The sequence below is a fragment of the Macrosteles quadrilineatus genome, unplaced genomic scaffold (genome assembly GCF_028750875.1).
Source record: "Macrosteles quadrilineatus isolate MER2022 unplaced genomic scaffold, UCM_ALF_1.0 Scaffold_2__2_contigs__length_208266976, whole genome shotgun sequence".
NCBI lineage: Eukaryota > Metazoa > Arthropoda > Insecta > Hemiptera > Cicadellidae > Macrosteles > Macrosteles quadrilineatus.
Genome location: NW_026542595.1, coordinates 128,190,237 through 128,312,132, shown reverse-complemented (window position 1 = coordinate 128,312,132; position 121,896 = coordinate 128,190,237). Strand labels below are relative to the sequence as shown.

The 121,896-nt window shown below is 34.6% G+C and overlaps 3 protein-coding genes across 8 annotated transcripts; 1 reads left to right on the top strand and 2 right to left on the bottom strand.

Annotated features, from left to right (window-relative positions):
* Window positions 1–1,109: 1,109 nt before the first annotated feature.
* LOC128986323 (uncharacterized) lies at window positions 1,110–17,982 on the bottom strand. Of its 2 annotated transcripts, XM_054406643.1 has the most exons (14): window positions 17,869–17,982; window positions 17,522–17,648; window positions 16,227–16,496; window positions 15,033–15,275; window positions 14,057–14,259; window positions 11,766–12,054; window positions 9,758–9,907; window positions 9,282–9,374; window positions 7,875–8,053; window positions 7,021–7,228; window positions 4,860–4,972; window positions 2,812–2,986; window positions 1,630–1,816; window positions 1,110–1,371 (listed from the first exon to the last, which is right to left on the bottom strand). In XM_054406643.1, exons 2-14 carry the CDS (start codon window positions 17,612–17,614, stop codon window positions 1,190–1,192), a joined length of 2,385 nt encoding a protein of 794 aa, XP_054262618.1. In that variant the 5' UTR covers window positions 17,615–17,648; window positions 17,869–17,982; the 3' UTR covers window positions 1,110–1,189. The 2 variants fall into 2 exon arrangements, with proteins under 2 accessions (XP_054262618.1, XP_054262617.1); XM_054406642.1 differs by lacking the exon at window positions 17,869–17,982 and having other exon boundaries at window positions 17,522–17,800.
* Window positions 17,983–18,836: 854 nt separating this feature from the next.
* Window positions 18,837–58,091, top strand: LOC128986816 (FAST kinase domain-containing protein 1, mitochondrial-like). Of its 5 annotated transcripts, XR_008490158.1 has the most exons (15): window positions 18,844–19,002; window positions 25,038–26,243; window positions 26,882–27,168; window positions 28,378–28,536; window positions 30,458–30,621; window positions 31,410–31,707; window positions 34,814–34,965; window positions 35,344–35,586; window positions 37,419–37,569; window positions 44,439–44,562; window positions 45,701–45,823; window positions 46,889–46,955; window positions 49,740–49,944; window positions 50,689–50,754; window positions 57,980–58,091. XR_008490158.1 is itself a non-coding variant. In XM_054407351.1 (14 exons), the coding sequence occupies exons 2-13, from the start codon at window positions 25,463–25,465 to the stop codon at window positions 49,939–49,941; spliced, it is 2,751 nt and encodes a 916-aa protein (XP_054263326.1). In that variant the 5' UTR covers window positions 18,837–19,002; window positions 25,038–25,462; the 3' UTR covers window positions 49,942–49,944; window positions 50,689–50,825. The 5 variants fall into 5 exon arrangements, 4 of the variants coding, with proteins under 4 accessions (XP_054263326.1, XP_054263327.1, XP_054263328.1 ...); XM_054407351.1 differs by lacking the exon at window positions 57,980–58,091 and having other exon boundaries at window positions 18,837–19,002; window positions 50,689–50,825; XM_054407352.1 differs by lacking the exon at window positions 57,980–58,091 and having other exon boundaries at window positions 18,844–18,943; window positions 50,689–50,825.
* LOC128986817 (lipase 1-like) lies at window positions 53,823–91,568 on the bottom strand. The gene is made up of 8 exons (XM_054407355.1): window positions 91,407–91,568; window positions 66,705–66,894; window positions 64,832–64,946; window positions 63,467–63,710; window positions 57,945–58,103; window positions 57,003–57,084; window positions 55,653–55,795; window positions 53,823–55,119 (listed from the first exon to the last, which is right to left on the bottom strand). Exons 1-8 carry the CDS (start codon window positions 91,494–91,496, stop codon window positions 54,970–54,972), a joined length of 1,173 nt encoding a protein of 390 aa, XP_054263330.1. The 5' UTR covers window positions 91,497–91,568; the 3' UTR covers window positions 53,823–54,969.
* Between the last annotated feature and the right edge of the window lie 30,328 nt (window positions 91,569–121,896).

Genomic DNA, 121,896 nt, shown 5'->3' with positions numbered 1-121,896 from the left:
TTTTGCTTAGGGTAACTCCTGAGGTAGGAAACGGGGGTCTATTCTTTGCAGTGGGGGTTATAAACTGTCAAAACCGTCATTTAGGCCCGAGTGCCATTTGACTCCCCAGAGCGTAAGCGTGATTCAGGGGGGTTATTAGTGGAAGGGGGTGGAGTGGGCAGGATGTAACGGAGACCAGGAGTAATCCGAGCTTATCAACTACCAGGTACAGTTTCTTAACTGGGCTACCCTGATATCAATTGAGAATTAATATAGATTCGATTAGTAAACATTCATTCAATTTGTTTAATAATCAGCAAGTTTTACTTAGGTTATAACAGTTTAATTTTATCCCTAAAACAAATTTTGCTCACCCCCTGGTTGATCTTTCCACCCCCATACCTGCTGCACCATGGCACTGGTCATTGATACCTGGCCGGCACTCGCCCTGCCAAACCTCATGCTGTAAAATGGCCCTCGTCAAAGTGTATAGACAAACGGCACTCGGCCCTGCACTCCTTGAGGTATACCCAATTCATTACTTGAATTTCAACAAATCTGGATCAACCAGAGCCCTAATCAATATGGTGAGTTCTACTGGGTTTCAAATGGCAGACTCAGTGATACTAGATGTCACCAGGACTTGTGCAACTCTTCTTTACTTTTAAGTTGCTTCTTTAGCTTTTTACAACTAATTTGACAAGAGAAAATCCAGATCATCAAGGCAAAATACCAACACATGTTAATGGAAGCGTGAAGGTACAGAAAAGTAAAATGTACTCAGTGAGAGTCGTAAAGATGTTGATACAGATAGCTTGACTATCTCCCTAAGATATTTATTTACTGCACAGAGAAAGTGGATTTGAGGAGTAGATAAGATAGGTACACTTTTGTACCTAACACGGAGTTCCTTGACCTATTTTTAACTTCATCTCCTGGGTATTGTTTATCAATCGTATAATTTTTTTTGAAAACAACCTTCAGAAAAGGTTATCAAATCATTTTTGGAAAACGGCAAAAAATCCTAAAAGGGGAGAAATATGTTTTTAAAATCCAAAATGGGAATTCTTACAAGAAACTCAACCACAGTGAAATATTATAAAAATATTTATATTATACAAAATTGAATATATAACATGATATGAACAATAATTAGCTTTTTACCAAAAGTATAAAAGAGAATTATTTATGATGAAGTTAAAACACTAAGTTATTTTTTCTTTCCTCCAACAATATCAAATATCAATTTTCTGGTTCTTTCTGACTCCTGCAAATCTTTTTCTTTCTCAGCAAGACGTTTCTCCAGATCACCGACCTCTTTTTCTTTTTCTTTGATTGTTTTTTCCAGCCCTTTTATAAGGCCTAACATTTTAGTGTTAGCTGCCTGAAGATCTGAAATCATCAAAAGTTATTGTGAGAGAGTCAGGTAAACTATAAAAAAATTATATCACAAAAAGGTTAACTAGTAATTTCTAGTTAAGTAGAACTCAATAGTAATCCTGATTATAAACTACCATTTAGAGTGCTCTTTGTGCTTTTTTTAACAAGGGACATAATATAATTTTAGGAACCACTTGTGTGAGTTCCCTATGGGCATAGCGACCATTTTTGTTTTATATATATAAAAATAAAATAAGTATTTAAAACTACCTGATTTTTCTGCTTCGAGGTTTTGAAGGGTCTGTTTCAAAACTTCTGACTTTTTCTCCAAATCTGCTGTCTTTTGGTCCAGTGTTTCACATCTCTTTTCTTGATCTTCAATAACTCTCTTCATTTTAGATATTTCTTCGCTCTGTTCTTTAATAATCATGCTTTTTGAGCTGACGTCTTGTTTTAGCTGTAAAATTAATACGCTCTTAGAATAGACTTTGTTTGGAAATATACACAAAGATTTTATCGTTAAAAAGATAAAAATATAAAACTCGATCATGCATGCATCCTTCTACTTGATATTTCACAAAAGAATTAAAAGCGGAATTGACCATAACACATTTGGACACAGTAATCAATATAAGTAAGATGGAGTCTGTCCATCTTTCTATTATACAAAATCTACTGGTCTAAAAGTACAACTTAATACAGAGATATTCTATACTGTATGTATATCCAGAAGTCATTTTTGAATATTGTTAGATGTTACTTCATTTTAATTACTCAATCATTAGTATTATTTACTCATGTATGGTACTAAAGAGAAGAGAAACACATTAGATTATTTACTACCCGGTACCACCTCCTACAAAACCTCAATATCAGATAAAAAAAGATTTAAAAACAATAGGCCAATAAATAAGCAAAGCAAGAAGACAAAAATAAAATGTTCGATCGCTAGGGATCTGCTGCAATATTACAATCGGTTTATAGATGATATTGTTCATGATCTTCATACTGTGGTGCAATCATGAACATCTTCTGCGTTTGCAGCAAAATCTAAAACATCTTCCACAGTTACAGCAAAATTTTAAACATCTTCTGATATATCACGAAGAAATCGTGAACATCTTCTGCGGTCACAGCGACATCATCATCGTCTCCCTCCGTTGAAGCCAAACCGTGAATATCACCTGCGACTGTGGCGAAATCGTCAATTTATGATTGCACATCCTCGCAAATGCTTTTTGCTATCTCAAAAATAAAAGAGTTTTGTAATCAGAGGAGTGTCGAGTGAAGCCCTACCTGGATTCGGCCCAAACATTGATTCTGTGCCAAACTGATCTCTTGGGATAACAGTTGGTCCGACCCAAAGATATTGCACACTCGCAGACCCCTATTGATCGCTAATCTAAACAAAATTTCATATCTAGTAAAATATGCACAATTTGAAACGTTTACCTGTTTGAACTTGATGTGTGATGAGCTGGCAGACTCTTGGGCCGCTCGTAGCTGCTCTCTCAACAACTCTGACTCTGACTGACAACTCTCTACACTCTGATGGCTGGAGTATAACAGCTGATGTAGTCGACCAGTCTCTGCAGACAGCTGTGCTACTCTATGAGACAGCTGGGTCCTGGGACAGACAAAGTGTTAGGTGGACTTAGGAGAGTACTAGACATCCTATAAGCATGTTTAGGTGTAGCCTGTTTTACAACAAAAAAGAACCGTAGTTTAATTGAGCCACATACAGAGTTTGATTCTGTCAATTAACAATTTTATGTTGTATTCACTGACCTTATAACACTAATTATGGATGGAATTTTACTTAATTTCCTGACAGGACAGGACTTTTATTTAAAAGACTTTTGGGACAGGAATGGGACTGGATTTTCCTTGCAAAAGAACATAAGGAAAAGGAGCATGCCGAAGCCTCAATGCGCTTCATCCGGTTTTGTCAAATGGTTGCACACCCAGTCAGTTGATGTATTCAGGGATCTTCAATGTCCAGACACATGATACATTCTACCCGTCTGTTTCTTTAGGAAGGTGACTTCGCAGGAAGCAGGTGATCTTCAAGTAGTCTTTTTGAACCTGCCACATTTCCTGCATAGTGGGGCAACATCATACTAACCCAGACAATGCAGATGCTTTCTTAACAGTTCATTCCGTTAATCAGTCATATTGTTTTCTGATTCTTCTCCTATCCAACTTCAGGGTATCTGAGGCAACCTGTTTTGAAGGTATGTGAAAAGTGAGCTTACTTACTTTTAAAATAAGTGAATTAGCCTAACTCCTAGGTCTTTCTCTGTAGCCTCGAATTTGATGGTCCACATATACTTACCTGAGATGCCACAGAAGGGACCAGACAAAGTTTGTCACCAGCATGGTAACTTCTAAACCAGAGTGACCAAGCAGCCAACAAAGAATCAACCTGTTAACCTGTTCCTCCTTCCTTGAAGTTGCAATCCTCACCACTTGCAGGCTTGCTTCCCCACAAGCCTTTTTTTACCTTGTTGATATAATGGCTTGACAAAGGAGTATTTTTCGGACATGTGATCTGCTGGCATATCCAGTACTTTTTTATGTACCACCTGAACGATTTTGGAGTGAGCCCAAATCATACCTGTGGTTAGCCTTAAGTTTTTGCATCTCATGTGGAGGGTTTTCTTCCTAGCTACTACACTAATGAAGATGTCACTGGGTAGAAGGTCCAGTAAACAGTCAAGGACATCTCATCCTTGCCCCAATGATGATGAGGCCAGCAAGTCTTTGAACCAAACCTTTCATCGCTGCAACACACTCAACCTTGGTCCACCATAGAAGCGAACCGTGTGCTATGGCAGGCTGGACTACGGATATATCCACCAATCGCCTGCATGCCATGAGGGACCACTTATCCCGGTAAATGACTCTTTGAAGGTGCAGTCCCAAGTAAAGTGATCTGACTAGTATTACTCCAAAATACTTCAACTGGTTTTGCAACGATATTTCCTTACACTGTAGTCTTAGAGGGCCAATCCCTTCCAGTTTTTTCCTTCTTGTGAAGGGACTAATTTTCAGTCTTTACTGAACTGCTATCGTTTCACGCAACCGCACGGATATCATTATCAGCACATTCCAAAGCAGCAAAATTCTGAAAACCTCCTGCAAATGCAGGGAACACACACCATTATCTCGACTGCCAAAACACATCCTCATCCTCATCTCCTGTGATTACAGAGACATGATCATCGTTACCCACCAAACCAGCTAGGTAGGACAATAGCCTAAATGTGAATATAACGACTTGGGTGTATATATCAGTACGGGTGATTTTTTTTTTTTTATATCCCCTCAGATGTCATTAGGGTATTTCCCCCTAATTCTACTGTGAGTATACAAACCTGTTTTACAAGTTTTGATTATTGTGTTTTCTGTTTTATTGTTCCTAAGATGAAGGAAAACATATAAAAAATAGGCATAACTAATTCAACAAATCCCGGGGGCTTCAAGAGTTAAAGCTGTACCTGTGTTTGTCGGCCGCCTCCAAACTACTCTGCAGGGATCTTTCTGCCCTCTGTACCTCAGTCAGCTTATAGTTGTACAGCTCGATTATACCAGCCAGTGACAAGTCTTGTATCTAAACAAACATCATTTATAAATAAAACACCACACTTCAAAAGGTATACAGTACACCAGAGTCTGAATAGCACTAACCCGTACCACCTATTGGGGGAAAAAAGGTTTCTGTATTTAAATAAATACTCTTGCAGCAGAAAACCTCAATTTTCACTCATAGCAAATAATTTGTTATTTTTGTATGCAATTTTACTGCATTTTTGGCTAACATTTGTATGGTAAAAACAGGGTAAAGGCCTATTTACTTTGGAATAGAGACTTTGGTCTAATTGTATGCAACAAAACAACTTCAACAAAACCCTTACATAAGATATGGGTAAAGACTGAATCCTGAATCAATCAATAACTGGGAAAAGCGCCTGTTATTAAGGACATTTGTCACAGTAAAGAAGTCAGAAATCCCTTAAACAACAAACTGGTAGCATTTGATCAATTGTAAACATTAGTGACTACTAAGCTAAAGAAAATTGTCTATTTAATTGTGTTTCTACACTACTGCCACTCTAGGAATAATGTTTTTAGACATAGACATACTTTATTTGCACAAAACATTCCATACATGACTAGGTGAATAGGTGCATTGGCAAACCCTTTAAGAAGCAAATTTGCAACCAAATCGTCCAATCCTTCCTATTTGTACAAATTGTATTAATATGAGTGTGATCTACCCTATATGATGACTGACCCTTCAGGCAATGGGTGAAATAGAATATTTTTGGCACAATAGCAATGCCCGCATCCCATTATAATAAACAAATTGTAAATAACAGCTGGTAATATAGAGTGGCAGGGTGTGTAATATTTGACAAGGATGTTAAGCAGAGCTATCAAAAGTTGAACAATGTCAATAAATACAAACCCTTTAAGAAGCGCAATGTCGTTTTTAAATATTCAGTCTGAGAATAATTATTTTAATTTTGGATAGTTCTCGTGGGGGCCGCTAGGTAGACTTCATTCTTCTTTCATTTATTCTTTTGTCGAAGGAGCCAAAGCACCCCGACGGCTACCCGGTACCCATAATTAAACATAACCCGGGCCCCATAGTGTCGGCTGGAGCTTGCGCACCAACCTTTAACACACCATGGGTGGATGACTTAAGGCCATCAAGCTCACCGGCTGCCGAAGCAACCCTTCGGAAAGAGGGTTACCCCTCAATCCTAACCAGGGATACCGGTTACTTGGTCGCACGTACACTCCAAATGGGTTCCACCAAGGCCGAAACCCTGAAGGACCATAATGGAATGCCCTGAATGCAACACAGTGCAAGCAACATTCGGGACCTATCTGATCCCTGACAGGCCGAAACCCGCCATCAAAGCCAGGAGGAAGGGGATCCAACCACCCATTTACACCACTACCCGATCGAGGCCAACCCATTCACTGGGAAACCAGGGATAACCAGGGCAAAAGATCCCCAGATACCCCTAGCGGGCTTGATCCCAGCACCCGATCTACTTCGTTTGCCCATCTAGCCCAACATCACTGCCAGACCATCAGGGTTTCCCAAAAGGAGGCAGGTATAGAAGTGGGACCCTCCCGGATGAACCTATCCACCAAAGGTGGCGACACCCTTAACTCAATTAAGGTTCCAGGAAAAACCCCCCACACTCTAGATAACCATACCCACCGGGCTCAGAGACAGGGATAGGCTAATGGAGTGTGACCACCGACCGTTACCCTCACACTGCGGAAGTTTCCGTTCACCTAGAGTGTCCCCGTGAGCTAACGGGGCCGCTAGGTAGACTATCGCAAGTTCACGGCCAAGTCAGCTTACTGAGTGAGACAAAGAATCGGCTTAGAGAGAGAGAGAGATGCGCTGCCGCGCGAACGATCCTAGCGGCGGCCGCGCGAAGCTCATTTCAGCAACAAAATATCAGTCTGACTAATTCCCCATAAGCATTTTGCTTCTTAAAGGGTTTGCATTCATTGACGATATAGTCTTGTAATTTGTTACTTTTACTTAAATTACATTTTGTCTCATTGATGTATATAAAGGGGTACTAATGCTTTAAAAGTTTAAAATAACGGCTACATTTGTTTTAATCTTACCTTATTTTTTGCAATCAAATCTTCTAATTTCTGGATTAAACTATTCAAACTTTCACTTTGTCCTTTGCTAAACCTCGGAGCAAAATCAATCTGTGTTGTTGGGCTTGGAGTGTCGGTAATCAAATCCGGGCGAGGGTTTCTGGGGGGAGGTGATGGCAGTAAAAATAGTTGATTAAGATCAGCAAGATACTTGGACATTCCAGTCAAGCTGAAAATAATAAACTTTTGTAATGAAAAATCCATACAAAAATTCCACAAGTCTACATAATACAAAACAAATTCCTCACAAAACAAAACCTATTGAATTGTCATCGTCATATAATAAACTGATAGGCATTGTAAGCAATAGCCTAATCAAGTATATAAATTGACTTGTCATCAGTATTTAGTTGACTTGTAAATTCTCTTGCTTATGTACAATCCATGTATTGGATGAAGGGAATCACTGTCTGAATAGTGCCAAGGATGGTAGTTAATCAGTTTTAGTTTAAGTTTAGTTTTAGTTTAATGTTAATCAGTCCTTGCCTTGCTGTATAGTATTACCGATTCAACCAAAGAAGTCAGTGCTATTGAATTTTCTATTACCGTACTGTTTTAAAAGTTCAAAGGCAGTTTTTCCACTGACTATAGGGTTGTATGAATGCTGTAATTGTTTGCATTTAAGTTTTAATGGTTTAGAATACAATTTGTAAATATTTCCCTGATTCCAGTTTCAACACAAAGTTTAATCGCAAAAAATCTACAAAATCTACAAGGAGGGTGTCAAAATGAAGTTAAGTAAGTGTTTTCAATATTTGAAGCTTACTGCACACTTTTATAATCATTTAATCAAACAACTTAGTATGTTTACTTACCAGTCGCTTGAGAAGCTTGTTGTGCCAGCTAGATACAGGATTTGTTTCTTCACTTCATAGGTTCCAGAATAGAGGGCAATAGCTAATATTTTTAGTATCTGCTTTTTTTGCAAGAGCTCTGAATATAAAAATAACCACTCCTTGTCATCCAAACTCAGCTCTGACAGAAAACCTAAAACCTGCAAAAGAAAATGTAAAAAGTTTAGAAAATAGCTGAAATTTAGGGTCAAATTTGGTTTGCATCCAAATAAATCAGCTCATTGTTAAAAGTTAACATCTTTTGTTTCGGTATTGTTTGTGTTTCTGTATTATATTATGTACTTTTCATGTTTTTTAGAAATGTAAGTTAAAGTCATCAGCAGAAAATGACTAAAATATTTGACTCTGAGGATGGCAGCAATTCAATGCCAAAAACGGTTTGATGCAATTTTAAGAATTACGGTACTGTAGGTAGATCAGACTGAGTGATGACATCCCTTGCATACCTGGCAGTGGCGACCATCCCGACATGTCACATCTGCAGATTTTATACAAGAAAGAAACCAAAGATAATAACACCGCAACAAGTCTCACGAGGAAAGATGGCTGCCACTAGGTATACAGTGATGTCTCTTTCAGTTTAGCCCACCTCCTACACTCCAACTTCGGTATTTATATCTATACCATTTTAAATATATGCACTGGTAATAAGGAAACTGAAACTATCATGAAGTACCAATCAACCTTTACATCCTCCACCTTCACAAAAGTGAAAACCTTTTGTCATAACCCTTTACTTTACTTTTCAATGGAATGGGGACCATACAAAGTAGGTATTTTAAGCCAAGTATGAATCGAGATGAGTGTAGGATGAGTGGTGCGATCTTGTAGTCTTGTTAGTGACTAAGGCCGACATATTCCTTAGACATAGCTGTTAATTAATAGCCCCATACAGCTAATGGCAACTAAGGGACCTAGAGTTTATAGTGGAATCCAAACCTCATTTTTGCCTTGGTATTAACAAATTGGTCTAATTATCAGGATAGTACTGCGTATAGTACTAACTAGTGCAGACATGAATCCACACCAGGGAGTATTGTATTCATAGTGCATGCCTATAAATATCCACAATTCGTGACCTCCTAGTAGCTGGATTACAGGACGACGCCACCGTCCCTTGACAATGACATCTTAAATATGCCTAAACTGGTCACCAAAAAGACAACTTAGAAAGCATTACTTTGGCAATCAGGTTGCGAAGAAGCAAGTAAGGTTATTTATCCTTTACAAATAGTATTTACATTTTTGTACTGATAGTATTAGGCTAAAAAAACTATGTAAAACACCGGCATATTGAAACTGATAACACGATGGATTTTTTCTGGAGGTTAAATTCTTTAGCAATAAAAGTAAGTCAACTAAACCTACCTCCACACACAGCTCTGTGAGGGGATGATGGAACAGCTGGTTTTCATCACTGGGGTTCAAAGTGACTAGGGGAAGTAGAAGGTTCTTGACAAGCTGTGAAAAGTTAAATATTATGAAATAGTATTTAAGCTACGAGGCTGGGAAGTATGTGTTTAAGGTACAAGTATGAGAGTTCCCATGGGAGGCTTATCCAACTCACGATTTCATGCATTAACACCTTCCCAGGCGATTATTGGGATGAATTTTGGAATTTAAGAAATGTTACATAAATTATGGGTAAAAAAGAAGATTATTTCATTTATTTTTAGGCCTACTTACTCTACTTCAATTTTCTTTTATAAGATAATAATTGTTTTTCAATTTTTTTAACACTTTTCTTATACTATTTTTTTTACAATACAACAATTTTTACACTATTCACAGTATGATTTGTACTGTGACTGAATAAAGAGAATTTGATTTGAATTGATAATAACCTCCTTGTCTACTTGAGTAGCAATGAGACTACAGAAGGCAGAGTTTTCATTCAGTTCATGGAACAGATGAAACAAGCCAACCAACAAATCCCTCACTGACGCTTTGCTTGTATCAGCCTTGCAGTTGGTGTGTAAGATCTCGATGAACATCTGGAAAATTATAACAGCATTTGACCAATGGAAAAAAGAAAATCTACAGAATAATATTGTTTAGAATAGGCCTAACAATATTGTTTGCAAACATTATTTATTTATCATCTTAAACTAAGAACAAATACTTTGTATAATTAACTTGATTTTTTTCAAAATTTATTGTACAGGGAGCTGCAAAATGATCTAACGGTTTTTTTTGCCGCCCTGTCGAGCAAGTGAGTGGTGGAAAATGTTGGGAATAAGGGCATTCCAAAGCCTATGTGCGGATATTTTTATTAAACCATGGAGCTGTGGACCGCTGAACACTGTGCGATTGTAGGGGAAGTGTTTTTAAAAGTTGCAATTCAGTTAAAAGTTTCAAAGTTTGTAGCTGTTCAGCGGCAGTTCCGTAGACGTTTCAATGCGGGTCCAAGAGGAAAAGTCCCAACTCGAAACACAATTTTGCTGTGGGTGGGTGACTTAATACTAATTCATTGAAACAAAAATCAACAGGCCGTCCAAGCCCGGACGCCAGAGAACGTCGAGAGAGTGAGAGAAGCTGTGAAAGCTAGTCCTCTGCGGCCTACATGCAAACAAGCTTCAGCTCTGCACATGTCTGGCCGCTCGGTAAAAGAATATTATGATACAAACTGCATTTTCATCCATACAAAATGGCAATAGTGCAACAGTTGAAGCCCAGTGGTTAGGCAAAAAATAACTCATTTTTAGAACAAGTGATTGATTTGCTCAAAAGTGACAAAATTGTCATTATTGAAGCACACTTTCAACAACACCACACAGTCTTCCTCACTCTCTTGATATTCTCTGGCGTCTGGGTTGACCTTTGTTGATTTCAGTTTCAATGCTGAACTATAGTTCGGCCGCGTAGAAAACGACCTGCGCGCTAATGCTAAACCAATGCTGGAGGAGGTCGTTTTCTAAGCGGCCGACCTATAGTAGCTCTAATGTTACCCACCTACAGTAAAATGGTGTTTCGAGTTGGGATTGTCTGCAGGTAGGCTTTGGAATGCCCCTATTTCCAACACCCTCCACCACTCACTCGAAAAGGCGGCAAAGAAAACTGTCAGATCATTTTGCCGCTCCCTGTATTTGTATGTTTGTTTTCCCCAAAAATTATGTCTGGGAAACAGAGTAGCTTGTTAATACTTTTAGTGCAGTATGACCAAGACAAAGATTTGGATGGAAGGAACTAATATTGTACATGTGAGAGTTTGGAGTACTTCAATAACATGAAAACTACTTAAACCAATGATTTTTCCCATGAATAGAGCCAATGTAGGCCTACCATAGGCTTGATCGACATAGTAATTTTTTATTTTAAAACTCTCCTAGGGCTCTACCCTAACGGCTTGCATAGTTCCTATGTTATTCTTATGAATACACTTAATATTAGAATTGCCAAATTGAAATAAACCACACAAATTTTTTTGTGCTTTATCAAAATTGTGGACATTTATACATGAGTTAATAGCTTTTCATACAGCAGAACTATAGAACATAATAATTGTTTTTATCTTTAGTGTTCCCTTCCCGTTGCGATGCATGGGTATGGTAGCAAGTTTATCTACAACATGACTTGATTTGTCAAGTCACCCTGAGGGTGGCGCTCTACATCGAAGTCGAAACGTCGGAGAGTGATAGTAGTGAGATTTTGACATGGACGTCACCAGAAGACCACTATTCTACAGTAAGTGACTGTGGAAGCCCATCCAGAAAGATACTTCTGTTTTTGTTTCAACCAAAATATTTTTCTCTTTCAAAAACTTCCAACCATATTTAATTCATATTGACTGGTTATAAATTACATTTACTAGTTTAAAACTACTTGCTAATTGTAATCATACCACACAATTACCTGAAGCTGAGTTCCTAAACAAGAGGTAATACGTTTATACTCCTGCTCGTCTTTGTTGCGAGACTGACGCAGCATCACAGAGAATAGCTGCAGAACAGCTGGGGCGACGTTGTCCACTGATACCAACCTCAGCAACACCTGGGCCAAAAAGGTGAACATAGCTGTGACAGCTGGCATCTCCAGGTCTACCAACTGTAGCAGAAACTCCACCATCTGCTGGGCACACTGCCAATCTGCTGACTCTCGGCTCTTGACAGCTTCCATCAACTTGTTGATCTCTTCTGGGTAGCTATTTAACATAGAAAAGTGGCATAAGTTTTCTAAAAAAGTTTAAGTTATATTAGTTTCTTAAAGATAGATATTTTAGTTAAAACAAAATTTAAAAAAAGGCAAAGTGACTGATTGCAAATTTTTGAAAAGGGACCAAGTTCAGGTAGCTTATAGATTGTGCCAAGCGAGATGTGGAAGCGCCCAATAACAACCATTCCACTAATCTGAGTGGTATCCTTCAAATACAGCTGGGTAGCTGAGTGGTTATAGTGCTTGCCTGGTAGTCAAAACGTTGCTGGTTCAATCCTGAGAAAGGTTAGTAGCTTTTTGATAGTTCTAAACTGGACCCAGCTGTCCTTGATCATAAGGATTTTAATAAATGTTCCTGGTTAATAAAACAGCTGGTCTAAGGCAGTAACAAAGCTATACAAGGCATCTCAATTCATTCTACATGCATCCTCATATTTGGGCCAAAAGACGCACCTAGCAGCTCAATTGGTAATAGGGATGGACGGGTCCCAAAATATCGGTACATTTTTGGGAAAAAATATTCCCGGTTCTCGGGACGGGATTTGATCCGACGAGTCATACCGACAATCGCGCCGTGACCGCAAAGTCATAACGGAGATCATGCCGTGACCCGTGACCGCGAGTCATACCGACAATCACGCCGTAATCGCGAGTCATTTTGACAATCGCACCATGACCGCGAGTCAGATACAGCAAGATACAGAGGATACAAGCTTATGGGACAACCGTGCGGTTTTATCTCTGGTATGGTGGGGTGGAAATGTACCTGTACAGAGCAAGGAAGAACCCGACCGGTGGTGGTCACATAGCATTTTTGTACAGCAGTTGTAGAACAGAGGGTCTTCCTATAGCGTGAGTGCTGTAGTACGTGATGGAGAGGGGGAAAGGAGAGCGGAAGCGGACGACAAATAGAATTTGCTCTAGAGACCAGCGACTGGTGATTAACACCACTTAAGTTTACTATTAGTATACGCCTCTACTGTTATTCTTTCTTATTATTTAGAGTAATTTTACATTTACAGTATTCATGTTTAAAGGGGGCTCAGGAGAACGCCATTAGGAGCACAAAAAGCCAGCAGTGTGATTGACGCGCCTTCGACCTCCGTTTATCAATAGATTAATAATTTAACAAACATGTTACAGCAGACACTTGATAACCCTTGTGACTTTGGGGGTGCCGGGTTATTAAAAATACCGCATTAATGAACTTCTTCTAAAACAGCCGTTATTTTGAGAATAGAAAATATACTGCTAGTTTTAGAGCAGCCCTTATTCGGGTTTTATTGTGCTTTCTCTTATTTTAGTTGTAATAAAAAAAATACAACGACCACAAATTCAATCAAGTGCAACCGACATCTGCTAATAGCTCCCAACTCTCCAAATGAGATATGATAGCTCAAAATAGCACTCAAAAACATTTTTGTTATATTAAGTCTGGTGCCGGACCATCAGATGCTGGATTAGCGGGCTTTTACTGTATCTACCTATTCACTGCTTCAAGATTAGGTACTAAACTATCCTTATAAAATACGTGAAGGTGATTTCTACGAAACACTACTCCTCCATTAATAATGGACGGATTTTTACAAACATGTGTCAAAACTAAGTATTTTTTGTATAGACGCCCCCTTTCACCAATTCCTGCAATAAAAGTCCTCGGGCTTTGCCCCAAAGGCCATCAAAATCCCAATGTATTTCTTATGAAGAAAGGATTTTGTTTACTAAACAGACGAATAATTTGTATTAATTACAGCTGTTGAGCTGTTCATAGTAAACACAAGAGCGTTCGTTTTCAGAGTGAGTTTGTTTTCAGTTTCAATAACTACTGGAGTGGAGTGATTGATGAAATTTTTTTGAGTCAAATCTTTTAAGTCATCGGAAATTATGACTGTTGGTCGTTTTGAAATAACGCCTGTAATACTTTGGAATTGCTCGAATTCGAGCAACAGGTGCACTAGTTATATTGAAAAACTGAACTATATATGGCTTACTGTGGATAGGTCAAGAGGACTTTTCGGCCATGTTTACTATCTTTCGCATCTCTGAAGAAGTGGACAATGTGGCGCATGTGGTAGTAGTTGCCAGACAAAAATGCTTTCCTGATTCTGATAAAAGACACTCGTACAAACGTCAATATCTCAGCATCGGGAACATTGCTGGAGAGATGATCAAGAACCATGAGAAGTTTGCAAACCTGAAACAATCATACTTATATGTACAACTTACATTGTAGGAAACCTGAACCTAATGGTGGTCACTATGCAAAAATTGGCCCTGCAATTAGACAACAAGTCATAAACATGAAAGTAGGGGTAGGCAGAGTAACTAAAATTCCCCCTCCAGTACAAAAAGCCTTGCTCATTTATACTATAGTTATAGTACCCTAATCACGATATCAATGGATTGCTGACAATCCTCATTCAATCAAGTAATAGGATATAATAAACAAAGACAAAATATTTTAATTACCGTACTAATATAGCACGATATTTGATGGTTTTATTAAACGAATGTGTTAAGTTTTTACTGACAACTAAACATAAATATTTGTTTACATTACTCCAACTCTAACAAATAAAACTAATAAAAAATCGTTGTCCATAGCATTTAAATATCAATACACTTTCTAATGTTTAAACTGTTGTTAAATAGAATTTTATAACGGTACAATGATTCTAAAAAGTTATAAGCCTATCTTTATGTTCATTTGTTTAACATATTGTAATGATGAATCGAACCTGAAGATTCAACTAAAGATGAAGCACTCACCAAGAAACACACAGAAAAGGACATTATTGTAAGGTACCAAACTAATATCTTATACGTACTAGCCTTGGCAAATATATATAAATAAATATCCAAATTTGAGAAGTAGGAAAATTAATGCTAAATGTTTAACAAGCTTTGTTGATAACCATCAATCAACTAGGCCTACAGAAAACATACCTATTGGAATATATAGTATACCTGCACACTAGTCTCTACATTGTCTCTGTGCAAATTGACAACTTTGCGGATCAACTTTTTGATATCCACACAGTCCATGAGTGTGTAGATGGCCGGCTTGTTGTTGTGAAGCAGGTTTACCAACACCCCTAGTGAGAGAGGAGTCAGCTGATCATCTTCATCCATCATCAGACTCACTAGTATTCCAATCAGCTTGGACAGGTGAGCCTCCTGCCAGCTGATCACTACTCCAAAACTCAGCTCCTAGGACACACGTTTCATTACAAATGTCAAAATATAGTAGACTCTAAAAAACTAAACGATTACAACGGCCACTAAAGTAAAACAGTTCAATACTTTGACACATTAACTTATGATACCGTACACTGATTAATTTGGTAGGTTATTTAATACTTCATGCGGACCTAGACATGTTTAAACCTGAGTCAAGTTTTCACTGCTTCATGAATCTTCAGTGGCGGATTATGACCTCAGCGGCCCCTAGGCACATGTAGTTTAATTGTAGTGTAATCATGTAAATGTTTTGTGCAAATAAAGATTGATTGATTGTAAACTTGCCAACCCCCCCCCCCCCCATGGGCGTTATTTCAGACTTTAAACTAGGGTGGCAAAATCTACCCCCAGGTGGACGGCGGGTCCGGAAATTTGAAGAAACTGGCTTTAAATTTGTTAGTTTTTTGGCTTTTTCAAACTACAACAATTTTATTTTTATTTTTCTGTCTGCGGCCCCTTGGCAGTTGCCTATCGTGCCTAATGGGTAATCCGCCACTGTGAATCTTAGTAGGCTTCACATGATAACCAATGTGAATAAAAACTGAAAGTGCATTCTGATACAAACGGCTTTCATTTGTGAAATGGGAATGATTTCTCAGAATCTTGAAGGTACAAAACCCAAAACACTGTGTTTGAAAAGAAACAAAAAAGGTGACATATAAGTGGCGGTGAATGGTAATAATTTAACTGACTATAATATATCAGCTTGGGAGAAATCTGGAGTAGCAAGAATGTTCAGCCTCTTTTTACTACACATAAGGATGCATATTGCTCTATTGTAGGCTAATAGGTAGGCCTACTGTAGCAATTTATTTTAACAACTGAAGTAGGTACCTATTAACATAGGTAATTTAGGCTATTTATTTTAAAAGCGAATAAGTAAAACCGTAGCAGCAGAAGAATTTTAACTTTCGTACTAACTTGTATGATTTTGAGTATGGCAGACTTCTTCTCCCTGGTGAGTTGAGTGTCCAGAAGAATGGTGAGTGGGTGTATGAAGTGGTAGGTGTGGACGAGGGTAGCTCTAGCGCATGGGTTATGAACAGCCACCCCTAACACACTGACTACACACCAAACCAGCTCAGAATCAGACGAATGGTTGGTGAGCAGCTCATAAAGACTGACAAACAGCTCTGACCCCTCGTAACTACTGGCCTCAAACACTGACAGGTCGTCTGTGCCACTCAATATCTGGAAAATAATATTCAATTAGGCTAATTAGTAAGGCATTGATTCGTTTGATTTTAAATATTTTACCGAACAGAATGCAGGGTGAGTGTAGAATTAGTTTAGTGGCCTGTGAAGCAGAGCAGAACAAGATCCTCGAAAAATCAAAACCCAACAATTATTAACAACTAGCCTATTAACTATTTAACTTTTAACAACTATTAACTATTAACAATTTATTATTAGCTTTGCTGACTAAAATCAGTTGTTTGTTTACTTAAACCCAAGAATCATGTTAAATGCATAGGGGTAACTTAAACTGCACTTAACTTAGGCCTATCTAAAATTCAAATTGCAAAAGATTGTGCAAGATTGATCAAAATAATATTTTCATATTAGCACCATCTACTTTGAGGGTTAATGAGAGAAATTTTTTCTTTCCATAAGAATTCCCATGATTTTATGAGGTAGGCCTACCGGTACCATATTTACTAACTTAGGCAAAGGATACACGTCCAGTAACCGGACGTGGATTAGGCGTCCGGCAGTTACTGTCATAACCTAACCTAACTAACCAAACTTGCTGATAATGAAAAAATCTATTGAAGGTTAACATAAAACAAAATTATAAATACCTCAAATTCTTTAACAAAAGATGTAACTACAGTTAAGAAGAAATGACACTCTAAACAAAATCTTTGACAAAAAGATAGTGTCACCGATGGGATTCGATCTAGATAAGTTAACCTCTTGTACATATCAGCCGAGTACTCTATCCACTACACCACAAACACCAATGGCTGTACATCGTATCTTTGTGGTACCTAATGGTTTACCGGGCCCCACAACCCGGTGACGTCACTGCCGGACGCCTAATCCACGTTCGGTTACCGGACGCGTACCCTCTGCGTATTTACTGACTTACTTTCTTCCACCAATTAAAGTTTAGGTACCGGTAGGCTAACTTACTTAAAACTAATAAATCTGAGTACCAGTACCTATTTAAGTGGTCATGATGATAAATATAAGCTATTAAATTAATTACTCACTTGAAGGTTTGTTATAAGAGCCCTTCTATTTTCTTCTTTATCAAAATGTTTCACTTTACCATTCAAATCTTTCACTATCTTCTTTAAATCCATGGTAAATCACTTTTTTACAATATCCTGTGGAAAACTAGAACCACGCAAGATGATAGTAATGAATTTCTCTTTATAGCCCTACCACACTCAAAAACTTTGTTTTACATGAGACAATAGTATGAAATATAAACTAGTAATTAAGTTTAGGCCTAATCGGATTCACAGAAGTACGGTAAACCTGTGTGACATTTGCATGCAGTTAGAGAATACTGTATTTCGTTGAATGACTTAAAACTATGAAAAAGTTCTCAAACCTCGATAGCAAAAGAAAATTCTTAAGTTATAAAACTTAGCTAATAGCACATGCAGAGCTGAAAAAATTTCTAGTATTCTAATTCGTGTGGAAGTGTCAATGTGTGGATCTTCAGTTCAAAACTTGTTAACAACCAGCAAGAAGAGCTAAACAAAACAACAGAAGTTTGAAGTTTAAATGTTGTGTTCTTCTTCTTGATTTGAAAAAGACAAAAGAGGGAGTCCTTAGTGTTTAGCAATAAGGATCATTGATTATAGAACATTCCCTAGATTAAACTCACAAGGATTATATTACCGTAACATAATTAATTATATTAAACAAACCTAGGATTATCATCTTCATGCATCTCAGATCATGAATAAAATTTAAAATATTAAAATATTAGTTCTTTAAAGTTCATCTAGAGGACAATTTGTGTATAATTACTTTTTTTGTTTCACATATTTTACTTTTTTTTAAATAAAAATATATAATTACATAAAAAGCTCATATTCTAATTTGTTAACCAAACAGTAAAGCACAAATAACCCTAAAATAAAGGGAAAAAATATTTCTTAAACCCTACCAACTAAACGTTACCAACATAAAACAAGGTTGAAAAAACGAATTTGAGGGGTTCGTTTGTGGCAACAATCTGCCACTTCCCTCAACAGGAGGAGGTGTGTTGGCCTAAAGGCCTGTTGGGCATCTTGTCCTGTCGCAGGTTTGCGAAGTAGTGGCAACCAGCCACCCGTTCTGGTACCATAGATAAAACATACTCCTCAAGGATTTATGCTGGTGCGTTATCAGGGGAGCTCCTTGACGGGAGTGAGCACACCAACCTGAAAATTCAGTCATTTTGGCATTTAGTGTACCTCGAGGCTGCATGGATTCTTAAAAAGCCATAGTCATCGGCAACAAAAAAAAATAAAAAAAACTTGTTCAAGAAATTGTGAGATCAGACAGAAGAGTGAGCGAGCAAGGAGAGGAGAATGATAAGTAGGGGGAGAGATTGGAGAGAAGGATTTTAGGTTATGTCATATAAACATCCAAATTAATAGACCTATTTTTTATAGTTTATACTCCGGCTCCTACAAGTAAGAGTGAATTGGATAATCTTCATTTTTAAAGCATTGAAATATTTTACCAGTTTTAGGTGAGGCTAAGTTATTTTCTTTGTTAATATAATAATTTTTAGTTCTTGAACAGATAACCTCAATTATTGCCATTATTTTTAAATTTAAAACTGAAACACCGTGGTTGTCATTATAAGCTTGATATTAGATTTAATCAATGGTTGTATCTTTTATGTATTTGGTACAACAATTAATGGTGTATTCACTTTAAATTTTCTTTTAAGTTAGGCCTAATGGATGATGGCAAGTTAACTAGGGGAAAAAACTGGCAAGTTAACCAGGGCCGGTTCTAGGAATTTTTCAGAGTTAAGCGAACACCCGAATCAGCGCCACTTAGAATTCCCCCCCCCCCCCCCAAAACCATGAACATAACTTAACCGTATTTGTGAATTTTTTCCCAATAATTTTGGGAAGAATTTTTTTTAAGTTTAGGTAGAAGAATACTAACTTGCAATAAACCACTGTTTATTATTCGCAGAAATGTGACATTTATACACTTTTACTCATCATATAAACTATAGCAAAACCAAGGACACACTAAAAAAACAGTCCGTAATGTAATGTTCGTCAAGCATGACGTCACGATAGAAGACGGCAATGACGTAATGTTTGCCGTTTGTGATCAGCTGCTTGTTTTAATCTTTCCTTGGAAAATAAATAAATAAATACCTACGTCATTCATTGCCGTCTTCTATCGTGACTCTTTTGGGCTGACTGGACTCGCCACCAGATGATTTCTACAATAGTCTACTCATTGATTTGGCTTTTTTTCTTCCTCCTCCAAATTCACCTTACGCTTTCTATGATAAGTGCCAGACGGTTTCTTTTTTTCTGCCATTGTTTTCATAGTTTCGGCTCGCAATATGTTTCATTCATTCATTCAGTTTATACTTTCTTTTTATTTAATGTGCTAATTATAAATTAAACTTAAAACACTCGTAATATTTCGCTTATCAACAATCATGAATCATCAAAACAATGCCAATACGATACCGATACGGTATAGGCCTACGCCCGATTACTAGAAAAATACCGGTATGGATCATAAACATAAACAAATGACGTTTTTGGCCAGAAAATAAACATTATTTAACATTGCTTAAATGGAACTGCCAAAACATATGTTATGTTCAATGCTATTAGTATAGGATTCGGGCCAACAACGTCATTTGTTTATGTTTATGATCCATACCGGTATTTTTCTAGTAATCGTGGGCCTACGTATACAACTAAAAGAGTGCAATCCAACGTAGTGCTCTGCTCTAGGATCAGAGGCAGAAAGGAGTGAAAGAAAGGGGAAGTTTCTTGTTGTGACAAGTGGCGCTGCGCGCTTGCTTATCTCGAGCATGAGTGATTCGTGAAATGAAACCCAGCAAACGCTGGCGCTGACGCTGCCGACTGCCGAGCGTCAGCTCAGTTCAAATCGAAACTGCAAATATTGAGTTGTATTGCTGTACAAATATACAACATTTTCAAGTGCTGTTGGTACAAACAGAATAAATGCCTTTATTGTGGTGCTTTGAATACTTGAACTCTGAGCAAAAATAAACAAAATTACGTTGTTCACGTAAAAATATGTTCCGTTGGCGCCACGGCGCCACTTTTTCGTGGCGCCATATGCGGCCGCGTAGTTCGCGTATGGGTTAAACCGGCCCTGAAGTTAACTAAAACTTAAATGGTCTTGTTAAGTTGATTATTGAGGGGAATTGGCGGCTGCACTTTACTTGACGTCCTACACTCATTCGATTGTTTTTTTCGATTCGATATTTTCATTCGATATTTCGTTTGGTTAGTTAGGTTAGGTTAACCTTACCTAACTAACCAAACGATATATCGAACGAAGCAACCGATTAATCGATATTTTCATTCGAATGAGTGTAGGACGTCAAGTAAAGTGCAGCCGAATTGGCTTGGTTCTTGCCAATGTATTAAGAATAGAAACCCTTGCCGACAGACCGCCACCGCCCACCACCACCTACCACTGCTCGAGCGAACACCATTACCGCAACGATACATTGTACAGCCACTGGTCTCGGTGTTGTAGTGGATATCGCACCGGGCTGATAATTTGAAGGTAGCCGGTTCGAAACCCACCGGAGGCATTAACTTTTTGACTAGATTTTTTTCATTTCTAGGAAGTTTGGTTGGTTTGGTTAGGTTATGACAGTTAAATTAATTTAAATTTAACCTACAAACGATACGTTTTTACAGCGACAGTGATAGAAATAACAATTTCCCACACACAGTTCGGCTACGCACGGTATGATGCGTTCTGCATGGCCCGGTGGTGGGCGGTGGCGGTCTGTCGGTAACGTCTCGTATTAAGAATGGCTGGGCTATGAATGAGCATCAATAGTCAATATTTTTGAAACATCAATGTTTTTCCATCGATGTTTTGCACAACGATGGCGGGCTAAGTTATGACACTGATTTTTTTGTGGAACATCGAAGTTTTTGGTTAATTATCGAAATATCCACGTTATCAATTACAAAATGTGTTGGTTTTTGTAATAACTAAATGGAAAATTAAAATTTATTTTTGTCTTAGAAAGTAAATTTTTGTAGGCCTACCTATTAATTCTATTGAAAGCCTGATGAAATATCTTAAGTTACCTTACCTAGCTAGCAACAGCAGGTTTTTGGCCTCTTCAACAGCTCTGTGCCATCTTTCTCGGTCCTTTATCTACTCCTCTGGTAATGGACATTCTTCTCATATCCCTCCGGACTTGGTCCCACCATTGCAGCCTTGGGCATCTTAAAGGTCTTCTTCCTACATGTACAGCATCCGTCACTGTTCTTAAGACTGACTCTTTAGGTCTCCTGTAGACATGTCCTGCCCATCGAAGTCTTTGGCTTTTAATTAAGGCAGTAATATCCGGATCTTTGTAGACATAGGCCCTAATTCTTTATTTGTTCTAATCCTCCAAATTCCTTCTTCTTCAATTGGGCCATATATTCGTCTGAGAATTTTGTTTTAGAAAATTATTAGCTTCTTTTCATCTTGTTTGGTTACTAGGCCTACCCATGTTTCAGATCCGTAGGTAGGCCTAATTATAGGCAGTATAGTCTTATAGACTTTGAATTTGGTTTTACTGGATGAAATTTTACCTTAAGTACTCGCGGGGGGGGGGGGGGGTACAAAACACCCTAGCGTTCGAAATTTGGTGTTATTTCCAAACATAGGTTAGCAACGCAGACCAGTAGTTCAGTACCTTCAAGCTAGGGTGCAGGCTACCTGTCAAAATGGTTTTCGTCAGTATCCCATCGGTCTCCGAGGGGTACAGTCACGTCAAAACTCTTCTGGGATACTCAGACAACCCGCGCGATCACTTGTGCATTAGTTGCAATTTTATTGGTGTGATCCAAAGTCCCCGTGCGATCGCTAGTGTTCACTTGGTAATAGGCCTACATTATTTGTATTACCAAGTATGGGGTGTTTTCATCTCCCCACGTGAGTGTTTACGTTTTTCGTAAAAAGTGCAAGTTGCTGTATAAGGTTTTTTTTCTTTTTGCAAATGACTCTAAAAGTAATTAAGGGAAGTTGTTTATTTACATTTATTTCAATAATAAACAAGTGTTTTTGACATGCCGGTTTAAATAAATTTGTTTGCACAAAACTTGTTTGTATTATGATTTTCCCCCCAAAAAACCCTATTTTTTAGTTGTAAATTTTAGTGCAAAATGATAGCTTTTAAACCATTCCACAGACATAATATAATCTTTTAAAAATGTTATATTATCCGGGTAGTACATATGCTAGTTATTCAATATCAAACAATTTAATGACAAAATACACATTTTTTTAATACAAAAATGGTTTATATGCAAAACTTGACCAAATACACCACAAATTGCAGTTGGTAAAAGAAATATATTTTTTTACGTTGTATAATTTAAAATAAATAACTCTTTCATATTGGAACAGTAATAAACTTAAATAATGGCAAAAAATGTTATTTACCAATTATTAGTGCTAATAAAATTTATAACAAATATATAATAATGGGGTGTCAAAAACACCCATGAGTACATACGTTACTGAAACCCGTGCGAGTAGTTAAGGGGTAAAAGGTTTTGCAAGGACCAGTAACATTTGTCACCACTGAGCAGTCGTGATTTAATTTCAGTTCCTTCTGTAATATATTTAGTTCAATAATTATTCCTAGATATTTAAATTCTGTACATCGTTGGAAGGAGTAGGATTCTACTATTAGAGGAAGATTTCTTTGGGGTATATTTCGTCCTACTATTAGATGTACTTTGTTTTATTTTTGTTAATTGTTCTGCATATATTTCTTTTGCTTTCCTTGTGTGAGTTCCTGCTAAAACTTTTAAATCACTTTAATTTTCTGCCATGAGCGCAATTTCATCAGGATAAGCTAGAATTTTTATCTTTCTCCCTATCTCCAGCCCAGGTTTGAATTGGTGAACTTTTCTGATGAAATTTTGAATCCAAAATATCACGAAGGTAAGAGTGAGAGAAAATATCTACAATTTAAATATGTGCTTGTTCTTAATGCAGCCAGAATTTTCATTTGTAATAAAAAAACTTCAACGGCAGCATTCCTGCTTCAGCATAATGAATTAAGACCGGTAATTTGCCTTGCAGTTGTGAAAGAGAAACTACCGTTCCTAATCTAGAATGTCTATATATTTAGCTAGGTTCCTAAGTTAATCAGCTGACACAGAAAGCAGATAAAAAACTCAAAATGAAAAAAAACTTTTGATTATCGATTTGTTTACCTTGAAAACATCAATTTTGATGTCCTGAAAAAACATCAATGTTTTCGCGACGATTTTATCAGTACATTGATGGTCAATACCGATGTTACCTTGATATATATCGATGGTCGTTATCAATATCGATGGTGAACATTGATGTTTTCCTATCGATGCTCATCCCTAATTGGTAGCTGAGTGGTTAAAGTGCTTGCCTGACAACCAAAGTTTTGCTGGTTTGATCCTGAGAAAAGTCAGTAGCTTGTTGATGGTTCGAAACTGGACCCAAATGTCCCTGATCGTTGTGCTCTAAATAAATAATTCTGACTGATAAAACAACTTATTTTAACCAGTAACGAAGCTACACAGATCATCTAATACCATTCAACACTCATCATCCTTCATTCATATTTTGGGTTAAAATACGCACCTAGGTGGCGTCTACTAGAATAAATACTCTACTAGCAGAGTACCCGTCCTTCGTACGGGGTTGGCAAGTAAGTATGAATGCAGTTCTTTGCGTTTGCATTGTGAGAAGGACATGGTTTGAGAAAATTTGCTTCCTCAAATTTTTACGGTATGCTATAGTATTACACATCTACCATAGCCATAATGTTCTACCACTTCACCTACACAATAGAAAAAGATAGATTATTGAAAATTCGCAAAATATTACAAATTATTCATGAAATTAAAAACATAAACATAACTGTAAACAATCCTACTTTGACAGTTCTCATTGCGTATCACAGTTTTATGTTGCTGAAAAATGTAATAGTGCTGCACCCTGTGGGTAAATCTTATAAATGTGTAATGCTTTTGCATATCATAGAACCAACTCTTTTAGTTGAAACAGCTGGCTAAATTTTTTGATTCCCTTTAAATATGAAAACTCATAAGGATAACATGGGGAACTGCAGAGCCACTGGGGCAGAACCCGAAAGTATTTTTGAGATAAGAATATGCCTATATGTTAATCGGGAATGTGAGCTATCATCATGCCAAATTTTAGCCCAATCCGTCCAGTATTTTTCGCGTTTACTTGTCACAAACATACACATCCATACATTTAAACTTTCTCATTTATAATATTAGTAGGATTATGGTAGCAACTGTACCTAGTTAGACTATCTTCAGAGGATATAAAATACAAACAACAAAACAGCCGACTGTAAAAAAACCTTTCCTGTAAGCTGACATTAAATACCACCTGTCAATGATGATTATAGCCTATGAAAAAGAATGTTGGCTACTCTACTTACATTTAATCAACTTACACTTATATTGAATTAACCAATCTACCAGAGTGTAGTATAAAGTTTTTAATTTGTTTCAGGTGAAACACAAGAACTCAGGCACTGAATAACGACGCGGGAAACAAAATAAATATTAGGCTAATTTAAAAAATTTAGTTTTTCCGGCAACTATAATTAGTATGCTATTGGGGTTAAATAAAGACATTCAACTTAATTTAGACGATTCCCATAGCCTATTGTCATCCGGAAAGGGAATAAACACAATGATCAAAAGAACGTTTTAAATTGTTATACTTTCCAAATTTAAACAAAACTGGGTTCAAACTTTAGTAAATAGAAATTTATTTTTAAATGTTCTTTACTTTGGTTACTCTTTGTCAAATCATTCCTGTAATCAAATTTCTATCTGAAAGAATATCGATAACTAGTAAATATTGTGCAAATGTTGGCAATACAGATATGTCCTGATAAGTAAAACTAGTTTTTTTACCAACAGTTATTAATTATGAATCACAACTTAATGTGCAACAGAATTCTCTGCTGTTTTAGATTAAGATTTTATAACTTTTCTAAAACGCTTGCCACAAAATATGAAACCCACACTTTATCGCAGTTTAGTCCTACGACAAGCAATTTTCCCAAAAGATTTCACTGTTCACCTGAAAGGTTTAACGAGGAATCAATAGAAGAGACTGGGGAACCAGAAGACTTGCTTTCACCTCAAAAAAGTATCATCTTGGAGGACTACTCTGAACAGTTCCGCAACACACTTTATCCAGAGTCAGACGATCCGTTGATATCTCAGTTGAAATCCTGTGATTCAATAAAGGACCTTTTCTCCACTGTAAATAGACATAAAGGAACTTTGACTCCATCACACTACTGTCAAGTATTGCTAGTTTTGTACGATATACTTCATGTCAACAATTGTCTCACATTTGGGGCCATTGTGGCTAACCTACCTGAGAGTATAAAAAGTGAACTACCTGAACCTCTCTCTTCAGTTATCTTAAACATATTAGACGTCATAAAGGATAATGTAGACCGACTGAGTGCCGATGAACTTGTTTGTTGTTTATTGTACTCAAAAAGATTGGGCGTAGACATAAAACACCCATCAGTCCAAACTATTTTGACAAAAATTGACCACATGTTACTAAACCAAGATGCTGAATCGTTTTCAATATCTGCTTTATCAAGACTAACAGTTGTATTGGACAATCGAAATGAATTGTGGACGAAATTGTTTCTAATCAAAACATTACCACTTATTCATAGTCACTTTGGTAAGTACTGTACAATCTTAATTTTTAACTTAGTAAGTTAATACATTTTAACTAGTTAAAATTATACGTTAATATCCTAATTTCTCCAACTCTGCTTTTCAGTGCTTACAATTTATGTACTGGTAACACTAGTTATGGAGTGATTGATTAATATTTTAGTCTAAATGAGACATCTCAAAAAGAAAAATTAGTTTATCGATAAACCTTCTCCTAAGGGCTTGAATCTTAGTTAAAGAGTTTTATTTTACCACATTTAAATATTAAAATTTAATATTACATAATGTAACAGCTGATTAATATTTAATACGAACCAGCTGTTACATTTGTTTTCATTCATAGGCGTTTCTTTACTTTTTCTCCGAGTTTACCTTTTGATTCCTATAGATTTTCCATTAACATGAAGGCATAAATTTCCATTACAAAGTTATTAGTTTTGATTCTGACACCCAGCCGATTGCAAATGCACAAACCAGATCTTCATTGAAATGAACAATAATAAGTACAATTCAGCAAATTTGCCGTGTGGATTCTCTACTGGTGATTGCAGGGTAACATGGTTGCCACCCGTCCCGATTCTTTTGGGACAGTCCCAATTTCGGTCCCTTGTATATTAATATATTGTCACTGTTTTATTGCAGACAGATGTAGGAATGCTGATGAGTTTAAAGCACTCACAATCAGCATGCTGTCAACAGTGAGTTATCTGAGAGAAGAATTACTCATGGATTATGAAGCACTAACTGAAGAGTTTCTACGGAAAGGAATAATAACTAAAGAGAATCGGTCAGTGATTGTTAAAGCCATTATGCTGTTAAACCATGTATATTACCATCCTGCTGCTCGGCATATGACGTACAAACTTCTTCACATGCTACATGGCCAGTTTCATGAAATGTTTCTCCCCCATCTTTCAGAAATTCAAAAGGTACTTTTTGACAAGTTAACTGGTAATGTTTAGCTCAAATAACCATTTCCCCCAACCTGTCCTTATGTAACATTCATTTATCGGTTTTATAGTAGTTAAACACGTTCGCTGCAATGGACGTCCCGGAACGTCAGTGGGACCATGGCGCCAGGAGCTAGAAACGTTCCGGCACGTCACCGTTCATTGTTGTTAAATGTTTCCATGGATCAGCCTGCTCATCACGAGCGTCCTATATTTCTTTGCAGCTCGTGGGGACGTACTTTTATGACAATAGTTTCCCAAAATCACCACCAGGGTCGTTTGAACAGTGCTTTGTCCCACCTCTTTTCTGCTAGATAGCAACACTACTTTAGGAACTGCAACCTGGGTAGTGCTGCTATCTATCAGAACCGCTTAGTACTATGTCCAAAACCAGTTTTATTGCAGAACCTTGCTTTCCAGTATTAACTACTGTTGTTTTTACTGTAATTCAGCGGGGATGTTACGCAGCGAGCCCTAGTTTAGCTCCTGGCACAGTCGCGGCATCTAGCAGTTGGCAGCGAACGGGTTAAAACAATAATTATACAGTGAAAATGGTTATTGTGTTTGAACTGTTTTTAATTTCAAAATCTATCATTGAAATTAAATATTGTTTTATTATAGTTCCTAGTTCCAGAGCCTAGTCATGGCCCTACCAGAAAAACAGGCCATGCTGCAGGATCCATGACGTCACACTTGTGGATACATTCACTGCCATATCCCTTATGTTTTAGGTAAATAAGCTAGCTGTTTGTCAGATTTTTACGGTAAGATTTTAGTACAACTACCCACCACAGTGACTTAGTGTTGCGATGCAGCATGGCCTGTTCTTCTAGTGGGGCCTTGGCCTAGTTTGTGTTCTCTTGGTTAAAATTAGGAGTTTTATTGTTTTGTGGTTACAAATTATATTATATCAAACATTTATTTTTCAAGCAAACCTATAACCTATATCCACCTATACTAATCCAGTATAGTGTCTGAAATAAATTATGATGATATGAGTGTAAAAATTATGGATTAGATTGAAGTACTCTACGTAGATTGAAGTCATAGTACTGACTACCTACATTAAAAGTATTTTTCAGTATTTATTATATTTCTATTTGCAGTATTTGTTATCAAATAAATACTGCTCTTTCTGATTTGCCAATTACGAATCATTAAGTTATTATTGACTAATTTTTTTTTAAGGTTCTACAGCAGCAAAAAGAACCGCATGACACCATTATGTTGTTAAATAATTTCAAGAAAAAGTCAACATTTTTACCAAAGCATGATGATGCAAATTTACATTTCTACCTACCTTTGTTGAATTTATCTACAGATGCCAAAGGATCTCAATTTATGAAGGTAAGCATTAGAAATACGTGGATGAAAATCTACATTCAAGATGAATTTTAAAACCTAATAGGGGAGACTTCCGCAGAGAACCTACGATATAGTATCGGATGAATAGTGATATATATAGTTTTTTAATCCGGTTCGATAATAACATTGGAATGATTTAACCCTTTGCGGTCGAATGGCGAGTATAGGTCGCCGCCCGCCATTTTGCTGACTGCTCAAAAATGGCTACCTACAAGGACCAAAAAAATCAAAAAAGTTAATTTTTTTGGTCGAATGGCGAGTATAGGTTGCTGGGCGCAATTTTCCTGGCTGATTGAATGGCAAGCTAAATTCGCCAGAAAATGTGGAAAAAATTCGACCTCAAAAAGGGTTAAATAAATTTTAACATATGATTTTTAAATAAAAACAAAAACAATAACATTGACGAATCTTTTCATTTCTTATATCCCTTGTTTCCTATCAAATAGTTTATTCATCTTATTCCTTTCACCTTAAAATCGGTTTCATAAGAGAAAAGGCATATGGGGAAGCCAGGTCAGGCTTTATGAGGATTTGTGACTACGTCCTTTGAAGGTAGGTTGGATTAAGTAAGTTAAAGTGTAGGTTATATGCAATCGGTTTGTTTATTGATGTTACACCCATATTGTTTTTTTATCTTTTGGGATAGCATTTTTGAAATTGTCTCGTCATTTAATCAACAATTACAAAAGATAAAATCAATATGGGTGTAATATCAATAAATAACCCGATCGCCTATAACCTACACTTTACCTTCTTAATCTAACCTAACTTCAAAACACTTAATGCAGCCACGGATCCGCATAAACCCCGACCTGACTTCCCTACATGCCTAAATAAGATCATTCATTCATTGTTTCATTTTCAACTGAAGTAGATCCGTATCACTACTTCTTGTTCCTTGGTGTGGTGTGTGATTTGCCCCGCGTTAAGAAAGTAGTTCCATCTATTTCCGCACCTTGAAAAATGTTTTAAAGTTATTTTATTGTTTATTAGGATCGTGAAGATTTAGAAGAAAAAACCAGAAGTTCAAAAATACACATTATTAACTAGTAAACTTAAACAAACCAATTTGAAATTCGATAGTTACAATAGAAAAAAAAGATTATAATCGATATATCAAAACGAACATCGAAACAAACAAGTTTCGTTATTTATCGTTATTCATCTGATAATATAACGTAGGTTCTTTGCGGAAGTCTACCCCCTTAATATTCATCAAACTGTTTTTGGCTCGTGTAAATAGAGAATAGGGGGTAATGAAACATATTGAAAGTATGAAAAATAAATAGGCTGTAGGAGAAGAAATGTAAAAAAATGTTTTAGAGCGCAAAACAATTTTATAATTGTTAAATTGCAGTTAAATTTAGAATTTAAAACAGTTATAACAAGGATCAACAAAAAATCTGTTTAATTTTTTTTTCACAATTTTATTTACAATCTGTTCATTTTTAGAACATTTAGCAAATACAATAACAACTTTTAATAAAACGTTAGTTAATCTCTGTCCATTGACAGAGCTAACTTAAAAATATTTCAATGAAAAAATAAATGTTTAATTGAGTTACTTTTTATACAATCTTAAATACCCAAATGAAACTTTGTTTTTGGTACAACTGGTGTGCCTAGCAAAAAATTGTCCATTGTCCGCAAATGAAGATATTTTGTGTTAAACTTAAAAACAAGGTTTTAGTTAAGTTACACACCCAACGATGGAGTGACCTTCAAAACTGCTGTAGTGCAGTATTACCACTGATTGTGAAGCCAGGAAGGACCAAATATATGTTTATGTAAAAATTCTCATTATGTGGGTAAACACAATTAAAACTTAAACATAACTAATATCCAATCAAACGTTTATGATTGTTATTGACTGTTGGTGTGATATCGCCAATTGTTTGTTCAGGAATTGATAGCGAAAAGCAACAATCTTGATATTCTACTGAACCTCCAAACCCACCTGACAACTGCAATGCCTGATGTTTGCAACATGTTCTGGTCTAAAGTGGCAGAGATGTTGGGGTCATCAACTCCATTAGACGTCTCAACACTCATAAGAATCCTCTTCAGGTAAATTAAAACTCTTCTTCGCTTTACAAACTCTTTATATCCTATCATGTGTCAACCTACAAATACTTCGGTGTTGTAATCTATCCTTTGTCAAACCTCATGATCTTATTCTAGCTGATCTACTTATGATTTTTTGTTGCATACATCTAAAAAAATTTTGTTATGGAAAATTAAGAAAAGAAAATTAAGATAGTTTTTGAGCATAAATCTATAAACTGTGTTTGGCTATTTCTATAAAGAATACAAGGGCTATCCAGGAAGTAAATTGTGTTTGTATCGACAATGGGTAGAGCTACAATGGCTGTTTAAAATATCTGCCATTAAAATCAAATAGTCGGCAAATCGAACACAAGAATTTCTGAAATCTTTCAATTGGGAGTTATTTCCTTATTCACCATACAGTCTGGACCTTGCAGTGAGTGACTACCACTTGTTTCCTTGAATAAAGAATTGGTTGGCGAAGAGTGTTTCAATAAGGATACACAGGAACAAGAAGTAACGAGTTGGTTGAAGAACAAGCAACGGCATTTTATGAGGATGGAATTGTCAAACTCATTCATCACTATAAGTTTGCAAATTGTAATGGCAACTTTAATGTAAACCATTATTTACGTGAAGCTTTTAACTTTGTTAAGTATACTTTGTTTACTTTTAATTCCAAAATGCAGTCTACTTTCTAGCTAGCCCTCATATTATGTGATATTAGTATCCAATAAATATTGTTTAAGACTGAGCGTTTTGTTCTTGTATGATTATCCATAATATTGTTGTTCATCTTTTTAACGTAGGTACTTGAACTTCTCCAATCGCATGGTGACGTACCACCACCGTCAGTTTGAGTCTGTGGCTCTACTATTGGCTGCTAGAGAGCTAGTGGATGGCACGACTGTGATGCAGCCTAAGAAGTTTGCGCTCCTTGCCTACTTTGTGTTGACAGTGGATACTGATAGTGGAGTGGCCAGTCTGTCTAACGATGTTTTGTCTCGTCTTCTTGTTGTCATTAGTCAGCTGGACATCCTCAGTTGTAAGTGGGTTTCCAAGGGCATTGGTGACCGACTTCGCAAGAGCAAGGACGTCCATTTGCTGGTAACTTTTTTTAACAATAATAGATTTACAATCTGTTAGCGAATTTACCATATATGGAAAAGCTATAAACGTTGGTCTCATGGTAAAACCTAGGGCCTAGGATAGCTTTACTTTTTCATTCTTATGACACCAGTGATTAAACGTACCATCCGTTCAAATTCATATAGATATAAATACTAGCAGAGTACCCGTCCTTCGTACGGGGTAGGCGTATAAGTATAAAATGCTTATCTCATGTAAAATAAGTAGACTGTTGTAGTTTTCTTGTTTATAGATATATTTTGATAAAATTTTGTAAATTTTTCAATTAATACCGGTGAAGCTATTAACTGTTTACTAAAAAACACACTTTATTATGTTCATTTTAGAAGCAAACCTTAGTAGGCTACTTGTTAAACCTAATGTTATAAAAAAAAGAATAAATCTGACAAGTTTAAGGAAATATTTTACTGAAAATGCGATCAAGGAATTGTAAAGGCCTATTTGTTTTTCACATTAATTTTTTTTTTCTCTCACAAAAGATATTTTTTTCTACGCCCGTGGCATTTTGTAACTTGTTGCATATCACGATGCTTTTAAAATTTATATAATTAGTTTTGATTAAATAGTTAGTATGTATTAGTTTTTAGCGAATTTCCCATATAGGGAATAAGCTATTACCGTAGGTCTCATGGTAAGATCTGCACCCGGGACCGATTTAGTTTTTCGTTTTGAGGTCCCCAGAGGCCAAAAACACCATCCGTTCAAATTCATATATATATATATATATATATATTTATATATGTGTCCGTTAGCGCGATAACTCGAGCAAAAATGGTCCGATTTTGATGAAATTTGGTATAAACGTGTAAACCTACATTTATTTGAACGAGTTCGCGAACCAGCATGATTGGACTATGGGAACAGGGGTTTATGGGGGGTTTTATGGGGTAAAAGTGGGTTTTTATAATTTTTCACCCTGAAAACATAACATTTTGCAATTTCTTTCTAAACCATTTTGTAGAGCTCAAAAAAACAAATAATTTAGTATATTGAAGCATTGTTGCATGCCTAACGGTTACGGAAAAATCGCAAAATAATGTAAATTTAAAATTACCATGTTATTCTTATGGAGAATAAATACAGTGTTTGTAGCTTGCTTGTGTATGGACATATATTAATGAAATTTTGAAATTTTGTTTACTTCATACTGAACTATTAATATCTCAATAAAAACCCCCTATTTTCTTCCCTGTAGCAGCAAACCTAAGTACTCATCTATCTATCTATATATTAATAGGCAAGCATGTTTCTTTAAAACCTTTTTTCTCAGCTCGTGTGCATCGTAGGGAAAATCTACGCATACCGTTGGAAAGCTATTTTCCTGTAGGTGTGCAGAACCCCTTTATAAATTTAAATAGGCTCAAAGATAAGCACAAAAAATGAGTTTAAAAATTTGAAAAAATTAACATGGATCTTATGCGTTGCTATGCTGGTTACGAAATAACAACGAAATATAAACAGAAAATCAAAACAAATGGAAGAAACTCCAATCACATGTTTTATTTACAGTGTGGGGTGAAAATAGATAAGTTAGTACATTACATATTTTTGGTCGAGTTTCGACCACTGGACGACCTCTCGTACTTATTTAATACGCAAGCACGATTTTTGTGACAATTACTCCTCCGAAACTACTGAACCGATTGACACGTTTTTGTTGTCATTGGAAAGAGCGTAACTTGAAGTTGTGCAGGAAACTTTCTTTTTAGGTAAATAATTAGCGAGTGAGGCCCTAGGGCCCTTTAAAGTTTCGTATTCCTCCATAAGATTAACATGGGAAACAAACATTGTTTTGAAACTCCAGCTGTTGTCAGAAATTAAATATTAAATTATTCGTTTCCATGGAAGCATGAGAAAATTCACAATGTTTACATTTGCTTTGACATTTTATTGTAAACAACCAGAACTGTCGAATTTCTACTTCACAAATTCCGACAGCTGATCCAAAAAAATGTATTTTCCTTTGACCATGTAAAACAACTATTTTTTAATCTTAAACTTTTGGATAGATTATTTATTATAAATCTATTTCAATGATTATGAAACAGATTTTTCCCGTTGCGAAGCAAAAATTAATAGTGAGAAGAAGAGCATATGTAAAACAGTCAATGTGTAAATTATCTATGTTGTATTAAAAATGTGTTTAGTTTTGGATGTTGGTTTGTGTTGAATGATATCGGTTATTAGTTATTGCATTTTTATTCTAAGGATTTGGCATATGAGTAAGCCTATGATAAATAACACCATTTAAGAGTTCTGCCAGTTTTTGCCTAACTCTATCCTGTAGAGTTTAAAGTAGCCTACACCTTATTGTCTACATATTGGCTAAACAACTTAGGTACGGTACTTTATAAAAGCTGACAGCCTTTTTACGTTAACTTAATGTAAGCTTACCTTTTCCCGTACATGGGAAGATTGATTGTTAAAAATTAACCCTTTAAACTGGAATAGGACTGTCATGTAAATAGTGAGTATTTCCTTTAGTTAATAATCTTATAGTTGACTCTTTTAAAATCATCAGAAATTATGACTGTTATTAGTTTTTAAACAAGTTATTTGTTTATAAATAACTCCTGTACTTCTTTGCAATTGCTCGATTTCGAGCAACATGTACACTAGTTAATATTAATGATGTTTAAATAGGAAATAAATCTGACAATTTTAAGGGAACAATTTAGTGGAATTCCAGCTGTGTATATGGAAATTCGCTTAGTCTGCAGGTTTGCTGCGGCGGGGGTATTTGTTTTTATAGTAGTATAATTAGTTTTTATAACTAGTATTAAATACTGTGGAATTTGAAGTTGTTCTCCAGGGATGAATACCATAAGTCTCTTATACAGGTTTCAATAAAATGTACAAATTCTGTGTAGTTTGTTTTACCCAGATCATTTTGAATTAAAACCATTAGCCAATCTAATTTGTTTATTTTCAAGTAAAAAAATGAAGTCTCGTGTTCAAAATGTGGACATATTGTGTTTAAAGATTATGAAGTTGACATCAGCCAAAAACTTCTAACATTCATAATGAAATTTGGAAAAAGGGTTAATGACAATAAATGTTTTAGTTACAGTTGGATACTGCCATGAACGAGCAAATCAAGGAACTATCGAAGACTATAAATCCTGGTTCTATAAAATACTATAACACAATTCTGAGGTCGTTTATTAGTAGAAAACAATCAGTAGAGAGTGATCTAATGCGGGATGCGATCAACAGGTAATGTGTAAACACTTTGAAAATTTTTTAATAGCTAAAATCGAGTAATTATCCTGACATATTAATGCGTAGTGTTTATTTTATTAATTTTTTTCTTATCTCCATGTTATTTATTATTTTTTTTTTTTGTAAGGATCCATCTAAACCCTCCCCTAAAGCTTGTTACTATCTTACGTTGAACTTTTGTTAAGTACCATCACTAATTTTTAGCACCATTTTATTATAATGTGATGGACTGCATTTGTGACAGAGATGCATAGAATTTAACTATATTGGCTTAACAATTACGTAAGTAATATAGTCTCATATAATTACACCAGATTATAGGCTACTAGGTATATTAATTTGTGCAGTTCTAAATATCAGCCTCTGTTGCAGATGGCGAATGCTGGACTGGAGTCGGTTGACGTCAAGATCCCTGCGTAACCTGGTATACAACCTTGATATTTCGAATGTTCTCATACCTCAAGTGGTTGAGCGGATGGTGGATTACTGTCTGAACAACGATGCTTACGTGACGGCAGGCACGGTGGGCAAGTTGTTGCATATGTGTTACCATCTGGGATACACACCAACACATGTGGACGCGTTGTGTGGCCTCAGTGCCGACCTGGCCACTAGGTAATATTTTTGAGATTGTGACATTACGTAAATTGTTGTCAAAAAGTTATAAGAAGTTCTTCAATTACTTTGTTTGATTTAATTTAAATCAAACGTGTGTTTAGTACGAGGTACGTTTGAAAAGTAAGTTCCGCTTTGAAATAAAAAATAACGAATACAGATATAGAAAAGAAATTAGTTTTAAAAAATCTACAACCCTTGCCCTATTTTTTGACATACCGGTAACTCACTTGATTTTTCAGGCACTTGTACAACTTTGAGTATACCTTCCTCATGGAATATTACCGCCTGTTTAGTTAACCATTTGGTAACACGTTCTTTCAGCTGTTCATTACTGTTTAAACATTGACTGCCAAGAAAAGTCTTCACATGCGGAAAAAAATGAAAATCGTCCGGAGCAAGGTTGGAGGATGGTCAAACACGTCCTAGCCAAAGCCCCGAAGAAGTGTCTTCAACAAACTTTGTGGTGTGTGGTCACACACACACACACACATTGTCGTGAATGAAAGCCACTCCTTTTGTGAGCATTTTTCGGCGCTTATTCTGTATTGCGCGGCTTGAGCGTCTCGCAAAAAACATCTTTATTGATTGTTTGGCCTCGTGACTTTTGCCAGGGAAGTTGTGTGCATCCATTTTATTGAACGATTGGTTTCAGGGGTATCATAAGTAAAGCAACCCAATTTTTGTCTCCCGTGACTCTCTGCGATAAAATTTTATTGCTATCCTCGTCATAACAAGTCAAGAAATCAAGTGCACTGCCATCCAGCGGTTTTTGTACCGTTCAGAAAAAACTTTAAGCACCCAACTTGCACAAAGTTAAAGAAAATCCAGTTTTCCAGTTGTCGGTGAATGTCAATTGCTTTAACAAATCACCGATCATTTCAAAATCGGCTGGATTCTCAATTAATTCAGCCATTACAATCAAGTGCTACAAAGTGTACGACAACAATAACAAGTTAAAAAGGGCGCCATTTCCTTCTGGTAGACACAGATTAACTGCTGTGCATGCGCTGAACTGCGATCGCAGCGCTACTGCGAAGAATAGTGGAAAGGAAACGGAACTTACTTTCCAAACGTACCTCGTATTATAAACAATAAGTGGCTACTGCTTTTTCTGTGTTTGACCCAAAGAACGCAAAAACTACTGAACCATTTGAGCTAAAACTTAACTAGGGTCTACAGGCCAGACTTAATTTCTTTGGGTCAGTTACAAATTTTGCCCTTTGGATCTCAGAATGAAATAGTGTCTTAATTTATAAAAATATAAATGTAATATTACAATCTGTTTATACAATTTATTCTACATTATCTCCCTCAACTTTTAACATCTTCCATGGTCACAGCAAAGTTGAAAACCTCATCTGCAATCACAGTAAACCTGTTTCGCAGTGTGTGAAACACATAGAAGCTGAATGATTATATAACCGAGCTGAGCTTTCATTTGTGCAATCGCAGAAAGCAAAAATTTTGCCACGATTCAGGTTACTTTCATTAAAGTAACCTGAATCGTGGCAAAATTTTTGCTTTCTGCGATTGCAAAAATGAAAGCTCAGCTCGGTTATATAATCATTCAGCTTCTATGTGTTTCACACACTGCGAAACAGGATTCCTTTGGTTCTTTTATATTCCAAATCCAAGTGAAGACTTTTGATGGTAATGGCTTTTCCATGTACTCCATAACTTGTATCTCAATAATCTTGCGCCTTAAGGTACCCGTATTATAAGTTATTAGTATCCTAAGAGGCTAGATGAATAATAAAACCATTGTTTATTATTATTTCTAAATAATGTATAATGTTTTCACCAAACTGTATACCGTATACTTGTTGCAGGGACGAGGTATCATTGAATGGATTGAGTATCCTGCAAGTAGCTCTAGCTCTAAGTTACTTCGACCGTCTACCAACCTCCCTCATTAAAATAATCTTCACAGTTGACTTCCTCGAAACATTGGATAATGAAATCAAACATTGCTTTGCCAAAGTAAGTTAGATTCCTCTCTGTATACTATTTTTGTTTAGTCATTGTTGTGGCTTGCCCCTGAACTAGTAAGACAAATATATATAGTGGTTTATTTACCTTTTCTTTCGTCCAAGTTCAAAGATAGTTGCATCATCTACAATCATGTTTTCGAAGCTAGTTGTGTCATGGTCACGTAGTTAGCAAGTCGAGAAGTGTCTTTTTGTAGTCGGTCCCTTGGACGTCGTCATCTTACACTAACACAAACATAAACACAAACGTACATTATTACAGTAAAAATAGAAAAATGGTTCTCGGATTCATGGGACGAAAGTAAAGGTGAATAAACCACTATTTTTGTTTGGATCTATTTGTAGAGAGAGACTTTTGAATGGTCGAACTAGTGATGTGTCAAAACCAAACCTTAAATTCAAAACCCTTTGAAAAAAATAAATTTGTTATTTTTGGGAATCGATACTAAACTGCCAAAATAACCACAACATCATTTAGCCTAGATTCCAGTGTTCTCCCATAGCCAGGTTTCATGTAGCCAGATTCTCTGTGTTCTTGAATAAATAGATATCTGAGAGCTGCAATGCAGTCTTACAACTCAGCATTCAAAAGTAACTCTAACATATCCTGTGCTACCACTATTTATTTTTCATCCAGTTTCACTAAAGATCTCCAGTTTTACTCAGTCGTTATTTTGTAAGATTCATACCAAAGAAACATATTCTGGCCTATGCAATTCAGTCATAGGTAGCGGACAATGAAATGAAATGTGTTTATTGTCTTGTGAATTTATACAAATTATTGACAATGTCCGAAAAACTGCTAAAACTAGCATAGTCAGTTAATGAATACAATATACAATATCTACAAGAATACTACACACAAGGAGACATGTTACAATACATACTTTAATATTACAACCAAATAATCTTATTGTTCAGAAAAATGCAAGGCATTTAGAATAATGAAAGTTATTAAACCCCATAACCAACTAAATCCAACAGTAATTTGGTAAATTTGCTAGCTCTACTTAAAAATTAATAAAAGGCATTCAAAAAAATCTTTTAGAGAATAAAAAGGGTTGTTCAAAAGCCATTTGTAGAATTTAGATTTAAAAGTTTTATTAGGATATTTTGTTATTAAATGTATTAGCTTGTTGTATATTTTAAGTGAGATTACAATATGACTTTTAAGAGTTTTAGACAGTCTAAAAAAATCTATGGTAGCAACGTTTTTATTCCTTGTATTATGAACATGAGAATTTTGTTTGATAAGGTTGGGATTTTGTAGAATATATGATACAGAGTCAAATATATAAATGTTAATTACTGTTGGAATTTGTAGCTGAATGAACAGGGGTTTACAGTGTTCCTGTTGGGGTTCACAAGATATGATTCTAACTAACTTCTTTTGTAAGACTAAAATTTCCTCTATCCTACTGCAATTTCCGTAAAAGATAATATTGTATCTGAAAATGGATTGGAAATAAGGAAATAAGTAGGCTGTTTTAATATAATTTTGATCTATACAATGTATTAGTTTAGTTATAAGACAAATTACCCTTGAAAGCTTAGAACTTATGTAATCTATATGATCTCCCCAAGAAAGGGTCTTATCCAGATAAATACCAAGAAATTTAACATTGTCTACATAACCATCCAACATATTTAATTCACAGGGTCTAAGGCTAAAAACAATTTTTTGAGTTTTATCTTTGTTTAAGAGGAAGCCATTTGATTCAAACCAAATAGAAGCTTCATTGATTGAGTTTTGAGCTAACTCTTGAAGTTGTTTAAGATCGGGATTAATATTTAAAAACTAGAGAACCCGTGCGGCTCAATGAGCCGCATAGTATGAAACATAACTCCGAGGAAAACGTTATGCTTAAGTTCGAGTAATTCTAGTTACATCTTAGAGTTGTTTAAATACTTGTTTTAAATATCTCTATTTACATCGTCAAGGTTTACCTACATCATTTCTGCTCTCAGTTTTAACTGATAACTTCTAATGAATGCTAAACGATCTGCTTCAATTCGAGTTAACATGTTGCAACAAACTTTTTCCAGCATTGAGTATTGAAGAACACTGTTATTAGTAAGGATACTGATAACCTGTGTTGAGTAATTTAAGTTGGGTCATTTTAATTCTTTGATTTGATACATCCCCTTAATCAAACAAATTTTCTCCGTAGAGAATCCTGAAAAGTGGGGTTATATCTACCATTTCATGTGCTCCATTTTTACCGACAAACTCTGGGTTACCAACTGGACAGCCATAATCTGCTTTGAATAGGCTAAAGCAGCAACACTATTGAAAGTTGGTTAACACAGTTTAACGTGGTGTCTCTCAGTCACGGTATATGCCTCACATCAGAGCGTTCTCACGTTGTTTAGTGGAGTTTCTCTTAATACCTGAACAAAAGTTTTGGAAGTATGGATTCATTTGTCGAAATAGGTTGGATAACTCTTGTAGTTATAAGATTTGAATAGCAATTTTCATTTTCTTCTTTTGAATAGCGTAGTATATTATTTGCCTCTCCTGAATCATTTATATAACCATAAACTTGACCATAACTACTCGTTGAATACATAAACACCAATTTCTCCACTTATGGTTGGTCTAATATTGCCACTATAACTCTCAATAGCAAATGAGTTTTTGAAACTTCTTATTTTTGACTTGAAATGTCTGGATTGTGTTTGTGAATTCAGTAATAAAACTTTGTATAAGTTTGTCCGAGGAACTTGCAACACAATCTAGAAGTAAACAATCCATTTACGTTTTTTCTCAATTGAAGTAGAGCGATAATAATGTCAATGCATTATTATAGTTTGTAGTATATATCTTATATATATATATATATATATATATATATATATATATATATATATATATATATATATATATATTTGTATCTGGATGAGTATCTGATAGACCATGCCTCTCTTTTTCTACTCCCCTCATACGCATAAGATATCTTATTACTAATTGTCTCCACATCCCGTTTTCAATATTTCTTCTTTGAACTTGATGCATTTTCTGTTCTTCCAACAAAACTGATTAACTGTTTAACTTGGTCTTAACCTACTGAATATTAAAAACATTAATATTTACTACCAAAAAGCTAATGAGTTTCTTTTTATAAACAGCTGTTTTTGTTTTTAAATTTGTTCTGTGTATTTCTTATAGGGAAACCCCGACCTTTGAGAGGGTGTCACGCCCTTAAGAGTTGGAATTTTAAAATTTTAAAACCTTATTGCAAAACTACATATTGAGACAAATCTTTTGACACCTTAAACATTGAAATTTGTCCACAAATAAGGGAGGAGTTGCATTAACAAAAAACGGCTTCACGTATTATATATATAGATGTTGTATCATCTGCATACAAATAAGTTTTACTGGTTATACATTCTGGGAGGTCGTTAATACAAATTAAAAATAATAGAGGACCTAGAACAGATCCCTGAGGCACGCCATATTTCATTTTTAATTCTTGGGACCATTCTCCATCAATATTGACTTTTGTGACGTGTTTTTCCGTTTTATTGTAAAATAGTCAACATATTAATTTAGGTTTTCGGATGGCTCAGTGGATGCCAGGATTCGTCATCGCAGATACAGTAGAACCCCTGATATCCGGCCTTGGTTTTTCCGGTCCTCTGTTTATCCGGCCACTTCCAGGAAGCCAATATCAAAATGTTTTTCTCAAAGCTTACAGACGTTTAGATGCAAGCACTAGTCTTTGCGACTTGTTTGAGCTAAACTATTTATCTGTTTGTTTCAATACATTTTACTGTGTCACTAAACTCAGTTGAACTAGGCCTAACCTCTAAAAAGTTGGGGGTTGGGAAATTAATCTTTGTATTTATTTCACAAAAAGGATAAGAAAGTTGAGTAGAATTGTATTTACTATTAAGGTCCTAAACATCTTCAAGGCTGATTTAATGTAACTTTTACCTCCATCGTTTAATAGTTTTTGTTACCTGAAATCTTAATTTCAGGTTTTTTTAACAACTTTAGCCTACAAATAATTTTTTTTATTTGTACAAACATGTTAATTCAAAAAATAATCCTAGAATAGACTTAAATGACACTTTTGACAGCATGTATTGATTAAACATTATTATAGGTATGAATCATTTTCATTTTTGTAGTAGGTTGGTTTATCCGGCCAAATCGCTATCCGGCCAGGGGCTTGGTCCCGTGGTGGCCAGATATGAGGGATTCTACTGTACTAAAATAATTTTGAGTGACTCAGACAAGATACCTAATTTCGGTAATATCTCACTATCATCATTGTCACTGTTTTAGATTGCCAATTGAACTCTTCCAGGTTGCCTTATACAGCAACACACAAATACTGGAAGGGACGTGTTTAATTACAAAACGTTCGGTACACGAAATTTAGGTTCAGCTATGGGTGAATTTAGAATATTTATGGGATTGTCTATATCCCGTCGAAATACGAAAATACGTGGTCGATATTTGGCTAATTAGAGACCAATGCTTTTCATTAGGTAACAAAACGATTCTAAGTATTAAAGGACCTACTCATAAAACACTAAATACAAACGTTATTAACAAGAAAGCCCAGGTTGCTTCAGCAGCAACAAAACGATACTGGGATTTGACGAGGTAATTGTTACAAATATCGACGTTAAACGACCTACAACAAAATACACCCAGGTTGCCTCAGCGGCATTAAAATATCGACGTTAATTAACACACAATAAAATACACCCAGGTTGCCTCAGCGGCAACAAAACGATACTGGAATGTAACGATTTAATAGTTAATAATATCAACGTTAAACAACACACAACAAAACACAATACTCCCAGGTTGCTTCAGCAGCAACAAAGCGATACTGGGAGGAAACGAGTTAATACAATTAAATTATGGATGATAAACAACACAAAACAAAACGATACTGGAATGTAACGATTTAATAGTTAATAATATCAACGTTAAACAACACACAATAAAATACTGGAATGTAACGATTTAATATTTAATAATATCAACGTTAAACAACACACCAAACAAAATACTCCCAGGTTGCTTCAGCAGCAACAAAACGATACTGGGAGGAAACGAGTTAATACAATTAAATTATGGATGATAAACAACACAAAAAACAAAACGATACTGGAATGTAACGATTTAATAGTTAATAATATCAACGTTAAACAACCCACAACAAAACAAAACACTCCCAGGTTGCTTCAGCAGCAACAAAACGAAACTGGGATGTAACGAGTTAATAAAATAAAATAACGACGTTAAACAAAACACAAAACAATATGAACCCAGGTTGTCTCAGCGGCAACAAAACGATACTGGGCTGGAACGAGTTAATATACTTGTGAAATTGATAATTAGTTATCGTATCGAAAATAATTTAATGTATTCCTAGGTTGCTTTAGCAGCAACACGACGTTACTAGGAATCGAAGCTTCGAATGGAAACGAAAGCAAAAGTTACACTCAATGCTAGTTAATTAGGCCTACCGTGAGATCAGAGATGGTTTATGGCTCCGTTATTAAGCCAGTCGAGGTTACCGTGCACGAGACGACTGCACGGTTCGGAGGTATTGCGTCGAATGAAACTACAAACCAACGCAGTGGCCCTCGTCCAGACAGTGGCCAGTGCGCAGGCGCGGATCCCCTACCTCTCCTGTCGTCCCTACTCTGGCGGTAAGGACAGAGTTTGGTTGTGTGTTAGAGAGAGAGCGCCGAGGAGAGAGAGAGAGCGCGAGTGTCTGGCACTACTGTACGTTCCTGATTTGACGTACCGACCGTCGGAAACGTAAAACTGTAACGGGTGTGGAATACATCGTTACACTTTTTGTATTCTATTGTTTAAGTATGATTTGAAAAAAGAAAGTGGAGATCCGTTGATACCATAAAAACTTAATTTCATTATTAGGTCATCATGGTCGACACAATCGAAAGCCCTACTCAGGTCGCAGAAAGTGGCCTGAGCAAGTGACTTCCTCTCAAAGACCATTAGTACCTCATTAATCAATTTATCTATTGTGTCTGATGTACACTTGCCCTTTCTAAATCCAAATTGTGATACACTTAAAAAGTTGTTTCTTTCAAAAAAAGAATTCAGCTGGTCAAAAACCATGATTTCAAACAATTTTGATACTACAGGAATGATTGATATTGGGCGATAACTTTCTGGAATATCTTTTTTACCTTTTTTAACAATGGGACAGACTCTGGTGACCATCATCTGTGATTCATCTGGAAAGACACCCTCAAGGAGACAGAGATTAAAGCAGTAAGATAGAGGTTCAGCTAGATTACCAATAATCTGTTTAAGCAAACTATTAGACATGAGATAAACATCATTACTGCTAGAGTTTTTTATTTTTTTTGTGGCTTTTATTAGATCATTAGGTGTGATAAAATTCCAGAAAAAAGGTACAGGAGTAATGGAAGAATTATTAACTAAATCTTTTGAACTGTAAGCATTACTAACAATTTTCATTTTTATGTTTTCAATTGATTCAATGAAAAAGGTATTGAAAACATCAGGAGATATTTTGGGGTTTTTTGTATTGATTAAAGAATTGCTACTGGTTTTAATGATTTGCCAGGCAGTTTTACATTTTGTTATTACTTTTTTCTATGAGATTTGTGTTATATTCTATTTTGGCCTTCTTAATTGAATGCTTATATTGATTTTTAACCCATTATATGCTTGTTTTGTTTCATTTGAAACGCTTTGACTATTTTTTACTATTTTATCTACAATATTATGAATATGCTGTGCACTGCTGAAATATGGGGAAAATATTTATAGATTATGCAGGAGCATAAGATAATGATTCTTATTTCTTATAACTATCACAATATGTGTTGTGTTAGGACAGATACCCCCAGAGAGTAAGAAGGGCCCTGATGGAGCTCAACAGATCTGTGTGTCTAGACCAACCTGAAGCTGACGTCCCATGGTTCCATTCTAAATTCTGTGAGGAGCAAAAAGCGTTAGGTAATCTAGTTCAAGATTAATACAGTTAATTTTGCTTAGCACTTAATTTCTTTCCCTTTTTCAGGTACTCTCTAAGCCTGAAAAAATACATAGATTTTGTTGAACAACAATTTTGTAAACACCAAGTTTAACCCAAAAAGGATTTTACTGGCTGAGCCTGGGTACAGTCTCATGTTTCATGATGAGCGTTTTTCTATTGTTGCCTGGTAAGATCAAAACACAACGTGAGATATGATCTCAAGATGGTAATTAATGTCTTTATTGGAGATTAGAAAACCATAGCAGCTATGAAGCTCAAACTAGATAAATTAATTTTTACCTTATTACATTACATCTGTATATTCAAACGGTATTTTCAAAGTAAAAACTCTATATAAGCTTTTCTTTGGCAAATTTCCGCATTTATTATTCAACATTTTACTCTTCAAGAAGATTAATCCCTGAAGCAGTTGATACATCCTCTAGCAGTAACACGTACCTACCTTTTTGTCACAATGGCCAGTGAATGTCTTATACTTTAAGCACAGAGTATTATTTTGGGGTGAGGAATAATTTTAACAGCTCTGTCACTTTCTTAGATCAAAGACTTTCTTGCTTTTCCTAGCTGTCACGACTTAGATAGTGAAGTTGACACCTGTTTTTTTATATGTACCAGCTCCAGCTTTACTAAAATTTTTTAATAAAAAAAACAGTTGAATGAACCACGCAGAGAAGGTGCTACAGTGTAAAAATATATTTTATCCCCTTGTTTTGGTAATGTAATAGTAAAAGGGACATAAAATATGCTATGATAACAATAAGTTGTACTTTTAGTTTGACTTGGTTATAAAGTTGGGGTATTGATAAAAACCGGAATTTTCACCAGCACACTGTTCCCATAGCTCAATTCCACTATGTTATTTGTTTTTAATTAGTTAAAACTTTAACATTGGAATGGGAATGTCAAGTTATATCAATATACAAAATCCACGTTTTCACGTGGCCAGTAGAGCAGGCAGGTTATGGGGCAGGTTACTTGCCTCTAATGTATTTCGTTACCTGAGGCAAGTAAACTGGCTTTGTGTAAATATTGTCCACCGTCATTTCACCAAATCATATAATAAACCATCTGTCTGATTCACTTATCTTTGTTTCTCAGGTCAGCTCGAAGTAGTGCCCAAATCACTTCTGTTCACTGATGTGTACAGCACATTGCTGAAACTTGTGGGAGGCAGTCAATACATTGGCACCAGGACTTTCTCACCCTACGGCTATGTGTTAGGTAACTAACTATATGTTCTACTCATGTAATGAATCCATTCATCATTTGTGTCACAAGGTGACTGAATAATCATTTATTAACGATTAAATTTATTTGTGTGACATCAACATACTCATAAACCTATTTTTGTGCGACTTAAGTTTTTTTTTTCATATTTAATATAATGATCAAGTTTAAACGAATAATGTTTGGACAAGAATCTTGGGATTCGGGAGATGACCACGTCAATAAATTGACAGAAATTCAGCTGATGTTTCGAAAGCGTTGCCTAAATCCATCTTCAGCTCAAACTTCAATTCAACTGCTATTCAACTACCTTGTCATATCCTAAAACCAACAGTCTACTTTGATCGTGGAAGCCTACCATTGAGATTAAAAAATTTTCACTTTAAAATAGGGATGGACGGGATTAAATTTTTAGTTTGGGACGGGACAGGACGGGATTTTTTCCTGGGCATAATAAGAGAGTCTTGAGTATTGCAGTTACCAAACAAGACAAACAAAATCAATTTTTATCATTTGTGGCACTGATCTATAAAAACAAAAAACGGGTAAAAATTTACAGGCATAGAAACTTGTGACTCGCGGTCGAAATGATTCGCAGTCACGGTGCGATCGTCAAAACGACTCGCGGTCACAGCGGTTTGACTCGGGGTCACAGTGGGATTGTCGAAATGACTTCGCCTCCTGCGTTTGGGAACTATTGTGAACATCTCTTGCGATAGCGGCGTCATCGTCACTCGCGAAGCGTCAAAATCGCCAACGATTGGATCAAATCCCGTCCCGAAAAATTCCTGAATCAAATGTAATCCCGTCCCAAATTTGGAAATACTAAACTAAAAAACTAAACTATAAATTTCAGGACTCGTCCTTCCCTAGTTTAAAATAAAGATTCTGTACTTAAACTGTAATTGTTACATATTTGTTCAGTATGTCACTCAATTATAACTACTCTCACATTTCATGTAAGACAAAACAGTGTTGTTGCACTAATAAGAGGCAATATTCATATGGTCATAGAATAGAATGATGACAAATTTGTGAATTATCTTTCTCTGGTTTCAGATATGCAAGTAAATTTAGATGCAGCATTACAACCAGTGCCTCTGAAAAGTGACGAAGGTGTTAACAAGTAAGTACTTCTTATTCTTTTGCTTTTCTAAAATAAATATGTTGGGGGCCACTTTAAACTTGTGTTTTTCCGTCTACATGTGTCTCGGATGTGTGCATTTACCTTATTAAACAAAGTACCTAAGGGGTTAACTAAACCTTAAGTCCATTATTTGTAATTTCACAAAAATTTCTGCCTTACTAGAGAAACAAATGTGAGTTTTTTTTACAAAAGATCTTTCTTAATAAAATCTTTAATTGATGAAATCCCTTTTTTGATTTTCTACTTTATCACAATATGATTGATTGACATTCATCATGTGCATGAAATCTCAACCGTTTTTTAACACAACATTACACTACCTACATAAACACGTTGACTGCTGTCGCTAGCACTTCAATGTGGCGCGCGCCGACAAAAGTCGGCACCAGACCAACAGAAATATATTGAGTCAGTGTGAGCTTAGCCTCAGACGGAGACGTTATAATCGTTGCCAGCCTGCCAGCTTAGAATGCGAGCTTTACTTTTGTGTAGGTTGGTACTAAAATTTCCCGTAAAATCCTGTCTGGCAATGCTTTTGTCCCGGTTTCGGGGATTTTTTCTCTTCAACCCACATTACAAAGACACTGGATACGGATCCGTGCAGTGCTGCTACCTTTGGGTGTTTCAGTGAACTACATCCACTCTCGGGGTAACACAGCACAGTCACCACTGCTCTTTTGTGATTCGTCAGACTGAAATATTTGAATGCCAATTGCGTTCGCTGATTCGGTTGCGTGCCGGGGCTTCGCCCGCCACTGGGGAGCGCCTGTACGTTGTTTTCAGCAGTCATCGTGTTAAGTTTTTTTTATGTTTTTGGTAGTAATTCAACAGGGAAGTCTTTTGAGCATATTTGAACATATCGTTAAAATATAGATGGCCATCAAAACAAGTATAATTTAAACCAAACAAGAGAAAGTAAACAATACAGAAACTTCTCAAATGTTCTAGTTGTACTATTAGTGTAATGGGGTGTCATTAGTTTTGGTAAATACAAGGATAGTCCAATCCTTCCAATCAATGTTTGTGATATAGGCTAAAGTGGCTGTTTGTAATAGTTTAAAGGTGATTATGAAAGACAAAATGCTCAAATGCTATTAGGCCCATATTTACTGAGTGAAGTCAACCAAAAATTATAGGTTAATGTGTTGTGTTGATCCATGTAAGAACGAATATCAGGAAGTAATTTTGTTTAATGTGTAATTAATGGAATTCTTGATGACTGTAACATAACATTTGTTGTAAATTGATTCATTGATTTAAGCCAAACATAATTTCTGATTGCAGGATTTTACACTCTGTATAAAATATTTGTAATGCTTGAAATAACATTTTATGAGATTATTTAGAGCAACAATTTGCTTACATTTAGACACAAATAAATCATAGCTTGAACAAACTATTTTGTAGGTAAACTGTAGAACATTTAAAATGGTCTCATTATAAAATTTATTTTCAAAATTAGTAGTAATCTAGGTTGTCATTTACAAATCTTACCTCAAGAACATTTTTTCTAAATTAAAATACAAAACTAAGATAAGGGACAAATTCTTAATGGCTTTTTTCGCCTATTCACTTTCTATGAATGGATTATAGTGCTGGGTCTTATTTTTTTTTTTCGTAAAAAGTTCTTTAAACTGTTTATAGGATCGAACCAGCAGCCATTATTTCTAGGGTTGTGTTTTTATTGTATGTGGACCCTCGCGGATCACTCCAAAGAGGCCTTTCAATTCTGATTATGGTATCTGAAGCTTATAAAAGTTTAGAAATACAGCCTGGTTAGTATTGCTTCAATGTGTTGAACTCAACCATCTGTTTTCTACAATCGGATCTGTAAATACACCTAGGAGTACACCAGCTAACAAATTATTCCATTTTGATTTTAATAATAATATAAGGGGTCGGCGGGTCACACATTTTTAACTTAGAGCCGGGTAAAAAAATATCCCTAACATCTCTGGCCGAAATTGAGTTGGGTAAAAATCAGGGTGGGGAAAGGATTTATATGAGATGATAAAGTGTGCTTTCAAGTATTTGGAAGTTTACATTAAAAAAAAAAAATATCAATTGTTGGTTTGAAGGTTGCCTGCAATGTCAGTGAACCTTGTCCTCAGTCGTGACAAAATCGTATGAGTCAGTGAATTTGTGAACCTCTCTTTCACAGTGAAATTATGAACTTCTTCTATTATCGTGAAAACAACATAATCGTTCCTCCGATCATGTAAAATCATGAACGTCTCTAGCAGTTTCTGTGAAATCCTAAACATTTTTTTCGGTCCGGGAATCTTCATCATTGTCTCACACAATTTCAAAGAAATCTTGCTTTTTGATCAGGTAATCTTCTCAGACGCTTTTGGCTATTGGGAGAATAAAATCTCAGCTCAAAAATCAAACATTTCAAATGGTGAAATTATTTTTTTCAAGTTTAACAAATAATGTTTGAGTCCGTAAGTGAGGCCCTTCCGGTCTGAAGCCCTTGGCATTCGCTCTGTCCGCCTTTAGAAAAATTCAGCCCTGATTTGGTTTGCTAGTCAAGTGTGTATTTATTTACCATTTGGTTATCTTACCTTATTGAAGGTTTTAGTTTTAATCCCAAAGGCTTTGTGGTTGGAAATCACCCAGTGCAACTAAGATCGGCTAAATATTATGGTATACACAAAACCGTTTCAAACTACAATAAAAACCTAAAAATACATGGGCGACAAAAAAAAACATTGACACATTAAAAAACACTCGCTAATTTAGTGTGTTTGTTCTCTGTTCCAGATTAGCCTTGCTGTTGTACCACGGAGACAGTTACACAGCGTTTGAGCAGCGACTGAAGGGCTTCCTACAGATGAAGCAGAGACATTTGGAGATCCTCGGCTACAGAGTCATCAGCCTGTCAGACTCTCTGTGGAACGCCATGTACATGACAGAACCCAAGGTCAAGCTGGAGTACCTGCATAGTCTCATTTGGCCTTCATGACAGGTAACTATAACACACCTTGGCTGCAGTTATGGCCCATGTCGGCCATGTCAATTCAAATATTTGATAAGAGGGTAGTTTTGTTGGCCCAAGCTGTTCAGACTGAGGGATATTTCTGAGGGTCAAAGAAGGGGAATGAGAAAGAGAGACTTGTTAGGTAAAATATAAAATATAACCTGATTGCCATTGTGGACACAAATTAATATGTAGTGAGCTTTGTAATTAAAGAGACGATAGTATAAAAATCCTATTATTGTCGTAGACTGAAATGTTAGATGTATGTGAAATGTTAGATTGAAATGTGAGTTTTTGATTCAAATTTACATTAGATTCCATATTTTTTATTGTGTGATCTTTGCTGTGGCTGGTCCTTTAATGAACCTTTTGCGCACTATTGAGACACGATAAGCCCCAGTAAGAAAACCATGTTGGGTTCAATTTTGAAAAATGTTGATCTAACAACATTGTTTTTAGTTTTCCCCAAATAATTAGATTCAACAAATTTAAACAAAAGTTTCCCTGTATAATAATACACTTCATTCGATTACATGGACACATAGAAATAACAACAACATGGTTGTGCATTAGTTACAACTACAAGTTGCAACATGGTTGTCGGCTTAATTGTCTATGATCTGATAAAAATGTACTACAAATTAACCGATTTATCGCTTTTAACAAAAACTCAAATTATTTGTTACATTAAATTAAACAGCCATAGTATTAAAACAATTATGTCTTCACTAGGAATTCTCAAATGAAGATGAAGATCCAAAGTGACGATGCCAAATGCTGCAAAAAAACTGATTAGTGGTAAGAAATCTGTTGTATAGCATTACAGTATTTATTATTTCTTTTGTAAATAAAAACCTTATTGGTATTAATTGTTATTTGATTGTTATTTTAACCAAGCCTTTAGTATTTAGTAGTGTATTATTTTTAAATATTAGCTTTCATTTCAAACTAAACTAAACCTTAATTTTTGAGGTGTTGCCCTCTGGGTTGATTTTAACAATACTATTTTAGAAGTTAAATACCTTTTTGTTGCCAATGTAATCTCTTGTTCGCCTGGATAGCGACCGTTTTCAACACTCAATGTGTCATTGTCAAGCCTTAAGACATGTTGTCGCTCCTAGCAGGTCGTCAGGAAGTCTTTAAAACATAAACACGAGACATGAACAAACATTTTCACGAATAAATAAAATTAATTAAGCAAAATCCCTTTGAATAAATATTTAGCAGACATTTGAGTTATGCAAGAGGTGATATTGACAATTTATTCTTAACTCTTTCACTGACCAATCTTTGTCTTTTTTAAATCCCGTTGGCCAGATGCCAAGATAATAGATAATACAGAAAGGACATTTTAAAATACTTTAGACTATAAATGGACTAATTTAATGGAATTTGTTTGCACAATTTGATTTCCTTTCCCTAATTCAATGATGAGTAGCTTGCTCAATAAGTGGTCAGATGTGCTAGACGCTAGACACAACAAATTCACTATTCAACTTTCACTTGAGGTGTATTTATTTTTAGTGTCTCACCTATCAATACTGCATTACCAGGTGAATTCTGTAGGATGTTTTCGGTCAACCAAGACAGGATTATAACCTTGAAACCTTCAATAAACTATTTTTTGATAAATCTTTACATCACTGTGTCACTAATCACTGATTGGATATTATTGATATTAATACTTTAATACTTTTCAATAATAAACTAGTTTACCTTGTGGTTGCCAGATTCTTGAAATGAGTATATATCTTGCTCGATGTACATTTCGCTACATGTGTAGCATCGTCAGGAGCACAGTTTGTCACATTAGGCTATTTAACACAAACACTATTTACAAATATTTACATTTACGGTCGGATGACGATTTACGGTACGTAAAGTCATAGGAACACAGCGCGCGAACGCGTGCGCGGACCGGAGGCACTACATGTGTCACTATTTGACTGACAACTGGCTTGAGGAGGTATGTTTGGGGAGGTTCGGTCAGGGGATGGGGGTGAGTTTATGATGTTAGAGCTTTCTCTTCTTGGACTGTGACGTTGCCAAGTCTCTGCGCTGTTGCCACATTGATCTTCTAGATGGTTTATAAGTTTGAAAATTATTGAATTGTTGTAATCTTCTTTTTTGTTTAACAGGGTGTCTGTATTTGAACTATGGGTATGTTTGTATATGTGGTAGCTTTCTTGGACTTTTGCTATCGACTTAACTCTTTCGCTCCACCTAACATCATAAACTCACCCCCATCCCCTGACCGAACCTCCCCAAACAAAGCTCCTCAAGCCAATTGTCAGTCAAATAGTGACACATGTAGTGCCTCCGGTCCGCGCACACGTTCGCGCGCTGTGTTCCTATGACTTTACGTACCGTAAATCGTCATCCGACCGTAAATGTAAATATTTGTAAATAGTGTTTGTGTTAAATAGCCTAATGTGACAAACTGTGCTCCTGACGATGCTACACATGTAGCGAAATGTACATCGAGCAAGATATATACTCATTTCAAGAATCTGGCAACCACAAGGTAAACTAGTTTATTAATAATTTGTTCTTGAAGCTGGAATAATACACAACTTTTCAATACTTTTTATTTAAATGGCGACCATACTAAGTAAGTATTTTAAGCCAAGTATGAATAGAGATGAGTGTAGGATGAGTGGCGCGATCTTGTAGTCTTGTTAGTGACCAAGGACGACATATTCCTTAGGCACAGCTGTAAATTAATTGCCCATACAGCTAAAGGCAACTAAGGGACCTACAGTTTATAGTGGATTCCGAACCACATTTTTGCCTTGGTATTAACGAGTTGGTCCAATTACCAGGATAGTACTGCGGATAGTCATAGTACTCACTAGTGCGGACGTTAATCCACACCAGGGAGTATCGCATCCACAGTGCATGCCTATAAATATCCACAATATAACAGGTATCCACCTAACAATGCCAGTACACACTGAACACTGAATACAGAGTGTTTCATGGTAACCTTGACAAAAATCGGGAAATGGTTATTTGGATCAAAACTAGATAAAATGTCCTATAAGCATATGTCCTAATCTCACTCATTTTCTATTTATACGTAAAAATAGTTGTTTTTAGGTTTTCAGTGTATCTATTGAACATTTTGACTTCTAGATTGAAAAATTGACAAGATATTTTGATAAAACTTGCATTAATATATAGAATATTACATTTCATAGAGAATTCATTACTATTTTGGGCAAACATGTTGGTTATGACTAATAAAAATAAGTTTAAAAACAAAATATTTTTGAAAAAAATCTAGATTAAAAATTATTTTTTTGTTTTTGACAGCTCTTAATGTAGTAACTATTCAAGCTTTTGGCTTGCTACTTTACCAAAAGTTGTAGAATTTAACGGAGAACAAGGAAATGTGAATTTATGTATAACTTTTATTGGGATTATTTTTGTCAACATTTTGTAAAATATAAAAAATTATTAAATTAAGCGAAATAAACATAATTGTATATTTAGCTTATTTTTAAACTAATCCTAATAAAAGTTTAGAATTTTTTCACATTAATTTGTTTTATTGGAGTAAACCTGTTAAGTGTTTGAAGATAACAGTTGAAAAGATTTGTATCTTTTGAATTATATGGTAGGCCTATTTATTTAAGTTATCAATGCAAGAATTACTTAACCTCTGTGAATGGAAGTATTTGTCAAAATTTTCTAGCAGGGTATAGCTTTATTTCTTTTTAACATTTCAGAAAATACTACTTTATACAGCACACTACAATGGTACATATATTTTGCATTATAGGCATGCATGACTTTTGAACTATTTTTTGTTTTAGTTTCCAATCTGTACAACGGTTTGCTAAGGGACCAATAAAGTCAATTGCTTTAGTTAGAAATTATTTATTAAAATAATAATCTCACTTTAATTACAAATCTACATACAAACCACAGTCTTACAATTACTGGATCAGAGCTCTTTACTTAAAACACATAATACAATAACAAAATAGGCCTAACTTGTTGGTTTATTTAAAGGTGAATTATATTACACCATGTTTTTAAACTACTAAACAGTTATGCCTTGTATCAATAAGGACTTTGGAACCCGACATCAACAGAGGTTTGAAAACATTGGTAAATCTTTCCTCTTTGATGATTGAGCGTGTGATTTGCTTTACAGGGTATAATGTGGAAGTATAGCAAAACCTTATTATTTGATAAAACTTATCCAAACAAATAGCAAGCTTGCATTTATTAGCTGTGTGTCTGTTTCACCACTAGAAACAAATCTCAATAAATTAGTTTTTTAGATATACAAAATTAAAACAGACCACAAAATTATCAGGCCATACTTTCTTATATCCTTAAATGAGGGAAAAAGACATTGTCCAGTCCTTAATTGGCAAAAAACAAGATGCAAAACTATGGTGGATTGGGCAGTTTGACTTTTTTCCATATCATTTAATGAGATTGTATTATAGTATCTAACATTTTTATTTTCCTTATGAATAGTTAATCTATCACAGCAATACGTATATCAAAGATTTATAGCATTTTTGTACCGTACTTTTAATCTAAATTAATACCAAATAAGAAAATAACACTAGCAGACTGCCAAAATAAACGTAAACAATACACAAACAAAATATATGTTACATTTATGAAATTTGTTTTCATTGAATGAATGTTTAGGCTTTTTAGTTACAATCATTAACTTTGGACCCTTCGTAAACAGTCGAAAATCAATTAAATGAGCTTACACATTACTAGTTTTGAGCAAATTAAAACATAATCCTAATATAACTAGAAGTAATTTAAACGGTATTGAGTATTATAGTTAATTCTTATTGATAAATATTTTTGTACGCTACAATTAAAAGACATATATTAACATTTATTATCACAAAACCTTAAATATTAGGAACTACATTCTAATCATAGGTACTCAGTCGCTTTCGAGCCTCCGTACTAGAGAGACTTTGTCGTAGAGGAGTTGTCATTTTTGTCAAGTTCTTTCAGGACATCTTGATGTTACAACCTGTTCATGAGGTGTATGATGTCTTTGTAGAGGATAGTTTTAGCATTGTTTCCCCACAAGTAGTCAATGTGGTTGAACATCTTGTAGGGAACTTTGAACACTCCGATGACATTCGGAAGTTTTTTGACTAGCTTCATAACGTCCTGCAAAACGCAGAGCGTTAACTACTTAGTCACAAAAATGGTAGTTTGATAAAAATAAACGGTATTGGTAAACTGACACATACTTTCTCCTATTAGCTTCTCAACAAACCTTAAAATGGGGGTGGGAGAAAATATGATATTTTATAGGTAAAAACACAAAAATTGCTGTAACTTTTTAACACCAATTTTTACAGCATTGTGGGTTACCATATTGATTAGAATTAAATAGACCATGACATATTAAATTTTAATCAAAATAATTCTAGCTATTTTTGTGAAAAACCTATTTTTTGAGTTTTTAAGGAAAATCCACATTAAAAATTAACGGTAACAGCAATCTGACTCATACTTTCTCCCATTAGCTTGTTAACAACTTTTATCATGGGCAAGCAGTGGGAGTAACTAACTAGAGTTAAAAGGACTATAACATACTAAATTTAAATCAAAACTGGTCAAGCGGTTTTTTTGGACTTTGAAGTACACACTAGTTTGGTTTAATGTATTTTCTGTTATAAGAGTGTGGTAAGTATTACCTTCTCAGAAGACAGGTTATCGTTGGTGCTGTAGTGGATGGATACTGGAGCTGTGACTAGTGAGAGGTCGTACTCAGGCGCTTCTGTGTTGCCGTAAACCTTGAGGTTGTTTGTCGGTCCGTAGTCAAACCATTGGAACCGCCCTGCAAAATTTATTGTGACTTATTACAACTTTACTTACAAAGCTAACATGTTTAGACGTTAAAACATTATTTCTCAGAACCTCCCAACTTCTCACTACTAACATTTTGGGTTGATTTAGTACTGGCAAGAAATTGAATGCAGGGATGAAATATTAAATCCTTGGAGTGTTCTAGGTGACGTGGGCAGTTACAGTCACATTCATTCCTCTTTGAAATTTTCTCCCACTAAAAGCTAATTATATGTTAAACCTGTTACCAAAACCCCTTGAGTATTCTGTTGAATCTTTGGTCAGTTCTGGTAACTTTTCTATTCCACGGAACTCTCCCTTTCATAGCTCTGAAACCCTTATGCCCAGAGCCTCTCACTAAATTATCCCTTGTTGAGTCTATGGCTTAAGAACCCCGCTAAATCTTAGAACCAACCCTAACAGAACTCTTTTTAAGTTCCAGATAGACTCTTTTCCTATGAAACTCAATACTGGAAAATGGAATCGCCGATCCTCCGCACGCTATCCTTTCCTGTAGGAATTCGGTGGTAGGATTTGAACAGGACCTCTTTATCGCTTGGAGCGTTAGCGATAAGGTCAGGCTGTTCTCCTTCTGCTACGTTTGCATCATCAATCTGAGTTCTCAGGTGACCGATACCACTTCCATCTCTCCCTGGAACCACTGATATGTCCTCTTCTGTTGGTGTTTTGTCGTCTTGTCCCGAAGGAGTGCTAAAAGTGAAGATAATTGAACAGCTGTGATGCTGCGGTGCAGCTGAACGCGGTGGATCATTATGGCTGAAATGCCATCTCTGGCGTACAAAGGCACCCTCTTGAAGTATTGTAGATAGCATTTCCGAGAGGGTTTCCATTGCCTGGACCGATAGGTTTTTAGTGGGTGAGAGTCCCACACGCCAGGGTAAAAACCATCTTTAGACCCTGACGGTGCATTAAGCATTTTCCTGTCGTAAAAAAAAAATATTTGTGTTTTATAAACCCTGATTTTCTTGTCCTCACATCTCTAGCAAAGCACAAGAGCCATCAAAATTAAGAAAGAACAAACTGATAAAATTTAGTGGCTGTGCGGGAATTCAAATTCCCAATATTGCTCTCATGGCTTTAAGCCACCAACTCAATCAAATATTTATATTTATAGGAAATAGTGATGCAGTATTATGAAACCATCTTTGTTATAATTTATTACAAGAATATTCCTTTACCTGAGTCAACATTTTGAGCATAGTGAGCGAGAGTTCTGGGGTTGGTGCTGGACAGATGTTCTATCATAGTTGGCAGCATGCTCTAAAACATAAAGTTCAATTGTCATGTAAACATTCTGGTAGAATAATGCCAATGAGTACAGGCACATCAATGGAGTAGACAACTCATAAAAAAATACTCATACATTTCCAGTATCGTTTGATGTAAATTTATAGTTTAGTGCATGCATTGACACAAAATAAAATGTTTAGCAATCATGTTAAATTACTAGTTGCTTTACCTGCACTTCAAAATTGACGAGAATACAGAGAATAATTTAATTCTTTTAACTTACACTGAAAACCAGTTACACATCCACCATTATTTAAAGTGAAGAACAAACAAACGGTATCAGCAATCTGACACATACTTTTCTCTCTTGACAACAACCCTTATCATGGGTAAGCCGGTGGGAGTAACTACGATATTTTATGGGGAAAATCACCAACGTTGCTATAACTTTTAAACGGTAGTTTTTACAGCAATGGGTGCAATACTCTTTTGTTTAGAGTTAAAAGGGCTATAACATACTAAATTTTAATTAAAATCGTTCAGGCAGTTTTGTTTTATATTCCGATATTTTTGGTATATTATGCTTTTTAAAAATCACTACTAAAAAGCAAAATTTGAAAAAAATAATAAAAATAAACGCTTGAAAATACTATGGATTATACTACCAACATACCAAATTTCATCAAAATCGGACCACAGGTGTAGTCTGTAGCTCTATACACATCCACACACACAGACATCTGAAAACCACTTTTTTGCGTTCAGGGGGACCCAAAACAGATATATCCACCCAAAACTCAATCTCAAACAATTTGACAAAAATAATACTTTCTCCATATACTATGTAAGGGGAGAGAAAGTAAATGAAACAAAACTTTATTTTGCTCTACCTTATTGAACTGTTTGTAGTCCCAGCCTGTAATAGAGAAGACTATCTCTACACAGACAGACTGCAGTGGAGAGCCGTCTCTACACAGATTAGCCTCTACTGTGGATAACCACGGCATCTTGGGCCACACCTGGTGTATACCCTGCTTGATAAACATCTCCTGCAACAATCATCACATGGATCACTCAGTGATTTAACTAAGCATCTATATAGTTAATACAATAAGGATTTTCTCTGTTACATCCTTTTTTCACCCATCATACTTAACCGAGTCATACGATTTTGGAGTCATTTCAAAGCTTATGATCCAGCGCACCAGCGAATAGTAACTAAAAAGATAACATCCTTTAAGGCTTTTTGATTTATTTTATCTAGAGTTTGCTTTCAACGATCCAGTGATGGTGACCAATTTTTTTATAACAGTTTAATTTATTTTAGTTGTAATTTAACAGCTGATATTTAGTTGGATGTTTGACCACAGTCCGATTGTAAACAAGAGACAGACAAAAATGTTTGAATAGTTTTTTTTGCGAATTTCCCATATAGGGAATAAGCTATTACCGTAGTACTCATGGTAAGACCTGCACCCGGGACTGATTTAATTTTTCATTTTGAGGTCCCTAGAGGCCAAAACACCATCCGTTCAATTTCATATAATATATATATGTGTCCGTTAGCGCGATAACTCGAGCAAAAATGATCCGATTTTGATGAAATTTGGTACAAACGTGTAAACCTACATTTATTCAAACGAGTTTGCTATCCAGCATAATCGGATCATGGGAACGGGGATTTATGGGGGGTTTTATGGGGTTTTCCCATTTTTGACCCTAAAATTTGCAATTTATTTTTAAACCGTTTTGTAGAGCTTAAAAAAAGAATTAATTTTGTATATTGAAGCGCTGTTGTATGCCTAACGGTCACGGAGAAAATAAAAAAATAGTGTAATTTAAAATTCCCATGTTATTCTTATGGAGAAAATTAAAATGATTGTAGTTTACTGGTTTATGGATATATATTGATAAAATTTATTTATTTCATCCTATACAGTTGACATATGGCCAAAAAACACTTTTTACGTTCCCCGTAGCAGCAAACCTAAGAACTCGTTAAATCTAATGTTATTTAAATAGGGAATAAATATGTATTATTTATGGAAATATTTTAGTAAAAATGTAATCAGACAAGTTGAAATTCGCTTAATCAGCAGGTTTGCTGCGGCTGGGGTATTTTTTTAATGCAACCTGATTGAGGTAGGTAACTCTTCAGTCTTTATGGTGTGGATCTAAATCCTTGGAATTATGTTTTTTTGAACCCTATTAAAATGTGTAATTTGTTCACAAGTCCCCTCATATAATACTATGCCCCACAGGCCACCAAAGGTCCAGTCATTTTAGAGTACTGCTACGGTGTTTCTATAAGCTGTTTTAAATATACCAGCCGATGTAAAAAGCAAAGTGTTTTTCGTTTTTTGATATCTTTATTAGTTCGGGCAGGATCTTCCTTCAAAGTTGGGTTTTCTCCCAGATTAACATGGGGGAATCTAAATATTTAATTGGAAACTTTGTCTCCACTAATTTGAGAGAACGGCTGGGCGTAAAAACTTGATAGAGGTGTCCAAAGAAAGGTATTGGTCTGTAGATGAGTTATAAAAAAAAAAAACGAAGTAAATTCGCTTAGGGCTCTGCCCCAGAAGCCTTTAAAGATCCCTCCACAGATTTGTTTACATCTTGGCCATGTGGATAATACTTTTTAATGAAACAGCTGTTAATTAATTTTAAAATTGTGTTTTAAACAACACACATTTATTGGGAGTTACTGAATAGTCCAAAAGAGGTATTTGCAATGTTATTTTCTGATTTTAAAATTGATTTTCTTCTGTATTACGTCATGTTTTGCAATATCTATATATATAATACGTGAAGCCGTATTTTGTTAACGCAACTCCTCCCTTATTTGTGGACCAATTTCAACGTTTAAGGTGTCAAAAGATTCGTCTCAATATGTAGTTTTGCAATAAGGTTTTAGAACTTTAAAATTTCTATTCTTAAGGGCGTGAGACCCTCTCAAAGGTCGGGTTTTCCCCATAAGAAATACATTGAACAATTTTAAAAACAAAAAACAGCAGTTTATAAAAATAAACGCATTAGCTTTTTGGGAGTAAATATTAATGTTTTAGTATTCAGTAGGTTAAGACCAAGTTAAGCAGTTAATCAGTTTTGTTGGAAGAACGGAAAATGCCTCAAGTTGAAAGACGAAATATTGTAAACGGGAGGAGGAAACAATTAATAATAAGGTATCTTATGTGTATGAGGAGAGTAGAGAAATAGAGGTCTGATCTAACAGATACACATCCATATACACATGCACTTGGTGAGATGAATTATATTTGCCAGTTTTGCTATGCAACTTACTTTGGAAGTGAAAAAATATACGAAGCCCATACGAAGCCGTGTTGTCACGATTGTAAAATAAACTTGCCTAATGTCATATCAAATTAATGTATGCAAGAGATTTTACTTAGGCTATGACACTGGCGGATCGAGATATTTCAAAACATTTATTAGAAACCATAATAATGCCTTGAGTTGATAAGTTCAATTAGTAAGATTATACCAAATCTTGGCGACTTTATGTTTTCATTGTAAACTTTTGTATTACTCGCTCTACTTTAATTGAGGAAAAACACAAATGGATTGTTTACTTCTAGGTTATGTTGCCTGTTCCTCAAAAAAACGTATAAAAAGTTTTTTGACTGAATTTTAGTTGCAATATTAGACATAAGTGAAGGAATTAGTGTTTATATATTCAACGATTGAGTAGTTAAAGTCAAGTTTATTTTTATGATTAAGGAGAGGCAAATAATATACGCTGTTCAAAAAGAGAAAATGAAAATTCCTATCCAAATCTTATAGATACAAAATTTATCCAACCTATTTCGACAAATGAATCCATATTCAAAATTTTGGGACAGGTATTAAGAGAAACCCCACTGAACAACGTGAGGACGTTCTGATGCGGGGCATATACTGTGACTAACACACAACACGTTAAAATACGTTAACAAACTTTTAATGGTGTTGCTGCTTTAGGCTATTCAAAGGCTTTCCAGTTGATAACCCAGAGTTTGTGGGTAAACAATGGAGCACATTAAATGGTTGATATCACTCCACTTTTCAGGATTCTCTACGGAGAAAATTTGTTTGATTAGGGGGATGTCTAGGCAACAGTTTTCTTCAATTCGCAATGTTGGAAAATCTTGGTTGCAACATGTTAGCTCGAATTGAAGCAGATCGTTTAGCATTCATTAGAAGCTATCAGTTAAAACTGAGAGCAGAAATAATGCAGGTGAATCTTGACGACGCAAATAGAGATATTTAAAATTAGTTTCTAACAAGTATTTAAACAACTCCTAAGATGTAGGCCTAACTAGAATTACTCGAATTTAAGCATGGCGTTTTCCTCAGCGTTATGTTTCATACTATGCGGCTCATTGAGCCGCACGGGTTCTCTAGTAGTTAATAATACTATTGAGTATACAGGGTGTTTCCAAATTTTCTGGACAAAAAAAAGTAAAAGAGCATGAGAAAAGGCAGAAGAAAAGCAAATTAATTAGCCAAGTAGTTATGCTCCTTTCACATTATTTAACACTAGCAGAGTACCCGTCCTTCGTACGGGGTTGGAATATAAACATAAAATGCTTATTGCAGTTATACTCAAGCTTTGCGTTTGCAATAAGAGAGGACACAGTTTGATAAAATTTGCTTTTTTAAATTTACAGTATTCTATAGTATTACACATCTACCATAGCCATAATGTTCTACCACTTCACCTAAACAATACAGAAATATAAATGATCCAATATCACAAATTATTCATGAAATGAAAAACATAAACATAACTGTATAAACAATCCTAATTTGACAGTTGTCATTGCGAATCACAGTTTTTTGTTGCTGCTTAGTTCAAACATGTTCAAATTAGCTGTTTTCATAAATGCAAAAAAGTATAGTGCTGCACCCTGTTGGTAAATCTTATAACTTTTAATGCTTTTCCATATCATAGAACCAACTTTTTTAGTTGAAACAGCTGACTAAATTCTGTAATTCCCTTTAAATATGAATACTCATAAGGTTAACATGGGGAATAACAGAGCCACTGGGGCGGAGCCCGAAAGGATTTTTGAGATAAAAATATGCCTATATGTTAATCGGGAATGTAAGCTATCATCATGCCAAATTTCACCCCAATCCGTCCAGTGGTTTATGCGTGATTGAACTTCAAACAAACAAACAAACAAACACACAAACTTTCACATTTATAATATTAGTAAGATTTTACCCTCACCTTATGTAAATAAAAATTCAAAGGACTTATAACAAAAAATTATGACAAACAAAAATTTGTAAATTCCTGACTAAGTGCAATCTACAAAGCATTCACCCATCCCACCAACTTTCATCTGAGCCATTCACCGTTTATTTTAGGTTGTCTCTCCCATCTAGCACAATGCACACCACACCTGACTCAGATAGGATTTGTTCTCTTAATTTATGATTCATTCTTCTGTCCAAAAAAACAACCCATAGACCATCCAGACATTGATAAGACATATCAGTCAGTCAAGCACTTTTACAACAGGTCAACCAAAACCCCAGGCATGTAGTTATACCTCACCAGATACAACGATACAAGTTATACAGTTATTCTTCCCAAATAGCAGCAAATGCTGGTATAGCTTTCAGCCGATTTTTACTGTAAGTGCGATTTTTACTGTAAGTGTAAATAAAAGTTTGGTTGTGTTAGTCTTTCGTCTGATATATTGGACGTTGAAGAAGAAAGTGATATGATGGCGATGGTGCTAAAATGGATCCTAAACCATTACAACTCAAGTTGCAAGTTTTGGCATAATAATTTGTAGAAGATACTATAAAGGTATGATGGGTTTTCAAAAACGGTTGTTAAAACGTAGTTTTATCTTTTTTCTATAGCCTAAGATAAACTGTAATGTTTAATCAAGTCTCAAAGGAAGAGACAGTTTTTGGATTATTGACTTTTTAGGATTTTTTCAAGTAAATGATGTAAAAAAGTCACTAAAGTTCTTCAATCGATTCAAGACTTAAATGTTACGTGGTTAAACCAAAATCCAAACACTATTGCTCAAATTTCTCTTACTGAACCTTAAAAACTTAAAACCCCTTTGGTTTCAGAAACCAACATTTTGGTTTATTCTTCTTATAAAAACCTTTTAAAAAATGTTTCCGCTTTGTGAGTAAACATTCAAATTTGTTTAACAGATTCACTACCAGGTGACACAAGATCACTCTTACAGCTGAGTGTGACAGTTGGTAGGCATCATGTCTACATACTACATACTACATACTACATAACAGTATTGGACAAAGCTATGAATTTTTCATAATTTATATTTTTTTACATACATTTATATGTAATAGACAAGTTATTGTCTACCTTTACCTAATGGGATTAGCCTATACATCAATTTTTTTATTTAGTACTTACCCAAAGCTGGTATCGATATTTGGCCATCTGCTTGAGGAAAGCAGGGAATTGAGACATGTATGCGACGGGCGCGAGCGCAAACATGCCTCGTATCTTGTTGTTGTACTCTGGCCGAGACACACACATGGTGTAGAACATTGTTGTGCCCATGGAGTGGCCGATGTAGAACAGCTGCTTGTGACCCGTCGTTGCTAGGATGTGGTCGATCATTGCAGGGACATCGTAGTACCCCATCTCATGGAAACTAAACACCATAACACACAGTGGATTAGGTTAAGGTAAGTAATCATAGCTAATTTTATTCAGGGAATTTACTAACTTTTTCTCAAACTACTAAGCATACTAGGAAATCAGTATCATTGATACTCTAGGACAAGAAAAAAGCGCCCTCCGCTCTCTTGCTCCTAGGAAAACCCAGCTTTAGTGTGCTAGTGTATTGTGTATGTGTGTCTTAGACACCCTCTAAATCTCAAACCACTAAAATGCTGGGGCTCATAAAGAATTGCAATAAAAATGTGTATGTTCACATCTGCTGTAACTAGTGTTTAGGTTTTCTTGGTAACCTATGTTTGTTCAAAGTATATACTTACGGAACCAAACTATGAAGAGGATTGACTTAAAATAGTTCAAAGACCCAAAATGTAACCTCTAGTGTTAAAAATCAAGTGAGAGTTCAGCAACCAGTGTTGACGTTAACTGACGTCAATTTTTTAGTTAAAAGGGAAACATTTCTTATTACAAACAAATGTTGTATGTACTTTACAGCTTAATAAACTTCAAATAATTTTAAAATTATAAGATTTTAGGTTCTTATACTGAGAGGTTATGATATTCTTTGGTCAAATTATTTAGGATTTCAATTAATTGTTGACTATCTTCAAAGTATCTATTTATTTTTAGTCAAAATCTATGCCACGAGCTTCTAGTTCTAAGCTAGGTTTGTGTTTTAATTAAGTTGTTCCTAAATGTTTGCCGCAATTAGACAACTCGTACATGATTCTGTCGATGTTTTTCAAAATAAATTTTATAATTTAACGAGGAGAAAATTTCACCCAGTTTAAACTATTTCTGCTAAGCCGTGTGACAGTGACAATGGTGTTGTGGTCAGCTGTTGTCAACCTTGCTCTACAATCCAAGGTCATTGTCACAGCTAGACACCTGTTATGTCACTCTCACAGATTTCCCAGCTGTACTTCCTGTCCTATAAACTGTTCTTTCTCCATTTAGTCCTTTCTCTTTCCTTAAACACCTGTATGGTCAAAGTTCAGGGACAGTAATATGTACAGGGTGTGGTGTTTGATTGTACCGAGAGGGATTTTAACGTCCAAGCTTTACAACTAGATATTATTTAGTACTGATACACACCTGTAGTCCCAAAAGTCGTCCATTGTATCGTTCATTGTTACATGAGTCTTGCAGTAGTTGTTTCCCCTGACGTTCCCTAGCCACACATCGTAACCTGCCTTGGCCAGTACAAAAGCTGAAAAGAAAAAAAAACATACTTATCAGTATCAATATTTTACGGTAGGCCTACAATTAAAATACCTAAATGAAAGTTTTATTTTAAAAAAGTGTTAATTTATAAAAAACCTAATCTGGAAAAATACCTACCTTTACGTAAAATTAAAAGAGTAGTAAAATCAAAAAGAGAATCCTTATTCAGTACAATACAAAATTATCTGATAAAAAGATAGGGCATTTGCTAACAATAAAAAATTAGTTATTTTCCAATTTAAAACTGTATTCTTATAGGTGGCTTACTTGAATCGGAAGAAAGTCCATTAAGGCACTATAAGAAATAAAAAATATTACACAACAAAAATTATTACAACATTTCACTGTTGTTATATGTGGTTTAACTTTCATCTGTACTCAGGGACTGTTTCACACTCTAAAAATTTTTGGAAAAGTTGGTGATATTTTCCAATTTTTTCCAAGTGAGTGAAAACAAAACTAGACTTAGACGCCTGTTTGGATGGTTTCTATGTTGTTACTGCAACAGGGATGCAAATAGAAGTCTCTAGGTTCCTAAAAAGAAAGGTTTTAAAAATCGAAATGTAAAAGGTTGGTTATACTGACCGGTTTTAAAATTCTAGATGGTTAAAAAAAATCTACAGTAGTGATTACAAATTAAATAGACAAAACATATTAATTAAATACAAAATGTTTATTCCATTTGTAATCACCCTGTATTATCTGGGCAGATGCGGTTAACCTTAGTAGCAAGTGATCTGGTTTTTGTTTTTGTTAACTATACACAAGTATTTGAGTTGTACAGGGTGAGGCAATGAGAACGCTACAATTTGTTTTACCTGTCACATGTTAATTGTTGCAACAATGAATGATCAGCTGTGCTTAAAACATCAATTATACTATGCCATTTTAGTAAATATTATGCCTGAGGCTATTAACACTAAGATTTTGATGTGGAAACCTATTTATAAAATAGTGGTTCTTGTGCAAAAACCCAGAGATTGTTTGGACCGTATTCCATCCTTGATCAACATGGCGTTGTTCCAGATTGGAAAACAATGTTTAACTAGGTAAATTTATTTAGGATAATCGCTTAAACAAAAAAAAAAATAATCGGTGGGTGCCGCAAAACTCTTTGTACTACACCAGCAAATGTTAAAAGAATATGAGTCCAAGTAACTCAAAGTCCGAAGAGATTTGCCAGATAGCTTTTGTTGTTGAAAGCTTTACGTTGGCTAATTTTTTTGGGAGGGGGGGTTGTTCTAATAAGCTACTTGCCGTTCTAGGTTTTTCAAAGTCACCCCACAGATTTGCTTGAACCGAAGCTAAGGATAGTCCAAAAACTAAAGTGATTCCTGAAGAAGTGCTGGAGGAGTATTTGATGGAGTTTCAAGTGGCTAAAAAGGAATGTCAAGTAGGACAATGAAGTCACTTGTAGGATTTTGTTCTCAAGAAATGGAAAAATGACTTTGTTAAGTTAAAATGGCAAAAGATAAGCTGTGTTTTGGTGTGCTATTTATATTCATAGGGTGAATATTATTGAGTTTGTACTGATTATAAATTGGGGCGCTTTCATTGCCCCACCCTGTATTAAAACCTCTACAGTATAGAAAACAGCAATTTGTTTTTATTCTCTTGAAGGCGCGCTTCATCGAGACCTCTCACATTGTTTCGCTCTCCATGGTCGCGGTATTATCTTCTAGCTAAAAGCCCTTGGTGATTGGGGAGATTTGAACCCATGAACCCAGGACCTAGTATTACTTACGCAAGTCTTTGTCAGAGCCTCTCAGTATCCACATGTCCGAGGCCCCGAGGATGCCGTGTTGTAGTAACACTGGAGGCTTCTTGTTCTTGCTCTTCTTGCTCACTATCCTGTGCAGTGGAAGTATGTAGCCGTCCTCTGTGGTGATTCTGTGCTCTTCAGATCTCCACCCGTACATGTTCAGCAGTGCCATCTAGAACAGTTGTTGACTATGTAACAGGAGTAGCAAATGTAAAGTAACAACATAGCTTACATGAATACTTACAGCATAGAAATGAAAATGATTTTTGAAATAAAAATGATTTATTTAAACAGGCAAAGCTAGGGCCACATGGCCCTCTCTTACACTTAACCTGTCAGTAGTGAATATTGTATCGGAAAAAGAATAAAGCTAAGCGCTCACTGGGTCGTTACGGTCGTCACAGCCGTCTCGGCACTTTTTAGAGGGGGTGTGCACACTGCATCGGGCGTTCCGCACTGTCCTCAATCCACCTTTCACCAAAACAGAAGTAAGTTTGGGAGAGGATCAAAAGATGGATGTGGAGTTAGAAATTGTGGTAGTGAGTGCATTTTTTATAGAAGAAGTAAATTTGTATTTGTGTTGTATACAAATCTTTACCAAAAGGAAATAATTAAAATGTGAAATCCTGCAAACTGGAAAAAAGTACAAGAAATCAACTTAGGCATACACTAATTTGGCTATTTCTACTAGTGAATTGATTTCCTTAGGAGAGAGTGAAACATTTCTATTTCAATATATAATTTTCTGTTTATGTTTCGGTTTTGTTTAGGTAATCCTGTACCTAAACGAAAAGTTTTTCTTAAATTCACGCCAGTGTGTTCAGTTTAGAAAAACCAAATGTTTCACCAGTTAGGAAAATATAATACGTTTATACTACTTTTTTATCGCAATGCTGAATGTAAGTTTTACAAAACGGCTAAATTTTACATCTAGCAAAAATAAAAACTTTTCTTCCAAAATTAACCATAAATATCTCAGAACAGCTTCTTATTTTTAACCATTTTTTATTAAGTATGTAGTGTTCTTTTTACTCTCAACAAAAAGGTACAAACTTTAGTAGAACCCATAATGCTGTAAAATTGTGGTCCAAAAAGTATAGGATTTGTTATCTTCCTCATTAAATGTTATAGCTATTCCCACGCTTACCCATGATAAGCGAGTTCTTGACAAGCTAATGAGAGAAAAAAACATGTCAGATTGCTGATACCGTTTATTTTTGGCACTATTTTCCACAAAATGGAAAAATGTAGACTATCCTAACTTCAAGCTAAAAGAGAGTTTCGTTAATGTTCAAGCAAATTATTATGTAACAATCCAACAAATCTTCTGATTACCTTACATCAATTACAGGAAGTACATTAGAACCATTAAGTAAGTACTAGCTTCTTAACGATCGAGACTTTAAGGAGATGCAAGTCAGCAGCCGGAAGCTGGATACAGGAAGATAGGAAGACGGAATGAGAAAGAAGAAGTGTCGGCCTGAAGGTCACGTGGTTAACTGATAACAGTAGTCAAGGCCAGCTGATGACAACAATGATCAGCTGATTGAGGCCGTTATCCTCCGCTCGGCGCTCGTCCGATAGGATTAGCATTCCTGCTACCTAAAACGGATTCCACCTTGACCTTTTGTGTATATTTTAGGAAACATTTGCATTTACAAACATTAAAATCTTCAGTTTTATTTTCGAACTGAATCAAATTAACGACATTTAATGCAAAGTTGCAACTTATACATCCTTTGGAACACGGTCAGGGCAATGTCCCAAAACAAATTACGTCACCTAGTAAAATATAAACTTATTTTAGGTGGTATTTTGAAATTCCGATGTTTAGTTCTTTTACATAGGTATCTTTTTAGCGAATTTCCCTATAGGGAAGTAGCTATTACCGTAGGTGGCATGGTAAGACCTAGGTGCGGGACCGATTTACTTTTTCATTTTGATGTCCCCAGAGGCCAAAAACACCATTCGTTCAAATTTTTATATATGTATATATATATATATAGGTATATATATATATATAGATTTATATATATATATATGTGTCCGTGAACACGATAACTTGAGTAATTTTTATCCGATTTTGATGAAATTTGGTTTGAAGGTGTAAGGCGGGATAAACTTGAATGAGTTCGCGAACCAGCATGATCGGACCATGGGAACGGGGTTTTACGGGGGGTTTTATGGGGTAAAAATGGGTTTTTCTAACTTTTGACCCTACAAACGAAAAATTTCCCAATTTCTCTTCAGACCTTCTTAAAGAGCTTAAAAAAACAAATAATTTAGTATAACAAAGTGTTTTTGTACTATTATTAGTTACGGAGAAAATTCAAATAATTGTTATTTTAAAATTCCCATGTTATTCTTATGGGGAATATTGTAAAATGTTGTAGTCTGCTTGTTTATGGATATATTTTGATCAAACTTGGTACATTTATTTATTTTATACTAAGTTATTAATATTTCTCTAAAAAACACACTTTTTTACCCTCCCTGTAGCAGCAAGCCTATGTACTCATAAAAATTAATGTTTATTAAATACATTTAATTGAAAATCAATTCAGGCAACTGGAAATTCGCTTAGTCGGCAGGTTTGCTGCGGCGGGGGTATTAATTAATTACGATAACAATCTTACAGATAATATTATCAGCTTATCTTATCGTTTAATATTGACATTCAAATATCTTTTAGAAAACTGTATTAATTTGGTATATATTTGTAAAATTTTAATAGACTACATTTTGGGATATGTCCCTCACTATGCTATGTCATTGACTATGACTATAAGTAAACATTTAATCATATACAATCTGAATCGTGTTTTGACATGTATTGTAATGTCCGGTAATTTTTTAATATGCTGATGTTGACTAGTTTCCTCTTTAGGGTAAATTTCTTGAGTAAAATATACACCCGAACATGTTTTGTAATCGCCAAATCATGTAGCATCGCTGTACAGATTTTCGATTAAGTATTCCCCAGACACTATTTTATAAAAAAATACCCCCTCCGCAGCAAACCTGCAGACTAAGCGAATTTCCATTTGCCTGATTGGATTTACACTAAAATGTCTCCTTAAAAATATCACATTTATTCCCTATTTAAATAGAATCAGTTTAACACATACTTAGGTTTGCTGCAACAGGGAGGGTAAGTGTTTTTTTTATGTAAAATGTTAATAGTTAGTAAGAAATTAAAACATTTTCCAAATTTGGGCAAAATATGTTAATAAACAAGCAAACTACAACAGTTTACTTATTCTCCATAAGAATAACATGGGAATTTTAAATTAAAAATTTTTTGGAATTTTCTCCGTAACCATTAGGCGCATTATAACGCTTCAATATACTAAATTATTTGTTTTTTTAAGCTCTACAAAATAGTTTGGAAAGAAATTGCAAAATGTTATGTTTTTTGGGTCAAAATGGGAAAAACCCATTTTTACCCCATAAACCCCCGTTCCCATGGTCCGATCATGCTGGTTCGCGAACTCGTTCGAATAAACGTAGGTTTACACGTTTGTACCAAATTTCATCAAAATCGGATCATTTTTTCTCGAGTTATCGCGCTAACGGACATATATATATTAACTTGAACGGATGGTGTTTTTGGCCTCTAGGGACCTCAAAACGAAAAAAAATCGGTCCCGGGTCCAGGTCTTACCATGAGTACTACGGTAATAGCTTATTCCCTATATGGGAAATTCGCTAAAAACAGGCCTACAAAAAAAATAATAAAAACAACTCTGACAGATACATTCTCAGAAGCTATTCTCAAGACTTTTCACGTGGTTCAGTATATGGAATGTTTATGAGTGATGGTGCTTATTTTGAGTGTTTTGGGAAAATATCGTAATTTACGGAAATGGCTCCGAGGTATCATTTGTCAATGAGATCGTGTTTTAGTCAATTAGGTAAAGCTTGCAGCCTTTACAAGCCAAGTCATGATTTTCCTTATCCTGGGGTTGTTTTCTCCCAAGCATGATGAGACCCTACGTCTGGACAAAATAATATCTAGGTCAATGTTTTTATAACCCTCACACAACTAGGCTATGGTTTCTGGGTTTATAGATGGGGTTTTTATAATTCTTAGCTAAGATTTTGTTGCTTACGGAGGTTTAAGTATTTTGGCAAATTTGAATATTTAGCCATTAAAACCACCCGATTGTATGAATACAGGATAATTGCGGACACGGACAATTGGGGACACGTCTTAAAAGCGGACAATTGCGGATACTAGGGATTAATGCTACCTAACAAGGGTTTGACAGGTATCTACAAATATTTCACTTCCGGACAACTGCGGACACATGTTCTGGAAAGAGTCTGATTTCCACCTAAAGAACAGATTCATACATATGATTTTAAGACTGATTTATATCACACTTTACACACTAACCTAACCTAACCTAGCCTAACCTAACATATATCGTGTATGTATCTGTTCCTTAGGTGGAAATCAGACTCTTTCCAGAACATGTGTCCACAGTTGTCCGGCAGTGAAATATTTGTAGATACCTGTCAAACCCTTTGTTAGGTAGCATTAATCTCTAGTATCCGCAATTGTCCGCTTTTAAGACGTGTCCCCAATTGTCCGTGTCCGCAACTGTCCGGACACCGATTGTTTTATTTTCAAGCAAATCCATAAGTTTTGTAAATTTTTGTTTTATTGACTACTTGTAACATACAGTGTGAGTTTTAAATGAGTTCCCCCCCTACTTTTTTCTTCATTTCTTAAGATATCAACTTCGGACCACATCAGATCATTGTAAGGTAGTAAGTACTTCATTTTTAGTGGGTATACATTTTTGGCCGCCATCTTGGATCCGCCATATTGGATACAAAGTTTTTTTTCAAATGTAAAGGTAGGGTTGTGACCCATTATTTTAAACTAAAATTTTACGCTGATTACAATGCCGCAACTAGTTTTTAAAAATCTTGATCCGTTCTAAAGTTATGAGGACTTTTTAACACTTTATTTTTAGCCCATTTTAACATTGTGCATCTACAAACTAAGACCATAATCTCAAAATAGTGCTAGATAACGATAATTATACACCACCATTCATTGTTGACCTATTTTCACTTGGTTATGACAGATGTAATGTTTTCGGCCGCCATCTTGGATCCGCCATTTTGAAATGTGATCAATTAATTTAAATATTAAGGTGGTGTTGTGACCTATCATTTTGAGCTACTTTTTCATACTGAACTCAATGCCGCAATCTGTTTTTTATTTGCATCTTTGGTTTTTGAAATATTGAAATTTTAAATGAGAGAATATTAATATTTCATCAAGAAAGCTTGATAACCAAAAACGGATTGCAGCATTGAGTTCAGCATAAAAAAGTAGCTCGAAATGATGGGTAACAACACCACCTTCATATTTAAATTAATTGATCACATTTCAAAATGGCTGATCTAAGATGGCGGCCGAAAAAGTTACAACTGTCATAACCAAGTGAAAATAGGTCAACAATGAATGATGGCGTATACTTATCGTTATCTAGCACTATTTTGAGATTATGGTCTTAGTTTGTAAATGCACAATGTTAAAATGGGCTAAAAATAAAGTGTTAAAAAGTCCTCATAACTTTAGAACGGATCAAGATTTTTTAAAACTAGTTGCGGCATTGTAATCAGCGTAAAATTTTAGTTTAAAATAATGGGTCACAACCCTACCTTTACATTTGAAAAAAAAAACTTTGTATCCAATATGGCGGATCCAAGATGGCGGCCAAAAATGTATACCCAGTAAAAATGAAGTACTTACTACCTTACAATGATCTGATGTGGTCCGAAGTTGATATCTTAAGAAATGAAGAAAAAAGTAGGGGGGGAACTCATTTAAAACTCACCCTGTATATTAAAAATAACAATACTTCCCTTATAGCAGCAAACATCAGAAGACTTTTCTTCCCTGTGTTCATTAAATGCTAGTAGTATTTTTTAAACATGTTTCAATAGCTTACTGACTAGTATGAAAGTACACATATACAACATATATAGGTACATATAATATATATATATATATATATGGACTAATTTGAATTTTCCCTTTCACTTATACTTCTTGTATAACGCATTTGCAACATTTCTAGATGTTTGTCGCACAATAACCAATTACAATTTTTGTTATTTAACCCATTACATCAACACTATTATTTATGTGTTTATTTTTCTAATAGCACAATTCAAGCGATTGTAGTTGTAGAAAGGAACAAGGGAATGTGGCTGGACCAGTGGTCAGTGAACGTTATGGGAAATGGAAAGGCATAAACATCGTTAGCCAACTTTCCCACTTAAATTTAGACGAATTGCAGAGCAAACAAAATCCCTACTAAGATATGAGATGATTTGCGTGTCAAATAACAAGACAGTAAGTGTTTTACATGGTGGGCCGTGAGCGTCAAGTCCTGAGCTAGGTTGGTAACGAAAATTACAGAACATACGTCGCTTATGAGAACCTAAGAAATTATAATTAGATTTAATAGGTACGCTTCTTAGTGGTTTAAGATGTAAATGAATCAGTTAATCCCATAAAATTGTTTTTTCAGGATGTTTAACATAATGTAATTTATTACCAAACAAATTAAAACTATAAATGAGTTATTTGTTAACTAAAGGCTAGACGATTCCATTAAACCTAAATCAGAATGGAATGCCCTTTAGGCTCTATATAGGCTGCGCGACTAAGATGTGTCATAAATCTAGGACTCAGTAGACATACGTAGTCGACCTTAAATTAATATGTTGACTCCAATAAATCAACAAGAATTTCTCAAACTTTAAAAATAGCCATCTTTCCTGTTAAAAATATTATTAGACTTAAGGTTACTTAGCAGAACAAATTGTCCAGGTTTTGTGTTTTTCAAAGCCAACAAACTCTTTTAAACACAAATTGTTGTAAGCAATATAAGGCAAATTATGGTATTTTTAAATTTTTGATTGATTCATAAACATTAGCATATTTGAAGTACATATTAGCATGAACACTAAGGTCCTACGAACCAATGAAATTCGTTAATCAATGCCACAAATTATAAAGTTAAGCACAAAACTCGTTTACCGGTTTAGCCCCAAATTGAATTACACAACGCTAGTTAAAGCACGATATCAATTACGTTTGATTTTTCAAAAAGTACACTTTTGTTGTTATAAAAAGCTATTAAGATTTTTATAAAAACTATCAATCCCACTACTACTATCAATGTCAACTATCTACGTCTCTTTTCTATGTCCCATAACCTTGTATTTTTTTTATATCTCACCGGTGGCCTTGTTACAGGAGGAATCACAATAGGAAGTACTTAAACACTTGTAGGGAAAACTGAAAAAACCCATGTGTTGTGGATGTGTCGGGAATCGAACCCTTCCCTCCTGTACCGAAGGCCGAGACGCTAGACTAGCAACATACCCTTTGATTTGACAATATATCAACTGCACCTTACTATTAATTTACTCATAGTGCAGTTTTTTTATTATTTTAGCATCTATTACTTATGAAGGTTTTTGTTCAAGAGATTTTCGAATCGAAGTATGACATATTTTGTTTGGGCGGGCATTAATTACGCCCACTGACCTGAGTCAGGAAGTCGGGTATTCCTGAATTGCGCCAACTACTCCAGGGAGCCACCCAATACTTTCATTAACTGGACCAAGTGTCGGCCCTCTTTGACTGTAGGTTGGGTTTGGTTAGGATAGGTTAAGTTAGGTTAGATTAGGTTAGCCTAGGATAGGTTATGTTAGGATAGGTTAGGATGACATGTAAACAAGGACATTCGTTCTGCCGGTTCACCCCTACCTGGCCTGGACTTGGCGCAACTAAGGAACATTTTTTGGGGCCCTTTGACGACTTAGCGCAATTAAGGAACTCTTGGGTGCAATTAATGCACGACCATTTGTTTACCTTAACATGGAACTGCATAACCTTTTGATAGGGATCTCCAATGTCCTTAGTAACAATTAACATCAGCAAATGAAAGGATGATCTTCGCTTCCTCCTTTATCCTTGACTACATGTAGATACCGAGTTGTCTTGCCATAGATGTTGAACTGAAGATGGTGTTGTCATTGCTTCAGAATCGGCAACACTCATAGCATACCTCGCTGAACATGGCGTTTTCAAGGCTCATGTGCTCGTCTTTTAGAATGCAAGTAAACAACGTATAATATAATAGCAACATTTTGAATTAGTAGTGATGATATTGCATTGAAAAAGACCCAAATTGGAAGTAGGAGAGTTTTTATGTTGTGATTTTTCACAATTAAAAGTTTATCCTCCCTAAACTAAACAAGAAGGGCACTTGTTGGTGCTCATTGACGAATGGACATCTCCGGCTTCTGAAAAGTCCCTCTTGCTAATTTCAGTAGTTTTGTTGTCCGTGTGTAAGCAATTTACGCAAAGAATTGTAGGCTACCGGTACTGCGTTTAGCATTATAACATGCCTAGGACTTAGGTTCATTTATACCATCATAGCTAATATAGGGACCTTAAAGAAATGATCCTAGAATCCCTTTTGGTCCATTTGAATGCTGATGTTACTTTGTTTTTATAGTTAAAGAATTTCCAGTTTACAAATTTTCATTTATGGCAATAAATGTCAAATAGAAAACGAAATGCTCTTTACTGTGAAAAAAGACTAAATTGATAGCGTTTAATAACTCCAGTACTTAATTGGTCGATGCAGTACTTTTTCTCCATTACAGTAATAAGGTATGTTATTTCATATACCAATCATCATTTGTTTTATTGTAAGACATAGAAATGCCATCTTTATTGCGTCGCTGCTTGTATTGTAAAAGGGTGATAATTGGGCTGTAAACTTATTATTGAGGCATTGCATGGTCAATTCATTTCGTAATTTTCTAGGGGTTTCCTCAATTCGCCATAAAACATAGCATAAGTATAATAATAAAGTGTTAATCAATACCATTATGTAAAGCAAAAGTTTATTTTTGTCTAGATAACAATTTGTTAAATAACACAAGCCTGGATTGCGATGGAATTTCAAACACTTCATTGTTAGTAGATACGTACTTAATTTTTTTTTTAATTCAATTTTATAGCTATGCTCTACGGACCATGAAATGTTTCAAGTAATTTTGTAAAATTATTCTATGCCAGCTAGCAAAATAAACAAAACCTTACGCATACATACTAAAATTGGTTTTATATAATGTTCATAGTAAATATTTTTATAATTTCATCGACTGTGGATATTGAACAATGTTTACCTTATTCACAAGAGAATTTATTAATCAAAATCAATTTAAAAGAGGTAAAGAGACATTCCTAAATTATTAGTTAATGAATCTCTTGTCATTGTTGATTATTGTACTATAGAAATGTTTTTTTTATGAATGTTGTAGTAAGAATATAGATGATATTCTCAACAAAATTGCATTTTAACGTAAGCCTAATGTATTTAATTTTGAATTATCCAATATCGAGGAAAGTTTGTGCCCTGCGCCCTAAAAAGTTTGTTAAGCGACATAACCTTTTTTCATTACAAATCGTAGCCGGGATAACTAGGTCCTAATAACTTTATTTCCACAACTATTTCACTATTGCCTGTATCACCGCTTGATGAGTCAGCAAATTCTAACACTCCACAGTTAGTCTGTCAACTATGAAGATAAGAGTTGATTCACAACTAGCGCTAGACATCACCTGTCTACGATGTGTCGTCATTGGGTTATAATGACTCTTGATGGTGGGGTGTCCTCCTGATTGCGAACAGTCCTGATTGCGAACAGTCCAGACTGCGAACATGTTTGGTTCTACGAGGTGGAGGGGGTCGTCCGTGGGGTGGGGAGGATTCCTGATTGCGAACACATTTTGAGTGGTCGGGGTTTTCAACCCTTTCATAGAAACCCTTAACAGAATGATTTAGCCTAAATCACAACTTAAGACTGGTAATATACATAATGGAGAGGATGAATGTTCTTGAAGACATATCTTTATGAGACGTAGTATAATTTTACGTAAAGCCGCTTGTATATTAACAGACAGATTCTTCCAGACTCACAAATTCGTTCTGATAATAGGTATTTAACGTGGCTGTTTATTTAAAATTAATTATAATGTGTTTGACTTGAACAAGCAACAACAATAACTAAACAATCTCAGAGTAAAAGAAATAAAACAATATTTCATATGAACTGGGGTACCTGATGCTCGAAATCAAGCAACTGTCAAGTACCGGTATTATACAGAAGTTATTTTAAAACTACAGTAATAACAGTCATAATTTTCGATCAGTTTAAAGACCCAACTAAATGCTTATGATTGTAACTAATTGAAATACTCACGCTGTTTAATAGCGCTTTGTAATAATAAACACTTAGTTTATTTTAGCATTTTTTGGACCCGGCCTTATTTTTTAGTGTTTTCTACAAATGTTTTCCGACGTAAAGCTTTTTACCAGTAATTCATCTCCCCAAGTGATTGTGTACCTGGATCCCTTACTGTGAGACCAGGCCTCTCCTCTACTCTTCTCATACGTATAAGATTTCTATCAATTGTCTCCTCCACCTGTTTTCAATATTTCTCCTTTAAACTTAAGAAATTGTCTGTTCTTCCAACAAAACTGATTGAGTTTAGATTTGTCTATAACCTATTTACTCCCAAAAAGCTGGTGAGTTTCTTTTTATATACAGTTGTTTTTGTTTTTAAATTTGTTTTCAATGTAATTCTTATGGGGAAAATGCGACCCTTGAGAGCGTTTCATGCCCTTAAGGGTAAGGGTTTTTAAATTCTAAACCCTTTATGCAAAACTACAAATTGAGACGAATTATTTGACACCTCAAACGTTAAAATCGGCCCAGAAATAACGGAGGAGTTTTGTTCACAAAGAACAGCCCTGACGTATTAATATAAGAGATACTGACTATAGTTTAACATAATTAGCCGAAATAACATGCATTTGCCAATATCACATTCCAAACTCAATCATTACCTAAAAAAAACATCGTCAACGAGCAATTTAAATATCAACTAAAACAAATACAGTACTTACATACATCTTACATCCTAAATAACATGTAGCCTATATGCATTACACATTACAACATCAATCATTCAATCACATTCCAACTCAATTATTACCAAAAAAAACATCAAAAACAAGCAATTAAAACTCCGGTTCAACAACAGCGATTAAACCATCTTAACAGATTCCAAAATATTTGTTCGCAGTCTGGACGACTCATGTTCCGGTAGTCCACAGCATTTTTGAGGTGTTCGCAGTCTGGACGATTTTACCCTTGTTCGCAATCTGGACTGTTCGCAATCGGGACACAACCGATGGTGGACCCTCTATTCATCCCATCTATAGCGATATGACTAAATATACAGCTGTTCTTATTTAGAAACATTTTCATAGCCCAATTTAGACCGTATGATTCTACACTAACCCTGGGCTGGGCCATTCAGAAAATTCAGCTTATAAATACTGTATACACACAAGGCGCGGTGATATTTTATTAAAGTGACTCTATGTAATAGCTATTTACATTACAAGTGTAGTAAGAGCGTTTTTACATCACGCAGGTGAATGTTGTGCAACGAGCGGAAGCGAGTTGCATAATTCACCTAAGAGATGTAAACACGCTCTTGCGTAACGTGTAACGTACAAGATTTTACCTGACCCGACAATATACACGGGTTTACGTGCAATATTTTTCATTATCCATTTCACTCATCGTCTAACAGTAACGTTCTTTTACAAACAAAAGCTAGGTTAGGAAAATACTAAAGCATAACAATAACATTCAAGCGCACAGCTGATTTCTAGCGTTGAACGTCGATGCCTCCATAGAGGTATATTTTTTTAAGTTAAGCACTCAATGTTATTTAAATGGGTTTCATTACATCACCGAGTGAGTTTTTTTTCAACTTTACATCACTCGAGAAGCAAGGAAGTTGTATACATCACGCTTGGGATAGGGAAGTTTAACATGGCGGGTTAGGTAAATAAATTAAATTCATGCTCAACGATAATTCAGTACCGGATTTATTTGGTTAATTTTGTATTTTGAATATTATTACTATTACTAATTGAATAGATCTAATTACAACTCGTAATATAAATAATGTCAGTGACAGTCCTTAAACATTTGTATGGTTAAAATTAATGTTTGCGAAATAATTTTGTTTTGCGTCCTTTAATGTTACTTTTATGAATGGTAAAACAGTAGTTTGGATATAATTTTTAACAATATTTTATTACTGTTGTCCGAAATTTGACTAAGACACGATAATTGTCTATTACTATAAGAATCATTTACAAAGACCACATTTCTTCTGGGCCAAAATGTGTTTTAACGCATATTAAAAGTTAGTATTAATAATTTCTTACCAGCTCTATGAAGTGTTAACCACCATGAATTAGTTATTGGTCACAAACCAATTATTTTTTTGTTTTGCTACTGTAGTTTAATTAACTTCTTTAATTGGTAAAGGATATCTTCAACTAAACTATTATTGGATTTTGCAGTTTCCTCAGTGAAAGGTTATTTACACCGTTAATCGTATTAAGTTTAGCTCTTGGATAGCGGATGAACCCTAAGACGAACTCACATAGATAGCTAAACGACAGTTAGATAGTAAATTATACTGCAGATATGTACGTGCGGCTCCCCACACCATGATAGCAATGGCAGTGATAGAAAATGGTAAACAAACTTTGCTGTGTTTACAGTCCTACCTCGATAACTGGACATTAGTAAATATTTGATTAACTAAAACCTGTCTGGCATCTATATAATTAATACGCTACACGAAAGTTTGTCGGTTGAACTCCTCCGCCATTTCCTAACCGATTTTATCCATTGACGTCTCATTGGAAAGAGCGTGTCGCGTAGATTTGCAAACTGACCTTACATTTTTGAAAAAGTCCCTTGGGCTCTGCCCCAGTGGCTTTGAAACTTCCCATGTTATCCTTATGAAGAACATAATTGTTTACATTTTGATCAGCTGTATAATTTTATTGCTGTTATTTACTTTTCAATTCAATGAAACACGTTGAGGGAATGGGCACACGGAAGGGACTAAGGCTAAAGGTGTAGTGACGTCATATCTCTAGTGGCTAATGTCTTCTCTTGAGGCGACACGAGTACCGTAACGAAACGATGTGATTTCAGCGGCGTTCGTGGCATAGTTGGTAGCGTTACGGACTTCTGTTCAGGAGGTCCCGGGTTCGAATCCTGCTGGCAGCACTAACTTTTTGTCAACAAATTTTTCATATCAGCAAGTTTGGTTGGTTAGGTTAGGTTATGACAGTTTAATTTTATAATACTAAATTTTAAAATTAATTTTATAATTAATTAAACATTATAAGTAATTATTAATTAGATTTTTATCTTATATAGTTTTTATATTATCAGCAAGTCTGGTTGGTTAGGTTATGTTATGACAGTTTAATTTTAAAAATTAAAAATTTATTTTATGATTTGAAACAATACTTTATAATTAAAAAGTTAATTTTATAACTAAAAATTAAAAAAAAAAAAAAATTATTTCAACTTATCAGTTCTAGCGGTGAACGCTGACACTACAAGATATGTTAGCCTTAGTCCCTCCCGTGTGTCCCACCGCACATTGAGTACATTTATTTACTATTTGAGTTTGTGTAAACATAACCCCCAAGACGGATCGTGGTCGTATCTTAATTTTGTGTATTTATCGTTGTTTTGTGTCGCTATGATGGATTGTGTTAGCATGATTGTAACTTAAGTTTGTGCATTTATCGTTGTTTTGTGTAGCTATAATTTGTTTATTATTTGTTGTTTATTTCTTTTAAATGTCTCCGACGCAACGACAACGAAACAAAGACAAGGGGCGCAAACGTGATAACGACCGCAGCTATACAGAACAGTGGCGCGTAATAGGCTTAACTCATCACAGTCTGAACCTGGACAACTTCAACTATTTGGTTACAAATGCGCCCTAACACTACCCCAAAACGACTTTTCGTTCTCAATTGGCCCTCTATTAATGACCTGTGTTGCCTGTACAGCGAGGCATTTTGAGAAGGAGAGAACTGTCCGGAATGCTTTAGGTTTATCAATAACGAAGATAAACGGGGTCTGAGTTACACAACGGTAATATTTGAGTCGACTCTCTTAAACTCATTGTAAATATGACTGTTATTCAATCTGAAATAACTCCTGTAATACTTTGTAATTGCTCGAATTCGAGCAACATGTACACTAGTAATTAATGAATACCTCCCAATGCGCACGAAATTGATACTCGTATCAGTTACTACTGACTAAAATACATAGGCTAATCAATTGCTAATAGCAGTCACTGATATGAGTGTCAATTCCGTGCATCTTCAGAAACGTCTTGGACATCAGGCCCACAATTGATCAGCCCACAATTGACGAAATAAAAGTGTAGATGACAGCATAGATATACTGGAATGTATGGTGTGATGTTTGCGATCGAGTCATTGTTTAACCTAACTTATGAGTCTATAATACAAGATTTATCCAGTCTTTTCTGGTCTATTTTATTAGGCTTCCGTAAAACGTTACTAATTTAAGCTATGAGGGATTGAATAGCAAAAACCGCGGGTGAATACGTTTTCCGAATTAAAATTTCAGTATCCGTTGTTGGTGTGAGTAAGAAACCAATCACTTGATCTGTACCGCTTTTGGTTTGCTTTTCGATAGTTTAAATTGAAAATCCTTTTTATTTTTTCACCATAATACCTCATGGATTTTGTATGTGTTGATAATATGCATTGGGATTTCCTGAGCAGCGTGACTAAATCCATGGTTTTGCAAAGCATCGCAAATCGGAGATAATAAGCAATTAATGTGGTTATAGTTAATGCCGATTACAGTAATACATTTTACCTTTCAGTAACTTAAATGGTGTAATGGTTAATTTCCAAGAATCCATAACTGTAGAATGAATTATATGGTATCTCACATATATATCCTGATCACTTGTTACATATACGTAGTTTAAGAACTATCAAGAACTTCTTTTTTTCAGTTTTGTGATGTGTCTGATGATGCCAGCATAGCTGGCAAAAGGCATCATAAAATTAAAAATTCAAAAATATTGGTGAAGTTTTTACCTATTTCAAATGTATATCAAGAACTTATTAGTATAAAAGAATATGACCATGATTATGTCCTTCAAGTAAACATTTTGACCCGAAACTCGTCAAAGGTCGGACAAATGCGTGGCCAATCAAAGATGAATGGAGCCGATCATACAATGAACGTCCATAAGGAAAACTTGGAATGGTCTATAAAAACCTTTAATCATACGCTTGGTTGTTGATCATTATCATTGTTTATGCGTAAACCCGGCGAAGGTCGATGGACCCAAACTTTGCTGATATGCATAACAACAACGATAATTAATAAAAAATAAATCTTGCCAAATTATCCCTAAAGGAAGTTACATCGTTACCGTCTCCATAATTACAAGACTGCTTTGGGACAGGTTGCTTGATGATTTGTCTTGCTTTGGGACAGGTTGCTTGCTAATTTGTCTTGCTTTGGGACAGGTTGCTTGCTAATTTGTTTTGCTTTGGGACAGGTTGCTTGCTGATTTGTTTTGCTTTGGGGCAGGTTGCTTGCTGATTTGTTTTGCTTTGGGTCAGGTTGCTTGCTGATTTGTTTTGCTTTGGGTCAGGTTGCTTGCTGATTTGTTTTGCTTTGGGTCAGGTTGCTTGCTGATTTGTTTTGCTTTGGGGCAGGTTGCAAGCTGATTTGTTTTGCTTTGGGGCAGGTTGCTTGCTGATTTGTTTTGCTTTGGGACAGGTTGCTTGCTAATTTGTCTTGCTTTGGGGCAGTTGTCTTGTTAGTTTGCCTTGCTTTAGGACAGGTTGCTTGCTAATTTGTCTTGCTTTGGGACAGGTTGCTTGCTAATTTGTCTTGCTTTGGGACAGGTTGCTTGCTAATTCATCTTGCTTTGTGGTAGTTCGCCATGTTAATTTGTCTTCCATTGACAGTATGCTTGACAGTTTCCATTGACAGTATTGCCAGTATGGATTTGGGACTTTGGTCTACAAAAGAAAACTGATCTGTTGTATCTGTCGACTGACTGCTGTAGGTTTAACAGCTGATGCTGACGTCACGGACGAGGAAATACTTGACGGGTTAAGGGCTAAGCTCGTCCACAACTATGCGACTACTCCTCTAATTAATATGTGATTTCAATTAACGCTAACTCTGTGATTTCCTCGTAATTGACTAGCAGGTCGTTGGTTCGATCCTAAGAATGTCAGTAGCTAAAGTTTTGATAGTTCAAAACTGTACCTATCTGTAACTACATACACAAGTTAAAATTTTTGAAATGTTTAACTTTAATAAATAGTCTTGACTAATAACCCAATTGTCAGTAACAAGACTACTCCAATAATCTTCGCATTAATACGTACCCTGATAAAATAATGTCGTGTAGCCTGGATCTAAAAAAATTGTACAAATATTTTCGCACAAACATCATTCTTTATACTGTGACTGTTAGACTTATACGTAGTTGTTGTAATCGTTGGCGACATTACTGCCTTGCGTGCTTGACTGTTTTTCTCACAATCAATCGTATTCATACCCCAACTCATGCAATCTTCAAAACGTATAAAACCTACAATTACCACTTAACCTGTCATATCCGACCTTGTAAGCCTATTGCTGTTGCGTAAAACGAGTAGACTGCACTGTGTAGTTAGTAGTTATGGAGGTATGCTAAATGGATTTCAATAACGGAATTATACTGTTTGATAGCTAATCGTTCAGGGTTTGGCTGTTTATTTTATTCTTCTTTACAATTGTGTGTCTTTAGTCAAATGTATTGTTAGGATTTTATTACATTTTAGCCTCCATTATCAATTTATAATTCCATAGTGTCTTATGACGGGTCTTCAATAAAACACGTCTTGCTGCTACAAAGTCCAGTTTATTAAGGAAGCGTCTAGGCTAGTTAACAAATGGGGTGGGGGACATGCAAGTCGCGCCCTTATCATGTTTGACCTCTGGTCTATGGAACTTAATTAGCCAGAACGAATTAACATATGTATTACAAATTATAATAATAGTAAATAGGCTAATAATATGACACAAAGAGTAAAGGAATTTTATCTTCTATTTGTGCCCATAAACTTATTAAACATCTTATTTAAGGAGGAATTTCTACCTGGGGAAACATTTGATTGTTAAATATTTTATGAATATTTCTGAGTCTGCATAAGCTATTAACTTTATCTATATGAAAATAACGTAATAAACCTTTATGAAAAACTAAGATAACATAAAAATAAGCTTAATTTAAAAAGTTTGAAATTGCGTAGCAAAAAAGGAGCAAATAAACTATAGGCCTACTAGAGGTCGTCCAGTGGTCGAAAACTCGATTAAAAAAAATAATTTTATGTAATATACAGACCTCTATTTTCACCCAAGCTGTAAATAAAACATGTGATTGGAATTTCATCCATTTTTGTTTTGATTTTCTGTTATCATTGTTATTTCACCACCTGCATGGTAACCCATAAAGCCCGTTAATTATTTCAAACTTTAATTCATTTCGTTTGCTTATTTTTGAGCCTATGTTAAATTATAAAGTAATTCTGCACATCTACATGAAAATATCTTTCTAACAGTGCATTCTAATCATTCTAACCTATGCATAGAGTTTTCCTGCAATGCTCAGGAGCTGGGAAAAAGGTTTAAAAGAAACATGCTTGCCTATTAACATATTTGATAAATAAATTTGTAATCTCCATATTAACAGTAACATTGTTATTTTAATTACATATATTTGCCAATTAATTTTGCAGGCTTATAAACAGGACGGCACAAATCACCACGGTATTTCGTGATGTTTTGATAACTCTTTTGATAAGAGTTAAACGAACTAAGGCCAAGCTCACAGCTTCGTTTACATTAACCAATACACCATTCCTATTGATTGACGAGATGCATAATTTAAAATGTTAATCCTAGACTTAAATCTCTATTTCTATTCTGTGTTCCTCACGAACTGCACTAGTTAGACGGTCCAAGGATTTTTTCCGTTTCGAGCCAAACTAGTTCCGACGCATACTTTATCCATAGATTTAGACTTGAGAGGACAATCTAGTTTTGAAATGCAATTTACGAGTCTCTTCCCTAGCGGGATCGGTCAATAGGCATTCGTGAATATTTGTGTAAATTAATAGAACGTTTTAGAAATGCGGTAAGTAGAAATTAGTGTGACAAACATACATTTCGTAGATTAGGTAATCCAAAACCATGGTGTTAGGTTAATATGCGATTACTTAACGATGAGTGTTTAATGAATGAAATGATGAGTTACTAAGCACTGTTTTCCTCGTCAGAATTCATTCATTAAGAGCCCTATCTATGATTAATGACTTAGAGTTCAGTTTTAAAAGTCGCTAGGCAGCTACTGACTTTTCTCATTGTAGAACCATCCTTACACTAATAAATAATAGAGAAACATAACTCAACTACCCAAATATTACCGTAATACATATTGGCGTATTGAAACTTACTAGGCCAATAAATTTATCAAGTAGACCTAGATTTTATAGGTACTGTACATATATGCACTGCTAGTATGTATTAGTCAAGTAGTAAAACTCACTAGTAAAACTCACATTGCAACGTTATCCGCCAACCATGATACATTATTTACATACGACAGTTTTTTTTTTGTTTTTTTTTTTTTAAAGTAGCCGTTTCAGTTTAGTTCTAATTGAGAAGATTCGCCATTACTTACTTAACAGCATTGTTTTACTTAACAACACGAGTAACGGACCAACGAGGTTCAAGGATTGAGAGAAAAGAAGTAAAGATGTAACTCTCCGAAATTTAATCAAGCAGCTGTTAAGACAATTTTGACAGCTGTCTGATACAATGAGAGGTTATAAACGAAAACATAACCTCTCTTAGAAGTTATGAGTAGTAATTGTAAGTAATTAAAAATCTGTAGTATATAAAGTAGTGTACGCCTTCGGGTATCGGTTATCGTTACTTATGACAAACCCCTGGAAATTCAAGGTGAAACAAATCCGGGATCAACCACTTAGGACTGAAACTCAACAATAAGTTGTTCAGTGAACTGTTTGCTTTTTACGAGCATTGCTTGTGCCAGGTTGGTTAGCTCAACTCCAAACCCTAGATGAAGCTGTGTTAACTTAGATTGAAAACTGAGTTTGGAATTCATTTATTTATTTATTTCAACAATGTACAATAGCTATAGGTATAACACAAACAGCTATAACGACAAATAATATAATAATAATAAAGAAAAGTAAAGAAAAAAATTCCCGCCGCAGCAAACCTGCAGACTATAAGCGAATTTCTATTTGCCTGCTTTGATTTTCACTTCAATGAAATTCAATAAATTTAATTTAAATTACATTGGGTTTAACGAGTACCTAAATTTTCTGCTACAGGGAGGGTGACAAAGTGTGTTTTATGCAAAATATCATAACCTTAGTAAATAATAAATAAATTTGCCAAGTTTAATCAAAATATATACATAAACAAACTCACTAATATTTACTTATCCTCCATGGAAAAAACGTAGGAATTTTAAATTTACAATTTTTTGAATTTTCTCCGTAACCAATAACCGTACAACAGAAGAATCAACACTTGGCCACTTATATTTTTAATTACATATAGTTGGTATATGTTTAGTATATCGCGGTGGACTTACACGGATAGGAAGAGAGTCTAGTTTCCTCTGAGCTTACATAATTGTTGACATCATCTGGAGATCCTGAACGTTTACATCTGTCGTTAGCGACGCCTCGTCAATAACTTGTGAGATTTCGATATTTGTACCACGGTTATCATAGCTAACTTGATAATTTGCTAAAATGAATCTTAAGAAGCTTTTCTTCGTAGATAAAAAACCTCCTAAATTATTATTCGAAGCATAAAAGATAGATATTGTTTGACACTTATTTGTCTTCACAGCAAATGGTAGTATAAAAACCTAAAAAAAAAACACACACACATGCCCTGTTTGCTCTTGGTGGTTATGTTTCATTTTTAAGTGACAGTTCATTTAAAATTAATCTCTCCGTATATTACATTTTTTAAATTTGTTATTGGAGGAATTCCTTAAAAGAATCAATGAGGATACAATTCACTTCTCGCCATGCAGCTTTGTTGAAACGTTGTTGCAAGTGCATAGGTATGTGGCTAATTGCCACTTTTGTAAACGCAATGGACCACCTTGATATGGGAACGGGGTTTTATGGGGTAAAAATGGTTTTTTCTCATTGTGTATTGAAGTGTTTTTTGTACGGTTATTAATTAATGACATTTTTTTAATTTAAAATTTTTATCTTAGTCTTACAGAAAATAAGGAAACTGTTATTTTATTTTCTCCGTAACCGATAACCGTAAAAAAACACTTCAATATACAAATTGTTTAAGCTGTATAAAAGGAAATTGGGACATTTTATGTTTTGAAGGTAAAGAAATGAGAAAACCCATTTTACCCCATAAAACCCCCCATAACCCCCTTCCCATAGTCCGATCATGCTGGTTCGCGAACTCATTCAAGTTTATCCCACCCCACACCTTTAAACATTAACCTGACATAAACATTACTTTCGCTACATAAACATTAATTTCGCTACACAAACAATACTTGTACCTTTAAGCAAAATTTTATTGAATTCGAACAAAAATTACTCAAGTTATCGCGTTGATGGACGTATATACGTACATATATAAACATTTGAACGAATAGTGTTTTTGGCCTCTAGGGACATCAAAATGAAAAAGTATATTGCTCCCGGATTTTGGTCTTACCGTGCTACCTACGGTAATAGTTACTTCCCTATAGGGAAATCCGCTAAAACGTAAACGTGTTGTAAAACTTCAGTCTTTAGGCTACTGGTCAGAGATGGCCCAGTCTCTAGCAAGGTTGTAGTTCACGTTCAAGGGCGAGGACAAGATATAATGTACGTATTCCGTACGTATTCCTCTCTCTTATAACGACGTAATGGTCATTACGTATCCTTGAGAACAACCCTGCCTAAATCATCGTAGATCTTCGAATAAATGACGTCATATGTCTTAAATTTTGAACGCCCCCGCCGCAGTTCCTCTGACTGCGGAATACAAAATAGGTAGAGTCACTATAATTGGCTATTCTTTATTCTAGGCTCCGACCAAGCGAATATCTAGTTGCTTGATGAAAACTAGGGTAGAGCATGTACGAGTGTGATAAAAATCATACTTTAATATAAACATAAGAGCAATTACGGTGAATACAAAGGCCTTGAAAGAAAACATAAACCTATGGCTTTGGATAAACGCCAACACATGTGGAACTATAACGAAATCTAGTAACCCAACCTATCCCGCGACTAATTTTTACGTATTATGGGATATTATACATGGAATAAATCTATAAAATGTTATCAGGGAATATCAGTTATTTTTCAACCAAGATATAAATATATTAATTTTTAAAATTATATGTCGCTCTACTGTTATTTCTTTATTATCACACTGTATTCGAAAATAGCCCATTTCCATACAGCTAAGATCTTCGAAAATCTTCAAGTTCCATACACCAAAAACAAATAGTGACCAGCTGACTTTTCCTGACATAAACATTACTTTCGCTACATAAACATTAATTTCGCTACACAAACAATACTTGCCTTACAACAAAGTTACAATCAGCTGAATTTTACACTAAAATTAACTAGCTGTTACCCACGGGCTTCAACCCGTTTGACTTCAAAGTATTATAAACAACTATTGATTGGTTTTAAGTTAAGATGAAATAAACAAAATAGAATACAGCATTACAAACAAATAATCACACCAGATTTTAATAAGGTAATAAATAATTGAAAGAATAACATACAAATAAGAACAGCTGGGGTATTTTTAACATTAAGTATATGGAAAGTTCCCTTTGGAAAGCAACTAAGACCTTAAAGGGCAATTTATGAAAAAATGGATAATTTTTGCGCAAGGTTTATCGTCATGACGAACATTTTAAGTATATGGTTTATGGGGGTGTGACTTGTAGTTTTCTTAAAAGTTCATGGGTACTTTTGCCTTTATATATAGATTGCACAGCCGTATTGTGTTTAGATTAGAAAAATCAATAGATTACGAAATATCAGATAATTTGTTTGATGAAGTAGTTTTTTTCATCGTGATAAAAAGTATCGTTAAATACTCGTCCCGAAAGTCCCATTTCGGGGCGAGATAGTGTTTCCCATACTCGTCTCTGACTCGCGTGTAAAACACTATCTCGCCCCGAAATGGGTCACTTGGTGACTAGTAGTGAAATATACTATTCCTGGACAGTATGGCATACATATTGTACGACTAAATATCTTTTAGATTTGGATATATTTATTGTAAATTTCTTATTTTTATTTTATACTATTTTAGCGAATATCCCATATAGGGAGTAGTTGTTACCGTAGGTAGCACGGTAAAACATAGACCCAGGACCAATTCACTTTTTCGCTTTGATGTACCCAGAGGTCATAATCACAATTCGTTCAAATTGTTATATATGTATACGTGTGTGTCAGTGAACACGATAACACGAGAAATTTTGGTTCGATTTTGGTGAAATGTGGCATGAACGGGAGTTTTATAGTTTTGTCAACACTATAATATGACGAATTGCACAAGTATTGTTTAGAAATATACTTTATAGAAATACTAGCACTGCCTTTAAAATCTTTTTTATGTTTCCTTGGACAAAAGAAACTTCAAACTACATAAATTAGGCACCTTATCTAATGCGCAAATGATAAGTATGGAAATAATTCACAGTTTTGTAGATGGCAATTGTCAGGTAGTAAGCCCTTGGTTTACTTTCTCTTGTTTTTGTAAAGATTTAAAAAAAAATTGCTACTCTTAAGTTTTTATATGATTTATAAGGAAGTCATTTTTACATCAGTGCCTCATCAAAGATTTTATGATCGTCGTTCCAAAAATAAGATTAACAGAGGATTAACTACACTTGCGATATTATTTCTACTCGAAACCTAAAATTCTATGAGGAATAAGAAAAGTCATATGGGCAAGCTGTCTCGGTTTAGTTCTGCTCACAAATTAATGTCAAACGTTTTAAATCCTGGGATATATGAAACCAAACAAAAATGCTAACCTAACCTAACCCAACCTAACCTAACCTAACCTATTAAAAAGTAAAAGTTCTGAGATCTTATCAGTTCTTCCCTACCTTTTTTTATTTTTATTTTTTATTCATTAAAATATGTGCCATCTAAGTCATTGTGTAGATTTTTGGTTTTGATTAACTGATTAAATTTTAAATCGATCTGTTTGTAAAAATTCAAAACCCTTTTTAAATCACTGAATTGTATATAGCTAATTCGAAATTGTTGCACATATGTGTCGTGTCAAAAGTCATTTGCTCTTAACTATTGCACGCAATACTTCCAGGAACGAGGAAAAATGACTGGCTATTGCAACGAATGTGAATTTACTTATTGATGTGTTAATCACATTTAAAATGGTAATGCATTTCCACGCTTGCAATCAGTGCAGTAAAACGATTTGCCTTTGTAAACAATGCCATGTTGATCTCAGAGGTGTTAAAAGACCATACTTGTTGATTATTTATTGATATGGACCAGCTGATTTGACTATATTTTTATTTGGCAAATAATCGGAGTATAGTGAATGTAGACAATATGGTAACGTCCAACTTCTTAAGAAGTAAAGGTCTTATCTCGGTATCAAATTTTATCGCTTGGTGACTAAAATATTTTACACACATAATTTTTTAGTCTTTTTGGGGCGTTTTCCCACGTCTGTGTTATTTGCTGTGTACGTGGTTTTAGGGAACGGTTCAAACGGTGTAGTTACACCAGTCTTATTCGCAATCTAAGTTCTAGACATTGTATATTGCTCTGTCAAATATCATTTATAGTCGAATCGAGTCAAACATTTTCCACTTGAATATTTTCATTCATTAATTTAGTTTACGCAAACTGTAGTGGGGACGTCGCTGTAAAATATGAATTTCAGGGATTTCATTTATTATTTACACGTTCTTCACCAGCACTGTAATTGACACCAAATACTTTATTTATGGATGTATACAGGGTTAGGGAACAGTATGGACACCCCATATTAACCTTTTAGGCCCTAATGGGTTAGGCCAGAATACCCTAACGATGCACACGTCTATGGCATAAAAATAAACTTTGTCCGGAACCCCATAATGGGGTATTTTTGGGGCAGCTCATTAGTGTTAAATGTCAAGTCCCATCAAGTGACACTACATTTTGAAGGCTGTATATTAAGTGTATTTTATATTTATCACTCTATGGTAAACTAAATTTAAAAATATATAAATGGTTTGAGTTGGCTTAACACAGTTTTCCAGCGCTTAAAATTTCTAAAAGTAGACTGGCAGTGTCTCACTTAAAAGGTGAAATTTAAAATTGTGGAAAATCTTAGCTAAGTTTAAGGGGAAATTCTTAAAATTTCAATACATGGGGAAAATTGTGTATTATATGAGTGCTTTATGATTTAAGACAATATGGACAAGCATCGCCTAAAATAGTTATGTAAATTATATTCATATTGTAATGTTTTAACCAACAAATACACCTGTGATTAAGTTAGAGCTTAATCATTTGTTTAAATAATCGATACAATTAATTAAGAGAATATAGTACTCACAGTGTTCATTTTCTCCATGGCGCGGGAGTTAGCAGCAGCAGGGTTGGTCAGCACCAGTGATGTCACCAGCATCAGCACGGCGCTGATCATGTTGTGTGTGTGTCGGCCTCAACACTACTGTCTACTACCACACCACTGTCTACCTATACTATAGGCCTACACCGGCGAGGTAGTGATAGCAGACAAGGTCAGGGGCAGAGCTAAGTAGTCTTATACCGTAGCATCCCCTCCCCTACCTACTACACACACACACACAAACACATACAGTAGTTGGGGATAAACTATGTGTTACAATATCAACTCAAGTTGAAGGCTAAAGTCGAGCGGCTAGTGGGGTGATACTGAGGTACGCGAAAGAGAGAATGCTGTTCTTTAGATCTGCTGTATTATGATACAGCATATACTCGGTATGTACAGTATGTACTTAGTATGTAGAGTATGTGCATGCTGTATGATACACGTTATTTGTTGTACACCCAAAACACTTATTTTCTTTAAATTGAGATAAGGCAACCAAGTATTGTACATGTGGTGCTGATGCGTGTTTAAAAATACTTATCTTTGATTCAATTTGACAAGATAAAGTTATACAAAACTGTAGACATACTTACTTTAAAAACTCTACTCATTGTGAAGTCAATAGATCCAGAAGATATACCGTAGCAATAAAATAAATTACTTGAGTTTGTTAATAGGTATGTCAAAACTGTTAATTTACCCTAATTCTTCAATTTTAGTGTCAATTCTCATTTCTCTTCAATTTTTCTCCTCTATTCAATTTTCCTGCTACAGGTAGCTTATTTTATTAATTGTAAAGAAATATCTATAAAAAAAAAGATTCTTAGATATGAGGGGCTACAATAATAATGGTTGATTATGAAAATGTTGGGAGTGGAGTTAGGGGTTAGCTCGAAGATTTTGATCGAAAAGTATGGTCGATTTAGGTATCATTTTACAGGTCTTGACGAAACTAAACAATTTACATAAAGAAAACACAAATTGGACCATTAATAACAAATTAGTGCCCTAAAACGATTCAAATACAATTATTAACAATGAGGGTGTCAAAAAGTAACTTGCATCCCCTTAACTTTTTTAATTATTTGAGATATTTAAAATCAGTTTGCCACAACCTTCTTAGATATGAAGGGGTACAATAATGATGGTTAATTGTGAAAATTTTGCCCTTAGGGTAGTTGGGTTAGGGGATAGCTCAACATGTTAAAATGGGAAGTATAGTCGACTTTCATGTCATTTTATAGTTCTTGACAAAACTAAAGAAATAAATAAAAAATAAACATAAATAAAAAATAAATCGAACCACTATTAACAAAATGGCAGCAAATTGTTCCTACAGTCACCCGAAAAAGTTGGCTTCCCTGTACTGTTTATAGTACAGAAAGCTGCTAATTGCTGCATATTTATACTTTGCCGTACGGTTTATACTTTGCCGCACGGTTTATACTTTGCCGCACATCAGGATTCCAACCAAACAACACAAAACAGCGTGGTTTTATTATGCACGTAATCCGTGTACGCTTGGAAATAGGTTGGCAACACTTAAAGATAATAATACTATGAACAGCTGATTGACTATTATAACTACGATTTAACCTGTCATTTCGTGTTTATAGTTTTGGTATTTCTGAACTTTTTGTGGACTTTTCTTTTAAACGTTTTTAAAACATTCCTACGGTCTTAATAAACAAGAAAATACCTTTAAAGCATTTTTTTTTTTAGGCGCGGAAACCACTTCAAATTACAAAAACATACGGAACTATATTCTCAAAAGACGGAGCACATTTCTTGCCGAGGAAAAATAGCGGAGTGATACGGACCACGGGTACTACTTTCTCCAGGGCACCATTTGTGTAATTGTGTTGCTAGCTGAACCTAAAAACGTGTTGTATAGTGTTTGAAAGACTAATTATTTATGTTTTATAGTGACTGTAGGAAAAATATTAAATAGTAAACATTGCTCTCGTGTGCAGCAAAGTGCCACTTTCACCACTAGTTACACAAATAACTATTTCCTACAGTCACCTGACAAAGTAGACTTCCTTGCATTGATCATAGTACAGAAAGTTGCTATTTGCGGCATTTACTTTCTTTTGCCGCACGCTTTTTTTTGTCCCACACCAGCAATCCACCCAAACAATAGAAAACAGAGTGGTTTTATTAAGCACGTAATTCGTGTACGCTTCGAGATACTTCGACTACGATCAGCTGTTGCAGTGATTCTTATCTTCTATATATTAATACGCAAGCAGTTTTCTTTTCACAGTCATAACTCAATAACGGCTTGATGGATTTTAAAGTTTGAGGTGTCAAATCAAAGGTATTTTCACGTAGATGTGCAAATACGTCTGAGAAAATTAAGATAGGGCACCACTTAAGTACACTTTTTTTTTTTTTTAACTTAATTTTATTTTACAATCTGTTCAATACTTTGAACAATTAGTAAAAGGGATAATATAAATAAGTGTCTTGACCAAGAATCTTCCCTGTGAAAGATCTTGCAAAATTAAATAGTCATGTCATAACTAAAACTATACAAATCGGTATGGGAGTTCTAGAACTTTCACAATTTTCAGTCTGTTGGGAAAATCACTATTGTCCAGCAAATTAACGGCTATATTGTTCGGGTGGGTTTCGAGTTTTTCTTGATAGTTCTTGCTAATTCTTGTTATTTCTTCAATTACTGTAGGTATTCTGAAATCTTCATGGATTGTTCGATTCGAAACAAACCACGGAGCATCAACTATTCTTCGTAGCGCCTTTGACTGAAATCTTTGAATAATTGCTAAGTTGGATTTACTTGCCGTTCCCCAAAGCTGTATCCCGTACGTCCAAATAGGTTTGATCATAACTTTGTAAAGTGTGAGTTTATTGGTCAACGAAAGCTTAGATTTTTTGCCTAGAAGCCAGTTGAGTTTACGAACCTTCAAGTCCATTTGTTGTCTTTTACACCAAATATGTGTTTTCCAAGTTAATCGTTTATCCATATGGAATCCTAAATACTTAACGCTGTCCACTTCTGTCAACGCTATATTGTTCAAAGTAACTGGAGGGCAGTTTTCTTGTCTCAGCGTGAATGTTATATGTAAAGATTTTGTTTCATTAACTTTAGTTCTCCATTTTTTTAGCCACAGTTCGAAATCATTTAATGTAACTTGCAATTGATTTGAAGCATCTTGAGGATTTTCGTGAATGGAGAGAAATGCAGTATCATCCGCAAACGTAGCAACCGTAATATTTTGGCCCACGGGGATGTCGGAGGTATATAGTAGATATAAAACAGGTCCAAGAACACTGCCTTGGGGTACTCCAGATTGAATAGGCTTCAAGTCGGTTAAAATTTCTTGAAATTTAATCTGGAAGAATCGTTCATTTAAGTAAGATTTTAACAAACTGTAAAAAGAATGGGGGAGCAAGGATTTAAGTTTATACAGTAGTCCAGTGTGCCACACTTTATCGAATGCCTGTTGTACATCCAGAAATGCAGCAGAACAGTACTTTTTTGTTTCAAATGAATTTTTAATGATGTCTACTAGTCTGTGGGTTTGTTCAACTGTAGAGTGTCCTTTCCGGAAGCCAAACTGATGCTCAGGAATCAAATTTAAGTCTTCTATAATTGGGTTCAATCTTCTTAGGATTAGTTTTTCAAATAATTTGGATACAACAGGAAGCAAACTTATGGGTCTGTAGGACGAGACCTCATTTGGTGGTTTGCCTGGTTTTGGAATTACCACAAGTTGAGCTATCTTCAATTGAACTGGAAAATATTCTAGCCGTAATATTGCGTTAAATATGAAGGTCAGCAATAATATTCCTTTTCGTGGCAATTCTTTCAGAATCCTGCCAGTGATTAAATCGTATCCGGGACTTTTCTTTGGGTTTATTTCCTTTTGTATTACTTTTAGAACTTCGGACGGTGTACAGGGTGATATAGGCAAAGATAATTGATTAGGTGAATCCAAATATTCAAAAATATCACTCTCGTCGTTTGGTGGATTGGGAAGTAAGGGCTTGAATACTTCTGAAAAGTAATTTGAGAATATACTTGCTTTCTCCATGTTAGTTTTGGCCCAATTTCCATCATTTTTCCTGATAGGTGGAACATGTTGTACTGGGCGCTTTACGTACCTCGTGGATTTCCATAAGGAGTAATCTGTGGCTTCAGTTGGAGATAAATTGTTGGTAAAGTCAGAAAACCGTTCATTCTTTAGATTTACTAAACATCGTTTTAAAGTTTGAGCTGCATGATTAAACCTATTTTTATCAGCTGGGTTTCGAGTATTCTGCCAAATCCGTCTTAGCTTGCGTTTCTCAGCAATTCGTTTTTTTATAAACAAAGGATAGTTTATCGATTTTGTCACCGAGGTTTTTGCTTTAGGAGTGGCTTCCCAACCTGCTTTTTGTATAGTGGTATTGAAGTAATTAATTGATTCCTCCAAATCTGTTGGGGTTTTTAACGGAATTTTCAGGTCAATATTACTGTTTATTAAGTCTCTAAAGTGATCCCAATCAGTGAATTTATTGCAAAGGAACGGTGGTTGTTCTTTAAGAGAAATGATCTTACTGTATGTTATGATAACAGGAGAGTGATCAGAAGAAAGATCAAGGGATGATTCTACATCAATATAGTTCAATGAAATGCCCTTTAGTACGCAAAAATCTAATAAATCTGGCACTTTGTTTTGGTCCGTTGGCCAATAAGTAGGTTGGCCTGTCGAAACACAATCAAATCCATTTTCTGTTATGGCGCTATAAAGCGTTCTTCCTCTAGGAGTTATTAGTCTTGATCCCCAGTGGGTGTGTTTTGCGTTATAGTCTCCACCTGCAATGAATTTTGAGCCAAGAGATGAGAAAAATTCTTTAAACTGGTCTTTATTGATAACATGAGGTGGGGGACAATAAACAGCCGACAGTGTCAGAGAGCTATCATGCCCGTCCTCTAAAACTACGCTGGTAGCTTGTAGAAAATTATTTTGTGTTTTAGGTAGTTCAAATTGTTTAAGTTTTTTGTGAACTAGCACCGCTGTTCCGCCATGCGCCCTATTATCAGGGTGATTAGTACTATAAACATTGAAATCTGAAATATTAAAAAAACTCTTGTCGGTAAAGTGGGTTTCTGAAATCAAACATATATCTATTTTTTGTTGAGTAATAAAAAGCTTGAGTTCTTGACAATGATTTGCCAAGCCGTTGGCGTTCCAGAGTGCAATCCTAAGGAAATGATTCATTTAATTTAGTTTACTTATGACGGTGGTTAATAGATTCATAAGAGAACCTATTTGCTGAGTTTGCTGGAGCAGTAGCTTTTCAAATTTGTCTATAAAACTTTCAATGGTTTTTTCTAAGCTATCCATCCTACAGGTTTCAGTCATTTGTGGCATTTTTTTAGAAGCAGCAGCTTGGGCGTATGATTGAGGTCGATCAGTTGTATCAACTAAAGGAAGACTGGGCGGAATTTCGGCAGAGGCTTTCTCGTTATTTGATTTGGCGTTGTTCAGAGATCTCTTTCTCAATGGAGGGTGCAGATTGTTTTTGATCTCTCTGTATACGGAACAGCCTTTATAATTTGAAGGATGATTTCCTTCACATAAGGCACATTTTGGTGGTTCAGAAATAGGTTTTTTACATGTTAGCGTATCGTGATTTTGACCGCATTTTACACATCGATATGGGTGCCAGCAATAAGTTTTAGTGTGGCCATAGTTTTGGCACCTTTTACACTGAACAATATCAGGCTTCTTTAGGGGAGGCTCGAAAGTGATTTTAGCATTTAGAAGGTATTCAATATTAAATATGTTCTTATTGCCTGAATTAGGCTCAAGATCGACAAAAAACAATGATAGAGGCGTTTTTGTTTTTTGTTGCCGGATGTTGACTACATTACGGACTTGAAACCCGTAAGCCTCAATAGCGTTTTTTATGTCCAAAACGTCTGTGGAAAAGTGCATGTTTTTTAAAACCACGCGATAAGCTTTGTCTTGCTTAAGCTGGTAAGTATGAAATTTTGCATCAATTTCTTTAAGTTTGTGAACTAGTTTTCGGTATGCTTCCGAAGACTCTGTATTGATTTTAATTTTGTTTTGGCTCAGACATTTATACGTGTAAGAGCTACTGGGTATTACAGACTCAATCATGGTGACCATGCATTTAACATCTAATACGTCATGAACAAAAATCGGAGGAGGCTTGACTTCAGGAGCCTGAGATGACGCCGCCGCGTCACTCTCTTCCATTACATCAGTCTCACTGATGGCATCAAATCGGTTTGAGGTCTTAACCGTAAAGTTAGACGAGCTTTGGCGGGATTTTTTTGATGTTTCAGAGGTGTTTAGACCAGTATTACTGATAGATCTTTTACTTGAAGATGCGGCTATCTGCCATTCATTTTTGTCATCTTGTTTATTTTCGCTATTGCGTTGCGGGATAAAATTATTTACATGATGTGTTATGCTTGATTTACTGTAACTATGGTCGTGCATAGGATTCCCGTTATTATAAGGGGCTTTGTCATTGGTTTAGCAGTCTCAGGTTGCATATTTAACAAACAATGAATGAAATACAAATGTCAACAAAAACAAAACAAAGTACACTTAAGGGCTAAAGTTTGGAAGGCGGCGCTATCTGTTGACATTAAATCAAACTCATCTCCTTTTGTTTACAAATAACATATGTACGTAGTCTTAAATATTTTTTAAGGTTAACCACAGACTGCAGGACTTAAAACTTCCAGTATATTTTATTATATTTTGTTTATATTATATTATATTTGTTTATTATATTGTATTATATTTTGTTTCAATCTATTAACTAAGTCTGGTTCATAATAAAGAGTTTCACAGGGCAGTTATCCGTTACATTACCATATGATCATGTAATTTACAATGTGTATCAAAATTCCAATTCCTTTATAGTTTTTTCTGTTGTTTGGTTAACTTTCTTATTTCATTTCAATTTAAAATCAAATGCTGTCAGTACGACGAAGAACTGTGAGGGGCTGGAGGGAACGCAAACATGACCGCTTGCATCAACCAACCTCTCAATTGCACATTTGACGGGTACATAGTGGTAGTACCACCGTTGTGATACATCCAATCTCGGACAAATGAACGTTAAATGTTTACATTGTAGTGGCTTACATTTTAATCAAGAAAAGACTGGCCGAGACAGTTAAGTTTTTACTCTTTGTTGCCATAAATGAAAGGTTCGTTTACCTCATTTGTGCAATTCACCTTAATTGAACACACCTTGCATTTCTGATACCTTCAGGATCTTATCTGAAACTCCCAATCTAAAAAAAAGGACTGTGAGACTTATATCCAGAAATTATTTGGATTAAATTTGTCAATTCAATTCTGCCTTTACCATGGCGGCCAGCTCCGAAGCTCATTAAGATGACAAAATTCCACAGGGGATCGACAATTTCAAGGTTCATGACACATTTTACCACCGAGTAGGTCCTCTAATTTCTCAAGAAGGTGATGATCCTGAATACGCATAGATATATAAGTAAGTACAATAATGTCGCTAGAACCCATAGGAGAATTAAGCACAATTCAAACAAAAAATACAATGAATAAATATGCGGGAAATAGGGTCACAATGCCCATTTGCAAATCTTTGAAGACTGTGGCAGACATTATATAGGGACGAGAGCTCCGAGGAGTCAAGTGAGATTCTTATGTACATAATAAGAGACAGAAGAAGTGTCTTCCCTCGCTACAATGGTGCTGCCTATGTAGGTGTCACAGCAATTTTTAAAGTTGAAAACAAAGCAGCACCTGGCCAAATAAATCGTATAGTTTTTTCCAATACTAATAATGTTAAACGCGTATCCATTCTAGATCTGTCGTTAGATCCATTTGCTTACCCTCTTCTTATGTTCCCAACCAGAGACTTGGGTTGGGCCCTCTAATTGAAACACGCCTAAAACAGAACATATCGTAGAAATAATTTAACAATCCTAGAATAAGAGTAGCAATTGTTGGCGTCAAGAGAGGAATTGAGCTACATTAAGTCAAAAGCTCACTTTACAGTGTGTGGTTGACATCTACGTGCTGATAGAGTGCACCCGCCTACTATACATAAGAGATGACCAAAGCAGTATGCGAGTGAATGTAAATTTAAATATTGTAGATTACTTTTATATTTTTTACATAATAATATTTTTTTATATTCTATAATCAGTCAGATAAGTTATTTTAGAGTTACTCTTTGATTAAGGTCTTGCTGTTTATTTTTTGTTTATTCTTTTAATAAAAGTTTCAGTTTTGCTCGATTTCGAGCAACGCGCTATCTAGAATCTTATTCTTATTTCGTTCAACGCTTGGATTTAAGCTAACCTAAAAGTTATTGTTTAGACTTTGAGAGACTAATTATTTCTATGCTTTATAATAACTGTAGGGAAAAACATGTGTAACACGAGTGCAAAGTGCCACTTCACACAATAGTTACACAAATAACTAAAGGACGCTGGTTATTAAAAGTAATTTTTACTCTATAGTCTGTGACCTATACTCACACTGAAAACATCTCAATAATGTTTTTGGCCAGAATACTTTTCCCACTGCATCACTAGGTTTACACATTTAATTTTAAGTTCTTCCATAACTTTACTGAAACATAGTATACAGTGTGTAAATTAAGTACTAAAACACATCTGTATTTTAACAACCAAATTCAGATCGTGGCAATAATTGTTAACAAAGGTTCCGCACTTTTTTCCATCAAAAATATTTTTTAACCCCCCTAACAGGGAAGGGGGTAGGGGGTGACTTTTTTTCAAATAGCAACCCCTATTGAGTAACCCCTCATTTTGAAGGGGTTGTCAAAAGAAACACAATGACGCAAATCCGAGGTGAATCTCTCACCCCTAGCCAAAATGGCAGATATTCCAAAATGGGTGCTTTTTTACAAAAAATAAATTTTGGAATACCCGTCATTTATGCTAGGGGTGAAATATCTACCTCGGATTTGCATCATTTTTTTTTCTTTTAACAAACCCTTCAAAATGGGGGGTCACTCAATAGGGGTCGTTATTGAAAAAATAAGTCACTACCACCTCCTACCCTGTTAAAGGGGTTGACAAAATATTGTTGATGTAAAAAATTGCTGAACCTATGTTAAAAATCAATTCTACAAACAGAATATTTCTACCTATTTCGGTTTAAAAAAATATAGATTTCTTACCATTATTTGTGAAATTGGTGCTTTTTCACATACAGTAAATCAAATTTTGGAATGCCTGCCATTTTTGACTAGGAGTGAGATATCCACCTCGGATTTGCGTCATTGTGTTTCTTTTGACAAACCCTTCAAATGAGGGGTCACTCAATAGAAGTTGCTATTTGAAAAAAATGAGTCATCCCCTACCCACTACCCCGTTAGGGGGGTTAAAAAATATTTTTGATGTTAAAAATTGCGGAACCTTTGTTAACAATTATTGACACAAACAGAATATTTCTATCCAGATGTAGGACAGAGTAGTTACCAGATGTGCCTCGGTCCTCCCTGGCGAATTCTGTGGCTGAAGGATTGACAGTTTTATGACTGAAGCTCCTCTGTCCGTTTCCCATAACGATTGAACTAGAACAGATAGTCAGCGCTCTGGGGAAAACTATCGGTTTTTGGAGAAGTGAAAGCCAAAGCAGTCCTACACATAATGACAAAGGTTGATGAACTCAACACCTTAAGGGAGAACACTAAGAAGGTCAACTAGTTAAGGTAAAAGTGATTGTGGAACAAAACAATTTAATTAGCAGTAATGTTAAACAATGTCTTAAGGACGTTTTGATGGGTAACATTATTGACTTGTCTGAACAACCTGGTAAGATAAAAAACTTTAAAGCAAAGTTAAATATGAAAGATATCCGTTTAGTAAACGTAATTCTGTACAGAAAGAACTTGATCGAATGGAAAGAGAAGGAATTATTAGAAGCCTGGGGTAATGAACAAAATCAAAATCTTTTTTTTTTATTTTAGTCAGACAATATGCATTGTATTAAAAACGTCAAAGTTAAAAATAGTTCAAAATATTAATTATATTTCAAAAAATATTAATGAAAATACAAAACTGGTAGCAATCAATACCAGTATACCAGTTATACATAAAAATAATAAAATACCCCCGCCGCAGCTAACCTGCATTTTTTATGGATTTCTAATAAAATATTCCCTAAATATTTTCAGATTTATTTCCTATTTAAATAACATTTATTTTAGTGAGTACTTAGGTTTGCTGCTACAGGGAAGATATCAAGGCGTGTTTTATATTGCAATGTTGATAGCTTAGTATGAAATAACGAAATCTCCAAATTTGATTAAAATATGTCAATAAACAAGCAATATATATGAATTGTATTAAAAACGTCAAAGTTAAAAAGAGTTAAAAATATTAATTATATAAAAAAAATGAAAATACAAAACTAGTAGCAATCAATACCAGTACCAGTTATACATAAAAATAATAAAATACCCCCGCCGCATCTAACCTGCATTTTTTTATGGATTTCTAACAAAATATTCCCTAAAAATCTTCAGATTTATTTCCTATTTAAATGACATTTATTTTAGTGAGTACTTAGGTTTGCTGCTACAGGGAAGATATCAAGGCGTGTTTTATATTCCAATTTTGATAGCTTAGTATGAAATAAACGAAATCTCCAAATTTGGTTAAAATATGTCAATAAACAATCAATATATATGAATTTGAATGGATGGTGTTTTTGGCCCCTGGGCACCTCAAAACGAAAAAGTAAATCAGTCCCGGGTTTAGGTCCTACCATGAGACCTACGGTAATAGCTTATTCCCTATATGGGAATTTTGCTAAAACAGCGCAGGTAGACTTCGCCTATGACTGAAATATTTAAACATGATATGTTTAACAAATTATTAAGTAATAGGAATCGCTTGGACATTTTCTGATTTAAAATACAATTTCAACTCATCTCAGTTAATAAATTTAATTGAATCAGCTATTTAATTGATTAAATTGAATATGTTGGTTAAGATTCAACAACTTTATTCATTTCTTCCTCCTTTCTTCATACTAAAGTACAAATTTATCATTTCATTTACATATATTTTCAGGTTACAGCGTAGCAAAGGAAGCAATAATGTTCACATTACATAATTTTTATTGCGAAATTTGTCTTTATTTAAAGACGTATATCCCCAATTATAAATAACTACTTCTAAATTCTAAGGTAGTCTTTTGGGCTTCTAGTAATAATTTGATTACAGTTTGGATAATTATTTTTGTAAAACCTCTAAAATATAAGTAAAATTAGTAATCCACAGCATAAATTAAAGTCAATACGTTGACGAATTATTTAAGACTATACAGATTTTTGGGAGTTATTTAGAATTGGGGATACACGTCTTTAAATAAAGACAAATTTCATAATAAAAATAATATAATGTGAAATAAAGGTCCATGCCTCATTTTAAAATTTTATTTAGTGATTAATAAAATTTAAGCCACACATTTACTGAGTAATTTGAAACTTGAAAGTACTTGATGAAGTATTACAAACCCAAGATAATAATCTTGTAATCAAAACTGATTTCTAAAAAGTTAAATTTAATATTGTGTTGGGGTTCGTAGCTGGTCTCTAACCTGTCTGTTTTAATCTAGATACATATGACATACTTAACCTTAGATACACAACATGCCTAAAGGTTTAAGTTTTTTACATGGGTGGGTGTTTAGCCCATCGCCACAACCCCCAATATGAATGGAGGACCTACTTCTGGTCAGCGGGTCCATCGGACCTAGCCGGGAGGACTGACAAGCAGATCCACCGACCTTCCCCCTATCCGCCACCCAGGGGACGCTCCGTATACGCTGAAGTAGGAAAGCGCACGGATACTTTATTACTACATACATAAAATTCTAAAACTAAGAACAAAAGATACTTAATGCTAGATACATAGCATACTTAATACTAACAAGTTCGTACTAACTATTGTTTTTTTTTCATCTTCTTCAGACTTGTTCCTTCTTTTCTATTGCAAATTGTCTTCAATCGGCAGAACTTTTCGATTTTTTCATCTTTAAGTTTCCCATATATTCCAGCTCCTCGCCCTGTCTGCATTCATCTCCCACATTCCATCATGTTCTTCAATCATTTTCCTATAGCAGATCCTTTGTCCCGTACTCTTAGCAATCCTTTCAACTATGTGGATCCTTCTTGCTTTACTGAAGCAATAAACACCAGGTTTCTGTGTGGCTTTATAAACTTCCATTTTCCTCAGAAGTCCCTATTTGGTCACTTCCTATAGCAATCATCTGCAACTTAGGTCGTATGAAGCAGTACTGACAAAAACAGACGAATCATGCTAAGTTTTCACTGATCTTCCAGAACTAATCCACTTGCTGCAGTAGCAGTACCCTCTGGAATGGAGCTAAGAAACTTAACTTTCTTGAGTCTTTACTCTTCCTTGTCATAATTTTGACATAAGGAAAAATTTCGTCCTGCATTGATTTATTGAACTGACTAATGAATAAAATTAACGGTTTCTATGGAAATATTTATTCACTGTACTGTCAACATGCCACGGTTCAAGAGGCTTTGACATTATACTATTAGTTCGAAACATTTAATTTCCTTAAAATGTCGAAGCCAAATTTAGAATAAAAACTAAAGTATTTAAATTGAAAAGATCTTGAAAACGAAAAATGATATTTAAAAACGGATTTTGGCATTGAAATCAGCGTCAAAATCTAGTTTGTAATGATGTGTCACAATATTGTCATTACTTCCAATATTATCCAATATTATGCGGTCAAAAACTTGTTCCCTATCGAAATGAATTACTAACCACCCAATAAATATTGGCAGTGGTTCAAAGTAATAAAAAAAATGTTCATAAAAATGCACGTGGTATCATTTTTTTCAAAATTGGCCCAATTGTGGGAAATGCCGCTACAGCATTTTTAATCGTGATTTTAGGGGTTTTCCCGTGGACCGATTTTAGCCAACTTTTATTATTTAACTCTGCTCACCCAAAACTACAAAATAAAACCATAAAACGTTTCTTGCATTTTTTAACGATCCCAGTGTCTGTTTTTTAGTTTGCTTGGGATAAATTGATTTTAGTTCATTTATTTTGAAGGTATGTATTTCGGCCATTTTGTGTTACATACTTGGTGTTGGGCTTAAACTGTCACAAATTTATCCTCCGTTTATATAATAAAGTAATATTTTCAGTATATGCTACATGCTACGGTTATTTTAAATGATAAAAATTACAAAATATTTTGAAAATTTACGAATGCTCATTGTTCAAAAATTTTTAATAGCAACATATGTCAAGTGGCACATCATTTTATAGTTTTTTTTTTTAAATTCCTAACAACTTTGTATCTTACACTTACTTCGTATCTCTTTTAGTTTTTTGCGTAAATAACAAAACACCTAATTTTCCTATATCAAATGCATGTTATTGGGGTTTAACACTAAAGGCCCCATTTCAATTAAGTGTTAAACCACGTCAAACCCGAATAAAATGCATTTGATATAGGAAAATTAGGTTTTTTGTTATTTACGCAAAAACTAAAAGAGATACGAAGTAAGTGTAAATTACAAATTTGTTAGGAATTTAAAAACCTATAAAATGATGTGCCACTTGACAAGTTGCTATTTAAAAACTTTAAACAATGAGCATTCGCAAATTTTCAAAAATATTTTTTATGGAATTTTTATCATTTCAAATAACCGTTGCTTGTAGCATATCAAAGTAAAGCTAATTTCATAACGAGTAAGAAAATTCAACCGGAGAAGCGCTAAATGCATTGGTATAGAAAACACAGAGTATTAAAAAATATAGATTTTTTTTTCTAAAAAACTGCCGCCATTTTGTAACGGAAAAAGATAATAAATTTCTGTTTTTCCAAAATGTTTGTCTATCAAATACCTTTAAAATGATGTATAACATGACATATGTTTATATTTGAAAATTCCGAGATTTGAACTAGTGACCCCCGGTTTTTGGCCCACCCTGTATTGGGAAAAAGTTAAAATATTTTTACGTTATTCCTTGGGGTCAATTTAGCGGGATATAATTTCATTTCATCCTTGTACGCTAAGCCGTTTTCTCGTAATCAATTTGAGACACCTCTCGTGAAACACCATGTATAGATAATGAACACAGAACAGCAAAGATATTGAACAATCAATCGGATGGATCTGAGATCTAAATTAGTTCCGAACATCAAAAGTCTCTCGTCTTCAGGTCGTGATATTCCAAAAGTCAATAGTACTCTTTTTAAAAGTTCAATTGATTGGTGTTATCGTGCATTTAATATTTAATTAGTCTACAGTATATGCATCTGGAACATTAACTCACATCGTGATGTCATAAACTATTTGGATTTGGTTCATTTTACACCAAAACAACAGACTGAGGCAGTTTTAATAAGATTAGTTTCAAAAGTCTTTTGAATCCTTGACATAGTTGGATAATCCTTACCTTCAAACTATTTTAATCTACTCCAAGGATTGCTATCACGTAAGTTAAAGACAACATTTTTGAAAAAACCTTGGAGGAACTTGTCCTTTGGTAACCGGAACACTAACTAGCGTCAGGAAATCCGTTTTGTGTTGCATAAAAATGCTATTGAAAAAACTTCTGTGTAAGTTTGATTATTGTCACACCTAAAATTATCCACCCTGTATAATAGTGATCCATCCTGTATAATTGATAGTGTATAGTATAGCTAGCTGTTAACTGAATGAATCCACGCGCAGTAATCGTATGTCGATCTAGAGAAACGTTAGAAGTTTTTATGGCACTAAACTGGACCCAGCTGTTCACCTTGATCATTGGAATTTTAATAAATGATCCTAGCTATAAAAACAGCTGATCTTAGTCGGTAACAATGCTGTTATCTCATTCATTCAACGCTCATCTTTCGCTCAACTTTCTCTTCAAATCAGCTGTTGCGTCAGCGCTGCATACAGCAAATCTAATGGAAATGCACTTGTAGAAGGTTCAACTAACAAAACCTTTGCTGCACGCCAAAGGTGAAATCAGCTGATTAGCGAGCGGCAATGATCCATTCCCGCACTAGAGCGGCAATGAGCTATTTTGCGTAAAGTTTACAGGTATGGCATTGTGATCATTTCCGTGCAGTGGTAGAGAAACTATTATGTAGATTTTTAAGTAGTGAAGGGTTTTTACACGAACTCAGCTATCAGAAACTTACTTATGCTAAATTAGAATGCAAATGATAACAAATAAATTATTTAGAAAGATACATCGAGTCCTGGTCTCTGGAGATGACCGTTCATTATATTGGGGAAGATAGTGACAGGTATTTGAATGCGTTGTAACTACGGTGCAAACCACAATTCAACTTTGAAGATATCTGAACCTGAAGATTGATTTCGCCAATTTTTTCGCTTTTCCAACGACATGGTCATCTCCAACTATCTACTTCGACCCTGAAAGCCTACCATGAAGATAAAATACCCCCGCCGCAATAAACCTGCAGACTGAGCGAATGACCAATGCGTGATTGGATTTTCACTTCAATGTATTTAAATAACATTAGGTTTAGCGAGTACCTGGGTTTACTGCTACAGGGAGGGTAATTTAGTGAGTTTTTTAGTAAATTATTAATTGCTTAGAATAAAATTAATACATTTGCCAAGTTTAATCAAGTTATATCCATAAACATGTCAACTATTTTTACTGCTTTTAAATGCGTTAACTTATTCTCCAAAAGAATAACATAGGAATTAGGTATTTTAAATTTACAATTTTTTTATTTTTCTCCATAACAAATAATGGTAAAAAAAACACTTCAGTATTATTTGTTTTTAGAGCTCTAATGTCTGGGTAAATGTGTATTTTCGGAAATACCTTCACATAAACTGTTTTCTCTCTTTTAGTATGATGATACATATCACAAAAACCTGAAACGATTATTATGGACACCCTGTGGCGTAAGTTGACGCCACATTTCATATAGTGGTGCAATTATTTCACACAAATTAAACATCACTATACATTTATCCATTTATGCAAATTTTAACTAATAGTGTTTTTGGCCTCTAGGGACATCATAATGAAAAAGCATATCGGTCCTGGGTCTTGCCGTGTCACATACGGGTAATAGCTACTTCCCTCCAGGGAAATTCGCTAAAATATCCCCAATCTTTATTTTTAATGTTTGTATTACAGGATATCATGACTTCACGAACTCTAAAACTACAAGGAAAATCAGTATGTACAACAATAGCATAACTATTTTTACCTGTCTACGTGACACCAGGTGTAACCTTGTATTGTCGAGCAGTCCTCGTCTTATCCTCAAACTCATCTACATTCCTCGTTAACAGTTAAACTACTGTACCACCTGTAAACAAGTTAACGGGCCTAACTGGTGTACAAGCTACACGACATTGTGAAAAAACCCAAAATATAGTCATAGAAATAACTTGAGGAAATAACACGTATTTTATGTGATTCGACGTATGCGTTTGTGACAGGCAAATTAAAGCCCCACAAGTCAATTTAAAACCATTTTAGAGAATACAAATTTACGATTGTTAAAACTTAAAAACAAAAGTCTATGAATAAATTATGTTGCCAATTCATCCGGGCTTTGGCATATTCAAATACATGCAGAGTCTCTTATTTGGAACTGTTGAATTAAATTACTGGGAAGAAACCCAAAAGCTATTTTTCATCTTGCAATTATCTGCTAGGCTTGTTAAAATAAAAGAGCCGCCGCGCCGCCTCGAGGGCGTGTCGAGCGAAGCGATCTTCTATATACGGTTATTCCCTTGCCTCTAGGCCTGATACAACTTACAAGGTCAAGGCCACGGGTGGATCCCAGACATTCACGTAATCTGAAATTGCGATCGATTTGTAAACACTTTTCCTTCAACATCACTTGTCCGAATAAGCAAAACAACACTTTGAGATTTGAAAGTAAGTGTGCTCTTCCGCTTCAACACTGTCATGACTTTTGAGGGAAAACTGGATCCAGTTGACCTTGATCATTGGGCTTTTAAAATGGCTCGGCTTGAACAGCTTATAGATCATACACTGCATTACATTGAAGCTCGTTTTTTCGTGTCTAGTTCATGTTGGTGACACTGATCGCTATTGTCGACATAATTTTATTTATATTGTTTTTATGGTTAATTTCATGATTTGTGCTTAACTGTTTGGTTATATTGACTGGGGCTAGTGGGACCGTGTCGTCGTCCTGTAATCCAGCTACTTGGAGGTCACGAATTGTGACATATGCATGATTTGTGGATTAACGTCTGCACTAGTGAGTATCCAAAGTGCTATACTGATAATTAGACCAGTTCGTAAATTACAAGGCAACAATGTGGTTCGGATTCCACTATAAAAAAAACTGTAGGTCCAATAGTTGTCATTGGCTATATGGGCTATTGATTAACAGTCCTGTCCAAGGAACGTGTCGGCCTCACGTGTCTCTCATCCTACACCCATCTTCATTCATACGTGGCTAATACCTACCATAGAATGGTCACCATTTAAATTAAAAATATTAAAGCATAACAGGGAGAGAAGTAATTTTTTATGATTATATCGTTTTATTTTTGTTAAACGATGTTCCAAATGACTGAAATAACAAGAAACACATTGTAAACAAAACACGACCTCTACAGTGCACCAGACGGAACTAAGAATAAAATTGTCTTCTAAGGGTTAGAAATCTACTCAGGGGTATGTTTCATCTATGATTACACACTCTCACTCAATTAATTCAGCATGAAATAGCCTAACTGCATGAAATACTTTTCTGTGTTATATTGAGTGATTAGTAATAGGCACTCAAGATAATTAGTTTGAATATTTCTCTGTTCATCTTTTATTGTGTTTTCATGGACTTTTTCCACGATTAGAACTTGACAAATAAGTACGTAAAACAACGGTCTTCTAGTAATAAATTATTCGCACTTACTTCTCCTCCCCACAATTATCAGCCCCAAAATGCAAATCATTTAAATATTCTTACGTGACTCTAATGTCTTCCTTGACACTTTTCCTTGGCCAGCATTTGCTTGGGTGCGCAACACAGACCTTTTACTTAGAAAGTAATTAATTGCATTTGTTTTTCCTCCTCACGATTATAAACCTTAAAATAATTCATCTGGATACTCTGACGTCATCTACAATGACAAGGACGATGGTTTGACGTCATAGTACAGCTGTGAGGTAATGCTAAGCTTGGCTTTATACTTCACGCGCCCTTTGACCCGCAAAGCTTGGTCCCCTCTCTATGACCTCATACCACATCAAATACTTCAATATACATTCTCGAAGAAAGTTTTATTGTTTTAAGGATACAAAAATAAAGAGCTACACTATACAGGGTGTTTCCAAATTGTCTGGACATATTTTGTGGACTTGTTCCTTGGGCTAAGACAAACATAAAATGCCATATAAGTATCGAATATGACTATAGGTCGGCCGTTTAGAAAACGACCTGCGCGAAATTTTTAGCGCATGTAGGGGAGGTAACGGGGAGGGAGGGTACGTTCCCCCTCTCCGCCAATTGCCGTTTTCACATAATGTGTGCATAGTGACGTCACGTGCTAGCTGATCGTGTTTTATTTTACCAAATCATATGTTTTCTTGTAATTTCCCAAAGACTTTCGAATGACAATCATTACGAATTAGCATTGAATATATAACACTATTTAGCGTTTTATATTTAATATAGTGTTGTATTCAATATTGAATATATAACACTATTTAGTGTTTTATATTTAATATAGTGTTGTATTCAATATTGAATATAGTCATAGTGTTATAAAGTACAGGGTGCGGCCAGTATACCGATTCATCTTCTGCAGAGCACTGTTCAGCGAGAGGTTGTCTGAAAGTGGTAGGAGTAAGCTCGTTGGAAAGCCTACACAATGCCATTTTTTCAAGACACAGAGCAGTGGTTGCCTGAGCTACGTGAGGTTGTTATGGAGTTGTTTTAAAAAGTATTGAATTCATTCATTGCAACTCAACAGCATAAGCAGTTTTGTGCGTTCTTTCAATTAACACTTTAGCTACCAACTATACTCATCCCTCAGTAACAGAGTAGTGTGACGGTCGGTAGGAAACGTGTTATAGGCGACACGGAGAAGTTCCGTTGCGTATAACAATAATGCGGTGGGTTACTAACTTTACAACAACGGCTTCTTCGTTGAAAAGGAAGCTGAAAGGCCGACCAAAGTCAGATCGGATGCCAGACAACGAACATTCGACAGAGTTCGTACTGCTGTGGAAAACAGTCCTCGCAGGCCCGCCCGAAATCAAGAGGCTTGCCGAAAATGTCTGACTGCTCAGTTACACGAATTTTAAAGTTAATTTTCATCCCTACAGATTAGTTATAATAAAAAATCTGTTTAATGGTGTTATCCATACAGATAATCACGACGGAACCTTTTTTGCAGCTCCTACTTATGTTATATATGTATAATTGAAAATCTCTCACTTAAGTAGCCTTAGTGGAAAATAAATAGTTACAAATAAATTTACAAGATTCTTTTTACATATATTTAACAAAAACAGCACAAAACGTCATATAGCGTAAGTTGTCGAGATATTATTGCACTAAAATGATATACACTAAACCCAAGCACTAAACTACTAAACCCGTATGATCCCCTCGGACTATGGTTTTTCTTAATACCTAACTTCAAAAGTTTACTAGACGCTTACCGAATGGCCTCTCTCGTTTTAAGAAGTGGAAAATCATGACCACAGCAAACAATAACGAATACAGGACCCACCGCAACGGCTGTTGCCGTGATAGGGACAATCACCACGAATCTCGCCGCGATTAAGATATGGCCACAATCACAAAGAGTCATGAAAGCTGAGATAATCGCAGGAAATTATCGCGGATGTTGCCACGATTGTGTAAGACGCATATAACGTGACTGCAATTAGCCTATAATGGTGTTGCCACCAACGCAAGTAACGATCACACATCTTAGTGACGGCCTTTTAGTGAATTTCCTATATAGGGTATAAGCTATTACCGTAGTACTCATGGTAATACCTCTGGACCCGGGATGGCAAGGCGTATAAAAGAAGGTGTGTGCACGCACATCCCCCACCCCTCCAATCAGCCAATCAAGTATTTACTGCTTTACTGTTTTTCGGTTAAATGGTACCATATAACTGTACAATATAACTAGCTGTAGTAGTGTTATGTATAACACTACTGCAGTATATTCATTCAATGTTGAATCCAACGCTATATTGGATATATAAAACTAATTAGTGTTATATATTCAATGCTGATTCCTAATGATTGTCATTCGAAAGTCTTTGGAAAATTACAAGAAAACATATGATTTGGTAAAATAAAAGGTAAAATAAAATAATGGGTGGGGTGGGCTGGTAGCGGAGTGGGGGAAGAGCAATATTCTGTCTCACTCCCACAGCTTGGTATCTCTCTCTCGCACCAATGCTACGAGGAGGACGCTTTCTAAGCGGCCGACCTATACCATATATTGTTTTGTAAAATAAAAAACAATAAACAATATGGAAATCTATATAATTAATACGCTACATGAAACTTTGTCGGTTGAACCCCTCCGCCATTTCTTAACCGATTTTATCCATTGATATCTCATTGGAAAGAGCGTGTCACGTAGATTTGCAAACTGGCCTTACATTTTTGAAAACGTCCCGTGGGCTCCGCCCCAGTGGCTTTGAAAGTTCCCATGTTATCCTTATGGAGAACATAATTGTTTACATTTTGATCAGCTGTATAATTTAATTGCTGTTATTTATTTTTTAATTCAATGAAACGTATTGAGTACATTTATTTACTGTTTGAGTTTGTGTAAACATAACCCCCAAGACGGATCGTGTTAGAATGGTTGTATCTTAAATTTGTGTATTTATCGTTGTTTTGTGTCGCTATGACGTGTCGTGTTAGCATGATTGTAACTTAAATTTGTGCGTTTATCGTTGTTTTGAGTAGCTATAATTTGTTTATTTGTTGTTTTTTTTTTTGTTTTAAATGCCTCCGACGCGACGACAACGAAACATAGACATTGATAACGACCGCTGCTACAGAACAGTGGCGCGTAATAGGCTTAACTCATCACAGTCGGCACCTGACCCTGGACAATCTCAACTATTAGGTTAGAAATGCGCCCTAACACTACCCCAAAACGACTTTTCGTTCTCAATTGGCCCTCTATCAATGAGCGAGGTGTTTTGATAAAGAGAAAACCGGCCGGAATGCTTTAGGTTTATCAATAACAAAGATAAACATGGATAACCTTATATGGCTATAAGTCAGGAAATGTTTGTAGAAATCATTGAAAAGCAATACCAGGATGATGCAATATTTACAGGAAATGTTAATTACTGTTACATACATCGTCAGTATCTCCATAAGTTTTACTCACTGGTAATCTTTGAGTTGACTCTTTTAAACTTATTGCGAATTTGACTGTTATTCCTTTTTAAATAACTCCTGTAATACTTTGCAATTGCTCGAATTCGAGCAACATGTACACTAGTTGCTATTAAATTTCGTAGCCGAATGTAAAAGAAAACTGATAACTCTGTTGTGTGTGATCCGATTTTAGCAAACAAGGTTTCATTTGATTTGGATTGAAATTCTCTATCTTTTTATCCTAAAAACAATTTTCTTAATATTAACTGTTTTTATTAAATTTGACATTAAAGATTTTAAATGGCCGCCATATTGAAACAGTTTGAGATATTGGAACGAAACTTTGTAAGCTCTTTTTGTCTACTAAAATACACATTCATACCATTTTTGAAATATCTATCTTGAAAATTGCTCAAGATATAAAATAATTCTTATATGTATCACAAACAGACCGACAAACAGAAATCTAGGCATTTTAGACCCATACTTATAGGGCATTTTATGTTTGTTTTAGCCCAAGGAACAAGTTCACAAAATATGTCCAGACAATTTGGAAACACCCTGTATTCAAACGAAAAATTACAGTTATAGGCCTACTTAGGAAGGGCATTAAAAGCGTCTTAAATTTAACTAATTCTAGGTAGTTCGTGTGCCTAGGCGTTATAGGTGTGACTGTTCCCTAATAAATCTTTTCAGTAATATTCTCTCTCACATACAGGATACAGTCATAAGTACCTATAGGAGTTAAAATTGTAAATATAAATAATCAATAATATTGGATAGTAAAATACTACTAATCTATCAACTACCAATAACGATTCATAGAATGTCTGGCAAATTAAATTTGCTAGGTTTTGACAAGAGTTACCTAAAACCAGTTTAATTATCGAATGTTTTGTGTCAATTTAATTGTGAGTTAATTGGTGACAGAAATAGGATGCCGGTGCGATTATATCGACGGGAGTGGCGAGAATTTCGAGGAACCGAATTGCAGCTCCAATTGTTATTCAGTAAATGTTTTACGATAAACGGTTTGTATCAATAATTAGTATCGTCGATGACTTAAAATTTACTGTTCAACGGAAATATAATAAACTACGAATAAAATAAAAATAAATTAAAACAAAACATGTAAAAACACAACAAAAACGTAGGCCTAATATAAAAAACTACAAATTATAAAATACCCTACTGAAGCAAACCTGCACAGCAGACTAAAATAATTCCTTTAAAATTGTCATACTTGTTCCCCATTGAAATAATATTAGGTTTAACGAGTACTTAGGTTTGCTGCTACAGGAACAGGAACAACGTGTGTTTTTTTTACATACCTCAGTATATATTTGCCACATTTGATTAAAATATGTGAATAAACAAACAACAACAGTTTACTTACATCCCATGATATATAAACATAGGAATTTAAAAATTAACAGTTTTTTCCTCCACAACCGTTAAACGTATAACAATGCTTTCATATACTATTTTTGGGGCCTTTAAGCTCTACAAAATGGTATGGAATAAACTTTTATGTTTAGAAGGTCAAAAATTAAAAAAACCCTTTTTTTACCCCATTCCTCCTATAGATACCCGCCTTCCCGTAGTTTGTTCATGCTGGTTCACGAACTCGTTTGAATAAGTAATTGGCATAGCTTTAGAATAAATAATCTATGATAAAGTTTTTGATTAAATAAACCTACTTCATAGTTTTGTAAAATAATATATTTAGTTTCTGTGTATCAGCTGTCTGGAATTGTGAAATATGCAATTTTTTGCAGTTGTTGGTTGTTAACATTGAAATGTCAAAAGCAAATGTAAACATTGTGAGTGTTCTCAATGCAGCCATAGATACCAATCAGTATTTACCACGAATACTAGGAAATATTTAATTATAATAACTCTTCTAGTATTCGTGATCTTTACTTTTAAAATCATTACCGCAGAACTTTTAAAGCTAAATGGGCTATAGTATATAGTATTTATATAGTATACTAGCTGTAACCCGCGGGCTTTGCCGCGTTTAACTTCTTAATTTTCAAGATTATGGCTCAATCACGTCCTGGTTGAAGTTTGTTCGCTACGCTCACTCACCTTTAGGTTGGAGCTCGTTCGCTACGCTCACTCACCTTTAGGTTGGAGCTCGTTCGCTACGCTCACTCACCTTTAGGTTGGAGCTCGTTCGCTGCGCTCACTTGCCTTCAGGTTAGCTCGTTCGCTACGCTAACTCGCCTCCAGGTTGAAGTTCGTTCGCTACGCTCACTCACCTTTTGGTTGCAAATTAGCTGTTGTCATAAATGTAAAAGAAATAATAGTGCTGCACCCTGTTGGTAATCCTTGTAACTTTAATGCTATTGAACATCATAGAACAGAACCAACTTGTTTAATTGAAACAGCTGTTAAGATTCAATAATTCCATTTCTCATAATAGCCCAGTCAATGAATGCAAAAAAACACCCTTTTTCGCAACTAAATGGTGGAAAGCTGGATTTTTTATATGTGATAGAACCACATGAGAGGTGCATTTTCCCAAAAGTCCCCACTTCTACCCCTTGAGCTTTCCCCCCCACCCCCCTCCAAACATAGAAATTGCAGTGTTTTACGTAATTGATCATAACTCGAATGCTATGTAAGCTATCGAGCTGCAATTTGTTTTGTTTTATTTCTGATTAGTTTTCCTACAACTTTTGTATCTGTAACATGTTTCTAAAACCAATATTTAGGGAGATATAAAATTTAAACTTCGTTAAAAGCTTTGTTTCAGAGTGCAAAATTTTGTTTTTCCCTATGTATACTTTTAAATTGAAATAATACGCAAATATGGTTCAAACAAAAGTTTTAGTACGTTTTTCAAGGTTTACAAATATATTATTGGTTAGTCATCTAGGTGACCGGGTGAAGAGCTGGGCGTCGGTAAAGAGAGCGCGTGCGGGCTAATTGAACACTTCTGCGCTGCGTCATCGCATCTATCCCAGCCAATAAACGCGCAAACTGCCTTTTTTCGTAGCTAAATAGTGGAAGGCTGAGTTCGTTATAATTGATGGAACCACTTAAGACGTGTATTTTCAAAAAAGTTCCCGATTCTCCCCCTTGAGCTTTCCCCCCAACCCCTTCCAAACGTGGAAATTACAGTCGTTTACTTTACTGGATATAATTCAAATTCTATGCATGCCATCGTAGTGAAATTTGATTTGTATTATTTATAATAAGTTTATCTACAAATTTTTACTAAAGGTTTTCTTATAAAACTATATACAAAGAAATATAACATTGTAACTTTTTTTGATAATGTTTATGTTTTAGAGTACACAATTTTGTTTTACCATCTATATATTTTTTCCAAATAAAATACGCAAAATGTGACAAAACAAAATTTTAGTATGTTACTTAAGGTTCATAAATATATATTTGGTTAGTCATCTGAAAAAACTAATGTATGTAGTGTAGGCGTCGGCAAAGACAGCGCGTGCAGGCTTAAGGGTGGGCTCTACCTCAGCTCGGAAATCTCAGAACGATGTTCGAAGTGTCCGCCAGACTGCGCCGTGTCGGTTCAACCCAGTTGGAGGGGAAGGGGTGGGAGGAGCTAGGAGGTTCGCGAGTTGACTGCCGCTCCCCGCTAGGCAGTGCAGTGCCCTGCGGAGCTCCCGACGCACACACGCGCAAGCGCAACCAGGTTGTTATTTGCGCGTCCGCATATCTTTTGCTTCTGCTCAAACCTCCATCATGCCCTGCCACCGACACTCACTGGCAGCAACGTGACGTTCGCTATCGCTCCCATAAGCGTATACAGTAAATACCCCCGCCACAGCAAACCTGCAGACTAAGCGAATTTCCATTTCCCTAAATGGATTTACACTAAAATGTCTCCTTAAAAATATCACATTTATTCCCTATTTAAAAAGAATCAGTTTAAAACATACTTAGGTTTGCTGCAACAGGGAGGGTAAAAGTGTTTTTTATGTAAAATGTTCATAGTTGGTAAGAAATAAAAACATTTTCCAAATTTGGGCAAAATATGTTAATAAACAAGCAAACTACAACAGTTTACTTATTCTCCATAAGAATAACATGGAAATTTTAAATTTACAATTTTTTGGAAATTTCTCCGTAACTATTAGGCGCATTATAACGCTTCAATATACTAAATTATTTGTTTTTTTAACCTCTACAAAATAGTTTAGAAAGAAATTGCAAAATTTTATGTTTTTTGGGTCAAAAATGGGAAAAACCCATTTTCACCCCATAAACCCCCGTTCCCATGGTCCGATCATGCTGGTTCGCGAACTCGTTCGAATAAACGTAGGTTTACACGTTTGTACCGAATTTCGTCAAAATCGGATCATTTTTGCTCGAGTTATCGCACTAACGGACACATATATATATATATAAATATATATATATATATATATATATAAGTAGATAGTAATGTACCAATCCTAGACCAAAAAAGGAAGACTTTAATAATTTAATGAAATTTGTTGTTTTTCAATACTAATATGTTAAATTTTTGCCTCTTTTAGGCCAATTTCTAACATTTTCATATTTTTCTAGAAAAAGTATATAATTTTGATGAAATTTTCATGAATATGTCTATATTTTCCATAAAATTGAGTACAAAACAAAATGTTTTTAAAAACAAGTAAAATTTTAAAATTTAATGAGTAGTTTTTATACAAATTTAACTAAAACAGTTTCTTTATCTTTGAATGTTTTAATTTCAGTAATAATTAAGTTTAAATCTTTTTTATTTAATTCTTTAATTGTTTTTTCATCAAATATATTAATAAATCTATGAGGCAAATGAACTTTACATTTTTCTAATTCAACAATAACTGTTGGTCCATATTTATCTTTAACTTTTTCAAATTTTTCTATTTTATATTTTGTATTCAATTCTAAACTTTTTATTGGTTTATATTCTTTGAATTTACATTCTCCAATATTATTAATCTCTTCTAGTAGATCCATTTATTACAAAAATAATTATAGAAATTTTAAACAGTTAATAATTGAAATATATGAAAAGAATTTTAAATATCACACAACAGTTTGTTAGAACTGTTGTGTGATATTTAAAATTCTATTTTTTTAAATAATATCTGATGTATCACTTATGTTATCAGAAAAACCATTATGTTAATTTATTATGCATGGATCATTTAAAGTTGATAGATGTTTTAAGAATTTTAAAAAAATATCATCAAATTCTGGTTTTATATAAAAATTCAATTCTAAAAGTTTAAAAATCATTGGTAATAGTTTTTTAAATGATATATTTCTTTTTGTAAAACTGAAATATGCATTAAAAATTACTGTAATATTTCTTTTATCTTCAAAATTTAATTCAAAATCAATATTGAATATTTTGTTTAAGAATTGATAGTAAAATATCCAGTTTGTATAATTTCTTTGTTTTAAGAATAATTTTATATTTTTAGGTGTTATTTCAAAACTATTGTCTAAAATACATAATGTATAGATTTCATTGATTAATTGTTGTGTACGATATGGTTGAAAATGATTAAATTCTCTTAAAATATTTATAAGATGTTTGTTCTTATTCTTTCGTCTATTAATCTTTTTTTCAGAAATAATTCTTTTACATATATTACATCCTATACAATTTCCAATAATTGTAAAGTTATTAAAATTATGACATCTATAACATACATACATTTATATATAAAATTTTTATATCTAAATGGAAGAACTTATTCAGTGTCATAAATGTAAGAAGAAAACTAAAAATATTAATCCAGAAATTGTTGAAATGAAGAATGGTTTGTTTAGAATTGCTACCAAGTGTTCAATATGTAAAACAAATAAAAGTAAAATAATTAAAAAAGAAATTAAACCAATAATAAAAAAGGAATTAAATAAAAAAGATCAAATAATTGAAGCTAAAGAAATTCATGCTCCAATAAGAAAAAAATTTCCAAAAAGAAAGATAGTTACATTAGGTATTGATGATTTATGGGCAGCTGATTTGATCATTATGAAAAGTTATGAAAAAGAAAATGATGGTTATAAATATATGTTGAATGTTATTGATACATTTTCTAAATATGTTTGGTCAAAACCTTTAAAGAAAAAAGATGCAAAATGCGTATCTATAGCATTTGAACAAATTATAAAAGATGCAATAAAAATTGGTCATAAATCACCAAACTTATTACATACAGATAAAGGACTAGAATTTATAAATAAAGAATTTAATGGAGTTTTAAAAAAGTATAATATTAAATTGTATCATACAGAAAATGAAGAAAAATCAAGTATTATTGAAAGATATAACAGGACTCAAAATGAAAAAATGAAAGTTCTATTTGAAATTAATAAAAATTTTAGATGGATTGATATTCTTCAAAAAATAGTTAAAGAATATAATAATTCATATCATTCAACAATTAAAATGAAACCAATTGATGTAAATAAAGAAAATGAAAATGATTTATTAGATACAGTTTTTAAATATATCCCACCAAAAATAATTACAAAATCTAAATTTAAAATAAATGATAGAGTTAGAATAGGAAACAAAAAATCAACTTTTTCAAATAAATATAAAAACAATTGGTCAAGAGAAATATTTGCTGTTTCTAGAATTAATAATACAAATCCTGTTACATATAGTATTAAAGACTTGAATGATGAAGATATAATTGGTAGTTTTTATGATTATGAATTGAAGAAAACTAATTTGTAAAATTTTGTACTATATAAATGGAGAAAAAATGTATAAGGTGTAATTTATATAAAGATGTATCTGAATTTTCAAAAATGAAATCAGCAAAAGATGGTTTATATTATTATTGTAAAGAATGTTATAAAAGTTATAAAAAGGAATTATTTGATAATATTAAAGTAATTGAAATAAATCAAAAAGAGTGTTTGAATTGTAAAGAAATTAAAGACATATCAAATTTTCATAAAAATTACTATAGTAAAGATAAAAAGTTGGCAATTTGTATTGAATGTATTAGACATATGTTTTTAAAACCACAAATGTGTGAATGTGGAAGAAGTATTAAATGGGTCAATAACTATTCAAAACATTTAGAAACTAAAATTCATAAAGAAAATATAACAAATAAGATGAATTAATAAACTAGTTTATAAAAGTTTTATTGAAAACAAATACTCTAGAAAATATAAATTGACTAGTTGATTACTAATTTTATAAAAAAAATACTCTAGAAAAAATAAATTAATCATTAATTTGGGTATATTACTTATATTTTATAAAAACATATTTTCTAAGTAAAAATTATTTTTATTAAATAAAGGAATTTTTTCTCATCTAAATGGAAAGACGAAATGAAAATATATTATGTCCTTATTGTATTAAAAATATATATTCTAAAAACTATGCAAGACATTACAACTCAAAGAAACATTTAGAAAATAAAATAAAATATGAAAATGAAGTTAATAATTTAAAAATATGGTGTAAACAAAATTATATTAATGATTATAAAAACAAAAATCTAGATCAATTAAAAGAAATAAAAAAGTCATATGATCCAACAAACTATTCTTTATTTAAAGAAGAAAAATTAAAGGAAATTGCTAACAAACTATCTGTTAGAAACTATACAAATTTAGTAAGAAATGAGCTGATTAAAAGACTAAATAAAATTAAACAAAATCCTAATAATTTAAAATATAGATCATTGAAATTTATTCAAGATTTAGCTGTTAAAAATAATATTAAAATTGTAAATAAAACTAGAAAGGAATTGACTGAATTATTGACTGATCATCTTAAAAATAAACCAATTCTAAAAGAAAATATAATAAATATTCAAGAAGCTTCTTCATTAAAAGGTTATTTTCAAGAATATATTCTAACAAATTCAAATGATGGTTTGGATATATCTGATTATTTAGAATCACAAAGAAGTGAAATTCAAAAATTAATTGAAAAACAAAAATTTAAAAATATAAAAGGACAATTAGCTTTAACATGTGAATATCAAAGAAAATTGGTTAGTGGTGAAAATCAAACCAGTACAATGTATTTTGCTCTTAGGAGTTCAGATATCTTAAATATTAATGAATTTATAAATGATCAGTTTAAAAAATTAATATTAAGAGAAAATTTGAATCAACCATCAAATGGTAGTGGTTGGTCATTAAGTAGATGTTTAGAATTAAATCTCAAATTGTATAAAGTTAATTCATTAAATGCTGGTTCATATATTGAACTACCAAATAAAATCAAAAACAAGAAGAGTTGTATAAATTTTAAAAATAAAGATGAATATTGCTTCATTTATGCAATTAGATGTGCGATTGATAAATATAAAAATAGAAAATTAGATCATCCAGATAGGGTTAAACAGTATCAGAGTTATATAAATGATGAAATTTTTAAAGGTTTTGATTATCCAATAACATTAAAAGACATAAAATTGTTTGAAAAAAGATCATTTGATCCTAAATATAACTATCCATCCATGTCAATTAATGTTTATAGAATTGATGAAGATGAAAAGATTGTTCCATTACAAATATCTGAAAATTATGATGCAAAATTAGACATTGATTTGTTGTATTATAAAGATGGTGACAACTCACATTACATATTAATAACTGATTTAAGTAAATTAGTTTCTAACCAAGTTTCAAAAGATGGTCATAAACTATATATTTGTAGACGATGTTTGACACATTTTTATAAAAATAGTGATTTGAATAATCATTTAATAATTTGTAAATCTCTTGAACCTTGTCGACCAATTATGCCATTTTCTGGTGAAACTGTTAAATTTGAAAATTATTATAAAAAACTTGAACATCCTTTTGTAATTTATATGGATTTTGAAAGCATTCTGAAAAAGATTAATACTTGTGAAAATAATCCAAATAACTCATATACAAATAAAATTCAGAAACATATACCTTATGGATTCACAATTTATTTAGTTTCTAGAGTGACTAATAAAATATATAAACCAATTTGTTATAGAGCAAAAACAGATGAAGAGTTGAAAAATGTACCAAATAAATTATTTGAATACTTAGATGAGATTTCAAAGTATATAGCTAAAAAATATAATTCGAAAAACAAA

Bases quoted from the DNA above. Each gene is read 5' to 3' on its own strand.
- LOC128986323 (XM_054406643.1), bottom strand. From the start codon at position 17,614: ATGGATTTAAAGAAGATAGTGAAAGATTTGAATGGTAAAGTGAAACAT. The intron at 8,054-9,281 runs GTAGGTTTAGTT...TTTCTTTTGCAG, and splicing joins TCACAGAGCTGTGTGTGGAG to GTTTTAGGTTTTCTGTCAGA. The intron at 1,817-2,811 runs GTAAACGTTTCA...TTAATTTTACAG, and splicing joins CACACATCAAGTTCAAACAG to CTAAAACAAGACGTCAGCTC.
- LOC128986816 (XM_054407351.1), top strand. From the start codon at position 25,463: ATGAATCACAACTTAATGTGCAACAGAATTCTCTGCTGTTTTAGATTA. The intron at 26,244-26,881 runs GTAAGTACTGTA...GTTTTATTGCAG, and splicing joins ACTTATTCATAGTCACTTTG to ACAGATGTAGGAATGCTGAT. The intron at 45,824-46,888 runs GTAACTAACTAT...CTCTGGTTTCAG, and splicing joins ACCCTACGGCTATGTGTTAG to ATATGCAAGTAAATTTAGAT.
- LOC128986817 (XM_054407355.1), bottom strand. From the start codon at position 91,496: ATGATCAGCGCCGTGCTGATGCTGGTGACATCACTGGTGCTGACCAAC. The intron at 64,947-66,704 runs GTAAGTAATACT...TTTTCTTTTCAG, and splicing joins AGGCTCTGACAAAGACTTGC to CTTTTGTACTGGCCAAGGCA. The intron at 55,796-57,002 runs GTAAAGGAATAT...TAAATTTTGCAG, and splicing joins TGCTCAAAATGTTGACTCAG to GGCGGTTCCAATGGTTTGAC.